The following is a 144,179-nucleotide window of genomic DNA, read 5'->3' as shown; positions in this document are numbered from 1 at the left end:
AGTATAGTTTACCCAATGAATACACCGGGTAAACTATACTACTATAGGTCATAAAGTGAACACAAAGTATCTACTATAGAGTATCATGTATCTACTATAGAGTATCATGTGAACACAAAAACAAACCTAAAAAACATGACGCAAAAACCTTTGTTTGGTATGATGGTACACGTACATTTTTTTTAGAGATAATTCTCTCAAAACGTAGAATATAAAATGTTTTACTCGAAAAATGCAAAGTAAAGTCATCGCGCATTTTGTTTCCAAAATAAATGCAAGTATTCTTTTAAAGGCGCTGTTTGTACAACAGCGCCTTTAAAAGTTTAAATAATCATATATATATATATATATATATATATATATATATATATATATATATATATATATATATATATATATATATATATATATATATATATATATATATATATATATATATATATATATATATATATATATATATATATATATATGATTATTTAATACGGCAAATTCCATTTGAGAATTTCTATACAAAAGCTCAATACAAATTATTTTCGGAATTTTACTTTATATTATAAAGATTTAGTATTTTTATAATACACTTCTTTGTTGTTTTTTACGATGGCATTTGTAAAATGACATTATTTGTAAAAACTGTAGGTATTATGGTAGGTATTATAATTTTATGAATATAATTTTAGGAATAAAAGTATGCATGAATATATATATATATATATATATATATATATATATATATATATATATATATATATGTGTGTGTGTGTGTATATATATATATATATATATATATATATATATATATATATATATATATATATATATATATTATTTAATTAATATTTACATACTTTAAATATTATTCTTAGGTATAAAAATGAACGTTACTATTCAAACTTTAACTTCAGTTGAACAATTCAGTTATATCTCTATTGCTATTCTATGCGTGCTTTCGCTCGGTGTTGTCACAGTCAATTTTATTTGCCTGGTTATTGTAAAAACTTCTAAGAAAATGTCTAACAGACCATCTATACATTTTATTATCAACTTATTGGTAGTAGATTTATTGCAAGGATTATTTGTAATTCCAATTTATGCAATAAGAAAACTGAATACTCAAAGTGGATTTTGGGATAGTGTTATATGTAGTTCTTTTCGATTTTTATACATGTTAACATATTATATGTCAATATTTTGTGTTCTACTAATTGCGTTGGATCGGTATATTGCTACTACTTTTGTTTTCAAATACAAAACTTTGATTAAAATAAAAACAGTTAGAATTATTATAAGTGTAACTTGGATTTATGTCACGGTTTTGTGTTTAATTCCATTTTTCAAAACGTCAACTCAAAGTGAAAATGATTTTTGTTTATATCGTCAGACAGATGCATGGACAATAACGATGCTTTTTCTTCATTGTTTTGTCCCTTATTTGTTAATCTTATTTTTCTATAAAAGTATTTTTAAACATATTAGAGATATAGAAAATGAATCTGGGAGGACAGATGATACATCTTTGACGGATGGAGCAACATTTTCTCAACATAATGTCTCTACATTTAATGGTATAAATGCTATTTACTTATCAATTAGAAATAAAAAAAAGATACCAGAAAATACAAGAAATATTCTGAAAATCTCTGTCTTCATATCAATTTGCTACGCCATTTGTTGGACACCTTCGGTCATTTATTATGTACTAAGCACGTTCTGTCCTGAGAAATGTTTCTCAAAAACATACATGAACTCTGTTAATCAAACTTACCTAGAATTTGTTATCAAATATTTAGGTTTTTTAAATTCACTGGCAGCGCCAATGATCTATTGTTTTACTGTAAAAGAATTTCGATTTCAATTGTGTTCTAGACAAAAAAAAGTAATTTGCAATTCGTTAAAAGACCAATCTTTTACAAATGTGAAAAATTATGATAAAGTGCAACTCAGAACAATTAATAAACTTAAAGGGCTACCATAACCTGCTTAAAATCATGGCAAAAAAATTAATTCTTTACCTTTATATATTAATAAAATATGTATTTTAACTTGTGTATAAATTGTAATATAAAATTGATATTTTAATATGAATACTAGATTATAAAAATTTAATGATCTTTTTTTTTGATTAACTTTTTTAAAATTACATATTTTATGATTCTATTATAATTTCAAATTGTATGATTATATTTTAAATAAACATCCATGCGGCTTTCAACGGTTTTTTTTTTATTGTTTGTGCGTATAACATTTTTAGGGGACAGCATAACAACACCTTTTTAAGACGTAATTGAGAACTTGAAAGTTGTAATTAAGATAAGTAAAATGTAATTGAGAAATGCAACATGTAAATTAGAAGTCGCAATATGTAATTAAAAAACACAACATGTAATTAAGAAATTTTAAAATGTAATTAAGAAACCCAACATGTAAATAAGAAATCGCAATATGTAATTTGAAAAACAAAAGTTGTAATTAAGAAATCGTAATATGTAAATGAGAATACATTAATTGTAATTGCGAATTCAATGTAAGCTTAAAGGTCATTACAAAAGATCTTCTTGGACATGCATTTTAGTAAGTTAACAATATCAAATTTAGCATTTGTATGCACCAGCAAAGCAGTAATACAGTAATGGAATTGAAAGATCGTTGTGTTATGTGTCAATACACTATGAATAGAAAGTCTGTTATTAAATTGAATCCGTGCAAGCATTTATTTCACCATATTTGTTTACAACCACTTCTGGAACAACCAGAACCACCTTGTCCAATTTGTAGACATGAAATACATACAACTGAACGAGGTGAAAGAAAACATTATGTTTTATTTTCATCGAGTGATAGAAGAAGAGTAATTGAATGTGCTGAGCGAAACGACGATTGGGTGGCTCTGGCGCAAACTTTAGGTGTCAAATATAAGACAGCATTCAATTGGGTCCGCAGCGGAAATTTAAATTTTCTTGGAAAAGGTGGTTTTAAACCAAAAAAATTAACCAATGATCAAATCGAAGAAACACTAACATGGATTGAAAGTGACTGTCAGTTGACATTGGTGGCCATTAAAACAAGGGTATTAAGACAATTTAATATTAGCGTCAGCACAATCACAATTGCCAATTACCTTGAAGGCAGACTATTTTCATTTTAAAAAGTGCACAAAGAGTCTACTACTATGAATAGTAATGAAAATAAACAAAAAAGAGCTGAATATTTTAGGAACATTAACGAACATATTACAAATGGTCATCAGATAGTTTCGTTAGATGAAAAAAATCTTAATCTTTTTTGTAGAAAAACGCAAAAACGTGCCAAACAGGGGAAAAGAGCAATAATGAAAATACCTTCTTCAAAAGGTGCAAACATACATTTGATTGCAGCTATATCAACAACAAATGTCGTCATGATGCAAAGTCGCAGAGAATCGTTTAAAGCAGATTTAAACGAGACAGGTTAAACCCAGTGGAAGCTATCTGGTCCGAAATAAAAATAAACGTTAAAAATGTTATTCGCATTCCACCTATATTTGGTGCTGGGATTACGTAACAACTAATGCAGTATTTAGAAAGAATTGTTACTACGGCAAAAAGTACAAAAATGGGAGGTGATTGTACATGCGCTGTACAACATACGGCCACGCATTACGCAATGGTTTTAAATATGAAAGACGTCCAAGTTGGTGCTTAACTGAATATTGCAATGATTTTTAATGACGTTTAAATTTAAATTTTAAATTTCTATGTAAATAAACAATTTGTGTTTTATTTATTATTTATCTGAAATCACAATTAAATTTTTCACAAACAAAAATAAAAGAAAGTTTTAATTGATACCAAATAGGATTTTTCCAGTTACCGCCTAAACCTCAAATGCCTTTTTCATGACTTTTTATATTTTATTGTTATTATATTGTTATTTCCAGCCTTAAATTACAAAGTATATTAGGACTACAATACAAAGAACTTTGTATTCTTTATACTTTTCTCAATTACAACTTTTATCTTCTCAGTTACAGCTTTCGATTTCTTATTTACAACTTTCATGTTCTAAATTACATCTTACGTTTCTCAATTAAAACATTCATCTTCTAAATTACATCTTACGTTTCTTAAAAGGTGTAATTAGCAAACATAAAAGTTAATGAATGTAAATTACTTGTGTAAAAAAAAAATAATAATAACAATAAAAAACTGCTGTGTGTAAAAAATATACACAAAATTAACTGAGTTGGCGTATAACTAAGTAAATAAAAATTATTCATAAAGTAAGCGTGAATTAGTGCGTAGTGTATAAAGTTGGAATGCCCATGCTAAGTGTGTTAACTATTATGAAGTTTCTTCCACCATTCAACTTTGTGCTTATCTTTACCACGAGGCATAATGCGAAAAAGCTTAAACCCCATTTCAATTTTCCGCAACATTATGACAAGTGTTATCGTCATTATCATTCTGCTCAATCTTTACACTTTGTACTTCATCATATTCTAAACCAGCTGAAACTTTAACTTGTGTTTCTTTTTGACTATTTCTTTCATTGATCAAAAATTCTTCCATCAATGAATGGTCGTTGATTATTTTCCCGGTGAACTTTTCTATGTCATACTGACAAAGTTTTAAATTAATAAGTTTAGATATAGGAAACGATAAAATATTGTTTTTAAAGAATGTTTACTTTCAATAAAGATATTTAATATAAATGTTAAACTTTGATAAGAAATGTATTTATTTAGCAATAAATTCAGCTTTATAACGAGATATAAAAAATATTATACAAGTGAAACAAAAATGTTCCAAAGCATAGCATTGATTGTGTTTTTCATGTTTAATGAATCGCGTGGCCTCATGTAAATGCTCACTTTTGACAAATAGTAGCAATTATTTCTCTGTTGGGTTTTTTTTTTTTTCTGTAGTTTTAAATGAAACTTGAAATAATAGAGCTAATCCACTCCAATTTAATTTAATTAATAAGAGTTTAATCATGCATGCTGAATTTGTTATAAGCGAAACAATTAAAAACTTTAGCAATAACAACTCGCCTATTTATTTATGTTCGCTAGACGCTAAAAATGCTTTTGACAGCTGCAATTGCAATATTCTCTTTGATAAACTTTACTTTAATAAAAATCTCTCCAAAAATTCAACACAAAATCTTCTTTATACCATAACAGCAGTGCTACTGCCTTGTACCTTGGTTCCAAATCAGTTTCATAAGCTCTTAAGCTCGATTCTTCACCTGTATATATACACTGCAAGCTATTCGAATCTATAAAATGTGATGACATTGTTGGTTCTACTATATGTGGAAACTTTACTGGTGTTATAGCTTATACAAATGACATAGTTCTTCTCAGCTCTACTCTATCCTAGAGTGACTTTTAAAAGGTAAAAAAATTGAACAGCGTAGATCTTTATGCAAACTTGGAAGCAATCCAATTAAGTCATTTTTTAATGTTAAAGTAATATCAAAACTATATACACTCTCTATTTAGAGTTCAGGAGATGTCAACTTGTATACAGCAAAACAAAATAAATACATTTATCCGAATTTACACAATAAAGTATTGTTTGAAATGATTGATTCCCAGCTCCATTACGATTTATTTAAACACACCTTTTGATGAAATAAAGAAATTAGCATAGACTGAATATAAAAAAACTTTGTTTTTTATATTCAGTCAATGAATTTTGTTTAAGAAGAAAATAAAAATGAGTAATTCAGGAAAAGTAACTTTTGAAGATACTCTTCAAATTTTGGTACAAGAAGTTTAATGTTAAATACAAAACATCAGTGAACAGTTTTAAAAAATACTCTTAAGGAAAACATTCTTAAATGATCTTCTTTATTTTTATCTCCTTTTATCTCCTTAATTTTTTTAAACTGATATAAAAAAAAAGGATAAAAGGATTTTATAGATAAAAAGAAGCAAATAACTCGAGGCTACTAAAAATTTTCATAAAAAAGAATTGCTTATAATTGTCATTCAAATTATATTATTGTTTCACAAGTGATCAAATAAGTAAGGATATCAATAGTAGATCATCTTATAACAGAAAGTGTCCCATGATCAACAACGTTGCGAATTTTAGACTTAAGCGAGCAAAAAAGATTTTCAAAGCGCTTCGGACTAAAATCTCGTAACTTAAGTTGAATTCTCTTTTTCAGGTGGTTAAGATTTTTTGCTTTGAAATCATTGGAATAGAATCTCTGTTTTAGGTGAGCCCAAAATGTCTCAATGGGCCTTAATTGCGGTACATTTGGTGAATTATCATCCTTAGAAACATAGGTTTTATTAAACTTCTTATAAGTTTCAAATGTTAGCTTTGCATAACGATAGCTTGCACCATCAGGCCAAAATATATATTTTATATTTTTGTGATTCGAATTGATGAAAGGTAACAAGTTTCTTTTCATGCATTCTTTGGAATATATTTTTGAATCAATGGCATTATTCTTAATTGCAAAGAAAGGCTTTGATTTACCAAATCTACTGATTGCAATCCATACTAAAACTTTCGCATGAAACTTTGATTTAAACTTATATTTATTATTGTTTTCAGCTTTGTCTTTATCTTGGCTATAAAAGCTATCATTTCCTGGTGTGTTTTGGTTCAATGTAAAATAGGACTCGTCATCCATGATAATTTCAAACTCATTTGACGGTCGGAAAGAAGTTTTCGAAAGTTTTAACAGTCGTTTTTTTTGTTTAATTATTTGAATTTCAGAGCTTTTTGGTGCTTTCTTTCTTTTGAAATATTTAAGTCCATGCATGTTAAAAGTTTTATAAACATAACTTCTATGAGTTCCATATTTTAATGCAAGTTTTCTCTGCGAGATTCCAACTTTATTTGCAGCCTTGTTAATGAGTCAAGTAATTTTTCTTAAGTCCATTTTGCGTGGTTTTCTGCAGCTTCCCAACTTTCTTTTAAGGTCAATATTGTCGTCAACTCTTTTAATAATATTATAAACTATTCGCCTTGCAACTTTCATTTGCATAAAATGATGCACTGTAAATGTTTTCCGTTTGTCTATGTTATCTAAATAGGAGTTTCCAATAAGCTTTCGTTTGTCGTTTTCTTTAATTCCATCCATTTTATTTATATAACTTAATTGCCAAAATCAGTATCAGCTTATGACATATGAACGTCAAGTGAATATATTTAACTTCGAACTGCAGAAATATTCGAATTTATTCGCGAATTTTGAAGTTAAAATTTTGTGTAAATTATTAAAAGCCTTGTGTTATAAAACATACAAGTACATACTTAGTACTGTGAAATATATATACATAATAAAAGACACTTTCTAAATAGTTGTTTACTTTAAAAGACTCAAAAAATAAAAATAAAAGCAATGACGCAAGTTTGTTTAAATTCGTAATTTCTTCTCTTTTACACTTTTATAAAAAAGTGTAAAAAACGCTATTTTTTAAATAGTATATTGAAATTTTCTTGTGTTTTAAAACACTAAATTCTGGATTCATGGTATTTAGAGATTTGCCAACTTATTATTTGCAAACTTATTATTTTTACAAACTTATTATAGCTCTTGTTTTGAGAGTAGAAATTTTCAAAAATATTTTAAGACTAAATTAAAAACTTTATTTATTACTGATTACTTTACATACAATAATCAGTTTAACCAGACAAACTAATTAATATCAAGATATATTTCTCAATTCTGGGTCTGGGTATTTGAGGTTTTTGAACCTTCGGTTTAATGCAGATGCAATCTTTAGATATGCAATGTTGGCATTTTCCTTGCGTGTCTCTAGGTCTGTTATGAATATAGACTTAAATTTGACTACATCAGCAGGGTCATCATCTGAGCTCTCCATCACACGAGAGAGACGGCAAAAAGCAGACAGAATCACAGAACATGAAAAGTTTTTTTTGTCCACCCAGAAGTTCAGTGACATACCTGCAACAAATGAAACTCACTTCACTCAAATGTTTTGAACTCACTTATACACACAAAAAATGTTTTCATAGTCATGCTTAGACATACACACACAGGCACAATTCTCTCTCACGTGCAATGAAACCAGTCGGTGAATATATGACGTAAATATATTTCAAATAAAGTCAGTACACATATATATGACACAAATATATGACGTAAATATATTTCAAATAAAGTCAGTACACTTAGCACAGGTAGTGCAAAAAATATTGTCGCTGATACAAAATATCTACCTTTTGAATGCGTTCCCTGCGTCGCATATAGTTTTCAGCGTTCTGTCACAGTAGTTATGCAAAACAGCGCGTTCGCAGAAACGAACAGCTACTGAGAGATTTCCTCACCGCACAAAACACAAAGATTGCTATGCCAACATCAGCTGAAATGGACGGCTGATGTTGGCATAGCAATCTTTGTGCTTTTCCAAACTTTGTAATTTGTCTATTTCAGCTGATGTTGGCATAGTTGTTGGTCTTGATGCATTAAAGTGCATCAAGACCAATCGCCTGTAAAACATATAAGAAGAAAAACCTTCAAGAACTTGAAGATAAATAAAGTATGATCTTCCAAGTCGTGCAGTGTCAGCTATAATAAAGAAGATTAAAAAAATTAAAAATTTTTTATTAGTATTGTAATTTTTCCATTTCAGCTGATGCTGGCATAGCAATCTTTGTGTTTTGTGTTGTGAGGAAATCTCTCAGTAGCTGTTCGTTTCTGCGAACGCGCTGTTTTGCATAAATACTGTGACAGAACGCTGGAAACTATGTGCCACGCAGGGAACGCATTCAAAAGGTAGATATTTTGTATCATATACAGTATTTCTTGCACTGCCTGTGCTAAGTTTACTGACTTTATTTGAAATGCCTCACTTCTGTGCAACACGAACAAAATGTTCTGCGCACATTTCAGCAAAAAGCCTGTCTTGTGCCTTCATTCCTGTCAGAGCATGTGAATGCAGTTTCCGTTATTCATCAATGTAATGCACAGTAACTCCAAGGTAAATATGGTTACCAAGCGATGTCCAGTAGTCTCCAGTGAAGGCAACAGTTTCTGCATCTTAGAACATCGTTGCCTTTATAGCTCTCTTCTTTTCATATAATTTATGTATTTTTCATGCGATGGTGCGTCTTGGCGGAGGCTCATACGTGCAATCATTCGTTCCAATCCTTATAACATTCTTCATTCAGACCAAGGTCTTCCAAAATACTAATAGTCTGCAGTTTGTAGCTTGCCATTTTCCAATGGCATTTGTTATTTTGCTTTTCTCTTGTTTCTCTATAGTTTTCCCACATAGCTCAAAGTAAAAATGTCCGTCTAAAATTTTGGTACCTTTTTCCCTTTTTGTAAAATTTCTCTTACAACACAAATCTTCATCAAATTTATTTATTGTCGTATAACATAAATTCACACAAATTTTTGATTATTTTATGATTTGATTATTATTATTATAAATTATTATTCGATTTATATATATATATATAATATATATATATATATATATATATATATATATATATATATATATATATATATATATATATATATATATATATATGTGTTAATTATGTTAGTGTATTTTACAAATAGAGTGCTCAATGTTCTTAAAAGACAGAGCAATAATAAATTAAATTAGTAAAAAACACTTATCTAACTTTTATCTTCTACTTTAAGTTTCACCATTGCTGGATCATCAGGAAGAGTTTCAAATAGAACTCTTCCTGCTGATCCAGCAATGGTGAAACTTAAAGTAGAAATTAAAAGTTAGATAAGTGTTTTTTACTAATTTAATTTAATATATATATATATATATATATATATATATATATATATATATATATATATATATATATATATATATATATATAATTTTAAGTATTTACTTTTTAAGTGTTTCTTTGTTTATAATATGACTTGTTTTTTTTTACTCTTCATTTTATTTTGATATTTTCGAATTCTTTATTTTAATTCTTTATTCAAAACCAAACGGTATTTTATAAACCAAATTAATTATTATATAATTTTAAAACAGTACAAAATAAACAAACATAGCTATAAACAAGCATAAAAAAAAGACAAAAAACAAAATAATTTTTTCCAAAAATATATAATGAGAAACGAAAACTTTTACAGACCAAAGTAAAATTAGGTAAATCTTGTAAGGCTCATAAAAAAAACGAGCGGCTGAGACTAATGACGAACTCCTTTGTTAGGGCTGTAAAACATCGCTCGTGTTTGTGAACGACTCGGTGATCGGCTCGACAAGAGCTCGTTCATGTTCGGCTCGAATGGTAAACGAGCCGGGCTTGAACAAAAAATTAGGCTCGTTTATTAAACGAGCCGAGCATGAACATCATAGGCTCGTTCATATAGGCTCGATTAAAGCTCGAATATATATATATATATATATATATATATATATATATATATATATATATATATATATATATATATATATATATATATATATATATACATATATATGTATATATACATATATATATATATATATATATATATATATATATATATATATATATATATATATATATATATATATATATATATATATATATATATATATGTATATATATACATATATATGTATATATACATATATATATATATATATATATATATATATATATATATATATACATATTTATATATATATATATATATATATATATATTTATATATATATATTTATATATATATATATATATATATATTTATATATATATATATATATATATTTATATATATATATATATTTATATATATATATATATATATATATATATTTATATATATATATATATATTTATTTATTTATCCAATGCAATGAGAGCAAGACTTATATTTGTGAAAATGTAATTTGAACTATTAGAGTGCAGTGTTTAAAAGTAATTATTATGTTTGTGAGAGTTTACAATATGTTAGAACTTTGAACATTAAGTTTGAACATTGAACTATTAGTTATATCTTTTATTTTGAACTATTAGATTTGTGGGATCTTATTTCATTATGTTGTTTATTTGCATGTTTAATAGACTGTAGGATTGTTTATGTTGTTTGTTGATTTGGACTTGCATTATTTACAGACGAGCCTTTAACGAACAATTTTTTTTTTCTAAACGAGCTTTAAACTAACAGGTTACAATAACTATTTCGAGTTTAAAACCAGTCGAGCTCGAGCAACACGAGCCGAGCCCAAACAATACTAATCCTTAACGAGACGAGCTCGAACAAAGAATCTCATGTTCGAAACGAGCTCGAGCCGAGCCTGAACACTCTAAATATGTAAACGAGCCAAGCCGAGCCCTGGCAAGCTTGGCTCGTTCGGCTCGATTTACAGGCCTATCCTTTGTAAAGACTAAAAGGTCGAAAATAAAATTTAGTGAAATGGATCTTTTATACATAAGCTGTTTTGTAATTTGTTGGTAGTGAAAATTAAATTAATGATAACATCTTTACAATATTTTTTAATGATTTTATTAACTTTAGATTTAGTAAAATTTTAGTAAAATTCTATAAATGGAAGTTTATAATAGCTTATATCAGGGTTATCAATACTATTTATCACAAACTTTTGAAAATTAAATTATTTGTTGATAACTTTTTATCAACAAATAATTTAATTTCAGTGTCAATTTTTTTAGGTGGATATTGGTTATTTTTTAAAACATTAGATAGATTTTTTATGTCCTTATCAAATCCTTGCCATGTGTTATTGGTTTTATACGTTCTATCAATTAAACAACGCATAAGACTAATTTTATAACTATAGAGAACAAAACTGGAAAATTTTTGTAAAAGATCTGTATATGTTTTTTTGTGATAAACTGGTGTGGAAAGCGAAACAGGCTTATTGATAAGAACATCTAAAAATGCAATTTGATTATCTTGTTTATTTTCCATAGTAAATTTTAAGTTTTTATGTTGTTTATTAAGATGTGTAAAAAATTCCTGAGCTTTAAACTCTGAATTAAAAATAGCGGTAATATCATCCACATAACGTTTATAGAAAATCGGTATCGAGGAAGAGCAATTACTAACCAATTTTTGTTTGTGAAACCCAATAAAAATATTAGCTAAAATTGGCGCTAAAGGAGTACCCATGGCAACGTCATCCAGCTGATCATACTATTTCCTTTTAAATAAGAAATGATAACCGGCTGTTGAGTTTTGAAGTAATTTTTTGAAATGAGTTTTGGAAAAATATTTTAAACACATTTATCTTTAAAGTATAAATCAGTAGTTATATTTTATAGTTTCATTAAGTGGAATATTAGTAAAAAAGCTTTCAACATCATAGGAAACTATATATTTGTTAGTTATATAAACTTGTTTTAATTCCTAAACAAAAGAAAAAGAATCACAGGGGGAATAAAATTTAGGTATATAAGGAGACAATAAATCAGAAAGATATTTGACAAGTAAATAGTTATATGTCCCGATTGTTGAAATAATTGGTCTTAAAGGTGGTAGAGAAGAATCTTTACTGAGTTTGTGCACCTTAGGTAAAGCATAAGTTCTTGCTGTTTGTGAACCAACAGGATAAATTTTATTGTAAACGTCATTTTTAAATCATCAAAACATTTATGTTTTTCACGTTTCCTAAGATACTCTTTTAAAGATTGCTCTCTTTTAATAGTTGGTATCACTTATAATATCAGTTAAAGATTTAATATAGTCAACCTTATTAAAGATAATTATACTATTCCTTTTGTCCGGTTTTATGATTACATTTTTTTTTAGTCTCCTTGATGTTTTGTGTTTTCTTAGACAATCTTCAGATGGTGTGTATTTATATACATAATTGTTCGCTAAATGAGAAAGTTAGCTTGAAGTAAGGTTGAGGTTCCGAATCACTGCTTCTAAGTTGAGTATTGAGAAACTGTACAATGCTATCTGACTGAGCGAAAACGTCAGTCTTTTGTATAAATACTGACGGTAGAGCAAAATTAAGACTATTTTTTAATAATTCTAGTTCATCCTGTTGTAAATTGTATTATGGCATATGATAAACAAAGTGTTGGTGTTTAGAAGGAAGGCAAGTATATTTTTTGAGGGAGCATAATTTCTTCTTGTGAGTTTTAAAAAAAGAAAGTTTTTTTTCTTTACGTTATTGTTAATTTCTTTTAACAAAAAATACCACTGCATAGTTGTGCAATTGTTTCTTACTAGAGATTTTAAACCATTTAATTTGTTCAACAGAGATTTTTGTTCGTTGATACTAGTATGTAATGCACTTTTGAGTAATCGCTTTTTTATCGAAATTATATCAGAGTGGTTTGCAATAGGTATGTTAAAACCTAGATACACTTTAAATAGTTTGCAGTTTTTAAGAAAGTTTATATCAAACGAGCTTTGTTACTTTTAACATAAAGCTTTTCCAGCTTTTGTAAAATATTTACGGTTAAAAGTCCTAGTGAAGATTTTGCTATATTGTAAAATATATTTTTTGAGCAACTTAATAGCAATAAATGTGAGCATATTTTAAAGAAAAACACCATATTTTTTAATCTTAACATATCTCGTCATTAACATATATATATATATATATATATATATATATATATATATATATATATATATATATATATATATATATATATATATATATATATATATGTATTTGTAGAAGAGTAAAAGAAATTTCAGCTTTAAAAGTATGTACATCAAAATTATATTTCGGTAAAACAGTTTTATTCCAAAAATGGGGTGCACGATAATCAATGCAAAATTGGTTCAATACAATTGAAGGTTGGTATTTGTCAGAAAGTATTTGTTGGTAGGTTTCAAGGTGAATAGATCATTAAAAACGGCAGGAGAAAGACTATTTATGCATATATAAACAAAGCATAAAATAATAAAAATATTTAGTTCGTAAGTATTACGTATTCTTATTTCAGAAAAAAAGTTACTAAACTAACTGCTCGTTAGTTGGCGCAAAAGTTCAATGTTTCAACTAACCCCGTGTTCCGACTAACCCCGATCTCCCCTATACTTCTGATTAATTTTTTGTAAACTTATGATATTTTATGAAACTATAAATAAACTAATATAGTTTATAATACAAAAAAAATTTTAGACAAGAATATTTCTTGTCAACAAATGTTATACCAAGTATTTCTATAATAAAATTCTAGAAAAATTTTTTTGAATTTGATTTTTAGAAAAAATAAATTATTTAAAAAATGGAATTTAAAGATGCTTGCTGTTATAGTCAATAACACATTTCAGTAACTGGCCTCCATAACCAGGGTGATCAGGGTTTCTTTTGTACCTAGCCCATTGAGTACTGAAGATTAAATGCAAGGCTTCTGTTGATTGCTCTTTAAAAATGCCCAATGCTGTACCCTTTAGAGCAATAAATTCAGGAACATGGCAGAACACTGCATGGGCTTTTGGGGTGACCAAAACTGGGAGTTGAAGATATGAGCTCTGAAATTTTTTGATATGTTGAACATATGCAGTATTTAATGTTCTTCCAAAACAGGAGCTAACAATACTCTTAACATGTTGGAATGTTTTCACAAAACCAAACGTATAGTCTTTTCTCTTTCAACAATTCTTTGCAAAAACATCCATATTCTTCAAAAGCTTATGACAATCATTCCCAACTAACTCTCTACCATTATAAGATTGTAATTTCAATTTGAGAAGTAATGGCCAATCTTTGCCTTTAAGCCATATCTTTAGCATTGATTTGTAATGATGATTCACAATTCCAAAGAGAAGATGAAGTTCCATTGGGAAATAAACTCAATAACTTGTTTGGCATCTTCCTGGTCAAACAATGGGTTATGAAAAACATTATGATAATCCTTTGCGTACATTTTTCAATTCTTTTTCTCAATGAATGCTTTGTATTGCATCCTAAAGGATCTGAAGTTTCTTGAAGTTCCCTGTCCTTTGAGGTCACTAGATTTAACATCACACTAACAACAAGGGTGTTTGCTTGAGTGAGACTGAATGCTACAGATTATATTGGCTAACTTCATGTCACATGCAATAAAGAAAGACACATCAATTTTCCCAAATAAACTTAAAATTTTTTTGACATTTTCATAAGTTTCTGAAATATTTTTAGCAACAGTAACAAGCAGCTGACGCTTAGCACTTGTTTCTTTCCCATGTTCTAAAGTCAGTAAGCTTTTGTCATTTGAGGCTGAACGTGTTTTGACATCCACCATGGAGATAATACTCAAGCTGAACTTGAGGAAAGATTCTCCACCATTATACCTAGTTTGATAAGAGGCGGTGAAGTGATTGCTCCAACTCTGAGAATTGAGTTATAAAAATCCCCTAAACTCTTGCAGTGAACAACCATTGCCAAATAATCAGTTTTTATTGATGGCCTTGTAAGTGAGATTTTGGAAACTTTGAATAAACTTTCAACCTTTCAACCAGCTATTGTAAAATTTTCCCAAAATTTTAATTAAATAATTTTTGAATTTATAGTTTTGTTTAATGTTACAGCCAGTTCTTGCATCTTTTTGTTTGAAAGACCAGTATTGATTTGAATTTGAACCATGTCCAAAGTAATTATAGAAGTTTTTGATATGTACTGAGCTCTGGAGGGACCAGGAGTAATACTTTCTCTGCTCAACCTAATTATGCCCTGTGGAGAGGATATCTTTTGAGTTACTACAGAGGAAGCAATTTTTTCAGCAGTTCAAGAATTAGTTGCTACCATTTTCTTTAAGTTTTCAAATTTGGTTGCTTGTGAACAATCGTGTATTATTCTCTCTTTTGACTACACTGAGACAGTTTGAGCATAGATTATCAAAGCTACTTGATGGCTCTTTCAAATCTTGATTTGTTTAAAAAGTAAGATTTGTAGAATGTCCTTTTAGTTGGCCAACCTGGCAATTGAAGCAATTACAAGAATCAAATCCTGTGGTCTGTGGTCTAATAATTACTTTGTTAAAGTCATGTAGCTTGGGATGAGGCAAGTTTCTATCTCCTTTGTCATGCTTTTGTACCATTGCTCTGCCGGAATTGCAAATGCCCAATTGAATTCTATTATCTTTAAAATCAATGGAATTTCCAGAAAAAATACCTAGTATTCTTTCCTTGATGAAATCAGAAATATGCCTGTTAAATTTTGAAAAACAAAAAAAGCAGACAGATTGCCGACAATCTTGATGAGTTTTTCTTTTATATAGCGTTTTAGTGGTTAAAAAACTAATATTTGAAAAATAAAATCAGTACAAGCTTGTGTTGGTAAAAAATCTTTCTAGCTATTTAGGCTGTTGACTGTTTAAATGAAATTACTTTGATGTCGTGGCTTTTCCCGGAAAATAAGAAACATTTGTTTTCACAGTTTTAAATAGTAGAAAAAACTTGGTCAAAGCAATAAAAGATTATAGAAGATACTTCAATACTAGAAAAAAAGCACAACAAAATTATACATAATTGATTTATATAAAAAAAAACTTGATTCTAACATTAATTTTGAAATTATTTTATAAATTACCCATTAATTTTTTATTTACAATTCTAAAGTAATTTTTACAATACGAAAACAAGTTTTCATTAATCCAATATTTGGTCAATCATTTTAAACAAAAACAACACAGCAAACTTGTAGGTTTAACAACTAAAATATTAAGAGGTTTTTATGTGATTTAAATTCAGAACAATTAGAAAAAATGCCTCTGACTATGTGTTTTCGGCCCATATTTTATACAAACTTGGACAAAAAAAGTACTATTTTTGCAACTAAAGTACACACAATTGTGAAGTCTAACAACCATAGAATCCCATATCCACTAGTCACATAATATTATTACTATATTAGTTATTTGATGTAACTTTGAATCGTTAAAAAGCATAAAAACCACAAAAAGCTGCTATATTTTGGCTGTTTTTTTAAATGCGAGATTCGTACTTTGAGAGCTATATCATTGCACAGATAAAAGATATCTTGCTTTTTTTTTTGCCTGAAAGATACATGCCAAGCCTTCATTCTATTAAATCTTGAAACTTCCATAGTTGATTATAAGGTTAGAATAAAAACGTAAAGCATCCGTTTATAGAGGCATTTTCATCCATCTTTTTAAAGAGGCATTTAGTGCCATACCGTATACTTTAGGTCCCTGTGCACAAACCACAAGTGTTAAAGAGCTAATTTTTTTTTTCAGATTATAGCCAACACATATATGTAAAGAGTTTTTGATATGTTTTAAAAACTCCATAACCCAAAAGTGAAAAAAGAACAAAATAGATTTACAACGGGGCTTCAAGTGCGACCAGTAGCGCAAAATGCTATAAAACTTTAAATGTGTTTATCTCCTTTGGCTATAGAGATTAGATTTTAATTTTTAGATCTGGTGATACCTGAGACCCTTCAGATTAATGCCCTATCGGTCGTGTTTTTGCTCTTTGAAAAAATTGAAGTTGGGACCATTTTTGGATAAGTGTGATTAGGTAGGTGAAATCTATCGTTAAATAAGTAGGCTTGTTTTGTTAGGTAAATCTTCAAAGTTACTTAAATTTCTAATTTGCAATTCAAAAATTTAATTTGAAAAATGTCTGTTCATAACTATTCTGTTAAAGATGTTAAACAATATCCTCTGATGGAAGGATGAAATATTACAAATCAGACTGTAAATCTTTTTTGAAGTATGCAAAAAAATTCAAACTATGTGGAATGTAAACATTACATTATAATTTGTTAAATAAATATTATCATTGAATTAATTCTAACTTTTTATATACTTCAGATGGTAAATTGTATTATGTAACTGCATTTAAAAAATAAACGACTGTGAAAAAATGAGAGCGTTTAAAGGTGTCCATGATTCTTATCATGGAACTCATGTTGGTCTTAACAACACTAGAGCAAAGCTAAAAAGTTTTTTCTATTGGCTAGGTGTTATCACAACATTACGTATTTTATTCATGTTTGAATTTTGTTTTATGTTAAATTTAATTGTTAGGGATGGTTAATGATATTAACAAATGGGTAAAAGAATGTGACAAGTGTCATAGTATGGAGAAAAGAAAAACTGTTGCTCCGAAATTAAAATCTATTAAGGTTAATGGACTGAGGGATTTTTGGGGTTTAGATCTAATTGGACCTCTTACACTTACAAAACTTAGAAACAAATACATTTTAGCTATAACTGATCTTTGCAGTAAATATAATGAAGTTTTTGCAATTCCTGAAAAGTCAGCGCTTAATGTTTCAAAGTGCCTTACTACTTTATTTTATCAATTTAATCCTCCAAAAAAAATTCTTTCAGATCAAGGCAGAGAATTTGTAAACAGCTTGATTGAACTTTTTTTTTGTTCATTTCAAATCAAACACTTGATAACCTCTCTTTACCACCCTCAAACTAATGGGCAAGATGAAAGAACAAATCAGTCAATTAAGAAATCCTTCTCTAAATTATCCAATGAAACCCAAGATAATTGGGACGAATTGTTAGAAGCTGTTTTATTTGGTCTACCTACTTGTGCGCAAAATTCAACAAAATTCACACCCTTTTTTTTAATGCTCGGCAGAGAAGCAAACTTGTTTTCAACTTTGTCACTAAATAATACTGATTTAGATCCTAATGAAAATAAAAATTTTGAATATAAGGCATCCAAAGAGCAAGTTCAAGAAAAAATGGATTCTTATAATAAAGTTGTTACAGAAGTAAATAACAATATTATTCAGACCCAGACTAAAATGAAAAAAGTATTATGCTTCAAAACTGAAAGGATGCAAATCATTTTCATTTAAAATAGGGGATCAAGTTTTAGTAAGAAATTACAGAAAAATTGGTTGCAAAAGAAGTCGGATGAAGCATGATTGACTGGGACCTGGAATCATTTCAGAAATAAAACAAACTGGTGCTATTTTAACTGTTAATGGTAAAGTTTGGAAAAAATCTGTTGCTTTATCTAACATCAAGCCTTATTTATCAGAAAAACAAGCATTGTCCACCCAATTGATTTTAAAAGAGCATGATTATTGTTTTAAAATGACTAAACAATTAACTGAAAGAGATGATTTAAAAATAATTTTAAAAAAATCCAGCTAAAGAAAGCATCCAACTTCTCTAACTGACGCAAGTATATCTTAATCTAAAAGATTAGTTTGTTCCGCAATTTATATACACACTAAAAATTAAAGGTAGAAATTTTTAGTTAAGGTAGGATATGTGATATACCCTTAGTAAGGTATAATTTTCTACCTTATAAGGTAGAAAATTATACCTTTAAGTTAGAAAATTATATGAAAAATAATTGTTTTTAATATAACTTTCTACCTTAAAAGGTAGAAAATTATACCTTACTAAGGGTATATCACATATCCTACCCTAAGGTAGAAATTTATACCTTTTTTTTTTAGTGTGTAGATAATAATTTTTATTCAACATTATCAGCGCAGTCAGTCAAGCTGTGCATAGATGTTTTAAAACATCCATCTCGTTGGCTCGATGAAATTTAATTGATAATGCACAAAGCTTTCTTTCACACCAGATTTCTGAAGTAGGTGGATATCAGAGTTCTTGCTTTTTTAATTCAAAAAACTTTGGTGGTTATACTATTTCTGGAAAGTTTGTTCAGATACTTAATGTTAGAAATTCGCACTGGGTTCTAATAAGTAATTTAACATCTGAAAATGGTTCTAATTCTGTTCAGTATTATGATTCACTGTTTACTGGGTTTAATAAAGGCACTGCTTTATTACTGGTACACAGAGTTGCAGGATCGTTGCTAATAAATAAATGTATTTCTTCTTTGAATGTGGAGGTCATAATATGTTAAAAGCAAGACAATGGAAATCATTGTGGGCTTTATGCTGTTGCAAATGCTACTGCTTTATGCAATAGTTTTGATCCAAGTTTAATTATCTGGGATAATAATAGTATGAGGTCTCATTTCCTGCAGTGTATTGAGAGAAAAAAAATGGAGATGTTTCCTTACATTTCTTTATCATATGGTAAAAAAGTATGCTCATTATCATTTTAATGTGATAATTTCTGTTACTGTACAATAAAATAATATTGATGTAGTATACTATGTAAAACATAGATTCTAATCCGAATTCTTAGAAGAAATTTGATTTATATACATTTTATAGATCAGAGTTCAAAAAAGTTTTAAATTCTCTAGTTTAATTAATTGTCTTCTGAGCGATTAAAAAAATGTATTTTATCTATTGAGCCGTTATTTAACTTATTAAAGGCACCATTATGCACCAAATACTTAGTAGATGACATTAAAAAGAATATAGAGTTATTTCCTTCAGGCTGTGATGCATCTAAGATAACTGATTATGAAGGAATTTATTCTGAATTTTTAGTTTTGGTTCATCATTGTAAAGACATTTTAATTTTATCAGATATTTTTAATGTATCAGAAATCCACAAGAAAATCTTGCCAACTATAAATAAAATATTAAGATTAATGTTAACAGCACCCATAAGTACATCATCAAATGAACGAACATTTAGCAAACTAAAACTAATAAAAAACTATTTAAGATCCACAATGCACGTTGATAGACTTCAAAATGTGATGCTTCTTAATACTAATAAAGATATGTTGGACAAAATTGATTTAAAAAGGAATGTTAAAAGGTGAGCCCCTGAGCCCCAGCGCGTTCTACACCTATGATTATAATAGAGACAAATTCTAAACGCAACAAGGATAAAAATAATTAACATTAACACCACAAAAATAAAAGCACGACTGTATAAAAAATACACATCAACAGGTAAATATATACGATGCACAAAATTACACGACAGGATAAACAAAACATAGAATTACACGTCAATATATTGTTTATATATAAACAATTCAAACAACATAATTTAACAACATAAATTAATAAAGTTTTTCTTTTTGTTTTCTTTTAATAACTTATTTAAGTTTATCATTTTCGAATATATCACGAACATTTTTTCCTTTAACTTTGTTTTTAGTTGTTCTGTTTATTTAACGTTTTTCTTCAATTTTTATTCATTAATACATTCATCGTTTTCACTTAACTAGTTTTTTTTTAATACTTCTCTTCTAAACAGTTTTTATTTGTTTTTCATTTCCTCTTTTATCTATTTTTCAGCTTTCGCCGTTATAAAAATACAACCTCCACTTACGATGTTATTTCAAAGTCTAATTTAAATCTATTTGCGATGTCTAGTCGAAGTCTTTCCTTTTTTCCTCTTTTTTCCTTTAAAAAAGTTATTTTTAGCCGTTAGAAAAAAGCGTAAACCTTTTCCTACAATTAGGTATGAAAGAGTAGATTTTGTTGAAAAAATTTGTTAAAAGTAACCATTATCTTTAGTTTTGCTCTGCACTTTAAATATGTTTTTTGAAAAAATACATTAAGAAGTCATTGCAAAACAAACTTCTTTATGTATTGTAAAGTTTCATACGCATTATCGCTATATATTATTGCTTAACTTAATATTGCTGTTGACCATTCGTGCGCGTCTACACAGAGTTTTATAAGCATGCTTCGCCTTTTAATATTTCTCTTTATATATTTTTGATCACGCGATGAGGGACGCTTAAATCTTAATAATCTGTTAATATCTGCTTAATCAGTAATCAGATTTAAAACGTTGCTTTATCAGCTTAAGTAGTAATAAGATCGACAATTTTCTAATTTGATGGCTTCTGTGGTAAAGGATAAACCTTATGTTATTTTTAAATTAGTATAGTAACTTTTAAAGTCAAGTAATTTTTTAATTCATGTATTATAATAATAACACAATTTAAGTCCTTTGTCAATTGTATTTAAAGCATATTAATCTGTAATTTTTAATTTTTAAATGAGAAGACAATGATGACTCTAGAAGACGTTGCTCTTTTTAAAGGTCAAGAGTTCAAACTCTTGATAAAGTTAGTGTTTATCTCCAAAACCCTTGCATCGCACACGGTCAACTCTATGTTACATGTTAAAGAACAAGATCGTTTAATACCTTATTTTAAAGAAGTTAAAAAAAATTTGTTTGCATTTATAATATAAAAAACCAGGTCGTTTGATCGTTTGTTTTTTTAAAGTTGTTAAACATTTATTACGAGGTATGTCGTTAAACGAATATCACAAAAATAAAGCTGTAGTTGTAAAGTTTCTAATTTATATATTTTTCTTAATTTATATATTTATTTATACTTGTGTGTTATTTATTATGTGTTTATATGTGTTGAGGTTATATGGGTTTATATTTTGTTAGATACATTTACACACATTTTAATTTTTCTCGTATTAGTGACCTTTTTTCTTTAGGATTTTAAATACCGTAATTGGGTGGCTTTGGCCCTACGGGATGACTTTAGCCCAAGCAAAATTTTTGTTTAAAAATGGTTTAAAATCGATACCTCAAGGTATGCCGGTTAATGTTTAGTAGCAAATTGTGGGAAATTTATTACTTATTTAGTCTAACTTAGTTTACTTAACTTGAGTCTATGTGATATTATTGTAAGTTGCATTTTAGAAGAAGCACCTAAAATCCGAATTTTTTTAGGTGTGTAAACTTTTACATCGATAGCAGTACCTGGAGATGGTTTTTTATTGGAATATACACTGAAATAATTTTAAACCATTAGTGTTTGATTCTATCTTGTTTTTAAAGCTTAACAGTTTATTACTTTTTTGCAATTGAGATTAAAAAAAAATAGGTTGTCTTTGGCCCACTACATAGGGTGACATTGGCCCGGGCTAAAGTCACCCCATGTATTAAAGTAAACCTTTTTTATTGATCATTTATCGATAATATGGTAGTTACTATGTTGGAATGAAAAATTTTGTAGTAGTAATGCAATAGAAAATCAGTATAACAGTTTGTATTAGTAAATAGCGAAATTTGTTTAGTTCTTAGTTTAAATATGCCACAAAATTACAAGCCAAATCGTGGAAAAAGAAAATATGTTACTTATACTTTAGAACAGTTAGACAACGCATTAAAAGATTTAAAGAATGGTTTAATTACTCAACGACAAGCAGATTTGAAATACGATGTACCAAGATCAACATTAAAAAAAAAAATAAAACAGACATATCCTAAAAGGTATGGTGGTCAGCAAATATTTACATCAAAAGAAAAAGACATATTTAAGGCATATGCAATAAAATCATCTGAGTTTGGTTTTCCTGTTGATAAATATGATTTAAGATGCATAGTAAAAGGGTATTTAGAGAAAAAAGGCGTCGTTATACCTCAGTTCAAAAATAATTTTCCAGGTGGCGATTAGATTCGATCGTTTTTAAAAAGAAATCCAGAAGTCACAGTAAGATTTGCAAGCAACATAAAGCGAAAGAGAGCAGAAATAGGAACGACTGTGATTGATAACTACTTTATAAATCTATCAAATGAAATAAGTAATATATCACCTGATAATATATGGAAGTATGATGAAACCAATCTCAGTGATGATCCAGGTAAAAAAAAAATATTAACGAAGCGTGGATGTAAGTATCCTGAACGCATAATTAACTCTACAAACACCTCGTTCTCTGTAATGTTTTGTGGCAATGCTAATGGTGAATTGCTACCACCTTATGTTGTTTACAAAGCTGAGTTGTTATGGAATACATGGATGGAACATGGGCCACCAAAAGCATGTTATAACAGATCAAAAAGTGGTTGGTTTGACTCAACATGTTTTGAGGACTGGTTTTTCTCTTTACTTCTTCCAAGACTTAAGAAGGCTCAAGGAAGAAGTGTCATTAAAGGTGATAACGTATCTTCACATTTGAGCATTGCAGTACTGGAAGCAATTACATAGGATTTGTGGCATTACCAGCAAACTCTACACATCTCACGCAGCCATTTGATGTTGCCTACTTTAGACCTATGAAGATTAACTGGCGCAAAATATTATGTGAATGGAAGGAGAAAGGAAAAGGAAGGAGAGTTGCTTCTCTTCCTAAAGATGAAATTCCTAGACTTTTAGACCGTTTAATTACTAACTTAAATGAACATGGGAATGATAACCTTAGAGCTGGTTTTCGCAAAACTGGAATTTTTCCATTAGACAAGTCTTAAGTGCTTTCACGACTACCATGTTGTAATGTAGGTTTAGACTCAACCACTGATTTAGTAATCTAATCATCTTTAGATCATTTATGTAAGTCACTGGATAATCCCTCAGATGGTTCTAAAAACCAAAGCGACGTAAAGTATGTGCTGTCCCAGGTAAAAGCTTATGTTCAACAGATATATCATCTTGTGTTATAAATGAAAATAATAGATTAAATTCAAATAATGTAGATACACCTATCAGTATTATAAATACAATTGAGACCAACAACATTGACTTTGCTGGCCAAAGTACAAATACTGGAACTACTGAGACTTCTAATCTAATTTTTGTGGATGTAAGTTTAGTCGTAGAAAGTCATACAGAATTTTTAGATCATTCAGCATTAAGCAAAAGGAACTTTCAAAATATTGATAAAACAAAAAATGTTTATAAAAAGGAGAAATTGTTAAATCTTGTAGAGAATTGTTATGTAACTGTTAAATGCAATGGAGAGTTAAAACCTGGACAGGTTTGTTTATTTATTTTGAATTATTTATATTTAGCTAACCAATTAGTAAACTTTATAACTAATTATTTTAATAACTAATATTATTTAATGTAATAACTATTGAATAATTTTAAAGTAACTTTCGAAATTTTTTTTTCTGCAGTTGAAAAAATTAAGAAAAAATGGAGCAGAAATTACTATTTTAGAATAACTTTTTTTTCCCCAGTCCTATATTTTATTTACTGTATACAAGAACTTTGTTACTAAATCTTTTTTGTCACTTTATTTTTGTAAGTTTATTTTCTTTGCCTAAATATTGTTGTTTTTATTGTTGTTTTGCTTCCTTTAGTCCCTTTTTACAGGGTTGGGCCAAAGTCACCCTAACACACAGGGCGACTTTGGCCCACCATTTAAACCACCCAAAAGATACTTCAGGTAAATAATTTTCAAATGGGAGACAGATAGTTCTAACTGTCCTTTCAATGTACTTCTAATAGTACTTAGTGTTTGAGGAAATAACTTTTGTGGCTTTCATGCAATAGACATTAATGTGCAAAATGGGCCAAAGCTACTCAATCTTACGGTATATGAAAAAAATTAAAATAGTTCAAGAAGTTTTAATGTTTCCAAGTTTCTTCAATTGAAGCAAATAATTGTTTATAGAGGTTTTCTATTATTAGTTTTGTATTTACTTATTTATTGCAAATCTTGCATTAAATACATTTCAAAGTAATGAAAGGGATTTTATGTTGGAGGATAACATTTCACTGTTCAATTCTAGCAGTACTTACTGAGCAGACAGGCCTTATAATTTCATCAATTTGCTATATTTATGATTTTTTATCCATAAAAAAAATTTTAATTACTTTTTATTGTTTTTTTTTATTAAATACTGAAAATATTTTTTCAATTATAAGAACTACCTTAAATATATAACATTACTCAGTTAAAAAGATTATATCAATTTATTTATAACTTTAGATTAAGTTCTTGATAGAAATATGTTATCTTTACACATTGCTCAATTATTTTGAAACATCTAATTTAAATATGACTAATAGTAGAGTAAAATTAGATTATTATACTATGCTGTTTTATTTGCTTGCACTGTATTTTAGATGAGTTTATAATAGAAAACTCAAAGTTCAACCTAAAAATAAAAGTTCAACTTTGATTATTTTAAGCATCATTTTTACACATTCATTTGATGCTTAATTATGTCTGATAATTTAAGAAATGAAACTGTTAGACTTACTCAAAATAAAAGAAACCAGGTTAGGCGAGCTGAGATAAATATTTTCAAAATGAAAGAGATGAGCCTAAGCGAGCTGAGATAAATTGTAATTAAAATGAAAGAAATCAGCCTAGGCGAGCTGAGATAAATTGTAATTAAAATGAAAGAAATCAGCCTAGGCGAGCTGAGATAAATTGTAATTAAAATGAAAGAAATCAGGGTAGGCGAGCTGAGATAAATTGTAATTAAAATGAAAGAAATCAGCCTAGGCGAGCTGAGATAAATTGTAATTAAAATGAAAGAAATCAGCCTAGGCGAGCTGAGATAAATTGTAATTAAAATGAAAGAAATCAGGGTAGGCGAGCTGAGATAAATTGTAATTAAAATGAAAGAAATCAGCCTAGGCGAGCTGAGATAAATTGTAATTAAAATGAAAGAAATCAGCCTAGGCGAGCTGAGATAAATTGTAATTAAAATGAAAGAAATCAGCCTAGGGGAGAACTCAATAGATATAATATGCATCACATAGCAAAATTAGTTGTTATTTTATTTTTTGAGTTCTACTCAGGTGCTCTACCGACTATCATATGTTTACTTTGTCAATTGTTAAAATATGTTTTTAACTTTAATTATTTAAAATTTGTTAAGTTGATCATTAGCTAATAGTTTAAAAGGAAATTAGACGTAATCAAGGTAAAAATAATTTTAATTTCTGATCAAATTGCAAAATTTGTTTGCACTGATACCTATTATGTTTTTGTTATTTTATGTAATAGCTAATTGTTTTTGCAATAAATGTCTTTTCTTACGAATTTTGACTATTTTTAACAATGCTCTTGAAAAAGCATAATCTTTTATGTTTTTACTTCTCTTATCATGTCTTAATATATATATATATGTATATATATATATATATACATATATATATATATATATATATATATATATATATATATATATATATATATACATATATATATATATATATATATATATATATATATATATATATATATATATATATATATATATATATATATATTCATTTTAGACATATTTACAATGCTTTTTCAGCTTATTCCAGATCAAATAGAGGACCCACTCTCATAAGGTGCGGGCTTAAATTTAGGGCAAAATCTCCGCAAAAAAAATTTTTTTTCAATCTTTTCCAATTTTCTAGAATACAAAGTAAAACAATTTTAAAGGTCAATAGATTTTATATGCATATCATATATAAAGATACATTATACCAGTGTTTCCCAACCTTTTTAGTGCCATGCCCCGCCATAGCTCATAAAAATTTAAAATGTCCCCCCATGTTACATATGAATAATTTTTAATATAAATTTTTCATAAGTAGCATTAATGATATACTGCAGGGAGAAATCACAAAAATTTTTATTAAGCAAAAACATTCAAGTAAACAAAATATAGTAAACATTTTATAAGTAAATAAAATAAAATACATCAGTTATTCAAGTCTAAAATAAATGAAATTTAGTGAGTTCCTTGTGCTTGATGCTGGTTACAAAGAGATTTTATATTGGGTTCCAATTTTGTAAGCTTCATTCTTAAATCTCCCCGTTGTGTTATATCCAAACGATTTCTCTTTTTAAGTAACAAATTAGTTATGGTACTAAATTTTAAATCAGTTATGGTACTAAATCCGCATTCAGCTAAATATGAAGAAGAAAACAATAATAATAGTTTTCTTGCACATTCTGTTGTTTGGATATTTAATTTTGGTCTCTTCAAAAAACCATGCGAATGATCCTTTTATATTAAATAAAGTTTTAACTGACTCGTCAGCATTTCTACTAATTCTTCTTGGTTCAGTATTTTTGAAATATGAGATAAATTAACAATGGCTGCATCAACCAAGTTGGAAAATCAATTTCTTTCAAATTGAATAATCTTCCTTTTAAATCAGCTGATAAACTTTTTAGATGATCGATAGTATTAAGTATAGCGGTATCAGTTACTTCACATTTTTAAAGCCAATGAAACTTTTCAAATTGTTTTTGGTAAACGTTTTTTTCAAATAGTTCAGTAGATGTAATAAAACCAAATATCTATGCTTTTGTATCGACAAGAGTTTTATTTTTTCCTTGAAGTTCTTTATTCAATATATTTAGTTTTTCAAAAATATCGGTTAAATAACTCAAGTATGCCTTAGAATCAATCGTTGACAGATATTGCATTTCAGTTTTGCCGCTTAAAAATTTACTAAGAGTATCAAACAGTTCCATAGCCATCTTACTTCAGTGTGAAGTAAAAGTCTCACATTGGCTTCGTTGCTTTCTTCACAAATTAATTTAAAAATGCGCTCTTGTTTTGCTTAAATAGAATTAATGCATTTTACAACCAAGTTCATTATTTTATTTAGAACAGGAGAGAGATTTTTAGCTACCAAGTTTTTCCTTGTGAAAAACACAGTGCACAAGAAGCATATCTAGATTTTCATCTTTCATCAGTTTAAAGCAACCGTTTTTTTTTTTGCTCATCATATTAGGAGCACCATCAGCAGCGCAGGACGTTATATTTTTCATCGGTATTTTATTCGTATCTAAATAACTTTTAGAGTACAATATATATCTTTAGCGGTAGTGCTGCTTTTTAGTGATTTGCAAAATAACATTTCTTCAGCAAAAATCATTATTATCAATGTATCTGACATATGTAAGTAATACTGCATCGCTGTCTCTCAATGTTGATTTGTCCATTTGCACCGCAAAAAAGTCTTGTTTTTAATTTTTCGATAAGTTGTATTTCAACATCTTTACTCAATTCGTCAATTCTTCTGCTGACAGTATTGTTACACAGTGGCATGGTTTTCACGTCTCGGTCGTTTTTTCCAAAAATAATTTTAACAAATGTTGATATTGAAGGCTTGATTAATTGCTCTTCTCTTGTATTATTTTTCCCAGACTTAGCAATGCGTAATGAAATTTGATAGCTAGCCTCAGAAGTGCGATTAACACTATGAGAATTAAAATAAGAAGTAAAGAGCGACTTTAAAGTTGCTCTTTTTTCATAATTTTTCTTCAAAATTGTTCAAATATGAATTAATTTGATCTTTATGTTTTGCCTTCAAACGTGCTTCAAGACGACCTGGTTTCATTGATCAAGCATTGTTTGCATAATTGACAAAAAGGTAACCAAGTTTTAAATACTCTTCCGAGTACTGCCGAGTACTAATTTTTCAGCTGCTTGCACTACTCATGGGCTAAAAAATGAATTTTAAAATCATTAGGAACTTAAAAATATATATTTTGTAATGTTTCGTATTCTTATTTATTATTGAAAGAGAATCCACGTTAGTTTTTGTATTATATTTATTTCTATATTTGTATATTAAATTATAAACAACTAGTTATATATAAACTGTGTGAAGTCTTCTCGACTTGTTATTCCAACTGTTATTATGTTTAGCGCTATAGCTCTAAAGTGAGAATTCCTCGTGCGGAATTCGTCTCTTAAGGGAATACTTCGCAATAATATTTCTTGCAATTTTCCAAAGGGAATTGCTTATTCCGCAATTGCTAATCGTTATTCTGAACTAGCGTTTGAAATGATTGTCCAGAGGGAATTGTTTTCGTAACAATCCATACATTATTCTTTATTTTTCTAAGAGGTATCTAAATTCTAAATAATTAATTAAATATATTTACAATTATATTAACTTACCAATTATATTTAAATATCACTTATATTTATTTATAAAATGTATTAAAAATTTGAAAACAACGATAAATTCGAGCAACTGCTTTCATTTCTAATAAGCTGAGCACTGCTTTTATAAGAACAGCACTACTTTTATTTCAAATTAACGGCAATGTACATTGACAGAACGATACAAACAACTGATAATTCTAGCTTTCCGAATCCAATCCTAGTTTTCCGAATTAGTTTTCCGAATCGTAGTTTGCCAAAGCAAATCTTAGTTTTCCGAATGCATTCCACCAAAAATTTAGCATGATGCACTTCATAATGGACGTTTTCTGGAGATTCGACTATGTGGTTAAATTTAGACTGAACAAGTCCTCTATTTTTTTCCATTGCCCCCGAACAATTGAATTTCCCCCTAAAAATTTCCTACGCTCCATGTTGGGAAACACTGTTATATACTATAACGAAGGAAAGGAAGATAATTTTTTAAAAAGCTTTTTAAAATTTATAAAAACATGAAAACACCGTTAGAAATGTCATGATAGAGTTTAAGGTTTTAATGTGCTTAGTAATAGTTTAAGTGTACGTATTAAAGAGACAACTTTCTTTTTTAAAGAAAAAAGATTTTACATGAAAAGTTTAATTTTCTTTAAAATTAACAAGGCAAGAATCTTAATAGCAGGGATTATATTTTTCCAGATATTTCCGGAACTCCGGAATTTTCTCAGCTTTTAGTTTTTCCGGGTAGCCAAAACGTTTTCCATACATATACAAGTGTAGGAATATATTTTTGTAGTATAATTGTTTTTAAAGCTTTTTCACTCATCACTCATACTTAAATTAAATAAATTTGAAACAACTCAGCTAAAAACAAATTTAGGAGAAAATAAGAGAAAAACATGTTCCGGATATTTTTCACAATTTTCCGGATTTTTAAAAAACAACCTAGTCGATCTATGGAATAAGCTGTTGATGGCCTGAAAAAAAATTAGTAGAAACTTATTAAAGAAAAAAATAACAAGGTCCATCCCCGTTTATATATATATATATATATATATATATATATATATATATATATATATATATATATATATATATATATATATATATATATGTGTGTGTGTGTGTGTATATATATATATATATATATATATATATATATATATATATGTCTATATATATATATATATATATATATAAATATATATATATATGTGTGTGTGTGTGTGTGTGTGTGTGTGTTGGATGTAATCCATCGTAGCCGGTTGATTTTCTTTCATCAAGGTTGTTTAGGCATTTTTGTACTATATCGATAGAGAAACTTGCTGGATCGATGACACAAACTGCTTCAGTACAACTTTCAAAGCCTGGCATTGAACCTTCGGGCTCTAAAACAAAGACTGATTGAAAATAGTTATTTAACGATGCGCTTATATCGCCGGTATCGGTTGTGATGTTGCTATTGACTGTTTCAAGCGATGTAATGTTGTTACTGACGCTCTGCTTGCTTCTTACATATGCATGTAAGCGTTTAGGGTTGCTTTCAGAATCCCTGACGAGTAGCTCATCGTACTTCTGCCTACCAGCTTTGACCATTTTTTTAACTTTTTTGCAGGCAGTGCGACGCGATATTTTGAGAAATTTATGCATATCACGACCTGCATTAATGTACTTGGCCCAAGAGGTGCGTTTAGCTTTGACCGCCTCAATAAGTTCTGGTGTTACCCATTGCTCCTGTTTTTCTGTAAAGGGAGTGGTAGTTGACGGAATGTGTCGGTTAGTGGCTTCATAATACACGTTTGCTAGAAGCTGGTAATCATCGTTTGCATTTAGTCCAGTGAATACTGTTTCCCTTTGAACAGCTGCAATATGTGCTGATGTTGTTGCGTAGTTTGCTCAACAAACTACGCAGCAATATCAGCACATATTTTGTTTCAGTGAACATGGGTTGTTTGCCCAGTAACATAGATGGCTAGTTGAAACTGTAGAAGCGTCGGGTTGTATCGGTTTTATTTTTGCTTTAGTTATTGGTCTAAGACATCTAGTTGGCAGTGGCTAGCGTAGTCTGACAGAGCTCTGGCTGGGGATGAAAATACGTAGCACTGATTGGATTCGATGACATTGATGCAACAGATGCGACCTGTTCTTTGATGTATAACATTCCGAAACTGATTATCGAGAATGTTAGCAGCGGCAAGTTAATTGTTAAGCTTTTTGAGTTGGGTGCGCGTGGTGTTAAACTCGGTTTATTGCTCTGGCGTTCTGTCTTCGCGTACGTTGGCACCCTTGTATATCTCTTGTTTGTGGTGTGCGCATTTTTTGAGTATTTCCGATTGAGATAAAAGATTTGATAACAAAACCTGGATAATTGTTCAATTTTGACAATTTTGTTTTGCTTATGCTCGATTTGAGGCGGTTAACACGTGCGATAGCAGTAGCATCCTCCAATCCTGTTGCTACAAAAAAATCCTCAACAAGCTTTTTATCGTCTACAGTACTAGACTTATTAAGACCGACTACAATGACATTTAACTCGCGACTTCGAATATTTTTATTTTAAGCAGCGATAAAAGTACTTAACTGCTGCCGTTGCTGCTTGCTCTCATCCGATTTGTCCTTAAGCAAAGATGCAAATGATGGTGTGGCTGTTGATTTTATTTCTTTCAGCTCATTAATTTGTTTTACCAGTAAATCAATTTTGTCTTTTCAGGGCTTTTTCTCTTAATTCACTAGATCGTTTCTTTTCCGCTAGTGCAACAAGTAGAGCTGCCTTGATCATAAGAGCAATATCGTTCTGGTAACTTTTCATGAGAGTAGCATTTAAATCCTTTAGATCTACTGCTGCTTTAAAAGCGTTGGTAGCTATTACTTCGATTGCTGACATAATTAGCAATGAAATGCAATTAATAATTGCAAGTTTTTAAATTTTTATCATTTGAAATAATTTATTACAAACTTTAAAAATTTAATTAAAATTTCAATAAAATTGATATTTTATATGGTATGAATATACCTTAATATAATTAATTTATACGTATATAACTTACAAATATTAGTAATTTGATTACAGATATAAGTAAATATATAGTGATAAATTTTCCGTAAATATATTTATTAATTGATAATAAGTTTTGGATTTTGTCAAGGCACAAAAATTGCGGAAAAAAAAATTTAGAAAAAGGTGAAAAATTTATTTAAAACTTATTGAATAGAACAATAGATTAGAAAATCGTTTACACGCTTAAACGTTGGCGGTAAAACAACGAGCATAAAACAAGATAAAGAAAAAAAAAAAAAAAAAAAAATTGTAAACTCTGTAAAACTATAAGCGAACTAAAGCGTAAATAAAATCTTAGTCACAACTATTTTTATAATTATAATATATAAATAAAAATATATATAATAAAATATAAGTATATAATTATAGGTATATATAAATATAGGTGCGCGAAGTAAGCAAAACTGTTATTTTAGACACGAATTTAGGCAATATAATATACTATGATTTAAAAGTAGAAAATAATTAATAAGCTAATAAGATGAAGCAATAATAGAGAAGAAATAATGTTAGAAAAAAGAGAATATGAGGAAAAGGAAATAAAAGAATACGAAAAAAAAAACAAAAATATATAAAATCCTGAAACTTACGCTCGAACAAAAACACGTCTTATCGACTCAATGGCTAAAGCGCAAAAAAAAAAGCATGACGTGTTTTTTTGCATGACATGTGTTTTTTTGTTTGCATGAAGAACAATAGAAACACGCAATTATTAGTACGTATTAAACTAAACAAATTTAAAAACGGAACAGAAACAATGCTGTTTAACTAGTGCTTCCAATACCGGTAGGACCAATACCAGAATACCGGACCAATACCGGACTTTTTCAAGTACGAAAACAGGTATTGGCTTGGCTCAATACCGGTTTTAACATAATATGTAGAGGACTTTTGATCAAGCGGATGCGATTGCTGATTGTTCTCTTTACGTGAAACACGAAAGTGAATGAAATATATAAAACTTCCAGTCGCGATAAACAACGCTCGTTCATCTTATAATGAAAGTATAAAATCACGCTCGCTAAAGAGTTTAGGATGGTGAAAATAATAAGTTGGTTAATTGATTTTTTATGAAAAAAATTATTGCTAAAAGTATTTAGTCAAAGATAAATTTTGTTTAATTTAAAAGTAAAATTTGATTAATTAGTAAAGTAAGGGTCGCTTTGATGTAAAACTAGGCACCGCCGATTCGGTTCGTCAAGTCGCAAAAAGTCAAACCGACTTATTTTGCGGATTAAAACAGCCCGATCGTAAATAATCTGAATAAATCGTAAATAATCCGCAAATAATCTTGAATAATCCGAATAAATGATCCGGAAAAAAAAAATTCGCTATTAGTTCGTAAATTATTTTCGGAATATGGTTTGTAAAATATTTAACATATTTTCAAACCATACTCCGAAAATAATTTACGAATTAATTGCGAATTTTTTTTTTCGGACCATTTATCCGAAAAATTTTTACAAACTGCTGGCGGATTTTTATTTTGCGGATTTTTATTTTTGATGTTCCGAATATTAATCCGAAAAACTTTTACGAATCAATTTAACTTTAATTCATTAAATGGTGTGGTCCAAATAAATTACATTTTTATTGTGCGCGTCTTATAAATAGTGGATTTCTTTTTTATTTTCAATCATTCCTATTTGGAAATCTTAACCTACAACAATTCGTTAAACAGATCAATAAGTCTACTTTACTTACATTTATTACGGTAAGCCATTATTATATTATTTTTTTAAGAATTTTTCAAACTCAGTTTTTGCGGGGGTTTTTTTGTTTGTTTTTTTTGTGGATCAAATTCTTTGGCAAATTAATTCGCTTAGCGGATTGCTTCAATCAGTGGATTGGTCCGATAAAATTTATATTGCTATATTTTTTCTACTTAAATAGAAATAGAGATAAAAACTTGTTTGAAAAATTGTTACGTTCATTTTAAAAATTAAGGCAAATAATTAGTTCTTTTGTTAAAAACATTGTGCATGCCTCAAAAATATCATTTATTGTTAAGGGCCGTATTCTCATCTCTCCGTTAAACTTAACGGAGCGTTAGTCAAAAATTTATTATTAGCTACATTAATAAAAAAATTCTTTAAAAGTATAATTTTTTAAACATAAATGTTTTATTTGGTATAAGTTTTATTGAAACAAATTTATAGAAATTTTTGTCATTTCTTTACTTAGAAATATTGTAATGAAATTTTTGACAAAAACTCCGTTAAGCTTAACGGAGAGACGTGAATACGGCTGATGACAAATATTAAGGAAAATTTTAAGTTACTTCTAAATAATTAGTTCTTTTTCGGAAACTGTTTGCATGCATCAAAAACTTGATAATTAGTTTTTTTTTCGGAAACCGTTTGCATGCATCACGTTTTATTAAGGCAAATATTAAGGAAATAATATATGCTTAACATTTTTAATAATACTCCCTCAATATTTCCGAAATATTGAGGCAGATATTTCAATAAAAAGTCCGTAAACCGAAAATGTAATTTAATCCGTGTTTTCAAACTTTTAATCCGAAGAGTAATCCGTATTCAGGGTGCGTATTCACAAAACTTTCGTAACTTTTGTGCTGCTCAACTAAGGTTACGGAAATCGTAAGTTCATGTTATAATTTGGTATTCACCAATATTTCGCAGCATTTCCGTAAAGTTAGGGTTGCCGTAAAGTAACCGTAAAGTTAAATTAACCGTAGAGTTAGGGTTGCGCATGAGTCGTGCTGAACTTAGGCAAAAACTTACGCAAAAAACATCCAAGTGGATTTTTTTTTGAATGAACCAAGTTTTCGTAATTTTATAAATCAAACTTTTCTAATATTGAATTCATATAATTTTTAACTAATTTAAATTAGGGATTATTACTAAATAATGTTTTTTACAGCCTAATATAATGATAACAATATTTTTATAAGACTCTGCTATAAAAACTAAATACTTTTTATGGAATATTTATTTAGTAAAAAATTTTACTATGAAAATTAGGAAAATAATTTTAAGTAGAAAAGAAATAGAAAGGGGTTCAGAATCGATTATTCTACAATTTGTAGAATAATCGATTCTGAACCCCTTTCTATTTATCTTCCTTTAATAACCTCTTTGTAGTACAAAGAGGTTATTAAAGGAAGATAAATTTTGACAATTGTTTGAAATACAATTAATAAAAACTAAAAAAACTTTCTTTTTTTTCAATCCTAAATATCACATAAATAGCATTTTTTTTTTAATGCGAATAATTAAAAATTTGTATACTAATTTGACATAAGCATGAGCATAAGATTGGAGTTTGCATAATGCTTTAACAAGTCATATATAAAACATCAAAAAAATCCTTGTAACATTCAACAATATATTATTGTCTTCGATTTAAAAACAAAATTTTAATTAGAGTTCTTTGTTTAATGCCAAGTCAAATTGGTTGACTTTTGTTAATTCGGCCTGAACATAGCCTCCATCGTCATTGATGAAGACTATGTTCAACATCATCTTCATCATTGTCCTGTCAAAGGTAATGTCATTTGGAATTTCTAATCCTAAGCAACTGTAAAGGTTTTGCAGCAAATTGCACATAAAATATATTTTGCAATATATTATTTGGGTGAGCATATGTTAGAATCACTGAAGTGCTCCACCTCTCTTGTGACCACCAATGGTTATTGAGATATAACATTACACCATTTCTAATATTTAATGATTTTAACGTTATGCCTAAGTTAAGGCAGCTTATAGCTAACGTAACTTTTCTTGTTTAAATTGAGGTGAGCAAGTTTTCAAAAGGTTTGGTGAATACCGATTTTTTTGCGCTGAACTTACGAAAAAACTTACTTAAGTTTTGTTAAACGCAGTTGCGTAAGTTTAGTGAATACGAGTTTCACTGTTTTGAACTTACGCTAAACCAAGGAGGTATAATAGCTTAGCTGGAGGGAGAACAAAGCCGAAAATGATTTAAAATTGCATTACAGTCTTTGTAGTATAATTATTCCAAAAGCAAGTCAAAATGGCGCAAAAAAATGGAAAATTTTAAAACGTAATTAATAAGCTTTGAGAGTTGTAATCGAAATGGGTTAATAAAAGAAAAGTTTGTTAGATATGTTTTTAACAACTATTCGATCAATCAAAAAGTTAGTTAAAACGAAAATCACGATTAAGGCGAAGTAATTGTTTCTTGCTTACCTCAATTATAGCTATAAATATCAAAGTTTTAAACTCTCTACCTTAATCTCTACTACCTATTTAAACCTTATTTTTTGCTTGCCTGTTCAGCTATAGGTTAATTACGTTCTTTAAAACTGTTATTTCAGCCAGGAACTTGTTAAATCCCTCCAGGATTTTATTTTGTGTTGGAGTATTTTCGTCGGATTTAAAAGCAAATATAGAAATATAAAACTTCTATTTGTAAATCCGGCAAAAATGCTACCAAATTCTTATTTAGACATTAATTAGTTAAATTCTAATCTAGAAATTTATTATTAGTCGTTCAAAAGCAAAAAAACAAAAAAAAAACAATAAACTAACTCTAAATATTGTTTACGAATTTCTTAAACTTCCATCTTTTATTTGCGATCGTTTATAACGTTTCGAAACAATATCATTGGATAATTTTTGTTAAACGTGGAATGTGATTGGTTAACTTTAATTATGATAATTACGCAGTGTTTAATAGAAAGTTATTTTACTACAAAGACTGTTCCTTGAAAAATGACGTATTTTAACTTCGTTCTCACTCCAGTCTATGATAACTCCTTAATTTTTTTTTAAATGCCTAAGCTATCTAATATTTGGGAATTCTTCAACAATGTGGAGGAAAACAATGCAAAATGTAAGGCCTGCAGCAAAATATACTTAATCAATGAAAGCACCACAAGACCTTTAAAGAATCATTTGAATAGAGTACACTTGAATTTGTATAAACAATTAGAAAGGAAAGACAAGAAAAAATCAACAATTCCAGACATTTTTAATGAGCTTGCCTCTGAAGACTCAGATTTTGAGCAAACACAAGAGAGAGAAAAAAAGAGGAAATGCCCACAGACACAAAAAGATGCACCAGCATTGCCACAGTCTGGACCAAATGGAACTTGTGGCACTCTCAACACACAGACACGGAAAGGTAGAAAACAGACTACCAAACCAGAATGGGACAACAGCTCTTATTTGAGTGATATCACTGACATCAATCAAATAAGAACTGTTGTTGACATTACTAAATGGGTGATTGAGGACAGTCGACCATTTTCTATTGTAGAAACTGACGCATTCACCCGGATGATGAAAACTGCAACTAACGGTCAATTCAGAGCCATTACAGCAAAGAATATATCTACAAAATGCATTCCTCTCTTTTTTAAACGTATCAAGGAACAAGTAAAAAACATTTTCAATACAGACTAGTCAAATCTTGATGAAGTGGTCTTTACATCCGACGTGTGGACCACTGATCAAACCAATTTGTCTTTCATGAGCCTTACACTCCACTATATAGATTCAATGTTCAAATTAAAACTCTTTTTGGTGGAAATGTCATACTTTCTCGAACAACATACTGGTGACAATATTGCCAAGAAGCTCAATGAATCTCTCAACAAACTTGAACTTGATTTTGGAGTCAAGACCTGGATTACAGTCGACGGTGCAGCTAATGTCCAAGCAGATGTTAGGAAATTAATTGGTGTTCAAAGTGCAATTTGGTGTGTTGACCACCGTCTAAATCTCGTTGTCAGTGGTGCTGTCGATGATAAAAGATGTCCGAAGTGGTCAATTCTCAACCACAAAATAACAAAATTAGTTGGTCACTTCATTCAGTCCTCTCAAAAAGCTATGACTTTAGTTAATGTTGCCATAGCCTTAAATAACTCCAGAACAAAGTTAGTGCAGCGATGCCCCACAAGATGGAATTCTAATCTCCATCAAATGGAGTCTGTGGTGGATCTTCTTCCGACGATGCATTCTTTAAAGAATCCGAACCCTACTGTTTCTGGAGGTTGTAAGTTGGCAGATCTTTTACCAACAGAAGATGAAGTGGAATCTATTCAATCTGTCATCCGGCTTTTGAGGGGCTTCTCAAAATTCTCTGAGAAATGCAGCAGCGTAAAGAATGTTAGCATTTGTTCCGATATTAATTGTCAATACAACATCAGAGAAAAATTAGCAAGGGAGATGAACAAGCCAAAAACCGAAGTTTCATCAGAGCTTGCTCACTACTTCAATGAAGATCTAAGCAAAAGATTCGAAAGTGAGCTGATGAATATTTAACTTTCCATTGCACATTTTTTAGATCCTTACAGCAAGGGCATGTGCTTTGTGGATGAGGGGGAAAAATTTGAAATAGTCAAAACTGCAGTAAAGAAAGCTATGGAAGAACTGTCAAAAAAAGAAATTTAGTTTAGCCAAAACATTCCTTCCCCTTTAATGTTGGATGATGAAGATGATGATAACTTTGATTTCACTGAACAACTGAGGAAAAAAGTGTTTGGTGCAGGTTACATTAATCCTGGAGGTGAAACAAGCACCAAGAAAGCCATTTTACTGAAATTGAAGGGTATTTGAACTTAAAACCTGTTCCAGCAAATACAAATGTACTGGAATTCTGGAAACAAAACCAGTATATTTACCTAATAATTTCAAGGCTTGCCAGAAAAAACTTCTGTATACCAGCTGCATCATCAACATCTGAAAGTGTTTTCTCAACAGCAGGGAATATATACAGCTCGAGAAAAACCAATCTTTCAATCTCAAAGGTTGAGATGTTGGTATATATAAAAGAAAACACTAAGTAACTCAGCAAAATTCAAGACATTGAGTGGCCAGAAAATGAATTTGGAAAATGATTCATTTTCAGTGTGATTTTGGCTTTTTTTATTTCTTAACATGAAAATCATTTCTTTTCATTGTATATTTGAATATTGTAAATAAATAAAAATGAATCTTATTTCAAAAGCATTCTTTATTCTGAATCCGTATAAATCAGTAAAAATAATATCGGTTCGGATTCCAATTCGGAAAATATTTTTAAAATGCAATCCGATCCGAAAGCATCGAAACGGATTGCAGTCCGAAAAAATAATCCCAAATAATTTTAACGAATTTTTTTCCGATACATTACTTTCGGATCAAATCAATCCGTGAGTAATTTGAATCGTTCAGCATAGGTAGTTCGGTGCACAATCCGACAATCCGATAAACAGTAACGGATCGGCAGTCTCTATGTAAAACGCACATTTGAGTTTTGCGCTAACGTAAAAAATGAAGTCGTTACAACTGATTTCTATAATGGAATGTTTATTATTTTAACCAAGTGCGCGTTAAAACGGAAACGCAATATGAATAGAAAGTTACTAAAAGAAAATTTAAACTTGAAAATGTTTTGTAATTTTGTAAAAACGTCAAGATGATAGATTATAAAACTTCATTCATGATGTAATTTGCCAATAGTATGCCGTGTAAAACTATAGAAATAACAGCAATTATAGTTGTATATAATTATAAAATAACGTCCCAGGTAGTACCACGCTTAACTTGTTTCTCCGCGCAGCGGCCTTGTTTGTCAAGGTTCGTGTTTCGGAGTTATAGAGTTGAGAGAGGGTTATAACCATAACTAATGTATCCTCCACAAATAGCCTCCTTGCCTGTAGTGGCCTTCTAGGCCTTGGGGAGGTGAATTAACAAAAAAAAAATTACGTTTACTAAAAAAACTTCATGCATTTTGAATTAAGAACTAACAACCAATAATTTAGGTCTAATAAATGGAGTTACCTCAATATCCAGAAAAACATAAAATATCCCAAAAAGTATGCAAAGAGTTAAGTACTGGCGTACCAGTTGACAAAAGCGTGGTTTTTTCTGCGTTGTCAACTGCCAAAAAATTCAAACCTAGGATCACCGATTTCTTACAAAAATCAACTTGACGATTTGTTGCCTTCGTTTTTTTCTAAACTGACCGCCATTGAGGGACTGCCTTTTAAGGCAGTCCCTCAATGGCGGTCCCTCAATTTTGTTTCTTTTTAAAATAGGCGACAGCCATATGGTAGTCAAATACGCGAACACAATTAGGGAAACTGTAATATCTAAGTTCAACAACCTTTAATCGCAAAGGATGCAATTCATTTTGGCATTCAACGAATAGATGTCAGTTAAAAATCGCAGGTATTTAAATGTAAACGTTTTTAGGAGCCTTTGATTAGCTAAAGTTGTTGGTTCGCTTCCTGCTAAAAAAATGCATTAATTTAGTTCAAAAAGTGTTGATACAGTTTAGCTAAACTACATTGAAGACATTGTATGTGTTACTACTGATGGAGCTGCTTCCGTAATGCAGAAAGTGGGATATTTAAGTATTTGTGATCAACAGTTGCGCATTTTGCAATTAACTAGGTGTTCAAGATACTTTGTACAAAAAACAGCTAACTTCTGCACAAAAAAATAAATTGAAAGTAATCTGCAATTACAACATTAGCAGTCTAGGTGAGGAGGATAGAATTATTGACGATGACCGAACAAAACTTTTCCGACAGGTTTGAAGTTGTAATGAGTGAAAAGAATGACTCTATTGAACTGACTGATAATTTGTAGCCGTTAATCAATGAGAAATTGTTCGGCCGTTAAATATACAATAGACGAATTAGGGTAAAGTAAACACCTTTCCGCTATTATTTAATTCTTAAACTCACTCAATTTAAAATACAAACTTTATATAACGTTTATGTCAAATTAACGTTGTAAAAGGTATAAAATATCTAGTTTTATTGTTGGTAATGAGAGCTATTTTACATTAAGCAATTTTCTCTTACTAGTAACTACTGTATAAAAAGACTGCACTTAAATACCCGACGATATCAAGCACTTCAACACCCGACGATATCAAGCACTTCAACACCCGACGATATTAAGGCAAAAAACGTTTTTGATTGGCTTTATATTTTACCAAAAAGCTTGAAACCAACAAATGGTAACAATGTGTACCTCAAAAAGTGTATAATCGTGTGGTTGGTGCAATTTATTTATGGAAATCACAGCAATTGTAAATGTATAACTTATATAGGGTATTGTGCTGGATCCAAAATTTTTGATTATAAACAATTTTTAGTATATTGTTTGGATTTATTATAGTAGACTTACGTAACGGATCAGTGGCGTTGAAGAGCAGCCGTGGTGCAGCGGTTAGATTACTTGCTTTAGAAACTAGAGATCCGGGATTTGGGGAAAAATTTTCGCCATTGGGAAGGAAGAAAGTGTGATCTTCCTGGTTCCGCGGTGCTCTGTGACAATACCGTTAGGTTTTCTTGGGGCACCTAAAATAAAAAATAAACAAAATAAACAAAATAAAAAAAGATTGTGAAGATTTTCTACCAATTGCTCAAGATAAATTCCAAGACCGTTTGATTTTATTTTGCGCGGCAGAATTTAGATACATGGTTGATCAAGATAGGAAACTTTGGCGTTAAAGTAATATCATGTTCCGATATAATTTTTAAATAGCAAAAGGTCTAAAATTGTTAGACTATACCCATTTGTTTAAAAATAATTTGGTAAATTATTTTTTTTTTAAATTTCCTAATGCTGACAAGCCTTGTTTTTTCGACAATTTTTTGTCAATTTTTTTGACAATTTATAATTGTTGGTAAATGTAAAAAAAATTAGTTCGCTGTTTTTTTAATTTTAGTAACTTAAACCTTTAAACGATAAAATCAAAAAAAGTTTAAATTTAAATTACAGAAAGATATTAGTATTGTTAAAGTATCAAAATTTTTTACAATGTTTTGTTTTTATTGAAAAAGTAATTTTAAACTACTGGGTATTATGAGCATGCTCATATTACACAAAAATGGTATCTATAAGGAAAGGCAAAACTAAATGTTACTATGCATTGTTTTTCAAACAAAAATGTAACGGATTTCTAGCTAACAATTTTTTTTTAATAAAAAAATAAGATTTCATTATTTTGACAAACTTAGCGCCACAGATTTATTCATGCGTAATATTTCAACGACGCAAAAAGATTAAGGTGTAAAAAATCATAAAATTTTTTAAAACATTAAAAAAATTCGTTTTCTTAGAATTACTTCTTTTAGCACTTGTGCTTGGAAAATTAAAAAAATGGTAATATGTTTGTGTTTCTCTTAATCAATAACGCAGAGGTTATTCTTAAGTTTCATAACAACGTCCTTAGTTAATTGTTTGTTAGCCCATTTATTCTCAAACCCTAAAGAGTTTTTGCTTCTCACCATTTTTGTCAATTTTGCTTTATATTGCTTAATCTAAAAAGCTATAATTGGAAAATATAAACCTCGTTTTTAGCAGCTTTACATATGAAAAATGCTTCAAACAATGTTTTAAAAATTGTTTATCATGCATGATACTGTTTTCTATTTTGTTTAGATTAAATATATAATATAAACTTACAATGAATGGCACTAAAAATATCAAGTATAAAAGAAAATGTAACAAACATAATTTTTATCGTAAAAAAAAAGAATATGGAATGGTATAGTTTAGGGATGCGTGAATTTCAATTTTACGTTAGCCGAAATATGCTTAAAAAAGTGTTTTCGAATTTTTCATGAAGCGTCAAAGTCATCCTCTGCCTTAACAATATTACTAAACTTGTTGATGGTTTAAGAATAGGCAAAGTTGTTTTTTATAATCTTCATATTTCAATTAATAATTCAGTATAAAATACATTTAAGTATTTACAAATAAATGACATTTAAGACAAGCTGAAAGTTGATTAAAAAGGAAAACAAAGTTATCATCGAAGTAAAAGTTTGTTCTCGACAATATTTAAAACTTCAACAAGAAAAAGTATTTTTCTTTTAATTCTGAAAATTTAAGGAAATTTTATAGATTGGAATATATGCTGGCAATTTTGGTAGTAGATTCACTTTTTCTGAAAAAAAGTAGTTTTTTAAAACTGGGCTTGCCAAGCAGTATTTAATAGACAATTTTACATTTGCCCCAGATAATAATGAAAACAAATGCTACAATGGACATGTTTTTTTATTGTATTTGCAACAATCCAAGTCGACTTTAAAAACTGCCAAAAGCATTTATAAAAATTTTGATTTTTATCCAACTCATAGCCAGATATATAATTTGGTCAAGAAATACAAAAAAGTGTACAACCTTAAGTCATCTAACAAAAGAAAACTTGAAGAGTTATGCAAAATCGTTTTTAAAAGTAATGAGCCATCAACGGTGGCAAAAATTAGTTTATGTGAATCATCTAATTTACTTTCAGCACCTATTCAAACAAAACTGCATAAACCTTCTACTTCTTTTGTGTATCAAAAACCAATTAAAGAACTGGATTGTAAAATTACTTCTAGAAATCAATTGTTAAAAAAGAGATTATTCTTTATGTATAAATATAATGCAAAAATAAAATCCGATCATAAAGATAAACTAACTAACCTAAAAGCAGATCCTGGCGCTAATTAAAGCAGATCCTGGCGCTACTTCAGTTTCTCCCCCCCCCCCCGCCCTATTTTTTTTATTGCAGAATATGATAGAGAATTTTATGGTGATTATGAATCGTATAAAAACATAGGTCTGAAACCAACAAAAAGTGCTCTAAATTGCTGTTGAAGTTTAAAAAATTATACTAAAAAACGCTAATATTTGCGATTTTTTCATACTCAGTTATAAATAAAATTCTTTTCAACGATGAATTTAAAAAAGCCTGGTTTCTATTAAAAATGTAAAGCAAAACTGTTAAAAAATGCTGAGCGCATCATTTTCTGGTTTATCTCTGACCCAAACCCTAACCCTGTCTCAAATCATGTACTTTTAATCGCGCCAATCCCTATTTGTCAGTCGATATATGTGCATTTAGTTTTGCCAATCCCTATTTGTCAGTCGATGTATGTAAATTCAATTGCGCCAATCCCTATTTTTCAGTCGATGCATGTACATTTAATTGCGCCAATCCCTATTTGTCAGTCGATTTATGTACATTTAAAAAGCAAAATCTTAAATTAATTTTTTAAAAATTAATTAAAAATATTTAAAATATATTATTAAAAACATTTAATTTAAATATTATTTAATTTTGACGACAATAAAAACCGGGTTGCATAATTAACCCCTTAACTGTGTCTGACGGATATATCCGTCTTTCAAGGGTGTAGCTCTACGTGTGTCTGACGGATATATCCGTTTATTGGAACTATAGGCTTATATGTGTCTGACGGATATTTCCGCATTTTGGAACTGTTGCACCGTTTGCGACTGACGGATATTTCCGTTTTTTACTTGAGTTGAAAAACAGATCAGATATGATAAGTTAAAAGCAAGTTTGTTATTTATGTTATGTAATAGCTTTTAACAATAGTATGGTCTTCATTTTATACTCTAGAGTTTTTTCAAAATATAGCTAATAGCTTTATATGACAATGCTTTAGTTTAGTGAAAAAGTAAACATGGCTTCGGCTAGAAAATCTTACCCTAAAAGAAGTAGTTATTCTGTTCAAGATCTAATTGAATACATGGGAGAAAGCGATGAATTATCTGATATTAGTTCTAATGATGGTTCTTCTAATGAAGGTTCAGTTAAATCTGTTACAGAAGAAGAAATAATTTGCTCATCATCAGCAGATGATGATAATGAAACTGACCTTCTTGACACTGATGTAATGCAATTAGAACAAGATAATACAAACGATGAACCGAATTGGGTTAAAATAGACGGTTATAAAGCAAATTTTGCTAAATTTGAGGGTAATGCGGGACCTCATCCAAGTTTTATAGTTAATAGTACTCCTCTTACTATATTTGAAGCATTTGTAACAGACGACCTCGTTGATCTTATTGTCGAGCAAAGTAACCTTTTCGCAGTACAATATCGTAAAAATAATATAATTAAAGGTAAATCCCGAGTTCAAAAATGGATACCTTTAGGCAGAAACGACATCAGGCTCTATATAGCATTCATTTTATATCGTGGAATCTTATGGAAACCAACACATGCTATGTATTTTTCAACAAACCCTCTGTTTGACACACCACTAATAAGAAAAGTATTGTCTTTTGATAGGTTTTGTCTTACTGAGAAGTTTCTTCATTTTGTTGATAACAGTAGTTTGCCAATACATTTCTGTAAAAAAGCAAAAATTAAACCGATCTATGACTACCTAGTAAACAAATTCAAAACTCTGTATATACCAAATAAAAATATATCAATAGACGAATCACTGCTGCTTTGGAAAGGTCTTTTAAGCTGGAAACAATACATTCCAAGCAAGCGTTCCAGATTTGGAATGAAGTCCTTTGCATTATGTGAATCAGCTACTGGCTATATTTGAAATTATTTTTTGTACACTGGTAAGGAAATGACTGAAAGTTTTGCACCAGACTTGAAAAAATACAAATATCAAGCTACTAAAATTGTTATTACTCTAATGGATAATTTAATTGGTAATGGCTATTGTTTACACATTGATAATTGGTATACATCTTATGAAATATGCAAAGTATTGCTGGATCATAATACTGATTGCATTGGTACATTACGTAATAATCGCAAACAGTTACCGCAGGATATAAAGAATGCTAAAATTAAAATTGGTGATACTTTAGTTCGATATGATACTAAAACAAATATAATGTGTACCAAATGGAGAGACAAGAAAGATGTGCACATGCTGAGTACCTGTGTTCAAAATGATACAATCACTGTTAATAGAGCTGGCAGAGAAAAAAATATTTCTCTAGTGATACATGAATATAACAAAAACATGGGTGGTGTTGACCGATCTGATCAAATGTTGACAACATATAAATCCGAAAGAAAAAGACTTAAAAAATGGTACAAAAAGATTTTTATGCATTTGATTAGCGTTTGTGCATTCAATGCAAATATTATAAACAATAAGTTATCACCTAATATGACATCCTTACAGTTTAGAGAGTCCATTATCAAAGAAAGCATTGTTAAATACCATGAATCCATCGAGAAAAAAAGAAGTCGAACTCGAGTATTACCTTCTCCTTTAAGATTAATAGAGCGTCATTTTGTTGATGCTATACCAGCAACAGAAAAAAATATGAAACTAAGTAGAAGGTGTGTTGTCTGCTCTGAAAACAAGATTAGGTCAGATACCCGATATATGTGTCAAGACTGTAATGTTGGTTTGTGTGTTGTGCCTTGTTTTAAAATTTACCATACAAAAGAAAAGTTTAAAGGTTTTTGTAAATAATTGAACTTTTGTTATTATATTTTAAATGTCTTACAAATCTTTGTTTTATTTTTTTGTTGCCTATAAAATTTAGTTCCTCGTTGATATTAGCAAGAAATGTTAAATGCTATTAGGTTTTTTTTTTTTTTTTTTTTGTGCAATTTTTGCAATTTTTGGCGTACTAAACAAAAAATTAATTAAACAGTTTAAAGAAATCGTTAACAAAAATATTTTGCTGTAAATAACAAAGCGATTTTTAAATTTACGCCACAGTTAAGGGGTTAAAAAAAGATTTTCTAACCGATTGATTTCAAAATGTAAACTTTGATGTAAAACGTTTTAAAAACAGCGAATTAGAGCACTTTTTGTTGATTTTCAGACCTATGTTTTTATACGATTCTTAAGCAGCAGGGTGCGGATTCACAACTTTTGCGTAACTCTTGCGTAGCTGAGCAAAAGTTACGAAAAACTTCCGCGAAATATTTTTTGCGTAACTTTTTGGTATTCACAACTTTTTCGCAGCATTTGCGTAAAGTTAAGGTTGCGCATGAGTTACGCAAAACTTAGGCAAAAACTTACGCAAAATTTAAGGCAAACATTTTATAACTATTTGTATAAAAGAAGTAGTTAGTATTACTAATTCTTTTTTTATTAAGGCACAAAGGGCAATGTGACCAAACAGTGAATGTTTCTTTTTTAGAGTCAGGGCATAAATTTACTACAATTATTTTGTTGTTGTTATTGCTATATTTAAAAATGTAGCAAAACCATATAGGGGCTGTTCAAATAATACTTGACATTCTTATAAAGGGTGGAGGTGTTTGAAAGTGTCATCAAATATCACATGGGAGAGGGGGTGGTTAGCCACAGTGTGACATGACAAAATTTTTAAAATATAAATTCTAATCACAGCGGAATAGTAAACCTTTAGCATAAAATTGCAAACTCAAAGATATATTTGTTTAAAAATAATCTCACGTCACAAATAAGGCGGAGAGATATTGTATAAAATGTTACATATACAAAGAAGAGAGTCTAGCAAAAATGTGTTTCGTATTATTTGAATAGCCCCATATAGCATATACGTGCAATTACTTTTAAAAGTAATAGCATATATAGCATAAACAATCTTTCAATCTATTTTGTATATCTATTAGCAAAATAATCAAAATAATTAATAATTGGATTAAAAATGAAACAAATAAGAGTCGGTTGGTTTTTTAAATGAGATATCGATTATTAACAAAATGCTACACATCTATTATTTTAAATATAAACATTACAAGCACTCATTAAGAAGTAATTCGGGCATATTTATTCAAATCCAAAGTGGTAATATAAACTGTATTATCCTGGGCTTATATAAGATAATAATTCGGCTTCCTGAATGAGGCCATCAGTGAATGCCCATTGGTTTTATTTAACACTAACTCTAAACCTGCCGCAAACCTTATTTGTAAATATACAGAAAACTAGCTAAAATATACAGAAAACTAGCATTTAAAAGAACCATTTTTTCTGTTTTTAATATAAAAAGAAAAAGAAAAACAACATGAGATTAATATTTTGAGGCATTGTTTTGGCGCCCATACCAGTCCTATAGTACCAAAAAAGTTCTGGGTTCACACCTGATCAGATCATGCTACTTGTATGTCATTACTTCAGGATGTTAAAACAAAATGCTTTAGTTTAGCAAAAATTTCACGTTCATAAAAAAATAAAGTGCTAAATTAAAGTGTTTTTTTTTTAATTCTTGTTTTCATACTTACTTCTCATACCCTAGGGTATAAGAAAAAATCATGATAATTGTTAAATTTTCTTTTCAGTGGTCTTGTTTTATCATTTTATTGACTTAAATCGAAATCACTTTTATTTACAATAGGGAATGACGGTTTCATTAAATAAAGAAATTGCTTCAATAAATTCAAGAAATACATTTGATTGCATTCTAGTATATTTGAAACCATTTATAAACAAACTTTCTATTGTCAGAAATATAAGAAACATTTTGATAACATAAGCAAAAGTTCAACAACTTTTCCATAACATATTATGAAAAATACATTGTATTTTTCATAATACGTTATGGAAAATTTTTCAATCGTATTATTTAATAAAAGTTGAGTTTGAATTAAAACCCACTTGTTTTTTGTATTTTTTTTTTCAGTGATATTTCAGATTGAGAATTTATGGTATCATATTTGCACGAATAAAAACATGATTTTTATATTTAATGGATAGCGTAAAGTTAATTCTGTGAATCAGGTACGTGCAGTATAAAAAAGATTGACTCTCTGACTGAACAAGTATTGATTAAATCACAACAACAAGTATTGTAGTAGGTTTTTAAGACACCAAATACAGTACAATCTAATAGCTACAACCAGTGTGAACAATATGCTGTCATCTCAAGAGTTGTAATACTATTATCCACAGCAACAGTTAATAGTTCTACTGAATTGTAAAAAGCGCTATTACTCCATTTGGACTAACTGGTGGATCAAGGAACTTTTTATGTGCTCTTTGCAATAACAAAATACAACAATGAGATTTTATATAGAAATACAAAAAAAAAAGATCTACCAAAACAGTTTAAACTATTACAGAATATGTTTATTATTTGCAAATAACAATATTATTTACCAAGAAATTAGGCTTTAAAAAACAATGCTCTTTTTTTTAATAATTTAAATTATCCATTGATATTAATATCTCCTGATAATTGAAATAACTAAAAACAGAGCATTATTATTCAAAATAATCTTAATATTGTTAATACCTTTGAATAACTGAAATTATCAAAAAAACATAGCATCATTATTCAAAGTAAGTTTAATATTTAGGTTATAAATCTTTTTTACTTCAATAGCCTGATTACTCAGAAATAACTTTAGCATTATTATACTTTTAAATAGTCTTGTTCACATTTATAAATTTAAAAAAATAGATATCTGAAAAACTAATGAACTGATTACATATTTTTGTGAATATTGTATCTATGTTAGCACAAATATTTTTTTTACCTTAAATATAAGGTTAAAAAAATATACACACAATCTTTATAATGGATGGTTCACTATCTCATAGCCTAGATATGAGAGAGTGTGAGAGAGAGTCTCTCTCTAACACAGAGAGAGTGAGAAAGACGCTCTCTCTTTGTGCTAGTTATGCAAGTTAAAGTATATACTTCAATAATATTATTGTATATATTTTTGTATAATATAGTATAGATAGTATAGCATAGATTTGTACCATAAGTTAATATAGTATGGAATCATCATATAGTTTTGATGTATGACAATAACTAGTTATTATGTTAACTTAACTTATTTAATAAGTTATTGGCATACTACAAAACTATATGATATATTCGTACTATGGTCGCTCTCCTTGTTTTAGCTAGGCTATGAGAGAGTGAACCATCCATTATATAGGTTGTGTGTATATTTTTTAACCTTAAATTTAAGGTGAAAACAAGTTTTATAAAATAAGTTTATGTAGTACATCTAAACTTTTGGTAAATATACTATTTGGTAAATATAAATATATATTGTTGTTGTTGCTAAAAAGAAAAACTATAATTGTATTATTTAAATAAATAACTTAACGCATAGCAGTATAAAATTAAGATAAAATTATATTTTATTTGCAATAACAAACAAAATCTGAAATGTTTCATAATAATAAAATCGCCATTTTTAAATATTATTAGATGATTTAAAGTTACGCCAAACTTAAGTCAGAAAATAGCAGACGTAACTTTTCTTGCGTAAAGTTTGCTGAGCACTTTTTAGGAAAATGTTGTGAATACCGTTTTTTAGACTTTTTGCGTAAGTAATAACTTACGTAAAAACTTAGGAATTTCGTAAGTTTTTGTTTACGCAAGGTTTGTGAATACCACTTAGCGTAACTTTGAACTTAAGCAAAACTTACGCAAACTTTACGCAAATTTTGGACTTACGAAAGTGTTGTGAATCCGCACCCAGATCCTTATGTAATTAAAAGATTAAATCAAACTATTAAAAGGAAAAACTTAACTATTTTAATTTTAAAATAAAAAAAAGTTTGATACTAAAAGAAAATAAATGTTTTAAAAAAACATATAAAGATAATAAAGCTTAAAAAGAAAGAAAAACAAAATGACTGGAGTTATACCAATTTGATTAAAGATAACCGGATAAAGGGTCTAGAACATGAAAATATGAACTTGCTATACAAATTGGGTAAGTTAAAGGATTCTGCTAATGAACATTTGCCATTCAAAAAAGATAAAAAAACATTTACATGGCAGCTACGATTAATGATTTATGATGCCATTATTAACCAGGTACCAACAAAAAGTATTCCAATTTTGTTTCCCAAAATTTTTAAACATTTAGACATTGCACATATAGAAAATTTCCCACATCGTAGCACAGTTGAAGAGATGGTTCGTGAATTAGGTATAATCAGCGACCTTCATGCTGCTGAAGTTGCAATTTCTACAGCCAATCTTACCCTTGGGTTTGATGCAACAACCCAAGAAGGAGTACATATAAACTCTATTCATTTTACAACCAAAACACAGTGTCATGTTATAGCAATAGATCAGTTGTCAGGTGGTACTGCACACAATTATCAAACTCATGTTGTATCTTCAATAGATCAACTTGCCTTTTTGTATTCTGATTTCCATAATTGTGACTATCAAAAGAGCCGCTCAAAAATTATTCAAAACATTACAAACTCTATGACTGACCGTGTTGCCACTAATCATGCAACTGTTCAGCTAATAAATTCTTCATGGGGAAAAGTTTTAAATGAACTTAATTGTCACTTACACTCTCTTGAAACAATATCCAGCTCTTGCAGGTCTGCATTAAAAATGATTGAAACACATAATGGAGTGCTGTTTGGGAAAGATTCTATCGCTTGTAATATAGTTTTACAATTGTATAAGGTGCGATACAAAGATGGTAAAGGAGATCCTAAAGGTTTTAAAATCTTTTTAGATGAGATGAAACTTCCCAAAGGACTCATTCCCCGTTACAGAGGGAACAGATTGCATATTTTGTTTCATATAAGTGGTATATTAATCCAGCACTACAACTTATTTATTAAATTTTTAAGTATCAGTACAGTTTCATGTGGAGGGCTACAAAGTAGTTTAAGAATAGACTTTATTAATGAAACAGCTAAAAAAGAAATGTGCGTCTTAGGGCTATTGGGAAAGACTTTAACAGGACCATGGATGACATTTTATCAGTCAGCTACAGAAAGTTTAAGTCATATTAAAGGGATAAAATTGGTTGAAAATATTTAAAAAAATCTTTATCATGTAAAAGACAATCCTATATTGTTATTTAGCACAAAAGATTTGTTCGGAAATATAATTGAAAATGATAAGATCTTTGAAGAAATTGCTTTGGTGTGCCCAAAAGACAAAGAAGTTGAACAAATGATTGTATCCTGTTTATCAACTATTATTGCTGTTTTAGAAAGACAGTATAAAAGATATTTTAATTTGGAGGTATCAGAACAACTTATAAAAGAGACGCAGACAGCCTGGCTTCATAATATTGATGCAGAAGAAGTCATGGGTATGTTCAGTACTGCTAAACATTGTGCTCCTAACTCTACTTTATGTTTTTTGTCATCAAAATTAAGAGCAATAAAAAATAATGTAAGTGATTACATTGACCAAGTAGATAAAGATGAGAAAATGAAAGTTGTCTACTGGGCAATAAATAAAGCCAGAAAAAAGAGAGAGTTAAATAAAAAAAATATTTATGAAATAAAGCTTGAAATGATTGGTCGTAACATGTTGAAGAAGCAAAAAAAAGAGAATAAAAGTAGAAAAACATTGGCTCTTTAAATTCAAAACCTTAGTTTGTCAGATATTTCAACAAAATTTCAAGAACTAGAGTAAGCAATTATCAGACCTCTCCGATATGCTATCAGATACAGTAGTTGGTAGAAACATTTGCCATTTATGGTTTAATTCAGAAATGCAAGAAGCAGTTCTTTATTTTGGTAAACTTGAAAAAATGAAGGTAAAAAATGGTAATCAAGTTTATGTTGTAGCATACTGGAAAGATAATGAATCCTATGATAATGATGCAGTGGATTATGACATTTCAAAATACGAACTTGCTGCTGATATAATCTATGGAGACCTTATGTTATCCTGAAAACTAAGCGTTGGGTAATATTTAAAAAAGGCTATTTTCATAGCCACATATCTTTTAAAAACATTATGCGGCTTTGAAGTTTTTGTAGTTTTAACTTTTATGAAACAAATGAATATCAGTTTGTGTTGACCTCTTTTTTTTTCATTTAGTCCGTCAAGGATTTGATGTGAACGCTCGTGTTATTGTTAGATTTCGAGAAATAGGTTGTGGTTTTGCTGCTATGGAAAAGTTTTCTTCTATCATGAATTTAAAATGTTTATCATTATTCCCTTTTAAGCAACTAAACAAAAAAGTAATGATTGCTTATAAAAGTGCAGCAAAATGTAGTATGAAAAATGCATTTAAACAAGTTTTAAAAATATAACTTGCGCTCGTGTTTCAATCGACGGTTCTTGGCAGACACTCCTCATTGCATGGGGTCATTACTTCAATATCTGGAGACAAGTGTAAAGACATTGAAGTGAAATCAAACCATTGTTTTGGATGTAGGATGTAGGAAAAAAAGAAAGATAATTTGGATTATCAGTTATGGAAGCTGGACCACCACTGCCAGATAAATCACAAAAAATCTTCTTGAGCAATGGAGTCTGTTGGTGCAGATGCAATATTCAATCGATCGATTAAAACGCATAATCTCATATACAAAAAGTATTTGGGAGATGGAGACACTTTTTCATTCAATGGTATTGTCAAATCAGACCCTTACATGCTTCAGAATATAGTACTAATAAAATTTGAGTGCATTGGACAAGTGCAAAAGCGTCTTGTGACTAGGTTGAGAGACCTTGTGAAGTTTTGCAAGGGTACCAAAACCCCAATTTCAGAAAAAGGAAATTTTTTTTTTGTTTTTTTTTTTTTGTTTTATCTAATTAACTAATAAGTGCATTGACTCCATGCAGAATTATTATGGAATGGCAATCAGAAACAACATCAATAATCTTTTTGCAATGAAGAAAGCCATTTACGCTATTCTATTTCATTTTCTGATTTGCATAGTTCTTATGAACGTCATCAATTTTGCCCCTGAGAAGCTGCAAGTTGGTGTAGATACTGGTCCAAAGGGCAGTGAGCTTAAATCCATCCAATACAACACCTTTTTAATTAAAAGCATTTCTGCAACCTAATTTTAAAGATTTGACAAGCGATACGTTATTAGTAAAATGTTTTCAGGGAAAAACCCAAAACCCCAGTGAAGCACTAAATAGTATCATATAGCCACGCGTGCCAAAAACAATTTTTGTTGGCAGAGATATTATTGAAATGGGTGTCCATTCAGCTGTCATTCATTACAATAATGGTTGCAATGGTGTACTTATAGTTTTAGAGCAATTCGATTTGTGCGGAGTTATTTTGAAAAACATGGCTAATAAACTAGATAATTTACGAATAAATCGAATGAACAAAAAGGCAACTGCTAATGATAAACAGCGCAGAAAAGGTCTCCGCTCCCAAAAGAAAGGACATTTTGATAATTTGGAAGAAAAGGAAGTTATTGGTGTTTATAAAGCTGGTGGTTATTGAGTTTATTTTATTTGAAAAACGTGTTTTTAACTTCTTTTTTTGTTTAATGGGATTTTATAGCGTTTCAAATTTTGTCTTCTTCGGCAAATTTCAAAACGTAATTTTATTGCATTGTAATATTCTTTTAATTTCAAAACGTAATTTTATTGCATTGCAATATTCTTTTATCTTGAAATATTAAGGATATATTAGTTATTTCATTTATAAAATTTCACATATAGTAGTTGTTTCATTTAACCCTTGCTAAGGGTTGAAACAACTGCCATATGTAGCTTATATTTGGACTAATTATATTGTTTCCTTTTATCATCAAATAATGTCGATTCAAAAAATACAAAACGACTTTAACTTTTTTCTTTTTTAATTTTAATTTTTTTTTAGGTGCCCCAATAAGTCCTTACGTCTTATGACAAAGCACTGCGAATGAGCATTTAATAGAAAGTTCACACCTCCTTCCTAACCAATGTCGCAAAACCTTTCCAGAGGTGGAGGTTGAACCACACGGGTCCTTTGTTTCTGAGACAAATGCGCTACCACTACGCCACGGCTGCTCTTATTTTTCTACTCTTAACTTCACTGCTTATAACTTAAAAATCTTTAAGTATGCTCATATTATCAAGGTGCTCATATTACCCTAATCTACCCAAACTTATTTTAACACAATAAACAAAACACAAAAAGACTCACTTGAACCAAAAGACATGAATCCAACAAACCTACCATTAGCTCTTTTTATTGAGGATTTTAAGACAGTTCTTAAACATAAGTGTGCATGGATGACTGAAATACTGATATTGCTTACCCACAAAGAATCATGTTCAAGTATTACGTGAGAAATATGGATTTCGAAGTTGTACAAAAATCAACTTTGACGACACGTTACAAATTAAATTATGACATGTACCAGAAAAAATATGCGCTTACATTTTAAAGAATATTTATTTAACTATTGTATTTTGATATTGAACGTTAAATATATTTTGAAAGTACAAATATTAATATTCTTAAATGTCATTTTAGAAAGTATGTAAAGTTTTGTACACTTTGCGTTTTACACTCGACATCAGCTTTTGCACAGTCTTCGGCTGGACTTTCTTGGTAGCTCTAATCCATTTATTTTTGAAATCTTTAATATTTTTGGCTTCTTTTACATTGAATCTTATTTTCTTTTGACAAGAGCCCAATATCATTCGATTGGACGTAGTTCGGGACAATTTGGTGAATGGCAGTGTTTTTCAACAAAATCTACTTTATGTTCTCTAAGCCAGTTTAAATTTGTCCCAGAGTAGTGACATGATGCTAAATTGGGCCAAAATAACTGGTTACCCGTGTGTGATCTTAAAAACGGCAAAAGACGTTTCTTGAGGCATTCTTTTATGTTTATTTTGGTGTTAATTGTTACCGTAGTCACAAAACAAGAGCTTCTTTCACTACATTCACAAATTGCTAGCCAAACTAAGAATTTTTTTAGCGAATTTTTACATTCCAATACATCTATAATTGGAACTCAGTTTCTTGCGATTAATAATATAGGTGTTCTGGAAGAGATCGGAAATACGCAGCATAATAAGTTTCATCGTCAATAATCAAACAAGATTTTTTGGCGCATAATTTTTTATGGAGCAGCTTTGAATAACAAGTTGCAACATTTTCTTGCTTTTCTTCACGACGAGAAACTTTTTTCTTTTTATAAGATTTATAGCTACAATTTATTTTTACTCTTTGTATAGTGGAACCTTACCTTGTGGAACCACTTGTCTTAAGTTTATTCGTTAAAGTTCAAACAGAAACCTCTGGTTTTCTGTCTAAGGCATCTTTCACTTTTTTACCAAGATCTCGCCTAACAAAACATTTTTTTCTTACACTTCATGATTTCTTTTTGATTCTACCAGTGTTCTTAAATCGTTTCACAACGCTCTGCACTGTTCTCAAAGCAATTTGCAACTCTTTAGAAATTGTTTTGTTTGATACATTAGAATTTTCAACGAGAAAATGCAAAATTTTTTCTCGCTTCAAATCTTGATTTGATGACATTTTAATAAAAATAATTGTTTTGATAACAGAGTTGTTTAAATTTTGAATAACACTAATACAATGACATTTTAAAACAATTAACTATTTAAAATGGTGCACGGTTTCTGTAAACACCACATCAGAACACGCGCAGATTTTTTTCTGGTACATGTCTTATTTATATTTTTAGTTGTTGAACGTTTACATGGATGTCTTTTAGTTTTTATAAGTCTTATTTTTTATTAAAAAATCTTTTTTTTATAAATAAAAAAGTTAAAACAGTTGTACAAATTTTATTCGAAATATCCTAGTCGTCATAATATTTGAATTATATATACCGTAAACTGGGGTTACTTTGAACGTTTTTGAGATATTTTTTGTATGTCCTTCCTTCATTATTGACAATAATCGAAATTTAATAAAATGCTTTGGTTGGTTCTTACATAATTCAAATTCAGAAAAATAAAAAAAAGAAAGGATTCGATATAATATTTATTTGATTAGTAAAGTTACCCCGCAAATGGGGTAACTTTGAATGTGTTTTGCTTTTACAGTAAAACTTACATATTGTTTTGTTTTAAAATTTAATAAAAACAACAGCCTGGCTTATCATACACTTATTGTTATTAAAATAATATAATATCATTTTATAATGAAGATTTAGTTGTTTTTTTTTCTCTCAATGGGTATGTTTTAACTGGACCTGCATAAAAAGAGTTTTCATTGCTTTGTTTTTTATATATAGGAGTATAAGACAACTCAGATGAAACAATAACAGTTTCTCTTACAGAAGATGATGCATGTGGAACATCTCTAAATGTTGCCTAAAAATCCTCTAAAGAAATACTTTTCCCAGGGACAACAGTAATTTTTTTTTTTTCGCTTAGGCCTTTTTTTTTTCCACACCATCAACACAACGCAGTCTCTTAAGTACATTAACTACTGCTTCGCTAACGTTAGTTTTAACAGTTTTAATATTTTTATCAGCATTTTTATGGCAAACAATTGAGGACAATACTCACATTTAATGGGTAAATACCAGATTTCTTAAAACCAGCTACTACATTGCTGCTTACCTCTGATGAATATATATAAGTATATAAAGTTTTTAATAAAGAAGGAAATTGATCCTTTGTGATGGTCTGTGCTTTTTTGAAACCTGAGTTTTTTCATTGATCTTCAATGAAAAAACTCCTCCAATGTCTTTTTAGAGGTCCATAAAATGCAACATCAAGTGGTTGCAATAAATGGGAAGAGTTTGCTATTAAACAAACAAACAATATATTATTTTTTTAAAACATTCACTTCAGTGAAAAGGTACTTAAGCTAACTTAAGTACCTTTTCACTGAAGTGACTGCTTAGATTATCACCAATAAGAACTTTAGTTCCGAGAAAATCCTTTACAAATCTGACAGAAACGATCTCAAACCAATCAGAAAAGCAAACAAAATTAAACCATCCTGATTTACTTCGATTATATCGTACATTAGGTGGTCTTCAGTCCATGTTGCCCATAGATGCTCAGCTTTATAAACAACATAAGCAGGCACCATTTGACCAGTGACTGAACCACAAACATGATTGACGTAGCACTCTTACTACTGCTTTTAATACGTTCTGGATATTTCACCCCTCTTTTGAAGATTTAGTTCCAGGATTGTCTGATAAATTTGTTTCATCATAGTTAAAAACATTACAAGAAGGAACTTGTATTTCTTCACCATACTTCAATGTAGTTTTAAAATTATCAAAGAACTTTGTTATTTCAGAAGATGATACTGATGCATGACACTTTTTGATACTCTGACTCATTCGCTGAGTGAGAACAGCATTGTGACGTCTTAAAAAGTTAAAAGCTCACTCTCTTCAAGAAAAGTTGTTGTAAAACTCAGGAACAATTCTGCCTTCAATATCCAAAATCGACTTTCCTAACACACAAAGATCTATTATATCAAAAGAAAAACCCCAAGCAGCAACAGCATGTTGTCCAATTACTAATAATTGTATATATGAAAAAACTGTGGACTTTCCAGTTTTTTTTGGATTAAATTTTTTAACCTTATTATAAAGTACCAACGGGTTCTCCGTGAATAAAAGATGCTCTTTTGTAAGATAAACCATTATCAATAGTTATCATAGCATTTGAAATTTGGCGTTCAGTAAAAGGTATATACTGCCTGGCATCAAATTTTTTGGGTGTAAGTGTGGCATTATACTACTATGTAATGCTAAATAAAAAACTTAAAAAAGATGAAATGCAGCACAATTCCAGAAAGTTACACACAAATAATTACACAAATAATAAGACATATTTTTTATTTAACTTATATTATAAGATTAAAGATTTATTAGTATTGAAAAAAAAAACCCACACATATATATATATATATATATATATATATATATTTATATATATATCTATATATATATATATATATATATATATATATATATTTACATATGTATACATATTTAATGTATATTTATGATATATATTAAATATATATATATATGTAAATATATATATATATATATGTAATATAAATATATATATATATATATATATATATATATATATATATATGTAAATATATATATATATATATATATATATATTTACATATATATATATATATAATATATATATATAAATATATATATAAGATATATATATAAGATATTATATATCTTATAAGATATATATATAAGATATTATATATCTTATATATATATAAATATATATATAAGATATATATATAAATATATATATATATATGAAAATACATATATATATATATATATAAATATATATATATATATATATATATATATATAAATATATATATATATATATATATATATATATATATATATATATATATATATATATATATATATATATATATATATATATATATATATACGTATGTGTATACTTACTTTACATATACATAAAATATCTATTTTTAAAATATATATTATACTGTAACTAATTTATATGTATATTAATAATTTATACATAATAATAAGAATTTATGCAAATGAGAACAAGCTTAAAATTATTGCATATTTCTGACAGTTTACGCTATGGGGTTACTTTGAATGTTATTCAAAGTTACCCCATATGCAAAAAAATGTTTACAAAATATGTTATGCTATACCCATGGTTATTAAGTATAGCAGGCTAAAGAATTTATTTAGTTCTTACTTGCCTAATAACTTTATTAACAAAAAATATTAAACTTAGACAACAAGTTGCTACATGAGCTGAGGCAGCGCACAAAATATTCTGGCTCAATTTTTTACAAAAAATTTCCGAAATATTTAAATGATTTTTGAATGAACAATTTCAACCAATAAACAAAGTGAAACTTTAAATAGTGAAAATATAAACTATTACTGACTAAACTAAAAAAATTCCCCTCTTGAAAGCTACAACAGCTTTGTTAAAAGTACCATGAATTTGTTTAAAATACATTGGAATTGCTAAGGAAGCGACGAACTTGTTTAAAACACAACAGTTTTTTACAAAATTAATTGTTACAAGGTTTTTACAAAACTCTAATTGTTTATTGTTTCGACTGCATTGTGGTTGTTAACCACTGGCTCTTTTCTTTTTTTAAGTATACGAGTAATGGACTGTAATCGCAAAAGAAATTCCTTATGAGAAAAACAATAGATTAACGGTGGAGCGAGAGAGTTCGAAAAAGCTAAATACTTTATTATAAACTCAATACATCTTTTGAAAAGCGAATTTTTGAAGTCTCTTGGAAAACATGTTTCTGGACATATTGTATCTAATATGTAATAAAATACTGATGGTCCATTTAAAACACCATAGCAAATAGATATTAATATTGAAATTTTTGCAATTTTATTGGTTCTTTTTACTCTATCACTTCTGATTTTTTGATTGCTTTTTATAATTCTTATAGATTTCATTTTCCTTAAAAATTTTACAAAATACTTATAACTCAATAATATTAAGATATAAGGGAGAAAACAGTTGATTATCAGCATGGATAATGTCCACGCATCCGTAGGGTTGTAAATGCAGCGATTGTTAATTTCATCTGTAAACTTATTTGGAGGATCAGATGAAAAAAATGGAATTATACAGAGCGTAAGAACATATATCCAACATGTGGTTATTGCAATCATAACAATTCTTTTTTTCATAAAAAAACGATGCTGAAACACGCATGCAGCTCCAATAAGACGGTCCAGAGCTATAAGCGGAACTCCAAGTGCTGAAACATAAAATGTTACCATGTTCGAAAAACGAAAACCATCACACATAACTCCTTTCCAAAATTGATTACTAATATTGCTGTTTCTTAATGTATATAAAGGCAAAACGGTAACGGCTTGTAGCATGTCTGCAATTAGTAAGTTGATAACAAAATACGAGGATGGTCTTTCCAGCATTCTTGTAGTATTTTTCATAACAAACAAGCAGATAAAATTTAAAACTATAGACAGTAATGCAAGTATGCCAACCAAAAAACCGATGACAAAGTTAAATAACATTATAAAATTTCATCTAAAATAAAAATATTTGCGTCAAATAATGGTTTATTATTATATGAAATAATTGCTGAATTTAAATCAACTTTATTTATTATCAAATAATTTTCAAAAGTTAATAACAAAAAGTTGCTGTATTTTCGTTTGAATACACATATTAAAGTAATTAAACATTAAAACATTTGATCTGCGTCTTGAAATAATCTTAATTCCAACCACAAATGATACATGTTCTTAAAATTATTTCAAGTCAATTATTTTTTTTGTCTTGTTTTATTGTATTTGCTTTAAGAAAAACAAGCCGGTGGGAAATCGACTTGCGACTAACTAGCGATATTTGTTAAGCCGAGTTTCCACTCATCCGTTTTTCAATGGAAACGGAAAAGGAAAGAAAATAATAATCACGTGAGCATGCTTAATAAAAGTTTTAATTTGTCTCAAGGAAAACTGTGCATGCTCACGTGATTATTTTTTTCTTTCTTTTTCCGTTCCCATAGAAATACGGATGAGTGGAAACTCACCTTTACGATTAAACCAGCAATTTAGCGTCGAGGATCCCTAGCTACATAAGTTAGCAACTAGCTAGCAATAAATCGCAACAATAAAGACAGCGATTTGGCCTATTGTTTTTGTATATTATTTATTTATATTTATACCTTATCAATATTGTTACCTTTTATTATGTTTTATTCTTAATATAGTTGCAGGTGGCTTAGTTAACCAACTTGTGTATTGTTGTTTATTACGTCATATGGCTCTCATAATAATACAAGAAAGTAAAAACAAAAAACTATAGAAAAAGTACTCCAATTTACAAAAGTTTTCTATAGAATCGTAAATTCAGAAATAATTTGAGAAAAACAAATAAATGAATAGAAGACACATTCGTAAAAATGAAACAATAAAAAGAATTAAACGAAAAAGCAAACAAATAAATAAAAACCCAAATCCATATCAAGAGATACATTATCAAAAAATTTTTATTATATTTATTTCTAACTGTATTTATATACATATTTATGTTATATACTATGCATACATTCTGCTAAAACAATTGATGGTTATAGTAATACAGTAGCTGTAGAATTGTCGTTATGTAGTAGCTATATTGTAAGTAAATGTCGTTAAGTAGTAGCTATATTGTAAGTAAATGTCATTATGTAGTAGCTATATTGTAAGTAAATGTCGTTAAGTAGTTGCCATATTGTAAGTAAATGTCGTTATGCAGTAGCTATATTGTAAGTAAATGTCGTTATGCAGTAGCTATATTGGAAGTAAATGTCGTTATGTAGTAGCTATATTGTAAGTAATTGTCGTTATGTAGTAGCTATATTGTAAGTAAATGTCGTTATGCAGTAGCTATATTGTAAGTAAATGTCGTTATGTAGTAGCTATATCGTAAGTAAATATCGTTATGTAGTAGCTATATTGTAAGTAAATGTCGTTATGTAGTAGCTATATTGTAAGTAAATGTCGTTATGTAGTAGCTATATCGTAAGTAAATGTCGTTATGTAGTAGCTAGCGACAAAGTGACAATTTGTAGTAATCGAAATGTAACAATATCGTTAGCTACAAAACTGCAATATGTAGCCGTTAACTAGCTACAGAATTTTTTGCTAAACTAGCTACATTGCTACGATACGTAGCTGACGAGATATCCTAGTAATACCGATTGCTACATACCGTTGTAATAAAATAAGTTCAATTTTTATCATAAAAATATTGATCCATGAATGCTGATGAATGCTAAAAATTGATTTATTTAAGACATAAAAGACAAAATGAAACAATAATCTGAAGAAAAAAGTTGTTCAAAAATCATTAGCTATTCCTAGCTAGTCGCTATAGCTTACCGGGAAGACTTGACAAGTCTTTTCAAGATTTTAATACTGTAATAATTTTCAAATTCTAAATCAACTAAATTTTGTTGAGTTCTGAAGATTTTGTTGAGTTTAAAGTTGTTATCAAGACCATTTGAATAGTTGTATAAAACGATTTTATAAAAAATTCATGAGAAACGTCGGGTATAACTTTTTTTTTAAGATTTAAAAAAAATGTTTTCAAGGTGATGTTTATCATCAATATCCAATCCTGCGAAAGCTTCAGCTTTTTCTTTCTTTTTTTTTTTTTTTTCATTTTCTTTAATGACTGACCTTAGGGGTGAGAATATTCTATTGAGATTATATAGAGATTAAGGGTGAGAATACTCTGATATATTTTTGAGGAAGAATATACTTGATTAGGTCTGAAATGCTTCAACATTCATTTAATATTTTAGATATACCTCATTTTATAGTAGAAAATGATATAGAACACGTTTTTCAACTACAGCTATAACAAGGAATTACAATACAATAGTTGGATTGGTCAAGGAATGATCAATAGTGCCGGCAACCGTAAACAATGTTTAATATTGTTACGTTTTTTAAGAAACTTTAGAAATATTTTTCATGCTGCAATCAATAATTCGTTTAATTAAAGTCATAATTAAAATAGTTTATTCAAAACAATATTTTAAATGACTTGTAAAAGTGAAAGTGTCAAATCAAATTTTTGGATATTTCGCGTAACACAAACTATGACTGTAAAATTATAGCAAAATGTTAACACAAATGTTATACTTTGAGTTTATTATAAAATAAATTAAAGTTTCTTTTTTTCTTTTCAACAAAAAAAAGAAAACAAAAAATTAGTATTGAAAAAAAAAAAAAAGTATATATTAGTATTCCTTGCTATTAAAAGTAGCAATCCGATTCGTTTAAAAATAAATTGTATATTATAAACTATACTTTCCAGCATCTGCAGTTGGCATTTAATTGGTTGCAAATGTGCACCGTTGTATCAAAATTTAACAAAAATAATCTCAATAAAATAAACTTTTTTTAAACCATGATAAGCAGAGTACACTAAAATGTGCTTTTGAATTTAAATGTCAAAGTATGTCTTACTGCTTGGATGAAGATGTTCTTAAAACAAATGATCTTCTTAACTTGAACATGTTTTCTTAAACTTTGTTGGATAAATTTATAAATAATAATAATAAAATGAATAATAATGAAGCCGTTTTGTTGATGGTACAATAAGAAGAGTGAAGAAAGTTGCATTCCGATTAACTTAATGACTGTAAAAATGTTGCATTACTCTGAGGTAAGTCACTTTACTTTTTTAGCATTTTAATGAGTTTTAACACAATATATACCTTTCTAACCAATACCTTTAAGTAAAAACTTTCTGTTAACACGTCAAAATAAGCTTTCTGTTAGCATGTAAAAATAGTTTGTCGGTATTGTTAAATACGTAATTAGCCACTAGTTAAATGTTAATTAGTCCGCTTGCATAACTTTTTTTATAGAACAGAGTAACCATGAGCGAGATCTCGTCTTGTTCTCGTTTCTCGTGAGAAATGGGACTTCTCGTGAGAAACGAGAAATAAAATATTCTCGCGAGAAGTAGAACGAGACTTAAATATTATATTATTTTCCAAATTAAAAATTGTTATAAATTACAAAATGCTTAATAATTTGTTTTTTTACTCTGACTTTTTGACTCAGTGATTTTAATATTTTGAGTCTGTGATTTTAAAATTTTGACTCTGTGATTTTAATAAATCTAATTAAAAATTTAATTTGTTTTTGACAAAAACAAATTAAGTTTTTAACTAGATTTTTAATTAGATTTTTTAATTAGATTTTTTTTTTAAATCTAATTAAAAAATTTTAACTAGATTTTAAATATTTTTAATTAGATTTTAAATACAAAAATTTTTTGTATAAAATGGTGCTCTTAATTTCATTAGTTTACCAGTGGAATTCAACTTGACACATATTGTTCATATTGAAAAGAAATATAATATAAGAAATATAAAAAAACAAAATCTGGAGATATTTTCAAAAAACAAGTTACGGTGCTGAATACAAGGCGTGCAAAAAGTCTTTCAAAACAAAAGATGGAAACACAAGCGGACTTCATCGTCACCTCGAAAAAAAACACAGCCAAGATTACGTTGAGTATTCTGAAAAAACTGACGACTCTCTTCTTCCTCCTCCTAAGAAGAAACAACGAACCATGGTCGAAATGCTTGAAACAAAGTCCAAATATGACAAAGACAATTCCATTCAAAAACAGTTTGACTCTGCAATGCTGGATTACTTTTGCACTGATCTGGCATCCTTTTCAGCAGTCGAAGGAAGTGGTTTTAAGAAATTGTTTGACATTGCAAACCCTAAACTGAGTCTTCATCACAGAACAACATATTTAAGAAAGCTTTCAATTCGGTCAAGAGAAGTTCAAGCTGAAATGAAGAGCATAATAACGGAGATTACGCCAAATCTAAAAAGTGCTGCATTTACTTCTGACCTTTAGACTTCTTGAGCTCAGGACAGCTACATCTCTTGAACTTTTCATGCTATTGACGAAAATTAGAGGCTACATCACTGGAAATCCCATGTCCAACAGCTCCTAGGCAGACACACAGGTATCTTAATTGAAGGAAAGCTGGATTCTTTCTTAGAAGAACTAAATTTGCCTGCTGATTTGCCAATGTACTGCGTGAACGACCAGGCAAGAAACATGAAACTTGCAGTCAAATTGTCAAAACGCCTTGACCAATACTTGTGCAACAATCATATTTTGCAATGTGCAGTTCGAGACTCATTTGGAATGACTGCTGGAATAGATGATGCGTTGCAGACATGCAAAGATTTGGCTTTTTTAACTCACCAGTCAACAGTTGCAGCTGAGTTGTTTGAATCAGAATCAGAAGTTCAAGGAATCAATTTTAGACAGTTACGCCAATCTGTTGACACAAGATGGAATAGTGAACTGGATTGCATGGCTTCTGTCCTACATCTAAAGAGTGCAATTATCAGCTTATGTGCAAATGAAGATATTTTTTCTTCAAAGACCATCTGTGCATCACAGTGGAAATCAATCGAAGGAGCAGTAGAAATTTTTGCACCACTTAAAGAAGCTGCAGAAACGTGGTCGGCTGAGTCTATTCCAACAATTAACACTGTCGCCGATTCTCATTATTTAATCCATGACAAAATTGATCAATTTATTGAGACGGATGGAAAAAGTGGCTACGGTGTCTTGTATGCAAAAAACTTGAAAAGCTGCATTGAGAAAAGATTTCCTCTTTGTCACACTGGAAACTTATTGAGTGCTGCAGCAAACTACTTAAATCCTGCTTTAAAGGGACTTCACTTGAAGCTCTTCAAAAAGTTTCAAACAACAAAAGAATGGTTAGCCTCACAGGTGCCAACCTGTTGCCAGAGTCCTTTCAGCAGATTTGTCCCCTAATTCAAAACTGAAGCGCAAGTTAAACGTCAGACTTGAAACACAAGAGCCAACATCTGAACTGAATCTTATTTTGAGCGAAATGTATGAATATCTCAGTGATGCCAGTATGAATATCTCCCTGATGCCAAAAAGACTTTCCGATTCTAGATTGGTGGAAATTGCATTCAAATACATTGCCAGAACTCCGTTCATTAGCTAGAAAAATTTTAGCTATTCCAGTAAGTTCAACTAAATCAGAGAGAGTTTTTAGCTTAGGTGGAAATGTCGTCCAATCATCCAGACACAACTTACACCCAGAAAAAGTAGAACAAAATTTGTTCTATTTTTTTTTTATTTCCATTTGTTCAACAAATCATCTTAATCAGAGAAACATTGTCTTGTTGGAAAAGTTTGGCAAAAAAATTCTGAATTAATATTTAAAAAAGTTGTTTACATTTGACAAATGTCATTTGTGTCTATTTGTCAAAACCATGTTTACATTTTTTTTTTTTACTTGGATTTTAATAAATTTGTTTTCAAAAATTGTTAAATTTCTCGTCTCGTCTCGTTCTCGGTCTCACGAGAAGTACTAACTTCTCGTCTCGATCTCGTCTCGGTTTGAAAAAACCTAGTCTCGCTCATGGTTAGAACAGAGTATATAAATTCTTAATTATTAATTGTATTTATAGATTTTAAAAAACTTATTTAAAAACAAAAAATTTTTAAGTTAATCTTACCTTTTGGTAAAAGACGTTTTTAAAAACAAGAAAATTTTTTTGCTTAAAGTCAGAAGAATTTTGTAGGTACAGCTCGGCGTCATTATTTTTTACTGCAGACAATACACAATAAGTGTTGGAACTCTTAACATCTCTTGATATTTCGTCAGATGTGTATTTTAAGCACCCCCTTAAAGACGCTCAATAACGAGTTTTGCGCAAACGAGTATTAACAAAAATAAGAGGGGTGCATAAAACATATGTCCTCTCTCTTTTTTTGCTTGTAAGATACTCAAGAAAATCTAAGAGAAATTTTTTAATGAAAGATGCTGTTTGAAGTTGTTGTTACCAATTCAAACTAAAAGATGTGTGTCAAGCTTTGTATTCTTTTTCTTTTTTTTTAGACAAGTTATGTTTAATCGAGTCAGGCTATTTTTAGATAACGGGTATTATCAGACTGTTTGTTTCTCAATTTTTATCATAGTTAAGGGATCGAGTTTCTTATTTTAAGTTCCATTAGCAAAAATGCTATAAACTAACTGATGGAAAGTATATTTAGTTTTTGAATTGTGTTTGCATTAAGACAAGAAAATTATATATTTAAATACAGCTGCAGTAGGATGTCAATCATACTGCTATTGTAAAAAAAAAAATTTCTCAATTGCCCCTCTACCTCCCTCTAAATTTATTTTCAATTGCACAGCGGCTGTAATGCGCTCCAAGTAGTCTTAATGGTCTTCTCCAAGAAGTCTTAATGGTCTGATCACAGAGCACCGCTGAATAGCATTTAACCAGAAAGTTTACGACTCCTTCCTTACTAACGTTGCATATATGGCCAGGGCTGGCTTTGAACCACGGACCTCTAGCTCTGAAGCCCCAACTCTATCCACCAACACCACGGCTGCTCTAAAATTATTCTTTATACTAACTTAGTATAATAAGTTTCAACATAATCTGACATGTTTCCAACTGATTAGTCATGTTAAAATTTTTGGTAATCACATTGTTTTCATGAACGTTATAGAATTATTTAATTTGTCAAGAAATATAGTTTTAAATAGTAAATACCTCACTTACAATTTTCTGTTAGACATCGATCAAGGCAAGACGCATGATGCATAGGATTGTAGAATAGTCACGGTGTATAAAAGTCTATGAACAGTCGTGACGTATAGAAGTGTATAAACAATTATGTTGCATAGAATTGTATGAACAGTCATGGTGCATAGAAGAGGTAATCAGAAAAAGCAAATAGTCATTAGTATTGAGGACACTAAATGGGTGAACACTCCATGTAATTTTTTTTAATTGATAAATTTGTCATATTTTAGACATAAAATGGATAAATAAAGTAGTAAATACGAAATACTTTAAAACGTTTTGAAACACTTGTCAAATTTATATGTTTATTTTAGATATTTCCTCTAACAAAATAACTCAAAATAATAACATTTTCTCTAAAAAAAAACAAAGAAGGAAAATTTTGCACGCTTCCTTCCTTAGCAATGTCGTTTAATGGGTTAGAGCCGGGGTCGAACCTCGAAGCTTTAACCCATTAAACGACAAATTAACAGTCAAGTTCTTCTCCAGCAAAGTCTAAATCTTTCACAATGAGATACCATATTATGTACAAGGAGGTGATATGTTAAAAAGGATATATATACATACATATAAAAAAAAAAAAAAAAATATATATATATATATATATATATATATATATATATATATATATATATATATATATATATATATATGTTTTTGCTAACAACTGTGCCAGTCAAAACTCCAACCACGCCCTTGTTGGACATATAAACCACATCCTTATTAGGCTCTTTGTGAAACTAAAACATTTGATAAAATAAATTCAATGTTTCCTGTTAGGGGATATTTTATGTCCCTAACAGGAAATATATATATTTCTTTGTTAATGCCAAATGACCGCGATTTTGGAAATTTAAAAGAGAGAACTAACAAAGGTATGATGAAACTGATAAAATAGTTGATCTGATTAACAGTTCCTCTAAAATTACTGGAAAGTTCACTTATAAATTCAGTTATTTGAAGACTTTATTGACTAGGGCCTAAGTTTTACAAGAGAACATTTGCTTAATTTCAAACATTTTTTCGAAATGAATTATTGCTTAAGCAATAATTCATTTTGAAAAAATGTTTGAAATGCATATTCATTTATTCGTTTACTGCTCAACCCGAACAACTGCTTAATTTACCCCGTGGGGCCAGGTCGAGCAATTTGGCAATCACTATAATTTAGGCTATGCCCGTGGGGCCAGGTCGAGCAATTTGGCAATCACTATAATTTAGGCTATGCCCGTAGGGCCAGGTCGAGCAATTTGGCAATCACTTTAATTTAGGCTATGCCCGTGGGGCCAGGTCGAGCAATTTGGCAATCACTATAATTTAGGCTATGCCCGTAGGGCCAGGTCGAGCAATTTGGCAATCTTTAGGCAATATCTTCTCAAACAATTAAAAAAAAAATTTTTGTTAGATTGTTAGATTTAATAAAAACTATGTAAATCTGACGCGCCATTCATAAGATCTGTTAAATTATGTAAATTCGATGATTCACGAGTAAAGGTTGCTCGAATAACTCTACCATCTTATGTATTTTTGTTTTGTTTTAAGTGAATAGTTAATAAAGGGAATATCTAATTTTTAAAAAAGCATAAAATATTTTGTTTGTAAACTTTTGTTTACCGATAATCAGTAATACTACTTCATTATTACGATGTAAACTTATTAATGGAACCATGATGGAACCATGATGGAACTATGGTGAATTTACTAGTGATTTTACGACATATGTAGTTAAGGTTATAAATTATTTCACCCATTTAAAACTGGTATAGAACAGATTAGGATATAATGAGCTCGTTAAGCGTAAGCTGGAATATTTTCATAAATAGTTATACTGGATGAATGAAAATTACTGAAACATATTATTAAAATGCTACATGACTATCAACACATGACAAATAAAATACGATCACAGTAAATTAATGACTACTTTACTGTTTGTTAAGGTAGACGACTTAGTATACAATGTATCAAAATCTTCTGGAGTTCCGTATGGAAATTATACAGGAGAACCCATGATCAAATGACAAGAATTGACAGAATTGGAAATGGTTGTGCGTTTTTTTTTAATTAATACTGAGGAAAAACTCTTAGCAGAGGTCCTGATGTACTTGATTAATAAGGCTTTTCCACAAGATAGAGAAAGTATCAAACTTATGCTTATATGTAACATTAATTAGTAAAAACACTTCATTCAAAAAAAATAAATTAGAAAAAGACTGGGGTATCTTTTAAAAGAAGATGGAGTATAGTTCTTAGTAAACTACTACTACTCTGTCCAAATGCGATTTTACGGGGGTGTACAGAGTGTGTTCCACTCTCTCAAAAAAGAATGTGATTTTCAAGTCATAGTTGGTTTTTTTACAAATTTAGTCGGCTGGTCGAGTATTTTTTTTTTTTTTCTCATTATTTTATTTATTTATTTCCTTTGCCATTTAAAAAAATTTACAATAAGAAAGATCGTATATATATAATAAATGGCCACTCTATAGAGTTTTTGTAGGCCATATGTTTCAAAAGTTTATAAAAATTCTATAGACCTTTTTTTCCTGAGCGGTATTGAATTGGAAATAAACTGAGTTTTAAATAAGATTTTGGAACAACAAAATTATTAATTAAAAACTTTGTGGGGTATTTATGAGTAACTTTGGTGAAGTAAGAGTGAAATATATTAGGAGATAAACCATGTTTTGAGTTCAACATTAGTAGCATAACTTGGTATATGTTAAGTTTATAAACATTGAGTGCATCAAGTTCCATTAAAAGATATTGACCATTAACAGTTCTGTTAATGGTCAATATCTTTTACCATATATCATATGTTATATTATATGTATATATCATATATCATATGTTATATTACCATATATCAATATCTTTTACCATATATCATATATCATATGAATTATATATTTCACCATATATAATTCAATTTGCATGTTTTTGTTTGCTATAGATTTTTTTTAGCTTCCCATAATTGTAACTTCACTATGCAATATTGCAATAGGAAAGATAACTTTGAATAAATGAAAAATATATAGTTTTTAATGACTCGATATTAAGAAATGGTTTAACTTTATAAAACATTGATATATTTTTGGAGATTTTGTTTTCAATAGATTTAATATGATATTTTCATGATATATTTTCATCTTTAATCACTCCTAGAAAGTTAACCGTTGACTCTCTTTTAACAACGTTTTATTCATAACGAAATTGGATAATTTTAAAGAGAGGGTTATCTCCCCTACTAGGTTTGTGGAATAAGATAAATTTAGTTTTCTCAACATTTAATGAAAGTTTATAATTTGTAATCCAGTCATTTATTTTTAATAATTCTTCGTTAGATATTCTAAATAGATTATTATATTACTGGTTGAATAAAAAAAGTTCGAATCATCAGCAAATAAAATAACATTAAAAATTTTGGATACTAAATATAAATCATTTACAAAGAGTAGAAATAACAGCGGGCCTAAGATTGATCCCTGGGGAACACCACAAGTTATAATATGTTTTTCTGTTTCATTTGCTGTATATATTATGTAATGTTTTCTGTTTGACAGGTAACTTTTAAACCATAGTAAGTTATTGTTTAGTATTCTATACAGTTCTAGTTTTTTTATAAGAATACCGTGGTTAACAGCGTCAAATGCTATTGACAAATCAATAAAAACTCCTAATGTATAGCATTATTGAACCTATGGGTTATATAATTTATTAGCTCGACTACCGCATGATCCGCTGAATTATTTTTTTTGAATCCAAATTGTTTATAATACATTATATTGCTCTTAGTTAAATAACTATAAAGTCTATCATACATAACTCGTTCTAATAGTTTTGAGAAACATGGTAAGATAGAAAAACATGGTAGACATTGGTCTATAATTAGACGTATTTGTGTCATTGTCAAATTTTTTTTTTTTAATTTTATTTTAGGTGCCCCAAGAAGTCCTAACGGTCTTGTCACAGAGCACCGCGAAAGTGCATTTAACCAGGAAGTTCACGCCTCCTTCCTTACCATGACGCAAAAATATGCCCAAAGCTCGTTTCGAACCTGGATCTCCTGCATATAAAGCAAACGTTCTAACCACTGCGCCACGGCCGCAAAAAAATTTTAAAAATAGTAATGATCTTAGCAATTTTTAATTTCTCTGGTATAATTCCGGATTTTAGCGAAAGGTTTAAAATGTAAAAACAGTGACGGTTCAATAATATCAAACACTGCTTTAACAACATTCACGCTAATTTTATATATGTCAGCGCATTTATTATTTTTTAGACAGTTGATTTCGCAACTCACTTATGTGTAATTTTACTTCTTTTATAGATGTATTGGTTGATTTCATATAAGATTCAAAGTTTGAGGTGTTTTTAGGAATTTTATCAGCTAATATTGGGCCAATATCAAGAAAAAATTTGTTGAGCTTTTAAATTATGGCTTCTTTATTATAAACCATTTCCCCGTCAACTAAGAGTTTTTGCGGCAAATTATTTTTTGGACATTTATTTTTACCGATTATCAGCTTAATCACATTCCATGTTTTTTGTGTTTTTTTACGTGTTTTTTCAAACAACCTTGCATAATAATTTTTTTTTGCGTGTTTCTTTGTTTTTTCAAACATGTTTTTTCTAATTCATTTTTACATTTTTTATGTTTTAAATACTTTTCATAAAGTTTTCGTTTTCTCTTTGATGATTTTTACAAACCTTCGGTCATCCAAGGGTTTTAAAATGAAATAGAGTTTTTTTTTTTTTTTTTAACTGGAAATGCCAAATTATAGCGTTTACAAATATGTGCCAAAAATAATTCATACGCATTATTTGCATCTTGAGATTGTAATATAAGATTCCAATCAGTTTTTTCATATAAAAGATTTCGAAAGTATAATATAGATTGTTGATATGGAGACAGAACGGTTAAGGGTTATACTATCTGTAATTAAGAATATTGGGTAATGATCAGTTATGTCGGTTTTGAATATACCCGATTTTAAGAAGCAATTATGAAATTTATTAATGAATATATATTTGACTAAATTCAGTCGGATAAATTTTCGTTTTGAGGATCTTTTTTTTTTAATTTTATTTTTTTTTATAAACCATTCGATACTTTTTATTCGTAGAATCGCCTCTGACTCTATCTCTGAGCTACTGATTTATTTCTTAAAACATTGAAAGCTTTTTTTAAGTTATAATAGAAAATGTTAGATGAAAATAGTTTATTTTATAGACTTCAGTATATCTTTAATTTATTTTTTTAATACTGGTTTACGAACAGATTCTAAAATTTTTGTTCGGAAGACATCACAGTCAATGTATAATGTCCTTATTTATGGATCAGCAAAAGGCCAGAGTTTCCTTTTATACAAGTGCTTTTACCTTTATGATATATGGTGTAAAGATGGACGAGAAAACATTTTAACATAGCAGCATAATATGCTAGTGGTTTTTATAATCTGACAACAAAAAATAAACATGCCTATTCTCAATCCAATAACGAAATGCGACATCTATCTCGCACTAAATCTAACTTTGTAGTAGAAACACATCCTTTACCACTTTTTGCCATTTTTTATATAAAGATTCCCAAAAAAGCCACCACAAAGAATCTTTCCCAAGATTTAATGTTTTATAGTTAATAAAACTTTTTTCGCACATTATATACATAGGGTAATTTGACCGATTGCTTTTAGCAATTACTGGCCAATCTTTAAGCTTTTCTCCTCAGTGGCACTAACTGTGTTACATTTATATTTAAACTCGATGTCTTCAAAAAAAACTGTGTAAATAAGGCGATTTTGGGAAAGTTCTAAAAACTTTTAATCAGTAAAACAGTTTGTGAAAATCATCCAAAATAAAAGTAAGAAGTTTTGTTTTCCTAAACTCAAACTTTATGGTACTTTTTTAAAGCGTAGCGTTGCAAGTATTTGTGACAGTTCTTTCAGAGAAAAATAAATTGGTAATCTACTTTGTGTGCTTTGAAATCAAAGTATTTAACTAATGCCTCACAGACAATGTTTTAACTGATCTGAATTAAACTTTTCCTGATACACCATTTACTGGCCGGGTATATAATCCACTTAATAGCCATGACAAATGAATAGTATTGTTTCGCCAAAAATTGCAATAAGAGTATTTAATTAAAATATTTTATCTAAGATTTAAAAATATTATTTTCTCACATTTAGTTATTAATCATGTCATATGATTAATAAATTAATGTGAGAAAATTTGACTTATGAAATGTGTGAAAAAAGTTAAATTAAGGTTGTTAACAAAATCAAAATTTTATTTACATTTACTTAATTATACTTAAATGAAAAATTGTTGTATTAAAGATAAAAAAACAAAAATAAATAGAAAATATTTTTTGAATTTTTTTATTTATTTATATAGTTTATTTTATTTATATAAATGTTTTTAGATTTGTTGTTATCGTTGTATTCTTTTTTTTAGTAGGTAATGGTACCCAGCCAGCACAAACACGTCTTTTAGACGTCATTTTAACATCTAAAATGTTAACATCTAATAGTATTCATCTTTGAGACGACGAATAAAAGCTCATATTTGTCGTCTCAAAGATGAATACTATTAGATGTCTTATTGTTATGTGAGTTTAGACGTCTTTTTTTTTTTTTTTTTTCGCTGTTTATATAAAAATAAAATAATAAAATTACAATGAAACTTTTACGTTACACAAAGAAATATAAAACAGACAGGGGCTCAAAGAAGATACGGATGACTGGTGTCACCACAATCTTTTCATAGAGCCCCTTTACAATAACATTTAAAGCCCACATGGCTTTAGTAAATTTACAATAAAATATTTTTTCTGAAAAATACAACGTGAAGAATATAACTCAATAACATAATTTACAATAACATTTAATAACATTTAAAATCCACATGACTTTAGTAAATTTGCAATAAAATATTTTTTCTGAAAAATACTAGGTGAGGAATAAAAACTCATATATACATCCTCATATGTACACATACACAAACACATATACAAACATACTTACACACACATATATAAACATACTCGCATATATATCAGAAGTTTAGGAGATGCAATTTCATTTGTCGTATAAAAGACGAAGCGCTTTTCAAATCTTTTATATTGTTATTTTTTAATTGATTCCATAATGACGTACCTTCGTTAATAATTGAGAATTATGACACTTGTGATTTTACTCTGCTCAATTAAACTTTATTCAATTAAACAAAAAAACGTCTAAAAGGTGTTAACATTTTAAATGCTAAAAAGACGTGTTTGTGCTGGCTGGATATTAAATATGAAAAGACAAAAAACTAAAAAAGTATTTAAAAATCCAAAATCAAATGTTGCCGTAACCAAAAACTATTTATTATGTTGGCAAATTGTGCCCAAATGGAAATCGGTTCGGAAAATAAATAATTCTTGATTATGGGACATGGTAGAGTGAGTCTCTGTAGTCTAGAACCTACAGCTTCTGTGCAACATATATATGTATATATATATGGAAAACTTTAGAAAGACTGATGCAAAACAAGAACTTATTAAAAGAAACACTTAAAACAAGAAACAGTGATGCAACTAGAACGTAAACCAAAACGTAATATTTTAAAAATATAAATATTTCAAGATACTAAAAAGTTGAAAATCAATCAATAAAAAAAATGAGTTTGTCAAGGTTGTTGACTGGTAGGAAACGTGAAAGTTATGCATGGAAATTTTTTATTTATGATGAAAAAACCGACACATACTTAGTATAAGAATAATGAGGGTACGTGTGGCACAAATCTTGCCGGAAAATTTTCAAGTAACTTGGTCACGCATATTCAAAGAATACATATAGAGACACACAAAACTTGAATTGAATAAAAAAAAAAACAAGATGCAATAAAACAATTTTTAAAGCATAAATTGATGATAATGATTCTACACCTTACCGAAATAGTGGAAAAACAAAGATCCAGAAAATAACAGAGTGCTTTGAACGTCGAATAACCAAGTGGTCAATCACTGCTTCAGGATAGCGTGATTGAAATGATTGTCAATACCAGCTACCCATTGCTAGATAAGCCGTCATTTCGAGAGATGATAAAAACGTTTGACCCAAAATTTCTATTGCCAGGTAATTAACAACTATATTTGTAAAATATTGTATTTTCAATACAATATTTCAGTAAATTCAATAATGCTTAACTTAAATTTCCAGTAGCCAAATTCGTGATATTTTAGGGTTAGCCGAATTTAAATTTTATATAGTGTAGTGGATTGCCTAAAATAAATATAGTATTATCGGTGCGTCAAAATAACGAAGTAATCCTAAAAACCCAAAATAAAAGAAATAATGCGAAACAACTTACTATTAAATGTAGCCAATATTAGCAACCAAAGTTATATAACCATTATTACCAATATCCAATATTAGTAACCAAAAATAACCTTTAAGTTGTTATTTCACGGTTATTATAAATTATTTTAGATTAACCATGATTAACGGAAAAAAAACCAAAATTTATGGAATAACACCTAAATTTAAAGCAAGGTTATGATAAATTCCAACAAATTTACATTAACTGTGTTTAACAAAAGTTACATATTTAATTCACATATTTACCTACAATTATAGTAACACTAAATGCTATAATTTTAACTTTAATATTTTATATTGCAGGGTCTGCTAAACAAGCGGATACTGAAAGAATTGTTAATTTGTGCATGTGCACGCAAAGTAACAATTTGTCTCAATGGTTGAACAAAGAAGGGTCTCACAGCATCTTCGTTAAACATCCTGTTAAAAATTTCCAAAAAAACTTGATAGAAGTGAAATACCCAGTAAGCACAAGACGTTTTTAAAACGTTTTAATTCCGTTCGATTTCGGTCGGACGTTTAAAGAACCAATACAAACGTTTTTTAAACGTTTTTTTTGAACGTTTTTTTTAATTGATGTTTTAAACGTTTTTTAAGCGTTTTTTTTTTTTATATTAACATACGGAATTTCCCAGCAAGACATAAACTTTTTTTAATCTTTTTTTTTTTCATGTAAAAAAAAACAGTTTTACAGATATCTATAGATATCTGTAAAACTGTTTTTTTTTACATGAAAAAAAATGATTTGCTTAAAAGGTACTTAATTTTTTAGATATTGCCGTATACGGTAATATCTAAAAATTTAAGTACCTTTTAAGCAAATTTTAATATCTAAAAAATTAAGTACCTTTTAAGCAAATGATGCGTGATGGCGTGAACTTCGATTAGATTTTCTAAAGTTAAAATTATATGAATTTAATATCGCATCTTTTATTCAACCAACAGTTTGTATAATTTTCTTATATTTCTAAAATTAAGTTTTTTGTTATATTGGAGTATTTTTAGTTTGAAGCTGTTTACCTTAAAGCTGTTTAACACTAAAATTTTCTAATAAAATTGTGAGGCTTCTAGTACTAGTTTCTTATAAACGGGTTTCATAGTTGAAAAAAACGTGTGTTCTAGGTATTGTTGTAGTCATTTTTGTTATTATCATTATTATCTATTTCTTTTTCGATTATAATATTTGTTTGTTGTACATATGTTACATACAAAAACATATTACGTATTACGTATGTTATATTCGTTTACAAATATTTGTATACTAAGGAGACTTGCCTAAAACAAAAAATATATAATAACAACAATATAAAGACATATGTCTGTTTACATGTAAACAGACATATGTCATATATATTGCTGTTATTATATTTTATTTGTTTCAGGCGACTCTCCTTTGATGACATCAAAGGAGAGTTGCCTAAAACAAACAAAATATAATAACAGCAATATAAAGACATGTCTGTTATATGTCATATGTCTACATCAATGATGTATTTTATGTTAACTTTTTTTTATGTTTAGTAATAAAAACTGTTTAATTTTTTCGAGTTTATTTTGAGTGAACTGTTTTTATTTAATGTTTTATTTTACAATATAGTACTCAATATATTGTTTATTATGATTATAGTACTGTCATTGTTATATGTAATAAAGATCCTTTAATTTTTTTGCGGTTATTGTTTTTATTTCATGATAGGTTGTTACATTCTTCATCTAACTGTTTGTGACTTTTCATATATATATATATATATATTTATATATATATATATATATATATATATATATATATATATATATATATATATATATATATATATATATATATTCCGTCAGGTCAGGTTATCCTTATGTCAAGTCAGGTTATCTTGCTACTGGTGACATGTAATCCAGTACACCCTGCTTCATGTTAACGTCAGGAAGGGCATCCGGTTGTAAAATATTGCTTCAACTCTTTTATAATGACATTTATATGTCATTATGAAGAACCATCTAAACCACACAAGTGTAGAAAAATAGATGTAAAAATTACAATATATATATATATATATATATATATATATATATATATATATATATATATATATATATTTATATATATATAATTTTTGTTTTAAATAATATTGATTTAATATTATATAATTATATTTTTTTTTATTATTATTGCCCTGTTAATTTATTCAGGTTATATTATTATTATTTGTGTTGAAAATAATATTTATGTCAACGAAATGGCATTTACTTAACATTACTTTTTCAACTATTTTTAAATGACCATGGATGTAATATCATTTTCCAAAATATATTGATTGATTAATAAATTCATTGAAACTAGGTTGAGTTTGTAATTCTACTTGATAATCTAGTAGAAATAAAAACTCTATCTAGTATCTTAAGTAATTAAGTTTAGTTAATAATCAACTTGATTACTAAAGTTTAATAATCTAATTAACTACATCATAAAAACTTTATTAATCATATTCACTTTTGTTATAGTTTATTTTAGATGTCTAAAAATTATATCAATGTATGGAAACGAATAAATAGACAAGTTTTATCTTCTATTGCACAGAATGTTGATGTAGTTGAAAATAATGACGATCATACTAACTTTGAAGACCCACACATAGAAGTAATAAAATCTGATACTGTATTAAGTGATACAGATAACTTTGAAGGTGATGTTTTTTCTTTTAGTTCTGATGATACCATAGAAAGTTATTCAGATATAGATGATATCGAGGAGACTGTTGAAGAGTTTGATCTCTGCAAAGAATTGGCGTCTTGTGCTGTTAAAAACCAATGGTCTCATTCTTCTGTTAATGAATTATTAATAATCTTACAAAAGTCAGGGTTAAATGTGCCGAAGGATGTCCGCACACTGATTAAAACACCTAGGATAGTCTCTACCTATAAAAAATGTGGTGGTGAGTATGTTTACTTTGGATTGCTTGATGGTATTTTGAAAGTATTCAATGGAACACCTGAAACAAAAAATACAAAGACTATACGTTTATCTGTTAATATAGATGGAATTCCTCTTTTCAAATCATCCAGTACTCAGTTATGGCCAATCCTTTGTTCTTTTGATGGTCATGATATATTTACAGTTGCAATTTTTTGTGGAACAGGGAAACCTGATTCTTTGGATGACTACTTGGATGATTTTATTAAAGAATACAGAGAATTAAGCAAAAATGGTATTATTATAGATAATCAAAAAAGAGCTGTAGAAATTCTCAGTTTTATTTGTGATACTCCTGCTAGGTGTTTTTTAAAGCGCATTATTAGACATTGTGGATATAGCTCCTGTGAGAGATGCCTTATTATTGGGTCTTATAATGGTCGTGTTGTTTTTAATGAGAATGACCTCTTTCCAGCTAGAACTGAAACAGTTTTTAGAGATAATGGCTATGATTCTCATCAACAAGGCATCACTCCTTTGTTAACTATTGGTATACCATGCATAAAATCTTTCATATTAGATTATATGCACTTGGTATGTTTAGGTGTTGTTCGGAGGATTCTTAACTATATGAAAAAAGGTCCTTCTGGTAAGCTTTCTCATTTTCAAAGAACAGAAATGACAAATAATTTGATTAAACTTAATGGATGTTTACCCTCCGAGTTTTCAAGACAACCAAGATTGTTAAACGAATTAGACAGGTGGAAAGCCACTGAATTCCGTCAATTTTTGCTTTATTTAGGACCTGTTGTGTTGCAAAATATTATATCAGAAAATGCCTATATCCATTTTCTTTCGCTGAGTATTGCAATTAGTATTCTACTTAATTCGGACGAAGAAAAAAGAAATATGCATTTAAATTATGCTAGAGGTTTGCTAGTATATTTTGTACAAAATAGCAAAATATTTTATGGTAATACTTTCACTGTTTATAATATGCATAATCTCCTACACATTTGTGATGATGTTGAGAATTTTAACTGTTCGTTGAATGATATCTCATGCTTCCCGTTTGAAAATCATTTACAGCGTTTAAAGCGTTTTGTAAGGCAGTCTAAGAATCCTATTAATCAAGTTGCCAAGAGAGAAACAGAATATGGTCTTTGTTTTACAAAACTGACTCATAAAACTTTATACACTAAGGTTTCTGCCAACAAGAAAGACAGGTGTTTTTATCTAAAAGATGGATCAATAGCTTTTGTATTGCAAAAACTTACAAATGACAGTTATAAGTGTGATGTTTTTAGTCAGTGCTATTTAGATAATGTTTTTGTCAACCCTGTTGAGTCAAAAACATTTAATATATTCCTTTTAAGAACTGTGAATGCCCAGAAAGGTCGAAGTAAACAGCTGAACAAATCCGAGTTCATCAGAAAGTGTGTATGTTTACCTGAAGAAAGAGGATATTCATTGTTTCCACTGCTGCATTCTATAGAAAGATCTTAATTAATAGAACATTTTCTTATTTTAATTCAATTCTTGTAATTGCTGTCCGAAAAATGTATATATATATATATATATATATATATATATATATATATATATATATATATATATATATATTTGTATATATATATATGTATGTATGTATGTATGTATATGTATATATATATATATATATATATATTTGTTTGTTTTGTTTTATGTTTAGCACAAATAATTCCATACTTGTGTGGAATGGTTTTCCAAATTGCTATTTTTTTAATTAAATGGTGAATTAAAGCAAGTTTTTTACAAACTAAGTATTACCTAGGTTGCTATTTTCTGTACTTACTTACGTGTAAGTTGCCTAATATATAGGATCAGTTTAAACCCATAACTAGAACATATATTCTATTGTGCAATATAAAGCTATCAAAATTTTACAACTAGAATATAATTTAGAATTATTAATAAATTATGCATTTAAAAACTCAAAGTATGTTGATTTATTTATAAATTGTTCGTATATTGCATTATATTGAATTATTAAGTAGATTAATTTATGATGTCATGGACTAAAGCTGTTTGGCTAGAGGATAATGAAGAAGTGGAAGGTGTTGTGCCAACTGTCTGGGTGGATGAGAAAAAAAAAATTCTATGGTGGCCTAAAAAAATGTTGCATGTTATTAAATCATACAAAAAGCAAGAAGTACCAAAATCAGATTGGAAAGTTTTTACATTAATAAAAGTGAAGTTATCGGATGGTAAGTTTACTCATTATTATTTTATCTTTACAAGTTTACAGTTTGCAAATTTGATTATTCTCTGAGCTTTGAAATTTTACTACATAGGCAATATCTCCATTATTAATAATTAAATTTGTATTTAACTTTTAGGTACTTGAATATATTATTTACACAAAATTTATTTTTATGAAAAACCAGAATTAGTAATTTTTTTATATTAGATGATGAGGAACTATGCCAGGCATATGCCTATACTGACACAGAGACATCAGCAACAGAATTGATAGTTGACAAGTTGACTCCTGTTTCAAAATCAAAACCAGGTTGAAATTTATAGTTCAATTATAGTCATACTTGTTGATATTTTTTGTAAGGAAGCAGTTGTTAGCTTTTTTACTTATTAATATTTTCAGCCGCGCTGCCTTTTATGCCAAAAAAATCGTTTGGATTTGAGAAAAAGGAGCAGCATTCTCAGACTTTTTCTTCTTCAACTCTAAAAAGAAAAGCTGAACACAATGATTTTGACAGCAGGAGTGAAATGTCTCAAAAGAATAAATATGATTGTTTGTCTCAAGAAAGTAAGTGTCTTATTTTAAAATTTGATCAAAATAGACCAATTTGAAATTTATAGTACAATTATAGTCATACTTGTTGATATTTTTGTAAGGAGGCAGTTGTTAGTTTTTTACTTATTAATAATTTCAGCCGCGCTGCCTTTTATGCCAAAAAAATCATTTGGATTTGAGAAAAAGGAACAGCATTCTCAAAGTTTACCTTTCTCCACTCTAAAAAAAAAAGTTGAACACAATGGTTTTGACAGCACGGGTGAAATGTCTCAAACGAATAAGTATGATGGTTTGTCTCAAAAAAGTAAGTGTCTTAATTTTAAAATTTGATTTTAAGATTTTAAGTCTTAATTAAGCTTTTTTAACTTATAAAATTATTGTTCTGTAAAATAATCTGTAAAATGATAAATTTTTTGCCAAGTAAATTGAAATATTCTCTATGCTTATCTTCTGTAGGTCAAACAGTAAATGAGGATGATAGTGACTGTAATGACCAAGATATTCATTTTACGACACAACAATCTTTGTCACCTCTTCTGAATAAAACAAATAAATATAATGCATTTCCATTATCTCAAGCAAGTAAGTCTTGAATTAAGAACAATAATGTTATGTTTTTTTTAAAATGCAATAATGAGTTTACATTAGTTTTCCCAAAAAGCTGTCATTAGAACCATTGAGGTAATACAAAAAGAATTTTATCTAAATCACCTGGATGAAATCCAGTATTTCATAGTTTTTAAAACTATGAAACGTTCTTACTTATCTAACCCTAAACCGGAGAAATGCTAATAAATGGTAAAATAGTTTGCGGCAATCCTATTAATTAGACTTGCCATAATAATTTTTTTTACTGTCTATTAGTATTTCTCATATTTAAGGTTAGGCAAGTAAGATTACTTAATTAACATATTTTAAATTTATTTATTTACGTAGTTCTATTAAGTCTTATAAACGTTAAATTTAATAAAAAAACAAACAAATTTGTTTAGACTTTCAATATCGTGTGTTGCATCTGTTAACAGACATTAAAACTAATGGATGCGGAAAATGCTTTGTAAATGAAGGAGAAATAGAAATTACAACTGAAATGGATAACTTAACAGAGTTTGATAAGTTTGATTCCACACTTGATAATGTTTCTTCTTTTAACTCTGCAGTATGGTTTTAGTTACTAAATACTGATTGATATAATTTATTATTATTAAAATATTTTCTTTACAATAAATAATTGTTGCTACTAAACTAGGTATTAACCATTTTTCCATTAATTTCCTTCTATCAGAAACGAAGACTTCAAAATATTGGCGGTAAGAGCTGTCAGAAGCTTGTGATAGCTATGATGAAGAGGTTCGTAAATTAAAATTGCATTGCTATAAATAGTATGTTTAAGTTCATAATGGTATATAATAATAATACTATTTCCATTTTACTCCAATCCAATAGTGGTAGTTTACTACCACTATAGTGCCCCTTCATGTATTTTTTGACACTGAGATTTTAGAGAGTTATAAGCGCTTTTAGAGATTTATAAGTTGTAAAAAAAATTATTTATAATTTTTTATTTTGCTGGGATACAGCAAACTTTAAATAGAGCAACACAGCAAAACAGCAACCTTTAAAAAGACGTGTATTAAATAAATGATAAATTATTCTTTATAAATTTATTCTTTGTATTTGGAAATTTATGCTTTATAATTTGTATTTGTAGCATATTTAAACATACTTGCTATAACTGTTTACAGTTTCACTTTGTTTTTGGTGTATGGAAACTATCTAGACCTTTATTACTTTATTTACAATAAGTATAGTTTGTGTGATGAGTGAGTATAGTTTGTGTGCCGACTAAGTATAGTTTGTGTATTTACACTTAGGATAGTTTGTGTGCTGTTTGTGTATAGTTTCTGCACGGGAAACAGCTTGTAAATTTGTTTACTTAGTTAAATAAACATTTAACTATAACTTAAGTTATAATTAAATATTTATTTATAAGTTGTAATTAATTAATTATAACTTGTAAATAAATATTTAATTATAACTTTATTTATTTATTACGATATTTAATTATAACTTTATAAATATTATTAGATTATTATAATATATTATTTTTAGTTACATGACAAATTCACTCATGAGCAAATTCAATATGGCAGGTGGAAAGGGCAAGAGATCATTTCGCCAAACCAAACTGTACAAGTTAATAAAAGGTACGTTTATGTATGTATATACATACATACATACATACATATATATATATATATATATATATATATATATATATATGTATATACATATATATGTATATATATATATATACATATGTATGTATGTATGTATGTATGTATATATATATATATATATATGTATATATGTGTATATATATATATATGTATATACATATATATGTATATATATATATATATACATATGTATGTATGTATATATATATATATATGTATGTATATATATATATATATATATATATATATATATATATATATGTATGTATGTATATATATGTATATACACATTTTACGATATAATTTTTACAGTTCAAATAAATAAATATTTAATATACTATTTTAGTTTGTGCATCGATGGCTCACGAATCTTATACTGAGTCTGGTGTAGATGCAATAGTTGCAGATGCATTGAAGCGGGCACCGTTTACGCATGCAAAAATGCCTTAAATTTATAGATTATCTTTCTTTATTAACATTTTGTAAATTTTAATTTGCAAGAAAATAACACGTTAGTAACCTTTTTATCTTTTTCATTTCTTTACCCAACAGATTATTTCAAACAATAAAGAAACTTTTGTTATTAAATAATAATATTATTAAAAGTTCAAAAAAAGTCAAAGTTTATTAAATTAATTGTTTATTAATCATTTTAATTTTTTTCTGAGAAAACCTTTTTAACGTTCAAAAGACGTTTTTTAACGTTTAATTTTGGGTTTTTTGAGAACGTTTTTTAAAAAACGTATTTTAGGTATTGCCGTTCCGAACGTTTAAAAAACGTTTTTTTTATTAGTTAAAAAAACGTTTAAAAAACGTTCATGTGCTTACTGGGTATTAACTGAATTAGGAGCTGAAATTAGAAATAGAATTGTTGAAATCATAAGAACTGAACTGAAATAAATTTTAAGAGAACTGATTTAAAACTGAAATAGGCATTATTTTATGAGTAAAATTAGAATTAGAAAATAAATCAACGCCACAAGAGCTGATTAGAAAGTGAAATAGAAATTATATAACTTAAATATTCCTAAATATCAAGATAATACTATCAATATGGATATGGATGCAGAACTAAGGCAGTAGAATTTATTGAATTAACATAAGTTCAAAAATTGATAGTTCATCAGTGCTAGACTTGTGAGTGAATGTCTGCAACCCCCAGATCTTATTGGTAAAAAATATCTTCTCACACTACATCAATAGGTCTCAAATTTCCATTTGCTAATTCGTCGAGTCCATCAGACAAAGAGATGTTTTCACTTATCCTTTACCACAAATTAAACAAAAGAAGATTAACTCAAAAAACTCTTTAAAACTTCTCTAATTTAAAGTTTTTGTTCTCACATCAGAGAAGGCTTGTTATTTAAGTTTAAGCAATGAATATAATATCATATAATTTATATTACTAGTAAATTCAGAAGCGCCTATGGCGCCGATTTTATTAATCATTTATGTTCATTAATTTTATTTATTTTGAGAAGTGTACTGAAGCATGGGAAGCCAAAAAAAATGTTTATATATAAACAGTGCTCGAAGTGGAAAAAAAAAGTAACGGGATGGTATATATGTATGTATGTATATATATATATATATATATATATATATATATATATATATATATATATATATATATATATATATATATATATATTTATTCATTGCCACAGATTTATTCATGCGTGATAATATTTTAACAACGCAAAAAACTTAATAACGTTTTAACCAGATGAGGCCGCTACTTACTGCATATAAATTTACGCTAATTATACTGATTTCGGTTATCTACTCATAAAGTCGAATGCAGCTTCAACTTCACTGCCTACAAAAAAATTACAATGCAGCTTCAACTTCTCTGCCTACATCTAAGAAATTTTTTAGTATATACATATATATATATACATGTACATATATATATATATATATATATATATATATATATATATATATATATATATATATATATATATATATATATATATATATATATGCGTAATCAATAAATATTAAATTCTTTCCCAGCAAGCACACAACGTTGAAACAACGTTGAAATAACGTTGATCAACGTTATTTCAACGTTGTTTCAACGTTGTGTGCTTGTTGGGTTTATAGCAACCATTTATTCAAGTAACTTTTATTTGTTTTAAGATAAAAATAATATAATAACTGTTTAAAAAAAATCTATGGAGTATTAAGATTATTAACACTCGAAATCAAACAAATATAATTTGTTATATATTTGAAATTAAATAAATAATTATTTGCTTACTTTGTGAAGTGAATTTTTTTTTAATTACGTCTAAACTGATATTAAAATGTTTCGCCAGATTGTGACGTTTAAATTAACAGATTAATTACTTAAAGCACGTGAAAATAATTTATATACATATATATATATATATATATATATATATATATATATATATATATATATATATATATATAAATATGTAAATTATGTTAGTGTATTTTACAAATAGAGTACTCAATATTCTTAAAGATCAGAGCGATAATAAATAAATTTGTAAAAAACACTTATCTAACTTTTATCTTCTACTTCAAGTTTCACCATTACTGGATCTTCCTGTTGATCCAGCAATGGTGAAACTTAAAGTAAAAGATAAAAGTTAGGTAAGTGTTTTTTACTAATTTATTTATATATATATATATATATATATATATATATATATATATATATATATATATATATATATATATATATATATATATAAAATTCAATTAGAGTAACTCAAACCTTTAAATGATAAAATAGAAAGTTTTTTAAATTTAAACTACAAAAAGATAATTTGTATTTTTAAAATAATTTTCAAATTTTTACTATGTTTTGTTTTTATTCAAAAATAAATTTAAACCATTGCAATTTTAGGATTTTAAACTATGTAATTTCAAGGAAAAACACTGGGTATATATTTAATGTTGATTTATAAATTTTAAAGTTTATAAAACAGCATTAAAGCTATATGGCGAGGTGTTTTATATTAATACAAAACTTTTTATATTTACAAAATAACCTTGCAATATTATTTTATTGTTGCTTGTACGTTGTTTATAAAGCTTTTTTGCAATAAAAAATTACGCGTTTAAGTATACGCCTAAAAATACGCGTTAAAAGTAAAATCTAATTCAACTCGACCAACTGTTAATATGAACGGGGTTTAAGCCTGTTGTTTTAAACTTTATTGTGTTTGCTCTTATAAGTTAATACTCTAAAATTTTAAAAAGTTAAAACTTTAAAAATTACTTACAAAAATTCAGTTACTATAGAAATCCGGGTGAAAAAAGTGTTTAAGTTTAAAGCATACCTAACGTTTTCTGTGAACGATTTTTTGCTATATTGCATTTAAACCGATGAAAGGTCTTGTCAATCAAAACAACAACTGATAAATAACGATAAACGTTAACAAACCATGGTTTGTATTAATAAGTATATATTTCTGTTTAAAAACAAATGCCAATTAGGACCGTCACATATTATATTTGCCTTGTATTATTGATTTTAACTTTGTCATTCAAAAAATAATAATACAATAGAAATAGAACAACTAATATCAAATATATTTTATTCAATGAAGAGTTTTGTTTTGTGCTTCTTATTTAATAAGCTCATTAGCATACTTTTTTCAATTCGGTAACATTAGTCATAAAAATTTACTTTCGTGAATTTAACATAAATAAAAGTATAATAATAATATTATTAACAAATAATAATATAATAACAATAATAACAATAATAGTAATAATAATAATTATAGTAATAGTAATAAACAATAATAATGATCGTATTTGTAAGCTAACTTAATTAATAGCTTAAAAATTATTATGTTGCAATAAGTAAGCAAAACAAACACTTTTTTTTTGCGGGAGATAGAAATATGATGATGTATTATGTTATAAAAAGTTTCCAAACATAAAAAAGCAATTTTCTATTCGAGTTTAATATAACATCTACCTATTTAAGCCCACGCGCAAAACAAACGATTACAAAAAATACAAACGATATAACAAATGCAAACTATATAAAAACAATATAAAAAACAAACGACGTAGGCGTCCGTAAATAACAAAGTGCTTAATTAAAGCATCAAAAAAGAAAACTAAAACTGAATGTAAAATTTTTGAAATCAAAAAATAAAAAGAAAAAGAAAATCTAAAAAAACTTTTTTTTGACATTGCAAAACAGAAGAAAAATTTAAGCATTTTTCACTTACATAAACGCAACAGTCCGAGTCGTCATTAGATCAAATTTAAGCATAAATTCGATATAATGAGAACTTGGATTGTTATAAACGAAGTAAAGGAATAAAAAAAAAGCGCATTTGCTTAACGCAAATACTAATTTTTGATAATAAAATTATAACAAAGTGAAATAAACATATGTCAAGAATTTAGCAAATTTTTGTTAATGTAGGCCTCTCTCACTTGCTTCTAAATTTTTACAACCAATTAAAACATAAATAATTTTTTTGGTAAATAAACCTGCTACTAGCTTAAAGACTTGAACGAAAACTTGTATTTAATAAAGCAATTACTTACCTTACGTGACAGCTAATAAAGCATTTACCGATCTTACGTGACAAGTGAAGAGACAACAATTCCAGTAATGTAGCTATTTGTTTTATGAACAGCATTAGTAAACTTATACTTTATTTAATAGTATTTTCATTTGAAAATAATACATTCCCCAACAAACTTAAATCAGCCAAACCTAACCCTGTTTTCTAAAAAAGGGATTGCAATAATCCTTCAAACTACCGTTCTATTTCTCTTTTTCCAGTGTTTTCAAAAACATTTGAAAGAATAATTTGTAATAGAGTTAATAATTACTTTACATTAAACATGTTATTATATAAAAATCAATTTGGATTTTAAAACAATTGCTTTACTGAACATACTATTATCAATTTACTAAACATACTATTATTAATTTACTGAACATCGATCTTGCAAACAATATATCTTGTTTGATAGTGTTAAATTGTCATCAGGAGTTTTTATTATTATTTATTTATTATATTTATTTATTGATCTTTCCAAAGCCATTGATTATCAAAACTATTTTCTAAGGTAAAATAATACGGTATAATTTAGGTGGATCCAAAGCTATTTGTCTGACACTATGTAATACTAGAAAAGTCAGGAGCTCTAAATAATACGTGCGGAGTTGATCAGGATTCAATCCTAAGCCATTATTATTTTTGATATATATTAACGATATGTGTAAAGCTTCCCAAAAAATGTCTACAATTATAAATGCTGACAAAAGTAGTTTATTTATTCTAATGCAAAAAAAATTGAACAGTTCCTGTAAATCCGGTTCAGGTTAGACTTCAAAATTAGTACATACATCGACTGAGGGTTTTGGTTTGGGCTGGTAATTTATCAATTTATTAAAAAAAAACTTCTTTGTGAGGATTTTTTCCCCGAGGGATTTTTTCTCGGGAGAATGATTTGGGGACAATTTTCGGAGGAAAGGGTTGGGAGTTTCCTAGGAGATTAATTGCTAAAACTACACGGATTTTTTTTTAATTTTGAGATAAAAGATAAAAATCAAACGGTTTTAACAAGCTCGGGGTGGATGAGAAAATTTTCTTAATTTAATAAACGTCTCTTTCTCCCTATTAACCACTTGAAACTAATAACTTATCATTTCGCCTCATCTTTAAAATTTGAAATTCTTACCAATGGTTGTCTATTCTATTTAATTTTTATTGCATGCTGGTTTATTCACAAAAAGTATATCAGTTTTTAATATTTTTAATTTTTGTTTTTAAATTATAGTTTCAAGCACAGTATTTGCATCAGAAAGAATATTCATAGTTTCAAACACAGTCTTTGTATTAGAATAAATAAACTCATATTGTCAGCATTTATAATTGTAAATATTTTTTGGGAAGCTTTACACATATCGTTAATATATATCAAAAATAATAATGGACTTAGGATTGAATCCTGATCAACTCTGCACGTATTATTTAGAGCTCCTGACTTTTCTAGTATTACATAGTGTCAGACAAATAGCTTTGGATCCACCTAAATTATACCGTATTATTTTAGCTCAGAAAATAGTTTTGATAATCAATGGCTTTGGAAAGATCAATAAAAAATATTCCGGCCGGAATTCCGGTCGGAACGAGAATTATACGTATGTAATTTTTTACCTTCAAGATTGAAAATGAAAACCTGCACCTTAGCATCGTGGCTACATAACATATATTTATAACCTATAATATATATATATATATATATATATATATATATATATATATATATATATATATATATATATATATATATATATATATATATATATATATAACCCAATGATAAATTATATAAACTAGATGTTTAACTTGCAGGATTTTATTTGAAAAAAAATCAAGCCGCTTTTCTTTGTTTATAAATATAGTCCGCTATTTGTAAAAATGGCAAAAGCTGAAGCCGATGTTATTATTATTATTATTATTACAATAATCTATTTATAATTTGATGAAGAGGTGCTACACCAGGCCCCTCTATGCTGACGAACGTAGAGATACAGACGCTACAGAAAAAGCAGCAATTGTATCTATAAAGTTACTTTCTTATGTTGTTTTTGAAAGCGTTGATGGATTGAGCGTTCACTGCTTCTTGCGAAAGCGCATTCCATGGGGCGACAATTCTATTTGAAAAAAGTTATACCGCTTCTCGCAGTTTTTTACGATCTGACGTTCTAGTTTATGTTTATGGCCTCTTAGAATATACTTATCTTTATACTTAATATTTTTTGCGGGACGATAAAACTGACAAGCTTGAGTTTACGGATGATTTTGAATTGCACGATAAGATCTGCTCTTTTTTGGCATTCTTCAAGAGTTGTTAAACAAGCCGTTGGAGTCGACCTTCATAGGAAAGGTGTTTCGACAGTCGATATTATTTTTGTTGCTCGATGTTGGACTTGCTCGAGAATAGCAATGTCTAATTTTAAATGCGGTGACCAGGCTTGTACACCAAACGCAAGATGGGGGCGAATGTAAGTGAGATTCAGAGTGCGCCATAAATAAAAACTGCGACTGCGAAATGTTTTTTTGAGTCGCTCTAGCATTCTGTTTGCTACTGGTGCGGCTGACTCTATTTGCGATCTGACGTTAAGGTCATTCGAGACCATCACACCAAGTTCTCTTTCGACTGCGGTTTTTTCGAGAGGACGGTGCCGTCGACGTTAGACATTGAGTATTTATACGTTGACTTGTTACATCCGCGCCCAACATGCATTAATTTGCATTTCTCAACGTTGAAATGCAAGAGCCAAGTATGTGATCATTCCACTGCTCTGTCAACGTCATCTTGGAGAGTGATGTTGCCCAACTCCGTTTTAATTATCCCTATTATTTTGCTGTCGTCGGCAAACAGTTTCATATGATGAGTAATTCTGTCCGGCAGGTCGTTTACAAAGATTACGAATAGCAATGGGCCCAAGACCGAGCCTTGAGGCACTTCACTAGTGACTGCTTTCCATTCAGAATTAATGCCGTTTATAACCACTCGTTGACATCGATTGCTTAGCCAAGCTGCGATCCATTCAACGAGAGCGCCTTGAATACCGTACGCTCTCAGCTTATGAAGAAGGCGTTTATGTGGTACTTTGTCGAACACCTTTGCAAAGTCTGTGTAAATGACGTCTACTGCGTGTCTGCAGTGAGTTGCTTCCGTCATGATATCCCGAGTTTCTAAAAGGTTTGATACACATCCCTTACGATGAACAAAGCCATGCTGATTTGGAGAAATTAGACCATTAGCAACGCAGTGTTCCATTATTCTTTTTTTTTAAATACTTTCCATAACTTTGCAAGGTATGGAAGCGAGACTGGCTGGTAGTTGGATGCTTTTAGCCTACTCCCCTTCTTGAAAATAGGTGTTACATTCGATTTTTTCTGCAAGTTGTTAACTCATTAAATATAAGCGAACTCATTAAAAATATAAGCATAAATAAAATCTTAGTCACATCTATTTTTATAATAATAATATATAAATAAAAATATATATAATAAAATATAAGTATAGGTATATATAGGTGCGTGAAGTACAACGAAACTGTTATTTTAGACACGAATATAGGCAATATAATATACCATGATTTGAAAGTAGAAAATAATTAATAAGCTGATAAGATGAAACAATAATAGAGAAAGAAATAATGTTAGAAAAAAGAGAATAAGAGGAAAAATAAATAAAAAGAATACGAAAAATATATATATATATATATATATATATATATATATATATAAAATTCTGAAACTTACGCTCGAACAAAAACACGTCCTATCGACTCAAAGGCTAAATTGTAAGTTGATAATAAAGATATTAAGATAAATGGATGTGTCGATGGATGTGTCGAATAAAAGTTAAAAATGCAAGTCAAAAGTTCCCAATAAATTAAAGATAATTCAAAAACACGTTTTAATAATTATATAATACTTGTAAAAGTTTTTTTATGAGCCTATTTTTATTAAAAAGTATTATTATTCATAAAATGCTTTAAAAGCGTCTGTCATTCCACTTTTCAAAACCTTTAATCCTTTTCTAATTGAAAATAAATTGGGATGCATAAATTATTATTTTACAAGTATTCTAATTTCCTCTTAATACTTTTACATAAATAGTATTTATATTTAAAATATATACACTTTATTTAAAAAAAGAAAAGTTAAATAATATGTGTTTACAAATTTAATTCGCCATTTGTAAAAAAGGTAAAAGCGGCTTCATTTTTCGAATCGAAGTTAGACACCTAGTTTATATAATATATCATTTATATAATATATCATTGATATAATATATCATTGATACAACCTATTTCATTAACTTGATTCTTGTTTCATTTAAATCTAATATGTTGTTTTTATTTTTTTTTTTATAACTCTATTTGTTCAAAGATTTAATTTGCATAATATTTATAATTAAAATTTTTTCTTCGTTTTCTAATTTTCTATTAAGGTTAAAATTGAAATATTTACTGTATTAGGCATCCTATATTTTTTTAATTGTATAAAATTTAAGTAACATTTAAAATGAGACTATTCTCATTTGCAAGTAACATTTTTGATGAAAAAAAGAGCTAGTTTATAGCCTAAATCTGAATAGCAACTCTTTTTGCACCACAATATTCATAAACTTTTAGAAATCCTTACATAATAGATTATTGCAAATAAAATTACATTGTTTTTGTTAAGAGTTTCGTATTTTTAACCTAGGTTTACCTATAGCTCTTCATTGCCCTGTAGGACAATGATTTTTTAATTTATTTACACAGCCTGTGTATAATACATATCTTAAAAACAAGGTAAAAAATAAATTCCGGCATTCCGGCCTGAAATATTGTAATTCCGGCCGGAGGTGGAATGACCTAAAAGTCACAAATCCCGGCCGGAATTCCGGTACAACCCTAGTATGTACACTCCTTATATGTTCTACCTATTTGTCAGTCGATGTATAAAAAAAAAATTAAAATTTTGCTGGTAACATAATATGTATGTTAAAAATCTTTATATTATGAACAAATATTTTATTGATATATCGTAAATGTTATGCGCCGTAAAAAAAAAATATTTTTTAAAGGGGATTTTTATCGGGGGCTTTGTGAGGTCCTCTTAATATTGTGTGCAGAGTCCAACACGAACTAATCTTTTTTTTTTTTTTAAACATCTTTGCTTCCAACAAGGCTACTAGCAACCACAAATTAGATTTGGAAGTTACTGGTAGAGAAAAGATGAAGATTGCAGAGCAAGATAACGATTGACGGACGACTTAAAAGGTTGAAAATTATATGAATCAGGAAAGCAAGATGGAGGAAGCAAATACCAAAGAACTGTTGTTCGAGGGAAAAAACAAGACAAATAAGCGTTTTTGGAGCACTTAGGAACAGTCACAGAAAAAGGATGAGACTTAATTGAATGACGAGTAACACGATTATGAATTTTAGTAGATGGTACAAGAGATGCTAGCTCTTTAGAGCAGTGCCCATTATAGTATCCATTGCTGTCCATTGAGTATAACTTTCTTAAGAAGAAAGTTTATGGTGAAGACCAGCATGCCAAACTTTATCAAAAGCTTTTGAAATGTCAAGAGCGATGGTCTTAACCTCTTTATTTAATGCACGATGAAACCTATTGGTTAGTACTGTTAGCAAATCAGCTGTAGAACGAGAAGGTCGAAATTCATATTGATGGTCAGAAAGTAAGTTATTAGATTCAAGATGAGAAATTAAGTGTTAAAGATTTAAATCGTTAAAGATTTAAAAATCTTGCTTATGATAGGAAGAAAACTAATGGGACGGTAGACAAATCAGATCGCTCTCCAGAATTTTTGAAGATAGGGATAACAAATGCCAATTTCCAGCAGGCTGGAAAACAAGATTCTGATTAGCACTTTTTGAATAGTTTTGAGAGTATAGACGACAGCTCCGGAGAACACTTCACCATGACAATAACAGGTATGTTGTCCAGGGCACAAGCCGTAGAAGAGTCTAAGTAGAAAATCACTTTAGATACAGAAGCTGGAGTCATACGAATGTCAAGCAATGGATCAACCTGTTTGATGGCAATATTAGGTAGAACGCAACTAGTGGAATCAAGAGATGGTATTGATAAAAAATTTTTAGCAAACAATTTAGCTTTGTCTTTAGGTGAGATGACCATACAAGAGAGGTGGAATTAAAGATTTGCCCTTATTATTGATACTATTAAAGATTCTCCAGAAGTCACGAGAACCTAATTATTGTGATGAAATACGAGAGTTTAGGACCGGAGAATAGCGGGCTTTGGCGTTAGACAAAACCTTTTTTGCAATGGTTTCTAGCAGTTTCAAACAGACGTCTGTTTTCTGGAGAATTGTTTTGCTGATAGATATGGAAGTAACGTTTTTGATTGATAATCGCAGCCGCACAGTGTGAGGAAAATCATGGAGGAGAGTGAGGCATGACCTGGACTCGTTTAGTAGGAACAAAAGATTCCATGTCAGCCTGAATTCACAAAGTTATGTAAAAAGCACATTTGTCGACAGGAAGTCAAAAGATTTCTATCCAAGGGCCATCACGAAGAATATCACGAAAAGGATCAGAGTCAGTTTTAAGGTAGTTGTAAGAGGTACGATAATAGGGGGATTCAGGTAATGAAGAAGAATGAGATATTAGAGAGATCAAACTGTGATCAAAAGCACCTAAGGGTGAATGTGGAGAAATTGAGCACTGACTAGGATCAGAAACAAGACATAAGACGAGTAGAGAAGGTAAATGATTCAGGTTGTCTGATAAGCGAATTGGAAAGTTGACTATTTGTCAACTTTCCAACTCGCTTATCAGACAACCTGAATCATTTACCATCTTCGAGTGATATAGAACAAAGAAAAAGGCGATAGAGTGAAGTGGTGTTAAACGAAAGCACATAAAAGAATAGTCTTTTTTGACGGATTTAAACCTAGTTTTACGTCAAATGGGTGAATTCTTGCGAATGTAAATGCCCAGGCCAAGCATGTGACTATTGGAGTTTTTACGAATTAAGGGAAGATAACCATCAACACTAAGATCGCAAGATGAGACAGCTGAACTCAAATTAGTCTCACAAAGAGCAAGTAGGTCTGGTGAACTTTGCAAGAGATAAGACTCAATAGAAGAAAAGTTACTTTGAAGACCACGAGTGTTAGTGAATGATAAGTTCAGAGAACTTGGTGATAATGATGATTTTTTGTGTTTCTTAGTTTTTGGTACTTTATTTATTTTAAAATTAGATTGAAGAACTTGACTCAAAGCACAGATGGTACTCAGGACACAGTTTAATAGCCCAAGCAATTGCCTCATTACTATTAGTAAACCCTTAGCCGTAACAAAGGGCTCCAATTGTGGCCTCCGCAATGCACACCAAAAGTACAAACAGGGACACCATGTATGCCCAACATGGCACTATTATTATTTTGATATTTTTTAGCTGCTGATTAAATCAGTCTCTCTGAGAGCTACCATAGAGTTCGGGAAACCTGACTACCAGCCAACCTCAAAACCATAAAACTGAGTTTTAGAGCTGTACCCTCATTAGAAGATAATGGAATGAGTTGCCTAGTCAAAAAACAGAGAAAAAAACAAAACCCATGAAAAAAGTACCATAAAATATTTACCATTTCTACCCCAAATGTGAGGGCAACAAATTATTTTTTATTTTCTTTCACTAAATTTAAATCGGCAGGTTTTAAAATTCAAAATTCAAAGGTTATGATTACATAAAGTTTACAACCAAACCGAATAAGGTGGTTGTTTTAACAATTTCCTAAACATTCTAATGTGATATAAATAAGAACATACTTAAGTTTGGCACTTAAGTATGCTATATTTACCAAAAGTATATTTATCAACCAAAGTCATTGGTTTTCCATATTATATTAATATCACAACTCAAAATTTACGCAAGTAGACATAATTATATTATTGGTTGCCATAAAGTCACATTAAACATTAACAACACATTAAAAGACCTTATTTGTACGTAACTATTTAATAATAACATCATTTAAAGAATGCTGTTGATTAAGTAATTCTAATCAGTTTGGTGAAAAAGGCCGCATTTTCAAATTATAAAACCTTTTTACATTACTTTTGATAATACTATGCAATACCACTCGTATTTAAATCAATTTGCAATTAAATCTTGTATTTTGTTTAATTTATATTTTCATCGATAATATTTTTTAAAACCATTTTATTTATATGTTAAAAAAATAAAATTATTCAAAATTTCTATTATTTATGCAGTATTTATTCTGTTTTAGTATGTTATTTTAGAAAAAGATTTCTCTTTTTTTTAAATAACATACTAAAACAGGAGAATTTGGTATTTCAGCCACACATATATATTAATTTTAATAAGTCACTAATAAAAACTTAATTTTGTTCGTTATTTGTTCAACGAATTTTAAGTTCGCGTCATTTGATTACTTATTAAAAGAGTTTCTTGCGCTCCGAACTTTTGAATGAGGAACATAATTTGATTTTCAGACGAACTTATAACTTAATTAAAGATAATATTTTAAATCTCCTAAATGATTGGGGATGTTGCTCAAAATTTATATGGTCATAGTTTTTGAACACTAAGAGAATATTGCATTACATTAGAGATTTGAACTTAAATTTAGTTTAAAATGTTAAAAAAAATGTACCTATATAAACAGTAAGCAAAAAAAATAATCGTACACTTGAAAAATAATCATAATTTTAAAGATTGCATCGAAAAAATGTGTTGTCCGTTAAAATATTTAAAAGTTTTTTTTAGATATCTTCTCAAGTATTAATTTAAGAATTTATTTGTGTATTGGTGAATTAATTGCTTTTCAAACCTATTGAATTTTACACAATTGATCTAATGATGCATAAAATTGATTGCAAAAAAAAATAATCGTACAGTTCAAAAATAAAGTCAAATTGATCAAATTTCATGGATATTAGTATTGAGTGGGGCCTCCTATAGCCTTGATGGCCTCATCTAGATGAATTGGCATTGAGTTGATCAAATTTTGGGTCTCTTCTGTTGTTATATTTTCCCATGTGCTCATTATAGCTTCTTTCAAGTTTCAAAGTATACCTTTGTTTTCTTAGCGGTATGTTTTGGATTGTTATCCTGCTGGAGTATGAAATCGCTTCTCATTCACAATTTTTAAGTAGATGGTTGCAAGTTAGCTTTTAGAATTACACAATACATTGAAGCATCCATTTTGTCATCAATAAATGTAAATTTCCCCACTTCTTTTCAACTCATACTACCTCAAACCATCACATTTCCTCCTCCATGCATTACACTACCTCGCAAACAACTCAATTTATAAAGTTCTCCTTTTTTTCGTCACACTATTTGGACTCCATCCGATGAGACAAGATTGTATTTTGAATCATCTGACCACAAAATTTATTTCCAATATGATATCAGCATTTTTAAGTACTTCGATGCAAATTCCAATCAATTTTTCATTTGTTTAGAAGTTAAAAAAGGTTTATTTCGAACCACTCTGCCTCTTTATCCTTGTTCTCTTATACAATTTTTGATTGTTTGAGGAGTCACTGTAGTGTTATGATCTTTTTGAATTTTTAAAGCTAATTTAGCTGCCATAACAAATCTATTTTTCTTCACATCAATGACAACATTAATAATATTTCTATCAATTGCACTAGTAGTCTTGCGTTTTCGTCCTCTATCAGCCACACTAGTAACGGTTCCAATCAGATTATGCTTCTTAACAATTGAGAAAATGAAACTATGCTTTGACACAAATAACATCAGTGTTTTAAAATAGCCATCTCAAAGTCCGGACTTGAATCCAATAGAGAGTTGGTGGTATTTTTTGGACCGAAAAATTGGCAAACGAGATGAAAATAGCGATGAAAATAGCGATGAAATGGGAAGTTAACATTTTAGGGGTTTATTGTTAACAGACACTGAATATTGCAATACTTTTGAAAAGCTTTACATAAACATGAATATATAAATGTTTGGAGTTGTCCATGTCGTTACATAAAGTTAAGTTCTCAAACAAAACAAAAAGCCTGCTACGAGCCTGATTTTAAATATGTGATTCGAATCTGGTTGTTTAAATATTGTGATTTGCACTTTTGTTATCTTTTTTACTTTAAATTTCTGAAAATTTAAAGTAAAAAAAAGTAACAAAAATTTTCTGAAAAAAAAGAACTTGATGTTATTTCATCTGTATGATAAAATAACATCAGGACACTTTTCTTCACAATCGACTATATAATGCTAAATTTAAAAGTGTACTTTTTTGAACCATCCTTCTAAATTCGCTATATTAAATAAATTAAAATGCTTATTTGTTATATTAAATAAATTAAAATGGTTGTTGTGGTTATGAAAAGTAATAAATGTTTTTTAAGTCAATTACTTTTAATTTTACTTTTTTAATTTTAATATATTTTTTTTATTAATCTTGAAGTTATTTACATCAGTTAATTAAAATGTTTGTTTAAAGGTTGTCTGGTTTATTGTTCTTGCTTTGGAAATGACTCTGCATTTTGCAATTTTATTCTAAGTTTTGTATTTTGGCTTCTTTTAATCGGCGTGGTTGTTGTTAAAAACCAATCTAACCATGGCCTACTGTTATTATACGGCCTGATTTATTGCATTTTCCGTAAAAAATTGATAAATAAGTAAAAGTGCCATCCCTCGTTGCGACAGGGGTAGGTTGCAACAATGCCTTTTAAAGAATGGTTTTTATAAATTATTCCTGACTTTTTTTTTACATTGTATAACTATAATTATAAAACGTCAGCTTTAAAACGCTTATAGTAATAAATTAAAAATTTCAAAAGCTATTGATAATTTTGTTTTTTCGATATAAAATTCTAATTTTTGTTTTCAAAGTTTTTTTGGTTTTAAACTTAGAGAAAAATGACCATTATAAAATAATGGTCATTTATCTTAAGTTAAAAAAACGCACTTTTCTAGTTATTTCTAAAGTAATGAAATTTTTAAAATTAGTTCTAAATTATTTCTAGAAAACAGAAGTTAGTTCTAAATTAGTTCTAGAAATTAGAAATTAGTTCTAAATTAGTTCTAGAAAACAGAAAAAACCTAGAAAAACCTGTAAACAAACATTTTAATTAACTAAAAAGTTAATTAAAATGTTTGTTTAAAGGTTGTCTGGTTTATTGTTCTTGCTTTGTTTTTTTTTTTGTTTTTGTTTTTTTTTTGTTCTTTTATCTTTACAATATTGTGATTCTATCTATATAACTGATACAAATTTACAATTTTTATAAAATATATGATGGTAGGAGAAAAAATAAAATCTCACAACTTTATAGAATACAAAGAATATAACTGCAGGGTATCATTATTATTAAAAGAACGCGGGAAACTTGCAGAAGACCAGATGGTCTTGTCATCAAGAAACCGCTTGTACTAGTAATATTTTTTGTATTTTTGTTTTTACATGTTTCTAGTTTCACAAAATATAATGGTAGTTCATTTTATATTGGATTCACATATAATAAAATGTAAGATAAAAAATAATTGATAAATGCTAGATTTTGCACACATAAATATATGATTAGGCATAAATAAAATTATTTTTGATTTATATATTTTTTATATTAATATTTGTTATTGAAGTTTTTTGGGATTTTCGCTTCAACGTTAATTTTGGCTCTAGTTTCAGTATTAGTTTAGTGTAAGTTCATATAATTGTTTATATTTAAAACGAATTTTTTTAGTAAGATTTTCAAACAATTTTGGTTATCTAATTTTGTAATTATGGCATTTCTGGATATCAGTTTATTATAGAGATAGGGACCGCGATATGAAATTGTGAAACGCGATAGTTTTGTTTTTCTAAACGGTATATTAAAGTTTCCTACTTCTCGAGTGTCATATCTATTTCTATTGCTTTTAAAGAAATCATTTGAGAAATGTGATGGGACAAGCCCGAGTTTATATTTCAGCATAAACAATAAGTTTTGATAAATGTTTATTCTATAGACGTTTAGTGCATTAAGGAGTTTTAACAAAGGTTCAGCATGAGTGAATTTGTCTTTTTTATTGACAATTCTAACGGCATGTTTTTGACGTCGATAAAGTGATTTCAAATTGGATTTATTGGTACTTGCCCATGCTATATTACCATATGTATAATAGGTCTGTATAAATGAGAAATAAAGATGTTTTAGATTTTCTTGGGATAACATTGGTCTAGCTTTGTATAGCACGCCAATGTTTTTGGTTATTTTTGTATTTAAATAGTCAATGTGTGCTTTCCATGAAATATTTTCGTCAATTAGTAAACCTAGAAATTTTGTTATTGAGGTTCTTTCAATATTTTTGTTATCTATTTTTAGCAATGGTAATATATTAGGTATTTTTTTTCTTTTTTGGTTGGGATGGAATAAAATGTAATTGGTTTTTTCTGTGTTTAAAGATAATTTATTAGATTTTAGCCAGATATTAAGTTTTTCAAGTTCGATATTCGTTGTTTCAAAGAGTTCTTCGATAGACTGAGATGAATAAAATAAATTAGTATCATCTGCAAACATTATTACATCAAGTTTATTTAAGACTTTTGGAAGATCGTTAATGTATATTAAGAACAATAAGGGAGCTAGAATGGAACCTTGGGGAACGCCACATTTAATCTTAACCAATTTTGAACAGATATTTTCATCAGTATTAACACATTGCTGTCTGTTTAGCAAAAAATTTTTAAACCAGAGTAATGCAACATTTTTTACGCCATATTTTTCCAATTTTTTTAGCAGGATAGCATGATCAACAGTATCGAATGCTTTCGATAAATCTATAAAGATTTCTAAAACAAATTCTTTATTAACAAATGAGTAGTTGATGCTATTTACAAGATCTACGATTGCATGTTCGGTTGCATGTTGCTTTTGAAAGCCGAATTGTTTTGTATTTAAGATATTGTTGTTTGTTATATATTGGTATAATTTATTATAAATTATTCGTTCGAGGAGTTTTGAGAATACAGGAAGAATTGAGATTGGTCTATAATTGTTTAGTAAGTATGGTTCTCCAGTTTTATATATTGGTACAATTTTAGCAATTTTCAATTTCTCTGGAACGGTTCCTGTTGTAATTGAAGATTTAAATATTTCGAAGAGGGGTTTCTTTATTATCGGAAAGATACTCATTACAATATTGCTACAAATTTCATCAATTCCTGGTGCTTTGTTGATTTTTAAAGAGTTTTTTGCATTTTCGAGTTCTTCATAGCTTAATCCGTTGAAAGTTAGTTCGCTATTTAGATCAGTAAAATAATTTTCAAAGGAGTTATTTGCGGTTTGAATTTTAGACGCCATGTTAGGGCCAATATTTGCAAAGAAATTGTTGAATTGTTCGGCAATAGAGTTCTGATCGTTGTGTTCTATTTCATTTATAATAATTCTATCTGGTAAGCTGTTTGTTTTTATATACTTTTTTCCGATTATTTCTTTCATGATGTTCCATGTTTTTTTGGTATCTCCATTAGTTTTTTGAAGTAATTTAGAATAATAAACTTTTTTAGAATGTTTTCTGATTTTTTCGAAAAGATTTTTATATTGTTTATAAGTAGATAGGTTTTCTTCGTTTCTGTTTTTCAAATATTTAACATATAGTCTTTGTTTAGTTTTTGAAGATTTTTTGATTCCGCTGGTGATCCATGGACAGCTCAAATGTTTTACTTTTATTTCTTTTTCTTTGATTGGAAAATGATTATTATAGTGTTTTAGAAAAATATCTGTGAAAGTATTATATGCAGAGTTTGTGTTCCCAAGGTTACATTCTTGATACACTTTAACCCAATCTACTGCCGATAGTGCGTCTTTAAAACATTTAATAGAATTTTTATTTATTTTTCTTTTATAAATTTTTTTTTTCGAGTTATTATTTATTTTTGTATCATGTTTTATTGTAAAGTAAACTGGAAAGTGATCTGTTATATCAATTTTTATTATTCCTGCTTTTAAGGAGGTATCTAGAAATGAGTTTGTTAGTATGTTATCTATAGCAGAAATAGTATTCGAGGTTACCCGTGTGGGTTTATTAATAATTGGTAAAATACAATGTTGAAACATGTTATCAAAAAATAATTTAGTGATCGGACACTCTTTGTATTTTAAACAATCTATGTTTAAGTCCCCGATACAGAACAACTTTTTTTGCTCTTTATTGATTTTAAGAAAAATTTCTTCTAGATAATTAGAACATTTTTTAATATTACCTTCAGGTGGCCTATAACAGGTAGAGACTATAATATTTTTAAATTTGGAGTTGATGATCTCTATTGTAAAGACCTCACTATCGGGGTTAGAAATGGAGTGATCTTTTCTCACTTTTATCACTTGATCATTCCGAACATAAGTTGCAATCCCTCCTCCTTTTTTGTATGCTTTCCTTTCAGAAGATAATAATTTATAATTTGGAATTTGAAAGTTAGAGTTATTTTGGATTGATTCATCAGAACACCAAGTTTCTGTTAGGCAAATCATACTGAATGAATAATTGCAATCAATTAGGAAATGTTTAAGTTTGTCAAAATTTTTATTTATGCTTCTTATATTTATGTGAATTATCGTAAAATTATTTTTATAAGCTTCAAGTTCAGTTTTGAAAGTTTCTGTTTCAAAATAACGAGAGTTAAAATTATACGTTTGAAAAATTTGCGTATCAGCGTCATTGAGAATATTATTCGCGGTTTCAAAGACATTAAAGCGCATCGTTTCAAAATCTATTGTTTTATTTTTTATTGCCATTATTTTAGAATGTAAAATTTAGAACGCGTTTACTCAGTAAAACAAAAGTGTGTTGCGCTATTTTTTAAAATCTCGTGTAAATATTTTATCGTATTTTAAAATGGCGTATTTACCTTCGCTTCTTAGTTTTTTAACTTCTTCCCAGAGCTTTCTTCGATGATATATTGTTTCTTGAGCGAAGTCTTCATTTATGTATAGGCCAGTTCCTTTAAGATACTTTACAGCATTGAGAATTTTGTTTTTGTCTTGGAAGTTTAAAAGTTTTATAACTAATGTTCTTGGTTTGTTGTCTTTAAATTGTCCAATACGATGAGCTCGTTCAACCACTACTTCGCTTTGTATTTTCAGTTTTGTTTTGAAAATTTCTTTAACAGCTTTTTCGCAGTCTTCCCAACTTTCGCCTAGTGTTTCTTGTATTCCATCTATTCTTAAGTTGTTTCTTCTCGATCGATTTTCTAGATCTATGGATTTTTTATATAATGAATTGATTTCTTTCGAAATGACTCTGCATTTTGCAATTTTATTTTAAGTTTTGTATTTTGGCTTCTTTTAATCGGCGTGGTTGTTGTTAAAAATTAATCTAACCAAAATAAAAGTTATTTCTGGAAATGACTAACCAGAATAATTGTTAGATAATAATAAAGGAATAATTGTTGTCTGGAATAGACTAATTGAAATTAGTTCATTCCAGACAACAGTTTTAAGAAAAGCTTTTAATAAATAAATTTAAAAAAAAAATTAATTTTCATTTCTGTTATTGTGGTTGTTACGACCAGGGCTGACCAGGGTCGTCCTGAACGGGGGTTGAGGGGTATCCCCCACCCCAAAGCTGTTATATATGCATTTGAGTTAGCACATTTGTACTTTTAGTTGGCAAGTTTTGAAGTATAGTTGGCATATATCAAGTATCGAGGACCCTTTTTTTTGTGTGCGTGTGTCTCTCTAGTTGGCAAAAAACACATGCAACCTCCTCCCTCCTCCTGCCCTAACGAGAGATCTCTTCAGGACGGCCCTGAAAACGACCACGCTGAATAAGAGAAGTGAAAAGCAGCAGCGTCGCTACAAATATGTCCGGCTCCATTACGGTAAATTTTTATCAGGGCCAATAACCTATTTCCTCCCGACAAAAATATTAATACTATAACAAATAAATCAGAAAATTGCCTTTTCAAAGCGTTTTTGCAAAATATCTTTTTTTCTAAAAAGTTATAAACCCCAACTTTATAGAAAAACAAAATATTAAAGAAAAAAAACAAGGGTACGACCCCCATTGCCCAGGAAACAAATTTAACACGCATGTTCATCGTGACTACACAAATGCTATCAAGATAAAGTAAAATCTGAAAGATTAATTAAAATCAAAAAAAAAAAAGAGATTCAAAAAAGTGGAGCTCTCCAGTTGGCTCTGAAAACAATTTTAAGATAAACATTTTTTAAATTTACCTAAATGCTGGAAGTTTCAGAGCTCTAGCTAGTCTGCAAGGTAGTGAAAAATTTCAAGATTTCGGGACAACTTGAAGGTAGTGAAAAATTTCAAGATTTCGGGACAACTTGAAGGTAGTGAAAAATTTCAAGATTCCGGGACAACTTGAAGGTAGTGAAAAATTTCAAGATTCCGGGACAACTGATAGCCGACAAAAAACTTGTGAAGTCAAACTAACGCTTAAAAAAAAACTACATGTTTATTCTAAAGCAGTATTTCAATTAAATAAAATTTTTCTGATCATCCTTGTGCGAATTAAACACCAACGCAACAAAAATGAGGTTATTAGGGTGCCCACAAGGATGTAAAATGTATATAGTAGAAGATTGAACAGCTTTCCTTAGCAACTTTTTTCAAACAGGTTATATATGATAAAACGCAGTAAATGGCTATATTTGACTTTTTTTTGCGTGGCGAACATCGTGGTGAACAGACGCGTTTTCTTACAGTTAAATATTTTTTGGAATTTTTTTAATTCGTTAAATAAAAATTGATATGTCTAAATCAGAAGAGTTAGTTTCGATTGCTATGATGAGAGAGCTACTAAATGTTCAAAAAGAAACAATTTTGTCTTTTTTTCATGAAGCATTATCGAACATAAATGAGAGGTTTGATAACTTTCAATCTAGTTTTAAAGAAGTTCGGCGAGAACTCGACGAAATGAAATCTGGATTAAATTTTGTTGGCGATGTATTCAACGATAAAGCTAGAGCAGTTGAGGAAAAAATTAATAAAGTTCACGATGATTTATCAAATGTACGAAAAATGCAGGGTAAAATATCTTCTGACAATATTGAGTTAAAATTAAAAAGCGTTGATATTGAAGACCGTAACAGAAGAAACAATTTAAGAATTGACGGGGTCGTTGAAAATAGCGAAGAAATGAATTGGGAAATCACAAAGAAAAAGGTAAAGCAACTATTTAAAGATAACCTTGGTATTGAAAAAGATATTATAATTGATCGGGCTCATCGAGTGGGAGTAGCTAATGATAAACGAGAACGAACTATTGTCTTGAAGCTCCGGGATTACGAGGACAAAAAAACAATTTTGGAAAGAGCAACAAAATTAAAAGGAACTAAAATCTTTCTAAATGAAGATTTTAGTTTTACCACGCGAAAAATTCGAAAAGAACTTTTTGATCAGGCGAAGATACATCGTCAAAATGGCTATTTTGCAAAAGTTGTTTACAACAAACTAATTGTTCACGAATTTCGAGAAAACACCCGCAACACAGATGTTATTCCGACATGCGTAAACGAGTAAGCGTTTTGAGTATTTTAGTTTTTAATTATATTAAATATTTTTAAATTATACATTTTTAAAAAATGGCAGCGCTTTTTCCACAGAAATTAGATTTTCACAATTTAAATTTAGACTTTTTTGAGGACAACTTTATAAATAACCTATCAGAAGAAAATATAAATATTTTTCAAGAAACTCAAATGAACTTAATTAACACACCGTATATTGATCCTTTTGAATTTAAAGTAATAGCAGATGATGGCTCATTTTCTGTATTACACATAAACATTAGAAGCATGCAGTAAAATTTTGATAAACTTAAAGAATTTTTAAATATTTTAAACTACACGTTCGACATCATATCTATTTCAGAGACTTGGCATGATACAGAAAGTTCTCTTGAATTAAATTCTAATTATATATTACCATTTTATAAACTAATAAGTCAATCAAGAGGAAATGGGAAAAAAGGAGGAGGATTAGGAATTTATGTCTTAGAAAAGTATGCTTTCAAGATAAAAAATATACTATGCTTTTCAAATGATAACTATGAAAGCCTTTTCATTGAAATTATTAATAAAAAATACCGAAACATTTTAGTTGGATGTGTTAATCGTCCACCGAGTGGAAAAATAAAAAATTTCGAAACCTTTATCAAAAATACGATTATGAAAATAAATAAAGAAAATAAGACTTTATATATAACTGGTGACATAAATCTTGATGCTCTTTCTAACACAAAATTTCCAAAAATAAAATCTTTTTTTGATATGCTTTTTAAATTTAATGTCTTGTCAACTATTAATAAACCAACGCGAGTAACAAAAACCTCTGCAACAGCAATAGACAATATTTTTATCAATAATTATTTAGAAACGACATTTGAAACCGGTATATTTTTGACAGATATTAGCGATCATTTCCCGATATTCATAAAAATAAAAAACTTTAAATCTATGTCTGATTGTCATTCAAAAATTATACATTTAATAAAACGAAATTTAAAATTGAGTAGCACTAATAAATTAACAAGTAGACTAAAACAAGAAACATGGAACAACGTATATAAATGTAAAGATACTAATGAAGCTTACAATGCCTTTTTAAGTACATTTTTGGAGTACTTTAATGAAACCTGTCCAAAAGAGATAATAACAACTAAGTCAAAAGCAATTGCTAATCCGTGGATGGATAAATCGTTATTAAAGTGCTCAAAAAAAAAAAAAAAACTCTACAATAAATTTTTGAAAAATAGAAACAATGATAATGAAAAAAATTACAAAAATTATAATTTTTTTTATCAAGATCTCATTAAAAATGCAAAAAAAAAAAATTACAGTAATCAAATTAACAAATGCAAATTTGATAGCAAAAAAACATGGTCCATCATTAATCTCATAATGGGAAGAGAAAAACTAAATTCACCTTCTCTTCCTAAACGAATTGTTATTGAAAATAACGATATATTTTGTCAAAAAACTAATTTCAGAAGAATTCAATAAATATTTTACAAATATTGGTCCTAATCTTGTAAATAAAATTGTACCAACATCTGTATCATTTAAAACCTATCTTAAAACCACGAATAACGTTACCATGCTTGATTATGAATTAGGCTATGAAGAATTAGAGGCAGCCTTTGCCTCCTTAAAAAAAAAAAAGGCTCCAGGATTTGATGAGATATCTAGTGATATAGTTATTGCAAACAAACACAGTCTTAATAGACCCCTGATTCATATACTTAAGCTCTCATTAAATTCTGGGATATTTCCGGATGTACTTAAATTGGCAAAAGTAATTCCATTATACAAATGTAATGATCATTCTGACATTTCAAACTACAGGCCTATATCAATACTTTCTGTATTTTCAAAACTCTTCGAACGTGTAGTTTATAATAGAATCTATGATTACTTCATTAAAAACAATTTTTTTTACCCAAATCAGTTTGGCTTTCAAAAAAATCTCTCTACAGAACATGCAATCATTGAAATAGTAAATCAAATAACTAATGGTTTTGAAAATAATAAATTTACTTTAGGAGTGTTTCTTGATTTATCAAAAGCATTCGATACAGTGGACCATTGCATTCTATTAGATAAATTAAGGCATTACGGAATAATAAATAAAACTTATTATTGGATTAAAAGCTATCTTACAAACAGAAAACAATATGTAAATAATGTCCAATCTGGAGTATTAAATGTCATATGTGGAGTCCCGCAAGGATCGATTCTTGGTCCACTTCTTTTTCTAATATATATAAATGACTTTTGTAATGCATCTTTAAAAATGAACTCGGTCATGTTTGCAGATGACACAAACTTATTTCTCACCAACAATGATATCAAGAAACTATATGAAGACATGAATATTGAATTGTGTAAAGTAAACAACTGGTTTAAGGCAAACAAACTCTCACTTAACGCTGAGAAAACAAAGTATATACTATTTCACAAAAAAACACAAGAAGAAAATCTTCCTCTCAAGTTGCCTAACCTATCTCTAAATGATAAACTAGTAAATAAGCAATCCAATATAAGATTCTTAGGAATCATTGTTGATGAAAAATTATCCTGGCTTCCACATATAATATATATCCAGTCAAAAATCACCAAAATAATAGGTTTGATGTATCGAGTTCGCTCCTACGTCAATAAAAATAGTCTTAAATTAATCTACTTTGGGCTAATTCATAGCCTCATCAGCTATGCAAACATTTCATGGGCAAGTACTCAAGCGGCAAAGATTAAAAAAATTTATAGTCTTCAAAAACATGCCTGCAGAATCATTTACTCAAAAAATAGGCGTGAACACGCTAAGCCTTTAATGAAAGATATGAAAATGATGAATGTGTTTGAAATAAATATCTACCAGCATTTAATTTTCATGTATCGTTATAATCACAATATCTCTCCTATAAGCTTTAATAACAAGTTTAAAATAAATAAAAATGATAGCTATAATCTTAGAGCGAATATGTCCAACACATATAAACTGCCTCGGATAATAAACAAATATTCAGAGTACAGCATTCTATATCGAGGTCCAAAAGTATGGAATACTTTTCAAAAAGGATTCAAAGGTACGGTAAATTCGTTAAGTTCATTCAAGTTTTTAACAAAAAAAGAAATTTTTAAAATATAAGAAACGTTTTTGGTTAATGATACTTTGAATAATTTCTCATAAATCTGTTTTTGTTTTATTTCTACTTTTGTTGGTTGCTTATCAATTTTATTAGCGAATTACGCGTTTCATTACGATATTTTATTGAAATTTTATTACGCATATTGTAACATATTACGATATTTTTTTGAAATCTTGTTATAGGGGCTCTATGAAAAGATTGTGATAACGTACTGTCATCCTCATCTTCTTTGAGCCCCTATCTGTTTTACTTATTTTATTTATTGAAATTTTATATTACGAAGTTGTAAAATCTTATATTATATTAAAACAGAGAAAAAAAAAAAAAAAAAAAATGATAAACACTTCTTTAATCATATAATTTATATCAGATAGTTTAAACGGCTTATAATTTTTTGAAAACTGTTTTAGCAATTGATGTCCTTGCGGATACTAAAAATGTTATATTGCGTCATATTACCATAACAAAATACTTGATTGAAAAGACAAATACAAAGAAAAAAAGCTGGAGAAAAAGTGGTGTTGCCAGATACACCATAAGAAGAAAACTTATGGAGAAGATCAGCATGCCAAACTTTAATAAAAGCTTTTGAAATGTCAAGAGCGATGGCCTTAACCTCTCTATCTTTATCTAATGCACAATAAAATCTATCTATATAAATATACCTAATATTGCTAATAGTAATAATCGGTTATTACTATTAGCAAACCAGCTTTAGAACGAGAAGATCAAAATCCATATTGATGATCAGAAAGTAAGCTATTAAATTCAAGATGAGAGATTAAGTGTTTGTTAATTAAAGATTCAAAATCTTTGCTTATTATAGGAAGAAGACTAATGGAATGGTAGTTAGACGAATCAGATCGTTCTTCAGAATTTTTGAAAATAGGGATAACAGATTCCGCTTTTCAGCAGGCTGGAAAACAAGACTCTGAAATAGACTTATTGAATAGTTTTGAAAGTATAGACAACAACTCCTGAGTACACTTCTGCAAGACAATAACAGGTATGTTGTTCGGACCACAAGCTGTAGAAGAGTCTAAGCAGGAAATCACTTTAAATGCAGAAACTGGACTGATACGAATGTCAAGTAATGGATTAACCTGTTTACGGCTATATCAGGTAGAACGCAACTAATGGAATCAATATATGATATTGATGAAAAGTTTTTAGCAAACAATTCAGCTTGGTCTTTAGGTGAGGTGACAAAGTCTAAACCATGCAAGAGAGGTGGAATTGCAGATTTGCCCTTATTATTGATATTATTAAAGATTCTCCAGTCTCGAGAGCCTAGTTTTTGTGATAAAATATGAGGTTTCATGTCCTGAGAATAGCGGGCTTTGGCGTTAGACAAAACCTTTTTACAATGGTTTCTAGCAGTAATAAACAGACGTCTTTTTTCTGGAAAATTGTTTTGCTGATAGATATGGACCTAATGGTTTTGATTGGCAATTGCAGTAGCACAATGTGAAGAAAACCATGAAGAAAAGTGAGGCTCGACCTGAAATTGTCGATTGGGAATAAAAGACTCCATGCCAGCCTGAATCCATGAAGTTATGTAAGAAACACATTTGTCAACAGGAAGACTTTATTTTTTCCAAAGTGCTTCTGAAAAAAAAGTATTTTCTTAGTCAATAAATTTTTTTAAAAAAATACAACTTTTTAGGATATTTAAGCTTTGTTTTTAGAATATAAAAACACGATAACATTATATTAAAAAAAAAACTAAAATGTAAAAAAATGAAACAAATGTTAAATAAAATTTCATAAAAATAAACAGAAATCAAACTTAGATAACAACAAAAAGAGAATTACCTGGCAATAAACTTTGATTAAAAAGTAAAAATAAAGAAATTCAATTACATTTTAGCTCAACTATTAGATTTCTTGAAATTTAGATTTCTTGATTTTTTTTATTTATTTAGAAATATTACCAGGTTTTTCTAGGTTTTTTCTGTTTTCTAGAACTAATTTAGAACTAATTTCTAATTTCTAGAACTAATTTAGAACTAATTTCTGTTTTCTAGAAATAATTTAGAACTAATTTTAAAAATTTCATTACTTTAGAAATAACTAGAAAAGTGCGTTTTTTTAACTTAAGATAAATGACCATTATTTTATAATGGTCATTTTTCTCTAAGTTTAAAACCAAAAAAACTTTGAAAACAAAAATTAGAATTTTATATCGAAAAAACAAAATTATCAATAGCTTTTGAAATTTTTAATTTATTACTATAAGCGTTTTAAAGCTGACGTTTTATAATTATAGTTATACAATGTAAAAAAAAAGTCAGGAATAATTTATAAAAACCATTCTTTAAAAGGCATTGTTGCAACCTACCCCTGTCGCAACGAGGGATGGCACTTTTACTTATTTATCAATTTTTTACGGAAAATGCAATAAATCAGGCCGTATAATAACAGTAGGCCATGGTTAGATTGGTTTTTAACAACAACCACGCCGATTAAAAGAAGCCAAAATACAAAACTTAGAATAAAATTGCAAAATGCAGAGTCATTTCCAAAGCAAGAACAATAAACCAGACAACCTTTAAACAAACATTTTAATTAACTGATGTAAATAACTTCAAGATTAATAAAAAAAATATATTAAAATTAAAAAAGTAAAATTAAAAGTAATTGACTTAAAAAACATTTATTACTTTTCATAACCACAACAACCATTTTAATTTATTTAATATAACAAATAAGCATTTTAATTTATTTAATATAGCGAATTTAGAAGGATGGTTCAAAAAAGTACACTTTTAAATTTAGCATTATATAGTCGATTGTGAAGAAAAGTGTCCTGATGTTATTTTATCATACAGATGAAATAACATCAAGTTCTTTTTTTTCAGAAAATTTTTGTTACTTTTTTTTACTTTAAATTTTCAGAAATTTAAAGTAAAAAAGATAACAAAAGTGCAAATCACAATATTTAAACAACCAGATTCGAATCACATATTTAAAATCAGGCTCGTAGCAGGCTTTTTGTTTTGTTTGAGAACTTAACTTTATGTAACGACATGGACAACTCCAAACATTTATATATTCATGTTTATGTAAAGCTTTTCAAAAGTATTGCAATATTCAGTGTCTGTTAACAATAAACCCCTAAAATGTTAACTTCCCATTTCATCGCTATTTTCATCGCTATTTTCATCTCGTTTGCCAATTTTTCGGTCCAAAAAATACCACCAACTCTCTATTGGATTCAAGTCCGGACTTTGAGATGGCTATTTTAAAACACTGATGTTATTTGTGTCAAAGCATAGTTTCATTTTCTCAATTGTTAAGAAGCATAATCTGATTGGAACCGTTACTAGTGTGGCTGATAGAGGACGAAAACGCAAGACTACTAGTGCAATTGATAGAAATATTATTAATGTTGTCATTGATGTGAAGAAAAATAGATTTGTTATGGCAGCTAAATTAGCTTTAAAAATTCAAAAAGATCATAACACTACAGTGACTCCTCAAACAATCAAAAATTGTATAAGAGAACAAGGATAAAGAGGCAGAGTGGTTCGAAATAAACCTTTTTTAACTTCTAAACAAATGAAAAATTGATTGGAATTTGCATCGAAGTACTTAAAAATGCTGATATCATATTGGAAATAAATTTTGTGGTCAGATGATTCAAAATACAATCTTGTCTCATCGGATGGAGTCCAAATAGTGTGACGAAAAAAAGGAGAACTTTATAAATTGAGTTGTTTGCGAGGTAGTGTAATGCATGGAGGAGGAAATGTGATGGTTTGAGGTAGTATGAGTTGAAAAGAAGTGGGGAAATTTACATTTATTGATGACAAAATGGATGCTTCAATGTATTGTGTAATTCTAAAAGCTAACTTGCAACCATCTACTTAAAAATTGTGAATGAGAAGCGATTTCATACTCCAGCAGGATAACAATCCAAAACATACCGCTAAGAAAACAAAGGTATACTTTGAAACTTGAAAGAAGCTATAATGAGCACATGGGAAAATATAACAACAGAAGAGACCCAAAATTTGATCAACTCAATGCCAATTCATCTAGATGAGGCCATCAAGGCTATAGGAGGCCCCACTCAATACTAATATCCATGAAATTTGATCAATTTGACTTTATTTTTGAACTGTACGATTATTTTTTTTTGCAATCAATTTTATGCATCATTAGATCAATTGTGTAAAATTCAATAGGTTTGAAAAGCAATTAATTCACCAATACACAAATAAATTCTTAAATTAATACTTGAGAAGATATCTAAAAAAAACTTTTAAATATTTTAACGGACAACACATTTTTTCGATGCAATCTTTAAAATTATGATTATTTTTCAAGTGTACGATTATTTTTTTTGCTTACTGTTTATATAGGTACATTTTTTTTAACATTTTAAACTAAATTTAAGTTCAAATCTCTAATGTAATGCAATATTCTCTTAGTGTTCAAAAACTATGACCATATAAATTTTGAGCAACATCCCCAATCATTTAGGAGATTTAAAATATTATCTTTAATTAAGTTATAAGTTCGTCTGAAAATCAAATTATGTTCCTCATTCAAAAGTTCGGAGCGCAAGAAACTCTTTTAATAAGTAATCAAATGACGCGAACTTAAAATTCGTTGAACAAATAACGAACAAAATTAAGTTTTTATTAGTGACTTATTAAAATTAATATATATGTGTGGCTGAAATACCAAATTCTCCTGTTTTAGTATGTTATTTAAAAAAAAGAGAAATCTTTTTCTAAAATAACATACTAAAACAGAATAAATACTGCATAAATAATAGAAATTTTGAATAATTTTATTTTTTTAACATATAAATAAAATGGTTTTAAAAAATATTATCGATGAAAATATAAATTAAACAAAATACAAGATTTAATTGCAAATTGATTTAAATACGAGTGGTATTGCATAGTATTATCAAAAGTAATGTAAAAAGGTTTTATAATTTGAAAATGCGGCCTTTTTCACCAAACTGATTAGAATTACTTAATCAACAGCATTCTTTAAATGATGTTATTATTAAATAGTTACGTACAAATAAGGTCTTTTAATGTGTTGTTAATGTTTAATGTGACTTTATGGCAACCAATAATATAATTATGTCTACTTGCGTAAATTTTGAGTTGTGATATTAATATAATATGGAAAACCAATGACTTTGGTTGATAAATATACTTTTGGTAAATATAGCATACTTAAGTGCCAAACTTAAGTATGTTCTTATTTATATCACATTAGAATGTTTAGGAAATTGTTAAAACAACCACCTTATTCGGTTTGGTTGTAAACTTTATGTAATCATAACCTTTGAATTTTGAATTTTAAAACCTGCCGATTTAAATTTAGTGAAAGAAAATAAAAAATAATTTGTTGCCCTCACATTTGGGGTAGAAATGGTAAATATTTTAGGGTAATTTTTTCTTTAGGTACCCACCACCACAAGTTTTATTTCCTAATCCATGTATAAATAATTGCTTAGCTACTACTCGGATTATACGTATATTTTTTTCTGGAACAACAACTTTCACTAAAAAAAAAAAAATTGATTCGTATTTTTTACGCCAAAAAAGTACCGTAATTCTTGAAGCCAGTGCCGGATTAAGACTTGCAGGGTCCCTATACATTTCAGCAGGTGGCCTTTTTTCTTATTAAAGTGACGAAAAAACCTTACAAAAAAAAGCATCTTCTTAAAAATTTTAGAGCTCCTAAATCTGCGGGACATGGGGTTGTAGCCCCCATAATCCAGGGCTGGTTTAAACATTCCCTCCTTAGTTTTTCCATCATAAAAACTTTCACGTCAAAAACCTGTAAAAAAAACTAACAATTATACCAATTATGTCTTTCAAATAGTTTAACCTGTCGGATTCTTCTATTGGTATATGCGCCTTCTCACTGCTATGTTTCAGCTTTGTCTAAATTCTAGACTTTACTTTTTTGCGTTACTGTTGTACAAGATCCTGTCAAAGTTATTGTTGAATTGTTGAATCAAAAATTAATTGAAAGCAGACGCGTTTAAAGCTTAGAAAATTTTTAGCTGAAACTTTTTTTTTATTTTTGTTGTTATTTTTACTATTATTAAAAACTTTTTTCTTCTATTTTCTTGGTATCGTTCAAATTCTTGTTATGGATATAAATTGTATCGAAAAATTATTCTCTGAAATGCTTGAAAAGCAAAAAATCGACATCCTAAACGAAACTAGAAAATTATTAAAAGAGCACGAAAAAATATTTGCTTCCATAACAGCTGCAAACATGAAAATTATTACTGAACGACTTGATAAGAATGATAAAGATAATATTGATAACTCAAATAAAATAATCGCCATTACAAACGACCTTGAATTAACAAATAAATCCGTGACGTTGTTAGTAACTGAATTCAGTGAAATGCAGAAATTCATTCAAGCAAACGATGATATTATCTCAGGTAAATTAGAACTACTGAAGAAAAAAACAAAAGAAATTAATAACAAGATAAAAGATAATAGTGAGATCACAAAAATAAAGAGTAAACTTAGAGAAATAGAAGACCGCTCAAGAAGAAATAACTTGAGAATTGACGGATTAAAAGAAAGTGAAAACGAAAATTGGAATGAGACTGAATTAAAAGTGCAAAAATTCTTCGAAGATTTACTTGGATTGAAAAATATAAAAATTGAACGGGCCCATAGGACTGGGATTAGAGACTCGAAAAAGATTAGAACAGTTGTTATTAAACTTCTAAATTATAAAGATAAAGTTGCTATTTTAAAAAACGTCCAAAAATTAAAAGGAAAAAAAATCTACGTTAATGAAGATTACTGCACAGAAACAATATTAATAAGAAAAGATCTAAAAGAGCGAATGAAAAAGGAACGAGAGCTTGGCAAGTTTGCAATAATATCTTACGATAAACTAATCGTTCGAGAGTGGATTCGAAAGGAATAGTAATTATTATTTTTTTATTTTTATTTATATTTGTTATCTTAAATTTATATTTTTAAAATGGAAACTAATCGATTATTTAGGAATAATTTTGATAATAGCGCTCTGATTAATATTGACATAAATAATCTTGAACCTTTCCTAATAAACAAATATATACCGTTAAAAAATCAATCAGATATAGATATTAAATTTTATAATGATGATGAGGGATTATTAAATATAAGTCCTTATTACTATAGTTCAGATATCTCATGTATTACTGCTGACATAAATTCAACTGCATTATCTATCCTACACCTTAATATAAGGAGCCTCCAAAAAAATTTTGAGAAATTTAAGCAATTTTTATTGAGTGTCAAAATTAACTTTCAAATTATATGTCTAACCGAAACATGGTGCCGCGATAAGGAAATTGAAAACAATTCTAATTTTCAACTTAATAATTATAAAGTTTTGCATCAAATTAGAGACTCTGAAAAAACAGGTGGAGGATTATGCATTTTTATCCACAACTCCTTAGATTTCAAACTACGCAAAAATTATTTTGCTGTTACGCATGATTTTGAATTGTTATCAATAGAAGTTGTAAACAAAACTTGCAAGAACGTAGTTGTACACGTCATATACAGACCGCCTTCTGGTAATAAAAAAGCATTTAACAAACAAATTAAAAGCTTAATCATAAGCGAAGAATTATGTGGCAAATGCGTTTACTTCGTAGGCGATCTGAATTTAGATTTACTTGAATACAACAAAAACAAAGACGTCAGAACTTTTTTCAATATTATGTTTCAAAATGGATTTATTCCTACTATAAATAAACCTACTCGAATTACAAAAAATACTGCTACTTCAATTGATCAAATTATAATTAATAATTTCAAAAACATAAAAATTAAAACTGGAATATTTATTACAGACATATCTGATCATTTTCCGGTTTTTATAACAGCACAAAAATCGTTAAATCAACCCTCTAAAAAAGTAAAAACTAAAAAACGAGTAATTAAGGACGCTTCTCTTGTGACATTTATTAGCCTCTTATCGACAACAAACTGGGAACCCGTTTTGAAAACAAAAAATGTTAATGAAGCTTATGATAAATTTTATCATATATTTGAATGTCACTACAATAAAGCATTCCCAATAACAACTAAATTTATTAAATCTACAAAAATTAAATTTAAAAAACTCTACAAAATCCCTGGATAACACCCGGAATCATAAAATCTTCGAAAAAAAAGCAACGACTGTATGAGAAGTTCATTAAAAAAAGGACTTTTAAAAATGAAACAAACTATAAAAACTATAATCGCCTTTTTGTGACGATTGTAAAGCGCTCAAAAAAATTTTACTATAGTAGCCAATTGCTAAAATACAAAAATGATATACAAAAAACTTGGAATATAATAAAAGAGGTTATAGGTAAAAAAGATATGAATAATCGTTGTTTACCAAAAAAACTAATTATAAATGACTGTGAAATTATTAACGACGCAATAATTGCTAATTCGTTTAACCATGCATTTGTTAGCACAGGTCCAAGTTTAGCATCTAAAATAAATAAAAGTCAAACTTGCTTCAAATCATACCTAAACTCTAATAATAATATAATGGACAATAATGTGCTAACAGAAACAGAATTGCTAGATGCCATGTACTTACTTAAACCAAATAAAGGTAATGGAGTTGATGATGTAAGCAGTAATGTAGTAATTAAATCATTGTCTTATTTAAAAATTCCGCTTTTGCATATATTTACGCTCTCTTTAAACCAAGGAATCTTTCCCGATAAACTTAAAATTGCAAGGGTAATACCTATACTAAAATCAGGAGATGAGACTAGTGTCTCCAATTACAGGCCTATCTCCATACTATCATGCTTTTCAAAGTTATTAGAACACATTATGTATAAAAGATTGTATTACTTTTTAGATGTAAACAATATTCTCTATAGTAAGCAATTTGGGTTTAAAAAGAGCCACACTACTGATCAGGCTATTGTTCATCTTGTTCATGATATTTTTAAATCATTTGATGAAAATAAATATACATTAGGTGTATTTATTGATCTCAGTAAGGCTTTTGACACTGTCGATCATTACATTTTATTAACAAAATTAGAAAACTATGGTATTAAACATACAAATATTGCGTGGTTTAAAAGCTATTTGTCAAATAGAAAACAATACATTTCTTATAATGAAGGTAAAACAACCAATATGAACATAACATGTGGGGTTCCTCAGGGATCTATATTAGGGCCACTCCTATTTCTCATTTTTATTAATGATTTAAGCAAAGCTTGTACCGAACTAGATACAATTTTATTTGCAGATGACACAAATCTATTTTATGCACATAATGATATAAATATTCTGTTTAAGTCAGTAAACAAAGAGCTATTAAATCTTACTGAATGGTTTAATGCAAACAAATTATCGTTAAATGTAACCAAAACAAAATATACTTTTTTCCATCGTTTTCATGACTGAGATAAAATTCCATTGAAACTTCCAAAACTTTGTATTGCCAATCAGGACATAAAAAGAGAAACCACTTTAAAATTTCTCGGCGTGCTTCTTGATGAAAATGTGACGTGGAGAGATCACATACAATATCTCGAAAATACAATCTCAAGGAACATAGGCCTGCTATGCAGAGCTAAGCCTTTTTTAAATCCAACTTGCTTAAAGCTTTTATATTTCTCGTTCATTCATTGCCATCTTAATTATGCAAATATTGTTTGGTGCAGTACAAATAAAAATAAAATAAAAAAACTATTTAATAAACAAAAGCATGCAATTAGAATCATTTCCAATGTGGGCCGTTATACACACTCCCAAGCATTATTTGTTAATTTAAATATAATGAATGTTTATCAATTAAATGTCTATCAAGTTCTTATATTTATGTTCAAAATTAATAAAAATATATCTCCTAAAATATTTTACCCATTATTCAAAATAAATCAGAATAGATATCTCACCAGATTTTCAAATAACAGTTATATCCAAACCAAAAGTTATTTTGCGGCGACCGAATATTCAATTTCTACTAGAGGGCCGAAATTATGGAATAAAATATTAACTAATGAACTTAAAACAATTTCTATGCTAAATGAGTTTAAGAATAAGTTAAAGCAGATGATCGACGTAGCGCTCAGCTTTTTCTGAAGTTTTAAGGAGGCTTGAAAAAAAAAAATATATATATATATATATATATATATAAAATTATGGTTTATAAGAATTATTCACATATTTAAAGGTATATGCTGGTGTAAAAGGAAAGCTTCAGGATTATGCGTATTTGCTTGCTTGCTTATTAGTAATATAGTTTCTTTGTACAAATTCCTTTTTTTCTTTCTTTAAAATTTTTCTTAACCAACACAAAAACAAAAAGTTAAAGTAGGACTTTAGGACCGATGATTTTTATTCTATTAAGTCTTTAGAAAAATGTTTTATATTATATAGTGTTACGTTTTTAAATTTTTGTTGTCTTATATTTACGGTATAGACTAAGGGGCTTGGTGATAAGACCAATTATGTCTTCTTCTTGCCCCTGCTATTTGTATTTATATTATGCTTTACGACTTTAATAAATTTATATGGCAAAAAAAAAAAAAAAAAAAAATTTATGTAAACTTACTAACTTATTCAAGTAACTTATTTTACATTTCTTTTATTCTACAAATTATATAAAATGTAATTTGACAAGTTTTTCACGGGGTAAGTTGGCTCATAACATTTACTATGGAAAAAAATATTTATTTTTATAAAATTATTTTTAACAATATTGAAAATATTTATTCTTACAAAAAAATTGAAAAAAAAAATTTTTTTAGTTTTTTTTTTCCACAGATAAAAGTATGTAATTTAAATTTTATTTTATATAAATTATTTTTAGTAAAGATTTGTTATAACTTTTATAATAAAAAATTACTACTTAAAAAATATTATTTTATTTGTAAATTTAATTTACATTTGGTAGCATATTACTTTTATTAGGAAGTTTTGTCACGTGACATTTTATCGCGGAAAAAAATCGTTAATATATTTTTGAAAAACTTCGTCCAAAAAACGCCAGAAATGATTTTATGTAGGTGTTGAAGAATAAAAACCCACCCATGAAAATAAATAGTATATACGTACATGTAGATGTTATTTTTTTTAGAAAAGGTTGTACTACAATAATTTGTTTGGGAACGACGTTTTGGTTTAGAATTGATAAAGTTATTTAGTTTTAAATCTTTCAGTTTTGTTAAAATACAAGTAAGTTAAAATAATTCTTTCGTCCCCACGTAAAAACAAATTCTGCAACTATTTATTAATAAGTGAATTAGGATTTTTTTTTTTTTTATGTAGTCTTATAGGGTAGGTTTTTTGTTATCTAAGTAAAGATTATTATAATTTCCCCCGTCTTTAGATATTTTTGGTAAATTTGCCGTTTCTTCTTTTACTTGACTAAAGATTTTTGCACACGTTGAATTCAATATTTTATATAGCAGAGATTTTATTATAAATTTTTACTAAAGGTATTCTAAAGTGAGTTTGTTTTGTGTTGTTAATGTGGTTTTTGCTAACCATTTGGTAATTGAATCACAGCAGTTTATCAGTAAGTCTTATTTGTAACTTACAATTTTCTTTTTATACAATTTACTTAGTTTTTAAGTTTATATATATATAATATATATATATAAACTTAAAAACTAAGTAAATTGTATAAAAAGAAATATATATATATAATATATATAATATGTATATATATATATATATATATATATATATATATATATATATATATATATATATATATATATATATATATATGTATATATTTAATATATAATAAGTAAAAGACTTAAAATAATATATTTATATGTTTATATATTTTTTCGAATTGATGACTGGAAAATCTTTATTTATTTAGATAAAATGATAAATGAAAGTATTTATGATTGGTATTTGGCTTTAAAAGATACATCTTATGATGCAATATATTGTAGATATTGTGTGGATTTTAAAGTTGAACTGTTCTGCTGCAAGAAAGCTTTAGCCAAAAAGATGAATAGATTAGTTGACACCATCAGAAAATTAAAGAAACAACGAAAAAATAAAAAATTAGCATTGTTATTAGGTAAAGCCTTTTTTCCACCTGTGGCAAATTTTTCTGATAATACAGTGAATGCATCCGAAATTCTTAAAGAAAAAATACTGATAAGCGAAAACAAAATGCTTAAAAAAGAAAATAAAATTTTAAAAAGGAAAATGGAATCTATGATGGATTTACAAATGGATTATTTTACACATCTAAAAGATTTTGAAGATATGTCAAACAATCTAAAAATACTTATTTCAAAAAACTCTCTAATAGAAGCTGAATTAAACTTTATTAAAAAGTGTTATTGTGAAAAAGAAGAAAAGCTTAATAATATCGAAAACAAATTAGAGCTATTAAAGTCAAAAAAAGAATCATTTAATGTTAGAAATTTGAATAAAAAAATAAAATATTGTGATACTCAGCTGGAAATAAAAAAGAATAAAATAAATTCGTTAAAAAATGAAGAAAAAAAAACAATATTGCAATTAAAAAATAAAATAACAGATATTAATTCAATTCTTGAAAACTCAGACATAAACATTTCTGAATTAAAAAACGAAATAATAAAGCTGCAAAAAAAAGTGAGTAATTTAAAAGTTATTTTGCAAAATAAAACCAACTATATTAATTACAACAATATGAAAGATGTTATAAGTTTATAGAAGGAAGTTGTTTCGTTATATAGTAAGACAAACATTTTAAAAGAGGAGAATCTAGAACTTCAAAAATTGGTTTCTTTGCTGGATGATGACGAAGTAATAACATTTGAAGATGGCAGATACAGTGATGACATTCGAGAAACAATAATGAAACTTCTTTCAATGAACGTGAGTATGAATAGTGTCAACGAAGTCATAAAAATAGTTTTAAACAAACTAGCCAAAAAGAACATATCTAGACTGCCATCAGCCGCTGTAAAATGTAGGTTAATGCAGGAAGCTTCAATTTTAGGTCAATTTCAAGTTGCGGAAGCAATGCTTGAAAATAGTTTGATAAATAAAAACTCTAATATAGGCAATTGTTTGCATGGTGATGGTACTCAGAAATACCATAAGCATTATCAAAACTTTCAAATTACTACAACTAGTGGGAAAACTTTATCTTTTGGTCTGTCAGAAGTGGTTGGCAAAGATGCAGCAACTGTTTTGCAAAACTTTACTAATATAGTAGATGACATTTGTGACGTTGTTAGCAACTCAGCTACTGAAAAAGAAATTAATTTTGCTAAACTAATAACATCAATAAAATCAACAGTGTCTGATCTTTCTTCGGTTAATCCTCTTTTTAACTCACAGTTAAAAACATTAAGGGAAAAACTTTTGCCTATTGCAATTAGTAACTGGGATTTTCTTTCCTCAAACGTCAAAGACAATATGAAGGACATGAGTAATTTTTTCTGTAAACTTCATTTGCTTGCTAATTTTGCTTCTGAAACTGATAAAGTTTTAAATTCTTTTGAAAAAATTCTGCTTCAAAATGATTTTGAAACTGTTTTTGCTTTTAGTGGTAAAGAATGTGGTGCTGTACGGTTAGTTCGTACTACATGTAAAGCATTTCATTCAAGGGGTAGTTAGGAAGCTGGTGTTGCATCATGGTTTAATTCTTTTCTTTCCTCTCGTAACGATAAATCTTATTTTGTTCCATTTATTGGAAATCGATTTAATATTTTGTATTACAATGCAGCTGCCCTATACTATCATAAGGATTCTATAACAGAATTTCTTAATGCTTGGCCTAACCCTAATAATTTATTAAAAGCAATTAAGGAAGATATCACACATCTTGTATTCATTGCTGAAGTCCATGCATTAGGTATTATTGACAAACTACTTACTGGTCCAATGTGGAGAATTATCAAATCACTTGATAGTATATTATTTTTAAACCCCTACCTACTTCGCTTGAAAGTTAGACTTTCATCTCTTTGTATCGATGCATCTTCTTTATTGTTTGCTAATGGAAAAATTTTTGAGGATACCAATCTTCATCAAGATGTGGTTTACACCAAGCTGTTTGAATGCACTCAAAATGATGAGTTTGATTTTTTAACTGTTCAATCACTTGAAATTATTTTCCACTCAATTCTTGTTATTTTGGAACGTCAGTGTGCTGATCAATTACCAGGTGGTAAATATTGGAATCCATCTAATTCTGTTTCTGAAGCTGCTTCTAATGTCCCTGTCACTAATAAAGCATCAGAAAGCGACTTTGCCATTTTGGATTTAATGGTTCGCACAAAACCCAATGCAAATGTTCAAACTATCCAGGCTTTGACAATGTGGTCTCAGAACCAAACATTAGAATGGCTTAACAGTAAATCAGATGAAGAAAGAAAACAATTGCTTGAATATTCAAGAACTAAAGTAACATTAATGAAAAGCAAATATGATGAAAGAAAAGAAGCTCTTGAAAAAGATAAAGCTATGCACCTTCTAGCAAAGCAAGAAGAAAAAAATCAAGAAGAAATTAAACTACAACATAAAAAGGTTGCAGCTTGTAATGATTTGATAAATTTAAATGTAAGGGCATGGATATCATTAGAGGAAGCAGAGAAAACAGTTTCTAATATAGAAGAGCCATTGAAATCAAAAGTACTCCTTGCTCAACTTAATTTTTATCGCATAATCTTATGTGTTGAATGTGACAAAAAACATTTTTGTAAAACAAAAGTAGAAGGAAGCAAAAGAATAAACTTGTCTTCAGAGGAATTATATCAAAATCTTCTTATTGTTATTCAAGCAAATTTAACACCAAGCAAGCAATCTTTAAGTAATAATATAAGTAATAATTTAAAGCCTCGTACAATACGTGATGCAGCTGTTGAAAACAAAAAAAAAGAATTAATGGAAAAAATTCAGGATGCAAGACTAAGCACTCCTTATCAAAATTTATTAACAATCCATCTGATTTTGTAGGTTTTTCTATACAACATCGTGTTAGAGAAGAAGATGCTCTTAAAGTATCTAGGGAACCTGCGCAAGTGGTTCAAATTGATCAATTAAACGGTAGAAGAACTACATACCTTGTTAAGTATGATAACGAACCTGATGAAGTATGGTCATTTCCTTTATTGATTGATTTTGAAAAAGGTGATCTTATTCTTTGTAGCTAGGGTTGCGAGGTAATTTTATTTAATGTAAATTTAGAATTATGTTACAGTATATATTAGAATTATGTTATAGTATATATCTTATTTCTTTTATTGTTATGTTCCAATAGTTTGTTTTTACTGCATTTGAGTTCAGTGGTTTTTATCTTTACAAATAGTATGAATCATATCTGATATGTTTATCTGTACCAATTTTGTTTATTTGTTGTTGTTTATTTGCAGCTTAACTGCACATTTTTATTATTAAAAAAAAAAAGCTTATGCAAAAATACTATTACTTTTACATTAACTGCCTATCAAGTAAAGGAAAGAATCCAGAAATGGAGGGCTAACCTTAGGCTAATTTACTATTACTTTTACATGAACTGCCTATCAAGTAAATGAAAGAATCCAGAAATGGAGGGCTAACCTTAGGCTAATTTACTATTACTTTTACATGAACTGCCTATCAAGTAAAGGAAAGAATCCAGAAATGGAGGGCTAACCTTAGGCAATATGACAGCTCACGGATGGAGTGCAAAGTCCTATGGCTTACCTTCTCGTTGGTGCACTTCGTTAAGTAAGTTAGACAATTTTGTCTAATTTATGAACGGAATAGCCAAGGCAAATTATGTATAAAATTGTTTGTTAACAATACACACACAGCCTACTCTGAAGTTTGAATTGAAATTCGATAATTAAAATATTTTTTCTGAGTTCAAATAATTTGCAACATATAGTCAAATTTGGGTACATTAATAGTGCGATAATTTATTTCAAAGACAAAACGATTTAAAACATCTATTAAAAAGTTTAAGACAAATAGATAGATAAGATAATCCGTATAAGTATTTCCATGTGTCTGTTAATCTATGTAATCTCAATTTCTTAATACAAGAGGGGGGTAATAAAAGTGGATGGGGGGTTTAGTCGAATCAGTAGACTATAATTGGTTAAATCTTTTTTTGAATCTATAACAATACTGAAATTATTAACAAGTCTTTGACGAATTTCTTTTTTTGATTGTGTAAAAATAAATTTTAGATTTATTTTTATTTTGTACGTATTTTGACGCTTTCGGCGTGTTTTATTTGGGTCCACGTTGTTCAATTGATAATTTATTAAAGAAAAATAAAATTAATTTAAGTTAATATTTATCATCAAAGTTTTGTTACGCTCAACGTATTATAAATTAAAACATTTGAAAATTTATTTTGTGTCAAAAAGGATTAAAACATATTCAAACATATTATACAGTTATTTGACTACTTCATCGTACGTCTGCGTTAACCCCCCAAAAAATTCTACTTATGAATTGTTCAAATAATTTAGATTTACAATTTATTTTCTAATAAAATTTTATTATAAGTTAGTTTACGCAACTTTTTACGCAAAAAAAAAAAAAGATAAAAATGTTTTTTTTTTCGGTGCCAAAAATTGAACGAGATACTTTAAGAAAATATTTCATAAAAAGTCTATGAATTGAAAATATTAAAACACGTATATCTTTGGAACTAAATAAGCTACAGAGGTGGTTGAAACCATTTTAAAAAGGAAATATATTAAGGAATATAATGCATTTAATATAAAAAATATTTACATTTGCTATAAATATTGCCTAAACTCTCTACTTTTATGTAATTTATTTTTATATGTGAGTTTTTTTAATATAATTTTTTTTTATTAGTTAATTTTATAGGTAAATGTAAATTACAGTTTGAGGAACTTTTATATAATGTAATGTAATTTTCAAAAGTAATTAACTTTTAAATGTAAAAGTAAACAGCTTTTTCATGTGACTTACTTTTACACGTAAAAGTAAATTACTTCTTGATGTAATCTTCTTTTACATAACTTACTTTTAAAAGTAAAAAAACTTACATAATAAAGTAAAAGTCGTTTCAAAAAAATTAATTATTTACACGGAAATGTAAATTTACATAAAACGTTAAAAATTACTTACGTAATTTACTTTTTGATGAAAATTAACTTACTTGTTTAAGTAAAAAAAAAAGTAAGTAAAAGAGCGATCCCTAGTTGCAACTAGCCCCGGTCTCTTCGAAGTCCGTTACGTTACGTAAATGGAATGTTCTGGAGACTTCCCTTTTTAAGGTGGTTTACCAGGAAATAATTTTTTTTTGTCAAATTGAATTTTTTTTTCAGAATATTAAATAAAATAGTTCCAATAGCGAAATTTAGTTACTAGTTATGAAAAAAATTTGAATTTCTGAATTTTTTTTTAAAAAACATCAAATTTTAGCCGAAAAGGGCATTAAACTGTATACATCGATGAAACAAGAAAACTCAAAGATATATTATCTTTTTCTTTCGAAATTTTGCACAAATAATCTTGCTTATATTATCTAGTTCCTGAACTAAAATGAAGTTCATTGCACAAGTAGAATGGCCGATTATTAAAATTTGCTATAACTTATACCACTTTTCAGGGGGTCTACATAAAAAAATCATGAACAATGAGTATTAACACTTTAAATAGAGCACCTTATGTCTTGATTTTAGTTCAGTCTCCAGATCTAAGTTATAACTGCAAATGCTGAAAATTTCAGCTCCATATATTAAACCGATCTGGAAATATCTTGTTCCACGTAAAGGCAAATAGCAAAAAATGACATATTGAGAAAACAGCATTCTAAAAATATAACGATAAAAAAAAGTCTAAAAACTTCCAGAAACATACGATTTTTTAGCTTCAAGTTCTTGTTCTTTATCAAACCAGCCTTTAGATAATCCCCTTAATTGAATTCTTCTTTTTTAATAAAAGTTTTCTTTTCTCTCCATATTACTAACACGACGCTTGTCCTTTTTCAATGAACCTGTTACAGTCTTACCACTGTGTGGTATATTTAGATACTCAAAAACGCGTTTATGACCAGATGTTCCTTCATTAAAACTCAATATAGCTGAATTCACTCCAATTTTAAGGGTAGCTTTCTTCACAAAATCATTTTTGGGACACCTAGATCAAATTACATTATTGATCCCTTCATTGCAATTACGGATTACGGAGACGATTACGGAGACGGGTTCCAATTCTTTTCTGAATGTGTCCAATGCACTCTAACTTTTCTGGTTTGATATCATACTCAGCGTAAGGATCACTTGCTACTACATAATTAAAAGAAGAGGAGTCCCTATCTCCAAGATAGTACTTATATATGAGTCCATACAATTCCAATGAGCGTTCAAAGATATTAAGTGCACCAATCCTTTCCATTGCCCCTGACAAGTTTGTGTGGTTTAAAGAACAATTGTTATTTGTTTTCCAGTTTTCCTATTTAGAATGTTGTTTTCTGTTGAACCAAATTTGACACCCTCTGCAATACTTGCTTAATACATCTGCATCAACACATCCACCGCTACTTATAGCAGTAACTACACCATTAAGAGAAGAATGTCCTCGTTTCTGCCAAGTACCATCAAGAGAAACCTGGATTAATGGAACTCCGGTAGTGGATTTTTCAACAGCATTTGCTTTAATTTCATTTGCAGCAAACTTCATACAATCTTTAGCAGTAGAATCATAAGCAGCTTGAATCAATTTATGATGTTGAAAAGCATTTACATTCATGCAACTCATATTTGTAATATAAGCCTAAAATCCATAAACAACTTCATTAGTAAAGGTAAACATAAATATAAAGTTTTGTCATTTATTCATCTCTTATATAACACTGAAAGCAAATGTAGTTTGTTAATATTTTTTAATCTACGGTATAGAACAGACTTAACCATCTACTAAAATTCAATTTTTTGAAAAGTATGCCAAGTATACAAAAATTAGTCCAAAACAAGAAAGAAAAGTGTGTTGATAGGGGCCGATGCTATGGAAAATTATTTTAACCACCTCGTTTAAATCTTAAAATAAACCTTTTGTGTTTATATTTCTGAAAAACAGATTTCAGAAATGAATTCAGGGATAATTAATTATCTTAAAACAATCTAAACTGAAAATTTAAAAAAATTTGAAAAATATAAACTTTATTTCCTGGTAAACCACCTTAAGCAAATTAATTAAGAAATGAAAGGATGTCCTTAGGACGTTACATTTACGTACCGAGACGGACCGACTTAAATGTGCGCAGGACGTCCTTCGGACGACGCATGGCCTCTGTGAGTTCTATGCAATTTTAAGATTTATTATTGGATATTTAAGTAAAATTGATGTAGTTTTTGGAGTGCATATGATACGTTTTTTGTACTACGTACAAAAACACATCATATACTAACGTTTTAAAAAAAAAGTAAAATTCTAAAAATAAAAAAATTAATATCCAATAACAAATCTTAAAATTGCAGTCTTATATACAATCCTCTCAGAATATCATTAACTACCACAAACCAAATCTTTATTAGCTTTTTTATTAGAGTGGTTTTTAAGACTTGCAACAATGACTTTTTGACTGAATATAAACACGGCGTTAGTTTTTGTTCAAAAATCTCCCGATTGCTAGTTTGCGCGTGTTTTCACACTTACAGTCATAGTAAGTGGAAACCATGTAAAAATAACAATAGATCAATCATTACCCAGTCAAGATTATGGAAACCGAGAAAGCTCATCAAACAAATATCTTTCAAATCGAGAAATATATATATTAAATCCAGCAATATATTTTAAATCCAAAAATGTATACTTTAAATCTCAAAATATATTTTAAATCCAGAAATGTGTATTTTAAATCGCAAAATATATTCTGAACCCAGAAATATATTTGAAATCGCAAAATATATTTTAAATCCAGAAATATTTTTCAAATCGCAAAGTTTGTTTAAAATCTAGAAATATAACCGCGATAATTTCATATTGTCAAGTCCTAAAATTTATAAAGATGGCATCATACTGTGCCTCATGTGGAGCTAATCATATTCTTGAGGACATTTCTGTACATTCTGTGGAAATAAGAAAAAGATTAAAGAAGTGGAAGTAAATAATCATAAACAAATAAATAAAGCATAAATAAAAATTTGCTCTTAGCGCTTTTCAAAAATATAAAGCTGTTGAGAGGACATCTAGATTTAAAAGAAAATCTTTTGCAACAATAGTTTCCAATGACTCTCTAAAAAGAAAAACCCCTTTTTTTTATTGCTGCAGTTTCTCTCCCCCCTTTTTTTTTATTGCTGAATTATGATAGAGAATGCGGATTAAGAATCATGTAAAAACATAGATCTAAAAATCAACGGAAAGTGCTCTAATTTGCTGTTGAAGTTTAAAAAATTACACTAAAAAACGCTAATATTTGCCATTTTGGGGTCGTCCATAAAGTACGTATGCTCATAGATGGGGGAGAGGGGAGGTCTTCAAAAAGTTTACGAAAGCTTATGGGGGGGGGGGGGGGGGAAGGGTTCAATTTAAAATTACGTACTTCGATTTTCTAATTTATCTCAGTAAACCAGCTAATCAATAGAAACGTTAAAATTCTGACTAAAGATCCTAGTTACTAGTTTGCCAACATAAAAAGATGTATGGCAAAAATGTATCGAGTTTCCCTCTATGCACACACACGCATGGGCGCCCGCAGGATTTTTTGATGTTCCAGATAGGACACTTTCACACATTGTGCAAACTCCAAACTTAGTAATGTTTATACCAATGCCAAATGAGGAGGCCTTGCAAAAAGTTGGGATGGCGGAAGCCTGGGAACAAAAAATCCCTAAACGCTTGTACCTCTGCCCAAACGAGAGGGCACTAATGTTGTAAAATTTACTATCTAAAACTAAAGTTAATTTTATTGACAGATTTTATATTTCGTAGAAAAATTATGTAAATAGCAAAAGTTATGACCATGCAAATTTTCGAACACCCACACCCCCTCCAAAAAAAATTTAGTTGTAAATTGGTGTAAATTTTGCAGAGGGTGCAAAGAGGTGGTATTTGTGCCCATGCACACATGCCACCCCTTATATACTGCTATCAATGGAATTAGGAGATCTTAAGCACTTTTATGAGGTGATTTTCATTAAACTTAATGCGCTTTAATGATTTATAATATAATTAAAGGCTCTACATAGGAAAACGCTAGATCTTTTTTGTCCAGTTTTTAGTGAAATTTAGTGTTGCGTAATTTTTAGACGATACCTAAATGAATACGCAAAAACAAATTTAAAAAACCTTTCAAGACCCTAACTAAAGATTATGAGAAAAACACTGCAAGTATATATTCCCTCTAAATCACTTTACCATATGTTCTTTTAAAAGAATATGAGAAAAACAACTCTAACTCACTTCACTCAATGTTCTTTTCAAAAGATTGTGAGAAAGATACTGCAAGTCTATATTCCATCTAAATCACTTTACTGTATGTTTTTTTTTAAAGATTATGCGAAAAACATTGCAAGTCTATATACCATCCAAATCATTTTACTTTATGTTCTTTACAAAAGATTACGAGATAAACACTGCAAGTCTATATTCACTCTATATCCCCTATTCTATAATCTCTTTAAATCAATTCACTCTATGTTCTTTTTAAAAGATTATGAGTAAAACACTGCAAGTCTATATTCCCTCTAAATGACATTACTGTATTTACTAATGAAATAACTTTCAAAACTTCAAAAACTTTTAATGATTAATTTGTTGTAAATCCATTTCAAGACTTTACATACTCACACTGAACGACAACATCGAAGTTTCTTAAATATGGAGACAAGAATTTTCATTTCAAAAAAACTGTTGCTATTAACACTTTTTAAGCTTCTACTTGATACCAAATTACCTTTACATTTGTTTAAAACATTTACTGAACAGTTAGAAAGCCTTTCTGACAAACTAGGGAAATAGGTCTTTTATTTACTTTGACAACTTTTCTGTAACCAGGCGTGTAGCTAGGTAAAAACGAAACAGGCGACCAAATAAAAATTTCGTTTCTTTTGCAAAATTGATATTTTTTTAAAAAGATTTTTACCTTCAAGTTTCTAAGTAAGTTTAATTTATTAGTTTTAATAAATCAATTTTAAATAAAAATTCATCAAGTTAGAGAGGCTATTTCCTATACAAAATGTAATAACTAATTTAGTATAAAAATTTGAAAATTAAGGTTGCAATCTTTCAAAATATATTAAGATTGCGACCTTTCAAATTTATTAAGGTTGCGAGGATCACTGAATAAAATGGAATTGTATTATAAACTTTAATTTAAAAAAATTTTAAACATTAAACGACTTCTTGGTCCATTTTTGTTGTTTGTTTTGATTCTGATATTAAATGTTAAAATTCAAACCAATTTGCTAAAATCAGTTCGCTGAGAGTCGCCAACACCTTTGTATAATAATTGTTGTAATAACTTTTTTATTACAACCATTATTATTCTTTTTTACAAACCCAAATAAATTAAAGCATATATTTACTAAGAAAAGCGAAAACCAACAGGTTGGTTTCTTTAAAAGTTATTTTTTAGTAATCTTCATATAGAACCATTTGGAAGTGCGAGGCATCAACATTTAGACTTTCTGTTTACGCGTGCTGATATAAAGAACTAAAAACATAGTATTAAAAAAACAAATAAAAACATTAAAAATTGAAAATAAAATAAACCGTAAATAAAAATAATAAGGTACCGTTATTTCCACGAAGAAACGCATCACCGTATTTGTTTTTTAACTAAAAAAAAATTACTTGACTATAACTTTATCTAAGCAACTATCTTTATAAACACATGCCGGACCTACCGGACGGACAGTAGAATAATGTTTATATTTGCAAAGAAACTAAAAAGTTGCTTAGACCGTTATCCCATATACATTTTTCTATTGCCGCTCCTTACTTTTTAATTTTTACTTATACCAACTCCATCCTTTCAAGTTTGTTACCATATCATATCTGCCATATTTATGTTTGTAAATACAGCATAATACAATATAAGATTTAATGACATTAATAAATCAATTGCAACAGAAAACTATGAAACGAAAAAAATAGCTGAAACTGTGTTATGTTCAAAATATGTAAAAAAAAAGTTATGGATGGCACAATGCACAGTAGGACAGAGTGTGCCAAAATACCAAAAAATCAGTATCAGCATTGCACGGTGAAAATTTGTCATAATGGTGAAGACATGTTCATTAGAGGAAATATCTAGTTAAAAAAACTAAATATTAATTTAAGCGTAATTTTATGCGGTTATTTACACGTTAATTTGACGTGTTCCAAAACGCTATTTTGCATTTTTTATTTATCAACTTTCTTACGCTACTATTTTTTTAAATTAACTTTATTGACTTTCATTTTAAACTATATTAGTTTAATTAAGAATGTTTTTTTCGCTTAGGGGCCGTATTCTCATCTCTCCGTTAAGCTTAACGGAACTTTTGTCTGAAATCTCATTACAATATTTCTAAGTAAAGAAATGACGAAAATTTATATTAATTCGTTAAAATAAAACTTATACCAAAATAAAACATTTATGTTTAAAAAATTATAATTTTAAATAAATTTTTTATTAATGTAATTTAAAAGAAATTTTTGACTAACGCTCCGTTAAGCTTAACGCAGAGATGAGAATACGGCCCCAGGCTTTTAAAAATAATTTAACGTAAAAGTAATCTTTAGTTTTTATGCATCGAAAACAGACAGTTTTTGATATTTTTTTGCTACTAACCTTTACTATTAGGTATCATATAAACTATCCTCCAATATCCTCCAAACATTTGACTATGTAAATCTCATGCTAAATATATGTAAATAGCCATGCAACATAAATATTTTGCAACTTTTTGTAATAAAAAAAGTTATTAGAAAAGATTGGTCTTCGGTTAATGGTCAGTTGATGAGAAATACTGAACATGTAAAAAAGATGTTTTGTACACAAAGAATACCTACAAAACCTTTCATTACTGTTATAATATATAAGTTTTGTAAATATAAATCTAAAAAAGTTATTTTATGACAAATACATGCATCGAAAAGTAATATTTTTAATGTTTACACTGATAAAAGTTGTCTTGTCTATTAAAATATTTTGTATTTTTCACCAAAATAATTAATTTTTTTAATATTTTTTTTTTATATTATATAATTACATGTTTATTACTTTATTTATGTATTTTATATATTAGCTATTCTAATAAAAAAAAACTACGAAAATAATTTTGGCACAAAAAACTCGATTTTGTCCTATGTGCAATGTTTCATTTTTGGGTTAAACAATTGCTTTAACTTTAAAATCAAAAGTAAAAAATATAAATAGTAATTACAATTTTTTCACCACGGAGTTTTTCCTACCACGGAGTTACGGAAGTCACGGAGTTTTTTCAGCTATTATATCATTCATTAAATTATTAGTTTTTTTTTTCTCCCAACATTTTCACTTTAAACAAGGCTGCAAGCAACCACTAAAAGTTACTGGAAGAGAAAAGATAAAAAAAAAAAGTTTATAGAGCAGGATAACGGTTAACAGACGACTTAAAAGATTGCAAATTATATGTATCAGGAAAACAAGATAAAGGAAGCGAATTCCAAAGAACTGATGTTCTTAGAAAAAAATTAGATAAATTTAGAGAAATTTTGGAGCACTTAGGAACAGTCATAGTAAAAGGATGAAACTTAATTGAATGACGAGTAACACAAGAATAAATTTTAGTAGATAACACAAGAGACGCTAGCTCTTTAGAGCATGCGTCTCTTGTGTTATCTACTAAAATTGTTTCATGCTCTTTAGAGCATGAAATATTTTTTGTCTTCTTATATTCATCGATAAATTTTATGTTTCATAGTATTATCTCTCAGAGTTCAAAAATTATGACAATATAAAATTTGCAACCCCCTCAAATTGAAGGGGTTAAAACTTTATATGGTCATAATTTTTGAGCGCTAAAATATTTTACTTCGAAATTTATAATTTATCGATGAATATAAGTCTAGTTGAAAATAATAAAAAAAATATTTTATCAACTTGTTTCTCTCACGTTTGGGGCAGGTGGGGCTAAATTTTTGGGGCTTTTTTGTTCCCAAGCTCCAATCATCGCAATTTTTTGCAAAGCATCCTTATTTGACATAAGTATAAACATATAAATGTTTGGAGTTTGCTGTCTCAAAGACCAAAAAATGCTTTGGGCGCCCCTGAATTGATAATGGTTGGAGGTTGGCTACAAAAGCAGGTTAAACTATGTTTACAATGGGTTTTTGTACCTTGTCTAAAAGAGAAAGGGCATCATTCAAAGGTCCGCTCCAGATATGGCGACAGTATTCCATACAAGGACGGATTTGAGATTTATAAAAAAGAATAAAATCTGGAGTAAGAAAGTTGCGAGCGTGTTAACAGATGCATCCTTAGCAGATACTGACTTTGCAATTGATTTGATGTATGGTTTCCAGGGAAACTCAGAAGTAAGAGTTAATCCTAGAAGACAAATGGTAGATGATTTATCATGTACATTACCGTTCATAAATCAAATCGAAAAAAAAAAGATCAAGATTATTGCGATAACAATTAGCTTAAAAAAAATTTTTGAGTATTATCTGAGTTAAAGTTCACCGGCTACTGAAAGCCCCAAGCTGAAGCAGAAGTTAGATCTTTTTCAAGTTTAAATGCCCCCTCCAAGCAATCAGAGATTGTTGGCTTCTTATAAAAACAAGAATAAATGGTAGTGTCATCAGCAAACAATGTCACCTTAGATGTGAGGATTTCTGGGAGTTCGTTGATGTAAATTAAAAGGAGTATAGAACCAAGGATAGAACCTTGAGGAACTCCTGAAGTTACAGAATATGAAGAAGAATACTGTCCATTAGGGACAACTTTTATACAGTTGGTAAGGAAGGATTCAATGATCTTAAAGGTGTTACCTGATACATCATAAGACGAAAGCTTATGGAGAAGAACAGCATGCCAAACTTTATCAAAGGCTTTAGAAATGTCTACAGCAATAACCCTAACCTCTCCACCTCTATCTAATGTACCATAAAACTTATCGGTTATTACTGTTATCAAATCAGCAGTGGAACGAGAAGAAACGCAAAATCCTTATTGATGATCAGAAGAACGCAAAATCCTTATTGATGATCAGAAAGTAAGTTATTAGATTCAAGATGAGAAATTAAGTGTTTGTTAATTAAAGACTCAAAAACTATGCTTATGATAGGAGGAAGACCAATAGAAGGGTAGTTAAATGAATCAGATAAATTAAACTAGGATGATTAGCTTATTGATAGATAATAACTAATCAAGAAACAGTTATTTACAATGGTTACAATGATTAATTACATTGGTTACAATGAAAAAGGAAAGGATTTCTGAAAGCTGAAAAGAATTAGACATGATGAATTAGTTAGGTCAAAAGCTTGTCAATAAATTGTTAGTATCATTACATTAAAAGGAAAAGGAAAAATGAAATTATAAAATCAACAGAACAACCTAACAATATTAAAAAGCAAATTACCAAAAATAAACTTGAAAAGCATAAGACATAAAAATAAAGGATTTATGAATGAAATTGAAAGTATAAGAAAAAAATAATATTAAAAAAAAAGCAATTAGAAAAAATTAAAAAAAAATTAAAAAATTAATGAAATAACAAATGATTAATGATATGGGATCAAAGAATGATTAATGAGATGGGATCAAGGATGATTAATGAGATGGGATCACGGGTGAATAATATGAGAAAGATAATAGAGAAAAAAAAACAAACAAAAACATGTAAAAAAAACAACAACAGTTCAAGTAAAAATATCGGAAATTCGTATTTGAAAACAATACAAAAAGTGAAAACGTAGGTATAGCGGGAAAAAGAAAAGCTGTAAACAAAAGATCCATAAAAATGTACAACAATTTTTACATTATCAATAAAAATATTTGTATAAAAATATAAACACACATAAATGTATATACTAGCAAGCACACACACTAAAACACACAAATATAAACACATAAACATATTACTAGATATAAATGTTTTGAATAAAATAAAAAATTTGAAAAAACATAAGAACACAACCACAAACTTAACTACTCAAAAGTTTTATTGGTTCCATAAAAAACCTTGCAGTGAAACTATGGCACATAGATCTCTAAAAGCCAAGATCCAATTTAAAAAATACTAAGAAAAATATAGAACTTGATATAGAAATATAAGTGATACAGAACTGCATTAAATCTAGTGAAATTTCATTTCATGTTAAAAAACAAAAACATGAAATGAATAAAGTTTCATTCATTTTTTAGAAAAGAAAAAACATTTATACAATCAGATCTTCTCTAGATCAAGCACTCATCTAAAAGTCTAGATTGCTATCATTTTATAAAGCAAGAATAGAAAAACAATGTTAGAATAAAAAAGCAGAAATTTAAACATATAATTTATACCTGTCCATTTACATACTCTTCAGTTTGCTCAAGAACAATGTTCATATAACCATCTAAACTACCTAGAACACCTAAAAAAAATCATGACTTTTCTTAAAACCTATTTGAAGAGATCTGACATTAAATAACTAGCATGATTACCAAAAAGAATTTGTTTTAAACAAAGCAACAACACAAACAATTTACACAGAGATTTTTAGCTTTAAAAAAAAAAATGCATTTTACAATTATTTTTCTTTTATATTTTTCTCTAGAAATTCACTATAAAATACTTTTTATATTAAAGCAGGCAAAACTAATTATGTTAAATATACATTTTTTTCAAAGGATTCAATTAAAAACTATGTGCTTCATTTTTCAAATTTATCACAATTAACCAGCTAACCAATAGAAAATTCAAAATTCTGATTAAAAATCCAAGTTTGCCAACATAAAAGGATGTATTGTTTAGGGGAGTCGAGGGTATAGTGTTCCTCTATGTACACACATGTCAACCCTTATATACTGGCCCTGAGTAAGGCTTGAGGCTGAGTTTTTTTACAATGATAATATATAATATATATATATATATATATATATATATATATATATATATATATATATATATATATATATACAGTGGTTTGCAAAAAAAAAAGCCACACAACATTTTTTCTTAATTTTAAGTATATAATGTATAAGGAAGCAAAACTAAAAAAATTGGATGTGGTAGTCAAAAATCTTGGACAGAAAAGGTATGTTTATATATACACTAATATTTATTTAAATAAAATCTTTAAAAACAGATTAATACAAACACATTTAATAGTTTAGAAAACAACTAACAGATATAGAAACTGGACAATTATTGAACCTGCTGACCAAGAAGAGTCTTGCAGAAGCATTAGAAAACCTTTTAAATTATAAAACTCAACAATTAGTAAATTGGTGAAGAAATATAAGCACACTGGTACAGCTGAAATATCTGTTGGATCTGGGAGAGCCTAAAACATCAAAAAAGGAAGATCGCTATATTCTTAATGCCATTAAAAAATATCGTAAAATCACATGTTCTGAGATAAAACTAGATTTGAACCTTACTAATATCTCAAAATGGACAATATCTAGTTGAATAAAAGCATCAGGGGAGTTTTTTGCTGGAAAGCAAATAAAAAAACCCTTTAAAAATCAATTTCAAAAAAAGATTAAAGTGGTGTATTGAGCACAAAGATTGGACATGTGAGCAATGGGCTAAAGTAATTTGGAGCAACGAGTCTCCTTTTGTATTGTTTATAACTGCTGGAAATTAATTAGGCAAAAGTTCAACCTTTAAACATGCAAGGTAACCATTAAAAATGGCAAAAAGATTAATATTTGGGGTTGTTTTAGTGCACACAAAGTTAGAAAACTTTACCGGGTGGAGGGTACCATGGACCAGCATTTGTATCACAAAATTATAGTTTATCAACTTGGACCAAGTATAGATGAACTTTTCTCTAATAATGACTACATCTTTCAACAAGATAACAATCCCAAACATACGACACAGTTGAATAAAAGATATCTGGAATCCAAATTGATAACAGTTATGTCTTGGCCAGCACAGTCTCCTGATTTAAATCCAATAGAAAACCTTTGGTCTATATTGGATAGAAATTGCAAGATTGTCAGGCAACAAATGAAGATGAACTGTTCCAAGTTCTTTTTGCTTGTTGGAATGCTTTAACAAATCAATTATTAAAAAGACTTGTAGATAGTATGCCTTCTAGATGCGCAGAAGTCATAACAAACAAAGGATGGCCAATTAAATACTAATACAGCTAAAACTTGAAAAATACTTTACAAATCCTAATTTCTTTTCATTACATGTAATGTACAATAATATTATATACATTTCTTTAAGACATTTTTTGTTGTTTTTTTATAAAAAAAATTGAGTGTGGCTTTTTTTTGCACCCCCCCCCCCCCTCCTGTGTGATTGTGTGTATATATTTTATTTTTTAATTTTTATTTTGCTATTTTATCAAAAATAGAAAAAAATATTTCAGCTTTAAATTCAGTAGTAAATATCTTTTTTACGTAATTTTGTAACGTAATTAACTGTTCTTCGGTTAATAACTGAACATTTTAAAAAAAATGAATAGTGTTACAAAACTTAATTTTTTAAAACTTGTTTTTTAAAAGATTTTAAAATATCCATTCAGAATAAAGTTAACTTTTGTTTTTAGGCAATTAAAAGTAAACTGCTTTTGATAATAAATGAACTAATAAATGAACAAAAGTAAAAAATTTTGGTCAACAATTGCGCACATTTAATTTTTGAATGAATGAACTTTCAATCTTTAGCTTGCTATTTTAGTTTATGTGAGGAAAACGACAAAAACGAAATGTAAACTTTTTCAGAAAGTTTTTATTATGCTTTGTCTGATTATATATATTTACTTATCAATATAACCTTTTTGAATCTGTCTTTTTTATGCTCTTACATTTAGCACCTTATCACTCAATCAAAGTTCTTTTTATTATTATTATAAAGTTTCTTTTCTATATTTTTTTTGACTTCTAAAGTGATAAAATTAACGATTACAATAACTAATTAAAAGTTTTATTAAGATCAGTTTAAAGTAACCCATTGTAAATGTAACTTATTAATTAAACAGCTTTTTTTTTTTAATTAGGGGTTGTCCATAAGTTATGTCATGCTAAAGGGGGATGGGGAGGTTGGTGGTTTTGTGACAACTCATAAAAAACTTGCTTCTTAAGTGTTACGATTTTGTAAAGGAGGGTGGGGTGGGTGGGTAGGGGTGTGGGAAGTTCAAAAATGGTCAAAAATTGCGTGACATAATTTATGGACAACCCATTATACTTAATGATTAATAAAATACTATATATTTTTTAAAATATGTTTTTTAATCAAAAAATATAATATTTTTAAAATTGTTTATCGTAATTATCTCTTCTTTAATTATCTTTATTCTAAAAGGTGCCTTAAAATCACTTTAAAAATTATTAACCTTTAGTCAGGGCTGATGACACTGGGGGGCACACGCCCCCCACTATTTTTCTAAAGGAACTTTTTTTTTTTTTTTAAGAAAAATCTTGATATGGAGAACTTTTTTTACAAATTGATGATAATGCTAAATTTTAATATATGCAAATATATTATGTAATGTAAGTATTAAAAATTGATTGAAGCATTTAAAAATTTTATTACTAATTATTTGAAATATTATTAACTACTAAAACTAAATTTACTAAAATATAGTTAATAAATGTTTAAAATACTTTAAACAGTTTTCAATAATTATTTACAAATAGCGTGGTAATTGCAACAAAATCGTTTATTTAAGTCTTAAGTAAAATAGTTTTCTTATCATAACTAAAGTAACATCGTCCACCGGTAAATTCATTCTTATATCAATGTATTTTAGGAAACTTATAAAAAATAGTCTTAACTATGATTAGTTTATCAGCAACTAGCATTTATTTCTTAAGTGTTCCTATATGCCCCGCTCTAACCTATTCAAAAAAAAAATGCCTTTAAATCAACTCCTTATCTTAGGATAAATCTATATATATTTGAAGACATATGTATTTTATGTACTGTCTAGACCACAAAAGTAGCTCTGCTTTAAAACTTTGGGTTGATTAGCAGGAATGCAGACAACTGCATATCTGGTTGCTTAGGGTCAGGCAACTGCATAGCTGATTGTGTAGGGTGTCATGCAGTTCATTTAAGACATAAATATAATACTTACAAATATTAAACAGAAAAAAACTATGGTTTTAATCTATACCTTACAAATAATGGTGTTCTTTACACTTTTCATCTGTTAAATCTTGACACTTAGAAAATTGGAAAACTTGGAACTAGACCAATTTGTGAGACTAAATTAAATTCGGTTGTTTTATCTTTTGATCTCAGTGTTAGTGACTAATTATCATTTTTTCATAGACTCTAACATTCCTATGCTTTGTCTGATTATATATATTTACTTATCAATATAACCTTTTTGAATCTGTCTTTTTTATGCTCTTACATTTAGCACCTTATCACTCAATCAAAGTTCTTTATATTAATTATTATTCTGCTTCTTCTTAAGACTTTTTCAATGTTGTTTTTAAGGTTTCTAGTTCTGTATGTAACATACAGAACAAGAGATCAATATGTATGTATACATACTGACCTCTTGTTCTGTATGTATCCATAAAACTTGATTTATTTTATTTTAACAAAAGCATTGAATTTCATAAGTTTATAAAATTTATATTATATTATGTAACAGAGATATGTTGAATTAACTAAAAGTTTTTGTTTTTAATGTTTTGAAAAGCTAATGCATTGGGGAAAGGGAGGGGGATTGATTTTGTAATTAATAATGCATATGTATGCAAAAGAGTGTTGTTAACATGCACACAAGGGGGTCCTAAATCAGTGGTCTTACTGCATACATATTTTATGGGGGCCCCCAAGTCAATCTTACAAATATTTTCATTTTGTGCTTTTTATATACCAGAATTAATCATTTTCATGCTACTAACCTTGTCTGACTGACAATTGCTACTAAATGATTCTTTTTGATTTTCTTGATGACCTCAAGTGTCTTTTTTTCTCTCTCTGTCGTAAATGGCACCATCTTTATTCTCTCTGATTTTATTTACTCCCAAGAATAAAGCAGAACTATTTATAAATAACTTTTTCTTTAATTCATCTCTTGATTCTAAAAACCATATTTTTCCTGTCATCCCAAAAAATTCATCCTGCTGTTAGTCATTTAAATCATTTCTGCTTTTGTCGCTAACTGAATTTCTCACTTTACTCATAACTTCCAGCTTATGGTTCAGACAACATATTTTTGACAGTCTTACATAATTACATAGAATTACACTAAACAATTTTCCATACAGCAGCCTTGTTTGTCAAAGCCTCTGTACAGAAAAAGGTTTAATGTAGTTGCAGAGCTGAAGGGTTGAGAAGTTGTAACAATTAAAAAAAATCCTTGAAAAAAAGCCATTACAACCCTTGACTGTAATGGCTTTTGTAACTGACTGCTTCTATAAATAGAGATAAATAATAGATATAAATTAGAAAGAATTTTTTTTTTAATTAATATCCAATCTTCTTGCTATTACTAGCAAAGCCCTTACATTTTTAAACAACAAACATCTAATAAATCATATGGAGCCTTACAACTTACTCGCTGACAATCAATATGGACTTTGATTCTCTCATTCTATTGCTAAACACTTCATTTCTTTAAGTAATTTCTGGGAAACAAAAAGGTTCCATCTTTGGTCTAGTTCTTCACCTATATTAATAATCTTCCTGATTATCTTACCTTTAAAATCTAAGAACTATTTTCTAATGAGGCAACTGTATACTCTAATCTCAACAAAAGGTCATCACTTTTTGATGGCTTATAACAAGCAGCCAATCTTGCATCTGATCTCTACTTGGTGGCAGCTTAAGATTTACAGTGGCTGGTGAATAAAAACTCAAACAAAACTTAATTGTTTATTGCTAACAATTATTGCAATGTTGATGAATAGCAACATACTTAAAGATAAGGCTACTTAGGCCTTTTCAAATTATATTCATAACTAAACTATCAGGAAACCGTGAATACAGTCCATTACAAAGTTAGAATCTACTAAGGTTGCCTTACTATTACAGGCCTCGGTGGGAGTAAATGAGTGCAATAGAGCTTTTGGTTTTAGCACAAGCTATCTGTTTATTCATTAAAAAGATTGCTTATTAAATAAAAAAATTTGGTTTTATACTTGTTACAAGCATATGTTTGTAACATTAATGTTATAATATATACATAACAAGCGTCATTTATTACGCCATGAAAAAATTGTTTAGACAAGAGTTGACTTAGGGTTTTCACACTAGCTATTCATTTATTTATTAACAACATTACTTATTTGATAAAAATTTGACAAAGAGCTAATAATAAAAGTATTGCAATTTACTTTGCAATTAATTTTTTTTTTAATAAAAATGACTTTGTGTTTTTTATTTTAGTTACAACGATAATTATATTTTTGTGATAAAAAAATATACTTTATGAGAGCCATAAATTGCTCACATAAATCGAGCTAAAGCTCTTGCTTCCTGCTGAGGCCTCCTATTATGTTCATCATTTTCTTACCCTTTATTCCACTTTTTACTTCTGTAAATGTCTATTTTGTACAGATTATTGTTGTCATATTTGGACTAATTCTTCTAATGATGGCCTTTTTCTTTTAGACAAGGTCCAAAAACATTATTAATGTTATTAGCAAGGCTGGATGTACCTATAGGCTAACTAGGCTTCAACCTAGATCCCCACAATTTTGGGGGTCCTAAAATGGATTCAAAAAGTGTTTGCATTAAGGTTTTTAGGGAGTTATTAAAAAATATTACTTTTATGATTGGAATGATTACTACACAACGCTTCCTTAATTATTAACATTTTATAAAGTTCAATTTGCACAATCATTAACGATTGCAACACTAATTTTATTGGAGATTAATTCTCCACAAGCACTAAACGAATTGTTCCATTTCTATGTTTTGTTGATTTTGCAAAATTGTTTTGATACTGAAAACGAAAAAGTAACAAGTCGCTGATTGGCATACAACTAACCATTCAATAATAGGATATTTTTTCATGAAAATGGTATTTAAAGAAATTAAAACATATATATTTAAAAAGTTCTCTTTGCGTGATAATTAAACCATTAATGAGTATATTAAGGTAATGTAAAAATTAAAGAGGTAGGAAAACCTAAGGCAATACTTTAATTTAATAAATAAGAGATTATATATAAAACATTTTACAAAAGAATATTGTATATATAACAATATAAGAACTAAAACAATAAAGATATTTAGTAAATAACAGACTTAAAATTTTTTGGTGACACAATAAATGCTTTAGTAATGCTCAAATTATTAAAATGAAGAGATTTGAAAGAATTATCCAGTAAAACTCACTAAAAACTCACTAAATTACTTTCTAAAATTACTCAAAACTCACTAAATTACTAAATCAAAAGAAAAATTATTTCATTAACAAATTTTATAACTCTTTCAATTGTTTTATAAAATCATTCTGTTAGTAAACCTTGAAGTGATAAATAACTTAAATGGATATGATTTAAAACAAGTTTTATCAAAAACTTATTCAGTTGATTGAACTATTTACCATTTAAGAAACCATGGCTCTTTGGGTTAACAATAATTTTATTTACTTTTAAAATTTATCGAAAATTGCAAAAATAACTAAAAAAAATCGATTATCATTTACTGCCATTATCAATCAATAAAATACCTCTGTAATCAACTCCAGAATTCAACTTTACTACGACTGGACGTCCAATAATTTGCTTTAGAAAATCACTTGGATCCTGA

The 144,179-nt window shown here is 28.5% G+C and overlaps 7 protein-coding genes across 12 annotated transcripts in view; 5 read left to right on the top strand and 2 right to left on the bottom strand.

The window, feature by feature from the left end:
* The first annotated feature begins 569 nt into the window (after positions 1-569).
* Positions 570-2,096, top strand: LOC105847278 (beta-2 adrenergic receptor). The gene is made up of 2 exons (XM_065815417.1): positions 570-650; positions 870-2,096. The coding sequence occupies exon 2, from the start codon at positions 878-880 to the stop codon at positions 1,976-1,978; it is 1,101 nt and encodes a 366-aa protein (XP_065671489.1). The 5' UTR covers positions 570-650; positions 870-877; the 3' UTR covers positions 1,979-2,096.
* A 42,719-nt stretch (positions 2,097-44,815) lies between these two features.
* Positions 44,816-45,697, top strand: LOC136089758 (piggyBac transposable element-derived protein 4-like). The gene has a single exon (XM_065815841.1). The coding sequence runs from the start codon at positions 44,816-44,818 to the stop codon at positions 45,695-45,697; it is 882 nt and encodes a 293-aa protein (XP_065671913.1).
* A 27-nt stretch (positions 45,698-45,724) lies between these two features.
* On the top strand, positions 45,725-46,591 carry LOC136089757 (piggyBac transposable element-derived protein 4-like). Its single transcript, XM_065815840.1, has one exon. It carries the CDS (start codon positions 45,725-45,727, stop codon positions 46,589-46,591), a length of 867 nt encoding a protein of 288 aa, XP_065671912.1.
* A 13,167-nt stretch (positions 46,592-59,758) lies between these two features.
* On the bottom strand, positions 59,759-87,751 carry LOC105844578 (dopamine receptor 4). Of its 6 annotated transcripts, XM_065815198.1 has the most exons (5): positions 87,520-87,740; positions 77,111-77,156; positions 76,256-76,421; positions 75,836-76,167; positions 59,759-60,818 (listed from the first exon to the last, which is right to left on the bottom strand). In XM_065815198.1, the coding sequence occupies exon 5, from the start codon at positions 60,803-60,805 to the stop codon at positions 59,837-59,839; it is 969 nt and encodes a 322-aa protein (XP_065671270.1). In that variant the 5' UTR covers positions 60,806-60,818; positions 75,836-76,167; positions 76,256-76,421; positions 77,111-77,156; positions 87,520-87,740; the 3' UTR covers positions 59,759-59,836. The 6 variants fall into 6 exon arrangements, 5 of the variants coding, with proteins under 5 accessions (XP_065671270.1, XP_065671269.1, XP_065671271.1 ...); XM_065815197.1 differs by lacking the exons at positions 75,836-76,167; positions 76,256-76,421; XM_065815199.1 differs by lacking the exons at positions 75,836-76,167; positions 76,256-76,421; positions 87,520-87,740 and adding an exon at positions 87,463-87,481.
* On the top strand, positions 81,089-84,710 carry LOC136089502 (uncharacterized). The gene is made up of 9 exons (XM_065815536.1): positions 81,089-81,411; positions 81,615-81,716; positions 81,807-81,971; positions 82,099-82,263; positions 82,416-82,541; positions 82,952-83,118; positions 83,245-83,309; positions 84,072-84,166; positions 84,546-84,710. Exons 1-9 carry the CDS (start codon positions 81,210-81,212, stop codon positions 84,647-84,649), a joined length of 1,191 nt encoding a protein of 396 aa, XP_065671608.1. The 5' UTR covers positions 81,089-81,209; the 3' UTR covers positions 84,650-84,710.
* A 17,714-nt stretch (positions 87,752-105,465) lies between the features above and the next one.
* LOC136089756 (uncharacterized) lies at positions 105,466-106,236 on the top strand. Its single transcript, XM_065815838.1, has one exon. The coding sequence runs from the start codon at positions 105,466-105,468 to the stop codon at positions 106,234-106,236; it is 771 nt and encodes a 256-aa protein (XP_065671910.1).
* Positions 106,237-131,828: 25,592 nt separating this feature from the next.
* LOC100203433 (U6 snRNA-associated Sm-like protein LSm6) overlaps positions 131,829-144,179 on the bottom strand; it is a 12,516-nt gene continuing 165 nt past the window's right edge. The window contains exons 1-4 of the mRNA XM_065815205.1: positions 144,100-144,179; positions 136,802-136,872; positions 132,060-132,102; positions 131,829-131,977 (exon numbers count right to left, since the gene is read on the bottom strand). The exon at positions 144,100-144,179 is cut by the window's right edge and continues 165 nt beyond it. Coding sequence (XP_065671277.1) covers positions 131,943-131,977; positions 132,060-132,102; positions 136,802-136,872; positions 144,100-144,179 — 229 coding nt within the window. The 3' untranslated portion in view covers positions 131,829-131,942. The remainder of the gene's footprint in view (positions 131,978-132,059; positions 132,103-136,801; positions 136,873-144,099) is intronic.

This window comes from Hydra vulgaris, chromosome 13 (assembly GCF_038396675.1).
Source record: "Hydra vulgaris chromosome 13, alternate assembly HydraT2T_AEP".
NCBI lineage: Eukaryota > Metazoa > Cnidaria > Hydrozoa > Anthoathecata > Hydridae > Hydra > Hydra vulgaris.
Note: the sequence above shows the minus strand (reverse complement) of the source record. Positions and strands in the feature narration are given on the sequence as shown.

Coding starts and splice junctions, on each gene's coding strand:
- LOC105847278 (XM_065815417.1), top strand. CDS start 878: ATGAACGTTACTATTCAAACTTTAACTTCAGTTGAACAATTCAGTTAT.
- LOC136089758 (XM_065815841.1), top strand. CDS start 44,816: ATGGCTTCGGCTAGAAAATCTTACCCTAAAAGAAGTAGTTATTCTGTT.
- LOC136089757 (XM_065815840.1), top strand. CDS start 45,725: ATGACTGAAAGTTTTGCACCAGACTTGAAAAAATACAAATATCAAGCT.
- LOC105844578 (XM_065815198.1), bottom strand. CDS start 60,805: ATGTTATTTAACTTTGTCATCGGTTTTTTGGTTGGCATACTTGCATTA.
- LOC136089502 (XM_065815536.1), top strand. CDS start 81,210: ATGATGTCATGGACTAAAGCTGTTTGGCTAGAGGATAATGAAGAAGTG. Junction 81,412..81,614: donor AAAAGTGAAGTTATCGGATG/GTAAGTTTACTC, acceptor TTTTTATATTAG/ATGATGAGGAACTATGCCAG. Junction 82,264..82,415: donor TGATGGTTTGTCTCAAAAAA/GTAAGTGTCTTA, acceptor TATCTTCTGTAG/GTCAAACAGTAAATGAGGAT.
- LOC136089756 (XM_065815838.1), top strand. CDS start 105,466: ATGTCTAAATCAGAAGAGTTAGTTTCGATTGCTATGATGAGAGAGCTA.